General features: G+C 39.1%; 2 protein-coding genes across 3 annotated transcripts in view; both read right to left on the reverse strand.

Annotated features, from left to right (window-relative positions):
• Window positions 1-19,251: 19,251 nt before the first annotated feature.
• On the reverse strand, window positions 19,252-110,402 carry KIF27 (kinesin family member 27). Its single transcript, XM_047102838.1, has 17 exons — window positions 110,050-110,402; window positions 100,866-101,066; window positions 96,748-97,706; window positions 89,638-89,781; window positions 74,232-74,438; window positions 68,062-68,231; window positions 67,486-67,589; window positions 65,615-65,770; window positions 61,414-61,619; window positions 56,575-56,772; window positions 46,004-46,117; window positions 42,441-42,617; window positions 35,153-35,368; window positions 30,347-30,553; window positions 28,791-28,989; window positions 25,228-25,392; window positions 19,252-20,085 (listed from the first exon to the last, which is right to left on the reverse strand). Exons 1-17 carry the CDS (start codon window positions 110,345-110,347, stop codon window positions 19,601-19,603), a joined length of 4,206 nt encoding a protein of 1,401 aa, XP_046958794.1. The 5' UTR covers window positions 110,348-110,402; the 3' UTR covers window positions 19,252-19,600.
• A 22,041-nt stretch (window positions 110,403-132,443) lies between these two features.
• QNG1 (Q-nucleotide N-glycosylase 1) overlaps window positions 132,444-144,179 on the reverse strand; it is a 14,944-nt gene continuing 3,208 nt past the window's right edge. The window contains exons 3-4 of one of the 2 annotated variants that reach the window (XM_047102847.1): window positions 137,181-137,376; window positions 132,444-133,272 (exon numbers count right to left, since the gene is read on the reverse strand). In XM_047102847.1, coding sequence (XP_046958803.1) covers window positions 133,040-133,272; window positions 137,181-137,376 — 429 coding nt within the window. In that variant the 3' untranslated portion in view covers window positions 132,444-133,039. Of the gene's footprint in view, window positions 133,273-134,900; window positions 135,167-137,180; window positions 137,377-144,179 lie in introns of those variants that run through there. The other variant, XM_047102855.1, reaches the window with a different exon arrangement.

Here is a 144,179-nt window from a genome sequence, read left to right on the forward strand (position 1 = left end):
GAAAAGGGCTTTCCCTGGGCGTTTGGAAGGAGGGAGGCCTCCCGAGGGAATAGGGCTCCAGGCCACTCCCCGCCGTTGGGCAGTTTCACCTGCGTCGCGGAGAGCAATCTGGGGGCCTTGGAGTGGAAGAGGGTCGTGGGACCTGGTGGACCGGGTTTCACGTCCCGTTAGTGAAGTGGGGATGGTTCTGCAAATCAAGATTTCAGTAACAAGACTGCATCTGCTCTCCCGTGAGGAAAATAACCAACGTTGCTCAGTTTTCTGTAGAGCACTTTAGCGTTCTCTGTCTCTTGGTGCTCCATCAGGTAGGATTCTCATTTTACAAGCCAAGTAACTCACCCAAAGCCTCACTGTTAATAAAAGTCAGAGCCGGAACCCTGCTGTACTGACTTCAAATTCTGTACTGCTTACCATCGATCACAAAATCTCCCTAAATCACTTTGATTTAACTAACAGTAGACACATACACTCCCATAGGTAACATCTGCAGTTAGGGAGGCTAAAGATGTTATTCTTGCCTTCAGAGACTAAGAAATAAAGATAAAGGTTACAATAAAAGACAAACCGTGATAAGTGCCTTATGAAAAACACGAAGAGTACTGAAGATTAAAAAAAAAAAAAACAAACCTAATTGTGTGGGATATCAGGAAAGAAAAGGCAGCATGGAGGAGGCATTTGGGATTGACCATGGAGGAGATGGGAATGGTTTCACAGCAAGAAGGATAGCATGAGAACATATATGAAGACTGATAATGAAAGTCATGGTCAGGAAAAAGCAAATGGTTAAACTCCAGGACATGTTGAGAAGTGGCACAGACAAACAGGAATGGGGCCCTATGCCAAGTGGGAGAATTTTGTATTTAATACAGTACTTTGAGTTTTCGTGGTTTAAAAGCCTTCCTTTTCTTTGACATCTCTGTGAATGGATACAGAAATCAGAGGTGGGAAAACTGCCAAATAGACCTGCAATAGGCCAGGTGAAAGGTAATGATGAGTCTGAACTAAAGGTAAGGCAGGAAGGACTTAAAAGAGCTTGGTTAGAAGATGATGTGGAAGTAGCATCCACAGAATTTGGCGATTGATTAATTGGTTTTACAGCAAGAGGGGATAACATGAGAACATATATGAAGGTGGAAGAGAAAAATCGAAGATAGTGGAGGCTTTGAGTTTAGGTAATTGTAGAAGAAACAGAGATAGAAGTAGGAACTGCTTTTTGAAAGATCAGTTGAGATTTGGACACTTTAAGAGTTTGAAAGATTGTTGAGACAGCCAGATAGAGGTGGATAGTAAGAAGTTAGAAATAAAAGCTTTGAAATATAGGAAAGAGGGTTGAACTAGAAAACAGGTTGGTAAGTTAGCAGCCTATCAATGATATCACTGTGAGAGAAAAGAAGAAAACAAAGGGTAGAATCTTGGAGAACATCTTCACTAGAACTTTGCTACTTGAAGTGTGGTCAGTGGCCTAGCAGTACTGGCATGACCAGGGGGTTTGTTGGAAAGGTACAGTCTCAGTCCCCCTCATCCCCAACTCGTGCTAAATCAGCATCCTTAACAAGAACCCCAAGTGATTTGTATCACATTACAGTTTGAGAAACTGTGACCTAGGTAAGAGAAGCCAACAAATCAAGAAGGGATCTAATCTAGATGAGGGAAACCAGCAAAGAGAGAGGGAGGAGGAAGCAGGAGGGGAATCAGGATAATGCAGAATCACCAAAGCAAGGTAAATTGAAGTTCCATAAAGGCAGGGGCAGGAAGAAGTGTTTATTGACAATATCTAATACCACAGAGGTTAAAGTGCACGAGGAAAGAAGGTATACTTGAATTTTGTAATTGGGTGGTTATGATCCTCTGACCGACCATGTTCCCATTGAAAGCTTAGAAATTGCTCCTTTGTGATAGGGGACGACAGCCTAGAAATATAATCCCACCTCCCATCCCCCAGTCCCCACATATATGGGACATATGGAAGTAGGTAGGCTTATGGATTTGATAGAAATTCTTTTCTAACTGCTTCTATTTTCTCTGTGAACTAAGAAGCAAGATCATTCTGGCAGACTGCTAATTGTCCGTCACAGGCTCTTCTCCCCTTGTTCCTGGGCACACAGACTATATTTTTCTCAGCTTTTCTTCCAGTTAGTATGGTCAAGTATTAAGTTATTGCTAGTGAAATGTGAGCAGAAATGATGTCTGCCACTACCAGGCCAGCGTGTCTCCATACATTTTTCCTTTCCACCAGCTGGATTATGCAGATGACTACCAGCCCCTGGGGGTGACAGAGCCACAAGAAAGAAGGTGCCTGGAAGAAGGAGAGCTGCCCACTGACCAGGAACACCCACTGCCAATTATCATGTGAGCAAGATATACATTTCTCTCTTAAGTTGGAGCTGTAACATTTTGGGGTCTACATAGCCTCCTCTAGCTAATGTAGTCAATAACTGAAGGGGGGGGTTGGGGGGGGGGAAGGTGAAATAGACTGACTGTGGGAGAGACAATTGACTAGGGAAGCATAGTAGGGTTTTCAGGCACTATTAAGGGTCTGCCTGTGTGAGTGGTCATGAACTTACAGTCAGACCAGTCAATATGGTTGTGCATTTTCCTCCAGCCATATTCTGTTGCTTATGTGCAAACACTGAGTAGGTGGTTTGGGATTAACCAGGACAGAGATTCAACCAGGTAAGTATAAATGGGGAGTGATAGACAAAGAGGCTGAGGGTAGAAGGAAAGGAGGCATCATAATTTCAGGCCAGATAAGAGGTAAGACTATGAGAGGGGTAGGGAAAAGTGCAAAGATGGTAGGGTGTATAGACTGGTGTTTCTGATCAGGTTGAAGAATGGAGTTTTGGTACTCTAGAGAGTGACCTGAAAAGATAAGAGATGGATTGGAGAGGAGGAGCCTTGAAATTAAAATTAGACGAAAATTAGACATGGGGCTGTAGTTGTCAGCAATGTCAAGGTGCAGGGAATGATCATGAGAGTGGGCTGCTGAGATAGCAGATGGCATAAGATCATTTGAAGGGAGCTGGTCAAGGAATTGAAAGACAGGAAGGGTTTGATTGTATTTATCTCACAAAGAATTATCAAAGGACTGTTAGTCATGTTGGAGTAGTGAATAGCCTTGGAGAGAGTGGTAATGAACCTGGTACCAAAATCTTCAAAGAATAAGGGGTTGAGTTCTCTGAATTAGGGTGTTCAAAGCCATCAGTGCTTTAGTGTGTTAAACTCTTGCAGAGGTCATGTTTCATTTAAACAGGCGCTTTTAAGTTTTGTGTTACTAATGTGGGATTTGTGATTGCTTCTCTTTGACCTCTCAGATTACAGATGGTAACTGCTTTCTTTAAGAGGAAATGCCCATCTGTCTGTATTATAAAACAAACACATGCCAGGCTTCCCAGTTTAAATGAATGCTTTAAAATTTGTCATAAACTACTCTGTTCTACCTCCAACATATATCCTCAAATAGATACATCAAATGTGATACTAGCTAACTATGCAGCATCAAATAATGGGCTGTAAATGTTCAAAATCTACATGAAAAACCTTAGGTATAACTTAACAATAAATAGCAATTCACTAGAAACCTGACCAATTGAAAATAACAAGATTACCTCTAGTTTAGAGAATGATGCACCACATTATTTACCTACGGGTTCTGGAGTCAGACTGATGGGGGTTGAATCACAACACCCATCTCATGGGTTATTGTGAGGATAAGATATATAATATATAATATACAGTACATAGAGGCATCTAGAAGACTGCTTAGCACATAAAAGCACTCAGTAAAAGTTATAGTTATTGTATCTAATTCTTATGGAATTGCCTATAACTATACTTTGACTTTTCCAACTTAGAAAATATGTGCATTACATCTATACATGTTAAGACCTAACAGTAAGGAGACTTCCAGTTAAACATGGTACATTGAACACAATTTTTTCTCCACTTACTCCAGACACCTCATTAAAATGACAGTGAAGCAGGGGCTCCTGGCTGGCTCAGTTGGTAGAACCTGCAACTCTTGATCTCAGGGTTGTAAGTTTAAGCTCCATGTTGAACGTAGAGATTACTTAAAATAAAATCTTAAAAAAACAGTTAGGCAATAAAAGTATAAACCCATAACATGAACCAAAGAGGAAAAGATCCCTGCTGAAAAAGGATGTCAACAAACCTTAGGAACATGGAAAGCAGATGGATGAATAATAACTTACCGAAACTGAGAAAATTAATACCTAAGCTTTTGGGAGGGGGGGTAGAGCCAGCCAGGGTGGACCCATTCACATCATAGACTCTGATGAGGAAAGGCTCTGAAACTAGAGCTGCCATAACTCTGAAAGCAGAGGTGAAATGGGGCTGAAAACCGAAATTTATTGTGAAAGTTGTATAAAGAACAGTCAGATCCTTCCTTCCCCCGAATCCCTTCTCCCATTCCACACTGCCTTAACTCAGTAGAAGATAGGATGTTTACTTTCTGAAGAGGTTGACTCAGAGCTCCGCTGGATACCAGGCAGAGAGCTGAGGACAGGGGTGACTCACTCCACAGAAAAGCAGAATTAAATGAAGTCATACATATTAAATCATGAGACATATTTCCTCTGTGTTATTCCCCAATTCAGGTTCTAGGTATTTGAAGAAACCTTCTCACATGAAAGGTCCTAAAATGAACAGAAGAGAGAGAAGTAGAGAGAGTAAGGGGGAAGGAAGAAGGAAGGGAGGGAGGAAGGAAGGAAAAAAAGAAGAAATAGAGCAAATAGAGCTAATGCAGGGAACAGAAAAAGATGTCAAAATGAAACAAAAATCTCAAAAATTTTAACTCACATATGCTCAGGTAGCTACTGGAGGGAGATACCCCACCAAGATCAGGGTGTAAAATAAGACACGGAAACACATAGGACCTGATAAACAGGAGCTACAACAAAATGAGAAAACAGAGAATTCCCGAGATGAAGGTGAAGAGAGAGGTTCCAGGATAACACCTATGTAGCAGCCTGGAGAGTAGCCAGTCCATTCCAACACAGGACGATGGAAGGCTCCAGAAGGGATGTCACCAAGAAAAAACAAAAACACGGAACTGATCGATTACCTAACATGTCTGAACCTTAGGAACAAAACTTCAAAGCTCTGATAGAACATATAGAGATGAAATGGTGACAAGTATAGAGGAAAGTAAGCAACCCCAGAAAGAGGGGATTATAAACTCCAGGGGAAACAAAAGATTGGTGGTGGGCTGTATGACACAGTATTTGATGTTACCTCCCTGGAGGAGAATTGTACTTCCCTGCTCCATTGTGAATTGCAGTGGCCAGTGACATAGGGGCACAGTGAATATGTCACTCCAGCCAGAAGTTTCAAGAGCCTTGTCTCTGTCCTTGAACAGATGGGCATTGTTCAGATAGAGGCTGCCTCTGGCCATGTAAGTCCTGAGTAAAGACACCATGGAACAGAACTGCAGCTGACCTGCCATCAGATAGGCAGTAGAAATAAGAAGTCAACCTTTATTGTTTTAGGCCACTGAGGTTTTGGTGGTAGTTTGTTAAAGCGGCATAATTAAAAAAAAAATCTTTTTTAATGTTTATTTATTTTGGAAGGAAAGAGAGACAGAGTGAGCAGGGGAGGAGCAGAGAGAGAGGGAGACACCGAATCCAAAGCAGGCCCCAGGCTCTGAGCTGTCAGCACACAGCCTGATGCAGGACTCGAACCCATGAACTGTGAGATCATGACCTGAGCCAAAGTCGTACGCATAATTGACTCAGCCACCCAGGTGCCCCTAAGGCAGCATAATTAATCTCTCCTGACTGACACAACATGGGGCACTGTGTACAACATATAATAGACATTAAAATATATATGATAAATACTGAACAGTGTGATAGAAGCATACTGGGCAATTAGTAAATGGCACAAAGTGACTAAAACTGAAAAACTAAGATGTGGCAATAGAAATATGATCTTTCGAAATGTGGAATTAAGTAGCAGAACAACTTTTCTTTGGAAACAGCCATGAGAGTAATGATAGATGGAGCAGGGACTTCTGTTTATTGTCATGAGCCTAGTAATTATTTGACTCTTAAACCATATACATTGTCACTTTGAAAAAAATAAAAATTACATCTTTTTAAAAAATTAATGGTAAGTGGAAGGAGGGGAAGGTTGTATTGTTGTTTTTAATTCAACCAGTTTAACAGACTGACAGTTTATCATCCCACAGAAATACTAAGATTGTAAGTAGAACCTAATTTTTGATTAGGACTTTAAAAATACCCCTTTCCCCCCGAGAATATTGAATAAATTGAGGCACTGAAAGCTAACCTTTTTCATTCTACCTTCACACTGTCCACTGCAAAATAGAAATGTTAATGCTATATTTTGATTCAGCTACCTCCTTCCCTTGCCCTTACTGTGATGTTATTTATAGTGTACTATTTATATGAAGTCAAATGTCACTAATTTGAATTTGAAAAATGACCTACATGTATATGGAATTATGTTGTGAAAGATTATTTTAAACTTCCAAAAATAATTATTTTTAAAAATCTCCTCTTACACTAGACCAAAAACTTTTTTCCTCAGACACCTTACAGTGATTAAAATTGATGTTATGTATAGTTACAGATATATATATATATACATATATATATGAATAGAGATATATATCCTGTATATATATATATGGACAATGAGTATATATCTGAACTATAGGTGAACAATGGATATGTATCTGAACTACAGTTAAAAATAATATAAATTACTTGTAAATAAATTATTTGTAAATAATTAGTTCTACTTAATGGGTTTGTAGCTCTCTTCTGGTATTTTGTACATCATTTGTCTATGTCTAAAGGATCTGGAGCAGCAAAAGTAGACCAGTCCAAATTGCTGTATAAATTGGACAGAATAAATGTAGTAGGCTTTCCATACTTTGGATTCTTTGGTGTGGGCCCGTTGTGGTCTGAGCTGTCTTCCTATCCTCATTCCCAGCCATCCCCCATACCCAGCACTAATTCAGCCATTCAACAGATACTTATTTGGGGTACCCAATGTACTAGCATGCGGTTCCTTGAGTATGTGATGTTGTCTCCCACTTAGCCTTTGCAAAGTGGTTTCCTGATCTAAAATGATATTCCTCTCCTTCCTATACCTTCTAAAAGCCAACTTTTCCATTAAGATACAAGGAGCACCTTCTTGCAGCCACTCTGGAAAACAGTATGGAGGTTCCTCAAAAAACTAAAAATAGAACTACCCTACGACCCAGCAATTGCACTATGAGGCATTTATCCACGGGATACAGGTGTGCTGGTTTGAAGGGACACACACACCCCCCATGTTTATAGCAGCACTATCAACAATAGCCAAAGTATGGAAAGAGCCCAAATGTCCATCAATGGATGAATGGATAAAGAAGATGTGGTATATATATACAATGGAGTATTACTCAGCAATCAAAAAGAATGAAATCTTGCCATTTGCAACTACGTGGATGGAACTGGAGGGTAGTATGCTAAGTGAAATTAGAGAAAGACAAAAATCATATGACTTCACTCATATGAGGACTTTAAGAGACAAAACAGACGAACATAAGGGAAGGGAAACAAAAATAATATAAAAACAGAGAGAAGGACAAAATAAGAGACTGTTAAATCTGGAGAACAAACTGAGGGTTACTGGAGGGATTGTGGGAGGGGGGATGGGCTAAATGGGTAAGGGGCATTAAGGAATCTACTCCTGAAATCATTGTTGTACTATATGCTAACTAATTTGGATGTAAATTTAAAAAAATAAAAAATAAAGTTTAAAAAAAAGATACAAGAGGCACCTTCTTGGGGTAGCCTTCCCTTACCCCTAAAAGTTAAAAGCCATTCCTCTATACTCTCATAGTACCCTCTATATTTTTATCAGAGCCATTATATTCTCCTTTATTTTGTGAGCCCCATTAAAGCAGGAACTTGGCCTGTTTTACTCACTCGTATGTCACTACAATGCCAGGCTCATTGTGTACATTCAAATGGTCAAAATGTTATTGTCTGTCCTTCCTCAACATACCATATGCTCTTTGGTGGATGGGTCTGTGATTTATTCACCTTTTTTTTTCCTTTAGCATTTAGCATTTAGCAGAAGACCTAGCCCATAGAAATTTGTTGAATAAGTTAGCTTTTTCTGCATTATCATTAATCTTTAAAATATACACACTGAGGACTATATAGAAATATCCTCATGATACAGAGAGATGGGGTGCTGAGGATTATTCCTTTTGTGTTTTACTTAAATAGGAAAAGTACATGTGAAAGACCTAAAACTGGAGATTACAAATGCCAAATTACCTAGCTGTGCTCTATGATCTTACCACCCTTAACCCAGATGAACAAAATAGAAATAATTCTTGGAGGAATAATTTTAAAATAACCAGCTAAAAATTTATCAACAGAAGCAACAACAGGTTGGGATTTCTGCTCATTTAGTCAGTTTGTATGGGTAAACATTACCTAAATCCCTTGATTTGTGGTATGGTGTATTTCTAACAATCAATGGAAACCAAATTATCAATATACAAAAATCAGTTGTATTCCTATACGTTAGCAATGAACAATCTGAAAAGGAAAGAAAGGAAATAACCCCAGGGCACCTAGGTGGCTCAGTCGGTTGGGCATCCGACTTCAGCTCAGGTCATTATCTCATGGTCCATGAGTTAGAGCCCTGTGTCGGGCTGTGCGTGACAGCTCAGAGCCTGGAGTCTGCTTCTGATTCTGTGTCTCCCTCTCTCTCTGCCCCTCCCTCAGTTGTACTCTGTTTCTCTCTCTCTGTCTCTGAAGAATCAATACATGTTAAAAAAAATTTTTTTTTAATTAAAAAAAGGAAAATAAGTCCAGGGGTGCCTGGGTGCATCAGTTGGTTAAGCTCAGGTCATGATCTCGTGGTTTGTGGGTTCAAGTCCCGCATCAGGCTCTGTGCTGACGGCTCAGAGCCTGGAGCCTGCTTCTGATTCTGTGTCTCCCTCTCTCTCTGCCCCTCCCCCCTCCCCCCATCTCTCTCTCAAAAATAAACATTTAAAAATTATTTTAAAAAAAGAAAACAAGTCCATGTATGGTAGCATCAAAAACAATAAAACATTAAGGATCAGATTACCCAAAGAAGCATAAGACTTTACACTAAAAACTACAAAACATAGTTGAAAGAAAACAAGATCTAAATAAATGGAAAGATAGCCCATGTCCATGGATTGGAATACATAATACTGTTAAGATGATAGTACTCACCAAATGGAGCTAAAGATTCAATGCAATTCCTATCAAAATTCCAACAGGCTTTTTTTTTTTTTTTTTTTTTGCAGCAATGCATAAGCTGTTCCAAAATTCATATGGAAACTCAAGGGACCCGCAGATAGCCAAAACAACATTGAAAAATAACAAAGCTGGTGGACTGACACTTCCCAACTTCAGAATTTACTACAAAGCTACAGTAATCGATATAGTGTGGTACTAGCAGAAGGAAAGACATAAGCCAATGGAAAAGAATCAAGGGTCCAAAAACAAATCCAAACATCTGTGATCAATTTTCAACAAAAGTGCCAAGATAATTCAGTAAGGGAGAAACAGTTTTTTTCAACAAATGGTGCTGGGACAACTGTATATCCACATGCAAAAGAATGAAGTTGGATCCCTATCTCACATCATATGACAAAAATTAATTCAAAATGTACCCAAGATATAAATGTAAGAGCTAAAACTATAAAACTCTTAGAAGAAAACATACATGTAAATCTGTATGATCTTGAAGTAGGCAATGGTTTCTTAGCTATGACAACTAAAGCACAAACAACCAAAGGAAAAAATATAAATTGGATTTCATCAAAAGTAAAAACTTTGTAATACAAAGGCAACTATCAAGAAAGTGAAGACAACCCACAGAATGGAAGAAAATATTTGCAAATCATAAATCTGTTAAGAGACTTATATCTAGAATATATTAAAAACTCTTACAACTCAACATTGGGGAGACAAATTTAAATGGGCAAAGGTTTGAATAGACATTTCTCCAAAGAAGATATGCAAATGGCCAATAAACACTTGAAAAAATACTCAGTGTCATTAGTCATTAGGGAAATGTGACTTAAAGCCACAGTGAGATACTACTTCACATCTGTTATGATGGCCATAATAATAATAATAAAAAGAGACAAACAATAATAAATGTTGATGAGCTGGTCCTCATACACTGCTGGTGGGAATGTAAAATGATACAGCTGCTGTCAAAAACTGTTTGACAGTGTCTCCAAAAGTTAAACAGAATTACCACGTGACCTGGCAATTTCACTCTTAGGCAATACCCAAGAGAATTGAAAACATATTCACACAAAAACTTGTACACAGATGTTCATAGCATGGTTATTCATAATAGCCCCAAAGTGGAAATAACCCAAATGTTCATCAGCTCATGAATGGATAAACTGTGGTATATCCATACAATGGATTGCTATTCAACTGTAAAAAGGAGTGAAATACTGTTACATGCTGCCTGAGTGAATCTTGAAAACATTATCCTAAGAAGGCAAATGCTAAAGGATACGTACTATATGATATTGATATGAAATGTCAAGAATAGGCAATTCCAAAGAGACAGACAGTAGACTGGATAGTTGCCAGGGGATGAGGGAAAGGGGAAATTAGGAATGATTGCTAATAGGGAAAGATTTTCTTTTGTGGGGGTGGGGGGGGATGAAAATGTTCTGGAATTAGTATGATTGCACAACATACTAGGTATACTAAAAACTACTGAATTGTGCACATTAAGATGATAAATTTTATGTGAATTATACCTCAATTTGAATTTTTTTAAGTGAAATGTGATCCTAAACTTGGAAAAACATCATAAGCAATTGTGAGCAAAGCAGTAAATCTAGAGCAGTTTTCTATTTATGGAAGGGCAAAATGGCCCTGAAAAATTAGTGCTCTTGTCCTCTCATAAAAACTGGTTGGATGTGGGAGCTCCTGGATGGCTCAGTTGGTTAAGCATCTGGCTCTTCATACCCACCCAGGTCATGATCTCATGGTTGGTAAGATAGAGCCCTTCGTGGGGCTCTGTACTGACAGCGTGGAGCCTGCTTGCGATTCTCTCTCTCCCACTTTCTCTGCCCCTCCCTCATTTGAGCTATCTCAGAACAATAAGTAAACTTAAAAAAAAAACCGGTTGGATATGATTTCTGTGTTCAGATACAGTTTTTGATGCTTGCTGCTTTTGAGCATGTGTACCTTTGGTCAATTGAAAAGCACTTTTTATGTCTGTGAGTTTACAGCTTTATGTGTGTACCTGGCTCAGAAGCATATTTCCTTCTAAAAAAAACCTCCTTGGAGCACCTGGATGGCTCAGTAAGTTGGGCATCGTTAGTTGGGCGTTTGCTCTTGATTTTGGCTCAGGTCATGATGTCATGGTTCATGTGCTCAAACCCCCCATCAGACTCCATGCTGCTGCTTGGGATTCTCCCTCTTCCTCTTTGTCCCTCCCCCATGTTCTCTTTCTCTCAAAATAAATAGACATTTAAAAAAATAAAAATAAAAAAACCCTCCTTGATTCTCTATTCCTTACACTGCTTTATCTTCTCCATAGTACTTATCACTGGAATGTAAGTTCCCTGACAGGGCTAGAGTTTCAGCTCTGTCCTCAACAATAATAGGTTAGTTAGTAGAAAGCACTAAGCAGGAAAAATGCTTTATTTATAAAATAAATACTATGGAAAATTTCAATCTGTTGTATATAGATGCCCTTTTTGTGATGTTTTCAGAATACGAGTAACTTCCGTTACTGGTTCACCCTTTGGAAGAGGCACAGATCCTTCCCCACATAAGAGCTAAATCCCAGGACGCTGGCCCTGGTTCTAAGGGGTGTTTTGGTTTGCTGTGGCCTGGTCAATTAAACTCACACAATCAATTCCTTATACCTACTTCCCCTTCTCCAGGGAGATAGTAAAATTTGTAATAAACCTTACTGAGAAGACCTCAGTACCATTGAAGGTAACTCTTCCAGGGAAAGTGTACATTAGTATTCTTCCCTTCTGATTTATTTGTTCACAATCCACTAGAATACTTCTGACTGTAGGTTCCATTACTCTTCAAGTCTTGGCCTGTTCTTTGATTACTTGGCTGTGCAGGTCTTGGGTGCTCTGATCTAAAAAGAAACAAAATATTCTGTAACACTGGCAGATACTTGCAAACTGAGGGGAAGGAGCTTCCCTCAAAATGCATATGAAGGAGAGACCACCATGGTAATGTCAGATTTAATTCTAATCTGCTTCTTGTATATAGTAGCCAAGAGCATCAAATGCCAAACAAAGACTAACTTTGCTGTTAATTTGATCACATACTTATACATGTACCCAAAATTAACTTACTGTTTTAGTTTCCTTGAGGGGAAAATCTGAGTTTAAAACATCTTTGTGACTACCAAATGGAAAACATTCTTCTCAGTTTTAAGAAGTTACTTTCTGCCAGATTTCATTAATAACTCACAAATGTAATTGTTACTTAATAAATAAGGAACAAATAGGCAAAAAAAAAAAAACTGGTGGTTAAAAACCCAGTGAAAACATACTCTTTCATTCATAACTCAAATTGTCATGAAGCACTTCTTACGCCTATAAAACAGACTCAGCCAAGTCTTTAAAATATTTTCTTGGGAGAATAGATTTCACATGAAACTTTTCCAGAGAACACCATTGTTTCGACTGTTGCTAACAAATGTAACTAAAACTCTGATAATTTGTTTAAAAATATTTTAGGATATATGTATAAGATAAGCAACCACATTTGTGCTAAAATGTCCCACTTTGACAGCCAATTCTATGGAAAACCTACTTACAATTCCATCATAAACATATATGATGCTTTAGTTTTCAAAGTGCTTTCATGTATTTGATAAAGTTAACAGACTATGTGCCTTATAAAATTAGCAATTTCCCTCCCAATTAATTTAATTACTTTGAGTTGCATTTGATAAGATTTTGATTTAAAACACAAGGGAGTGATTCATAAATTGCTTTTTTTTTTTTTTAAGAGAAGGCTGGTGTTTCAGAAAAATATTATTTAATGCACTCCATTAAGATGTTAACCTGAGTCATTCTGGTCATGTTGTGGTTGTATTTTACAATCGGTGACACCTGGTACTAGCTGGGAAAATGTCCAGTGAAACAGATAGGCTTAGCTCCAGGCTTCAGATGGAACAATTCAGACGCTGCCCAACCCCCAGTTTGATGGGGATTTCAAAAGGAGATCAGCCTCTCAGTATATAAACATGTTACCCTGTTCGCATTCTTCCCATCTAGAAAAATCATGCTAGAGAGTAAAACAAACAAACAAAAAACTTTGACCATTTTAATACATATCATTTATTACATAAGTCAGCCAAATTCATGGTGGACAGTGAAATGCCACTGCAGACCACAAACAAAAATGAATAACATCAATTCAGCCTCTCAGGCAGGCCAATAGCTGCCGGTTTGTAATCATGAATGGGAGTCTTTTATCCAGAGGTTTTTCAGTAGAAATATTCGAGGATATTTTAGCAGACAGAAAAACTAAGCAAAATGGTTACGTGTTATATAAAGATAAATCCTGGCAATTTTGCCTACGGTGTTTGTTTTGGCATACTATTCATGGCTCTTCAATGGTAAAATCGCTTAACTTTATTTTCTTTGGTTTATGTCTTGGCTGTTGGAATCTATCCAAAACTGTTTTTTGTAATTCTCTATTGAATAGCTCCACAATTTCCATCCTATCAAGGATGGCTTCTTTTATATAATCCTGAATTTTAGCAATCATAGGAAAAGGAACTGGTATAAAAACTGGGATGTATATTTTCAACTGGCAAATTCAATACTAACTGAGAGTATTCTTCAGGGTTTAGAGATAGCCGAAGATTGAAGTTAAGCTTTAGTGTTGTTGCCAGAGAAATAAAATATATTCTCTCAAAATATTTTTTTAAAACTCTTTTCTGGTCTACAGAATGCTTTAAAATAAACCTTTTTACCTAGTGTTCTTATCAGAGCTATTTGAATCCTAGAACATTATGGGAAATGAGGGTTAAGTAAGCCGTAATTGTCCTATAATTTGTTGTTGATAATTGGGAAAGAGGGGGGAGGGTCTAAAAAGTGGTTCTTTTAAAAGACTTTCGGATCAAATAAATTCTAACAATATTTACTACTTTGCATTTAAAAAATGATACTTCCCTTTGTATATACTGTAATAAGCTTGAAAACACATTAATACAGTATACAAATATTGTTTTAAAATACATTTTTCTTCTACTTGAATTACACAAGTATTAACTAATAAATGGAGTTTTAAATTTCCAACAATCATAAGTATGAAACATTTTTTTTAAGTTTTTTTAAACATTTACTTATTTTTGAGAGACAGATACAGACAGAGCATGAGCAGGGGAGGAACAGAGAGAGAGGGAGACACAGAATCCAAAGCAGGCTCCAGGCTCTGAGCTGTCAGCACAGAGCCTGGCGGGGCTCAGACTCATGAACTGCGAGATCATGAGCTGAGCCGAAATTGAGTCGGACCCTTAACCGACTGAGCCACCCAGGCACCCCTGAAACATTTTAAAAAATGTTTATTTTTTTACTCTTCTGTTGTGAATGAACTTGTTCCTTGGGCATATAAGGATCTTGCTCAGTATTAACAGCCTGTGGGATTGCTGTATTTTTCTTTTAAAGTACTATAGAAGGGACACCTGGGTGGCTCAGTTAAGTGTCTGACTCTTGATTTTGGCTCAGGTCATGATTTCATGGTTCATGGGATTGAGCCCTGTGACAGGCTCTGCGCTCACAGTGTGGAGCCTGCTTGGGATTCTCTCTCTCCTTCTGCCCCTCTCCTGCTTGCTCTTGCTCTCTCTCAAAATAAATAAACATAAAAAAAAAATAAAGTACTGTAGATAAAACTCAGTAGAAGTGTGTATCACAATTTACCAGTAGAACATAATAGCTAAGTCTAAGTCAATACATTTAGACTCAATCATATTACACTGCTAGCATTTCACATAGGGGCTTTTCTCTTGACTCATTATGGAAATTCCTAGGGAAAAAAATATTAAAAGGGACAAAGAACTATGGAAAATATCAAAAGTCAATATTATAACATCAATTTTTTTTTAAAGTTTATTTTGAAAGAGAAAGCATGTGTGAACAGGGGAGGGGCAGAGAGAGAAGGAGAGAATCCCAAGCAGGTTTCTCACCACCAGCACAGAGCACAGCCTGAGTGGGGCTTGAATTCATGAACCATGAGATCATGACCTGACCTGAAATCAAGAGTCAGATGCTTAACTGACTGAGCCACCCAGACGCCCCAACATCAAGTTTTTCTGAGCTTCCTTTTGATAATTTCTCATGTTCTATTTACCTCCATGTTGGGGTATTGTTGGGGTCAACACAAAGGTCATGATAAAAATCAAACACCATGTATGCACTGCATTCCAAGAGCAAGGAATACAGGCAGTCCCTCCTGGTGCCAATGACAAAGGGGTGCATTGTTTGTAGAGTATTTAAAACATTGAAACTTATGAAAAGTCAGCTTGCTTTTAATTGTCAGCATCGAGATAAACAATGACAGTGATAAAATATTCCTCCCTGCTGGGCAGATGCCCCTACTGCCCTTTGAAAACACTACTGCCCATACGAGCTCAAAAGTATTACATATCTAATGCACTTGAGATGTTTATTGTGGAAGGATCCATTCCCACATTTCTTTTAAAAAAAAATTGTTTTTATTTATTCATTTTTGAGAGAGACAGACAGAGCACGAACAGGGGAGGGGCAAAGAGAAAGGGAGACAGAATCCCAAACAGGCTCAAGGCTCTGAACTGTCAGCACAGAGCCAGACACAGGGCTCAAACCCATGAACGGTGAGATCATGACCTGAGCTGAAGTCAGATGCTTAACAGACTGAGCCACCCAGGTGCCCACCTTTGTCTTCAATTTTTGAAAATATAAGTGTTGAAGAATGTGTTAGTACTAATGAAGGGAGCCTTTGGCCTGTTATAAATTTAAATGTAAAATATACATAGTTAATATTTTTTAATATTCCAGTGAAGTTGAGAGAAGAATGGTACACAAGCAGACACTGAACTTTCAGATATTGATGCACCAGTGTTTTAAGAGTCACATGTACCTAAGGGAATAAATGAAAGAGCAAAACGGGTCATTCTTGCATTTGATGCATGAGAATTTAGGTTGACTATAGAATCAAAACTCCCACTAAGGATGTGACTCCCTAGCAATTCATTCTAAGACTTACTATAAGACCTCTATTAACTTCTTTCATATAAGACACCTATTCTTTTTTTTTTTAAGTTCTTATTTATTTATTGTGAGAGAGAGAGAGTGCAAGCAGGAGAGGGGCAGAGAGAGAGGGGAGTGGAGACAGAGAACCCCAAGCAGGCTCCACACTGCCAGCACAGAGCCCGAAGTGGGACTCAAACTCACAGGCTGGTAAAATAGCTACTCTTAAATAAGCATTTACCACATTATTGACCTGAACTAATACAAATAAGCCAACGACTAATGGCAATAAAGTCCACACTACTGAAGATCATTTGTATTTTTGCTGACTCTTCAGGAAAAGTCCATAAAGATATGAAGAACAGAGGGACCAAAAATCAAAACAAAAACATCACAACCAAAAAACCCATTAGCAAAAGAAAACAAATATTAAAGCACAAAATCACCTTCATTGATATTCTCGCCACCCAGAATTCCCATACTTATACGATTCTCCAACTCTGTTACCTGTAACATCTGATGTTACAGAAGGAACTAGTACTTTACAGAGGTAAATATGTTTCCTTCCAAATGCTCTAAGTGGAGGAAAACCTGTAATGAACAAAAAAAGAAAACCACACACATATTTTATATACACTCTAGAAGGCAAATACAGTGACAAAATTGTTAGACTAAGGAAAGCATATGACTGAGTAAAATTTATTAGTAGCATTTGTTAAAAAATAAGTTTACTTGCCTTGGGGGAAGTCTCATAATTCTTCTTTCCTTTGTGAGGGCACTAAGCTAGAATGACATGGAAGTTGACTTCCAGAACATATTTATTGTTCAGGACATTACTTATAGATATGTGTTTGTGTAGGTACATGAAATCTATTATAGCATATAAAGGATATATGTTTAACCAAAAGGAAGAAAAATTGTACCTTTCTTATTTAGAAGTCAGTTCACATTTGCATTATCAAATCTAATCACCGTTGGTTTGATATAAATTTTTTTGCTTTGTTAGTGCTTTTAGAAAATACTTATTTGCTTTTAGAAAATACTTTTATGTTTCCACAGGCAAAACAAGTATATGTCAATTTCTTAGGAAAGCAAGATTCCAGAGTTAGAATATATTCTTATATGAATAATTTCTAAATCATTACTTAATTTATAAGGAATTTACAATTAGGACCTTAATTAATAACTATGCATTCATTAATAAATATATCATTGTTGTGCTTTGTTAAGGCACTGGCCTTTGCCATTATGTGTGTGTGTGTGTGTGTGTGTGTGTGTGTGTGTGTGTATATATATATATATTACACATACTATATATTGAGTATATATCCTACAAACTAAAGGCAAAAAGAAGAAACTAGCTTAAAACCAGAATCTGACTTGAAATAGTCTCTGCTTAAAATATATTTTCCAAGTTAGTTTGTAAATTCCTTGTCTAAAGTTGTTTCTCATTGGGCCAATATTGGACATTGTGGTAAGTCCATTCCCAGGTAAGTCCACAGCAGTCTATTTAACCTACATTTTTTTTAATGTTTGTTTTTGAGAGAGAGAGCAAATGAGGGAGGGCAGACAGAGGGGACGCCAGAGGATCTGAAGCAGGCTCTGCACATTCAGAACAGAGCCTGATACGAGGCTTGAACTCACAAGCCATGAGACATGATCTGAGCCAAAATCAGATGCTTAACCAACTGAGCCACCCAAACACTCCTATTTAATCTACAATTTAATTGAATTTCAGTACCATGCTTAAGAGATACACAAACTATTCACTGATTTAGAAGTTTGTGTTGTTTTGGTTTTCTTCTCCTCTAGGAACTGGTTTTTAGCAATGAGAACAAGGAACCCTACTCCCCAGGGCCTAGAAACCAGAAAAACAAAACCATAAGTGTTTGAGCACAAAGGGACAGTTTGGGTCTTAGGTAAGAATGGGTAGGATCAATAACAACAGAGGAAAGGACAAAAGAAAAATATTAGTAGCAGCATCACATAAGAAAAACTGGAGTCAGCAAGGATGTGGGTGACTCTAATTGAGTAGACATCCATAAGTCAGGGTGGTTTTACTACTGCCCCACCCAAACAGTAATTAGTTTAAGAAAAAATTTTATTTTACAAGTGAAAATGTGGAAAAGTAACACAAATGACAACAGCAGCAACAAAAAGTAACAAAATACCTCTGGTCATTATAATGGGATGTTTTCGTGATTAAAAAGTATGATGAAAAAGTACAAACCGTTTGTTGGGCCAATCAGTGTTCAGTTCTTAATTCCAAACTGAAGTTTAGATTATATAGTAAGATTTAGACTAAAAAAAATCATGAAGAAAAGTTTTCATTTACATATTTACAGTCCCAATGCAGTCTGGCCTGCCTGTGTGCATGACCTGACCTAGCAGGCCGTAGAAAAAAATCTCCCAGTAAGCCCAACGGATCATTAGCTATAGAGCCTCTGGTTAGATGTCAAGTTTATAGTCATACTCCCTGTGACCAGGTATCTTTTCCTTGAAATGCTGTAATGCTTTATTGTTATTCTATTATTGCTTCCCTGTGGCAAGGAACTGCATCCTTTCCCCCAAATCTAGTAGCCTAATGAGATATATGTTGAATAGACAGGGTGGGAGAGAGACGAAGACTTACATTCCATAATATTAGCAAACCAACAATATGACATTCTGAAAACAATCTCAGAAAAAGCAGAGAACCATGTTTAAAAAGTCAAGACTGATCACCTAACCTCTGTGGACACTGAGGACCATAAATTAACTTTAACCATAAACCTAATCAATTACCTTCGTCCACAGACTGCATTTGGACACAGATTTTCAGCTATGCCAAAACATATGCAGCAGGAGACTCCCCTGCTCATACAAGCAATATTTAACTGCATCTCTCCAAAATAACAAACACATATTTATATTTGAGAATGATAATAATATGAACTTGTAAGATATAATTAATGTATTAAAACATACTTTTATATTATATGGCAATATACATTTGATGGATATTTTAGTTTATAATCCTACTTTTATGTTTTGTTCTTTATATATGCCTGGAAAGAAATTTTAAGCAAAGTTATAAGGGGAAATATTTAAATATTCCATTATTTGATACTATGGGAAAACGTGTTCATTTCGTTATTATGGAAATATCTGCAAGTCATTAAAACTCCCCAAATATACCACAGAAGATACACACGTCTATAGTATATAAAATGATTCCTTCCTTCCCTTCTTCCTTTATCCTGAGGGAAGAACTAGTGAGCATAAGCTTTAATTTCTAACAGGTTAGAAAAAGGAATCTTATACCTCTACTAAATTGAAAATTGTATTATCAAATGCCTATGTTTTAAAGTCACTCGGCTTCCTAGCTACTTCAATGGAATCAGGAGTCATAGATCCAACCCCAACTCCAAGACTGGAACGCCGTAGTGATAGTTCCAAGGCAGAAATCTGACGTAACTCTTTACGACATAACTTTACAGATGTGACACCATGAAGCTGTCCTGCGTTTCCCACTGGCTGGATTTGCGGTGATGGTCGACTGTGAGATTTTATGAAATGATACTCGTCTATTTCTTTTTTATCCTCATTGTTTAGCAAATGCCCACTAGTGGGTGCTAAAGAGCTACAGATTGGAGGTAATTCCGGGGCCTCTTCCAAGAGCTTCTGAGGATTCAGTTGTGTTCTTAAGCTGCTTGTTGAACTGTCTAATTCTCTTTCTCTTCCACTTAACTTTATACTTTCAGTTCTGGATGCCCATTTTAATTCTTCTGGAACCATGACTGCTTCTTCAGGGTTCAGGACTCCATCTCCAGCATCACGATCTTAAAAATAACCCAAAAAGCAAAAAAAAAAAAAAAAAAAAAATTAGAGATTTCCTCAAAAACAGGAATTTTAATGATATCCTATTATTATCACTCAATATAAATGATGTCTTTCAGATTAAAAAACAATTTTTTTAAACCTTTATTTATTTTTGAGAGAGAGACAGAGTGTGAGCAGGGGAGGAGCAGAAAGAGAGGGAGACACAGAATCCAAAGCAGGCTCCAGGCTCTGAGCTGTCAGCACAGAGCCTGACGCGGGGCTCTAACTCATCAAACTGAGAGATCATGACCTGAGCCGAAGTCAGATGCTCAGCCGACTGGGCCACCCAGGCGCCCTTTAAGTGACTTCTTTAGACAAACAGAAGTGTGAATACGAATTATTATTTCACTTATAGATATTTTGAATGTGAATAGCTGAGAACTTTTAATTCATGGAACAAAATTGAGAAACAGTCACCTACTGATTTTGTTTCTCCTTGGAAACACAGGAGTACTTTGGGCCTCTCTGGTGCCCTTCCATGCCTGCCCTCCACTGGGCTTGCCACTGTGAACCACAGTCCAAACCTTGGCTAAGTGAAGCCAGCATTGGAGAATACTGGCTCTATGTCTGGGGAATCTTTGGGGACATGGCATCATGTGTGTGAAAATCTAATCTTGGTTAGAAGTCCCAGCATGATGGCAGGGTTATGCTCTCTCAGGGTATTCTGGGGATCCACCATCAAAATGGAGGTGACAGTGTATCTCCTCAGTGGGGATACCCTGATGGAATGACTGACAGGAGTGAGTGAAGAGATCAAAGCTAGAGGTCTTCAAATCAAAGAACTATCAAATATCAAAGATAAAAATTTACTTAAAAGAAGTCCATATAGGCCCTAGACCTAATATGATGAAAAATGCCAACTCTAACATACACTGGCATGTGATTAGTACTTTTTGTCCTATGAATACCAAGTTTAAAAACAGAAGTTGCACACTGGCAGCTTCCAAGCCAAATCTGGCCCACAGATGTGCTTTATTTAGCCTATGAAACAACATGTGACCCCAACATTTTATTTTTATTTTATTTTTCCTTACTGTGTGTATTTTATTTATTTTTGTTTTGTTTCTTTGGGAGGGGGTTGGTTTTTGTTTTGATAATTATTTTTTCTTTTTAACCCCAACATTTTCAATTGGAAAGTTACATATAAAAATATAGATTTCTGGGGCACCTAGGTAGCTTAGTCGGTTGAGCATCTGACTCTTGATTTTGGCTCAGGTCACGATCTCATGGGCATGATCCTGCGTCAGGTTCTGCACTGTGTGTGGAGCCTGCTTAGGAGTCTCTCTCCCCCTCTCTCCCTGCCCTTTCCCCGCGTGCTTTCTCTCTCTCAAAATAAATAAATAAACTTAAAGAGACTACTATCAAAAACCAATGAACTGAATACCAAACCAGCTATGTATTAAGGAAACTGAGTACTAAATGTATAATACTTTTTAGGGAATTCAGAATTTGACATATTTAAATTGCTGTATTTATAATTCAAACAAACCTTGTTTAGTGTCATTATATTAGAGTAGCATTTTGAGATAGGATATATACAGTACAAGCTATATCTCAAATAGGATTCCAACTGTAACTTTTTTGACATTTGTATGGGGACAATATTGAAAAGAATTATGCTGTTAATGGTTGTGGGTAGAATTATGGGTGATTTTTTTTGGCTTTGTCTCTATATTTTCAAATTTTTCTACAATAACTATATTACTTTTTAGAGCCAAAAAAATAAAAGTATTTAAGATGTTTCTAGGGGCGCCTGGGTGGGTCAGTCGGCTGAATGTCTGACTTCAGCTCAGGTCATGATCTCATGGTTTGTGGGTTCGAGCCCCACATCGGGCTCTGTGCTGATAGCTCAGAGCCTAGAGCCTGTTTCGGATTCTGTGTCTCCCTCTCTCTCTGCCCCTCCCCCACTCACGCTCTGTCTCCCTCTGTCTCAAAAATAAATAAACATTAAAAAAAAATTTTTTTTTTATTTTTTTTAAAAATTTTTTTTCAACGTTTTTTATTTATTTTTGGGACAGAGAGAGACAGAGCATGAACGGGGGAGGGGCAGAGAGAGAGGGAGACACAGAATCGGAAACAGGCTCCAGGCTCTGAGCCACCAGCCCAGAGCCTGACGCGGGGCTCGAACTCACGGACCGCGAGATCGTGACCTGGCTGAAGTCGGACGCTTAACCGACTGCGCCACCCAGGCGCCCCAAAAAAAAAAAAAAATTTTTTTTAAAGGTGTTTCTAGGTGGGACAGCAGGTTAGCTGAACTAATATCTTCAACATTACTATCAAGACTAGCCGTTTCAGGGCATCTGGGTGGCTCAGTCTATGGAGCATGTGACTCTTGATCTCAGGGTCGTGAGTTTCAGGCCCACATTGGGAGTAGAATTTACTTAAAAACGGATAAACAAATAAAAAAGACTAGACTTCCCAAGTAAGTTGGTCAGACAGGTGTCATCACTTTATATATTTTCAAGATTATTTAACTTTTTCAAAGTTTTTTGCATTTGTCTCATTGAAGAGCAGGACGAGGATCCAGGACAAGGATTAAAGCTCTATACCACCATACCACACTGGCATTTTAAGAGATGTCTAGTTGACTCAGTAATACAAACATGGGACATTGAAACACTAAATATCTAATTTCAGATATCTCGAGTTCGAAAGTGGATTTTTTTAAAGCTAAAATGGCCTTATGCTGATTGTTCTGTTTGCTACTTAATACCTGTTTCCATTTCAAATTTTTATAAGTCATGTTTCAAGTACAAGGTTCAGCTATATAGTGCAGGCAGTATTTCAAGTAAATGTTTTAATTATATCAGTACCTCTCCATTACTACCTTGAAAATAAAAAAAATGTAGTCTCTCTGGCAGGATCTGCATGTTTGTATCACATTTCTATCTACAACAACTTTTATCCTAGAATATTGAACCAGGAGTCGTAAGACAAAAGACCTTAGACCATGTTCTAATTACTGTTGTGTTTGTAAGTTACTTGACCTAAGTTTCAATTCTCTTCTCTAAAAATGGGATTAGCAGACACTGGCCTACCTTGAGTTTGAGGGTTGAATGAACTACTCATGAAAATGTCCATAAATTATAAATATCATAAATATAAGGTAGCATTAGAACTACTTGTCTAAGATATTACTGTTTTAAACTTTAAAGCTATGTTAATTCTGCTTACATTATATATTCAGCATGTATCTTTTCATTATGCATATATATAATTTTTCACTGGTCTCTTTACAATCTTGTTGTACCCATCTTTAAGTGGTCTTCTTTATAGGTACAAAATAGGTGTGTGTTCCTAAAAGGTTGTAAAGTCAACTTTGCATGAGCCATACTTGACTTATTAGAATACTTTCTCTAAAGGAAGGCTAATTCTTTTACGAAATGTAAAATATATTATTTTAGAAATAGTGATTCTTCTCTCATTGGCAGACTTGAGGAGGGTATATTTTAATCATGGCACTTTCTACTTTTACAAGGTTTTGTATCATTTCATTTAGGAAGGTGCTACTTCTACATAACTACATACAATTAGGCAAGAAAGCATCTTTGTCTCAACAGTGAGTTTTATTATATTTTTGAATTTCAAGAGGTCATGGTGAAAAAGACCTGACTGATCTTAGAAATATACACAATATACCTTTACTTATAGTATTCACTATTTATTTTACATTTTTGTGATAATCACAACACTTAATTTACGATAATATAGGAAACAACAGCTACCTTAGATTATAGGGTTATTTTAAGTAAGGGGATACAAAAGCCCATGGCACATGACAGCCAATAAATATGTGACATTTCCTTCATACATCTACATTTGTTTCTTCGTTCACTTCCCCTGTGATTCTGTGGCATCCACAGATTAGACAATTTAAAAATTTTAATTCAGTATATTAATATACAGTGTTGTATTAGTTCTAAGTGTACAATACAGTGATTCAACAATTCTATATACTGCTATGTTAAGTGTACTCTTAATCCCCTTTACCTATGTTACCCATCCTTCCACCCATCTCCCCTGTGGTAACGACCAGTTTGTTCTCTATAGCTAAGAGTCTGTTTTCCTGGTTTGTCTCTTTTTCAAACATTTGTTTTGTTTCTTAAATTCCACATATGAGGGGCGCCTGGGTGGCGCAGTCGGTTAAGCGTCCGACTTCAGCCAGGTCACGATCTTGCGGTCTGTGAGTTCGAGCCCCGCGTCAGGCTCTGGGCTGATGGCTCGGAGCATGGAGCCTGTTTCCGATTCTGTGTCTCCCTCTCTCTCTGCCCCTCCCCCGTTCATGCTCTGCCTCTCTCTGTCCCAAAAATAAATAAACGTTGAAAAAAAAAAAAAAATTTAAATTCCACATATGAGTGAGATCATATGGTATTTGTCTTTCTCTGACTTTTTTCACTTAGCATTATACCCTCTAGATCTATCCATGTCCTTGCAAATGGCAAGATTCCATTCCGTTCTTTTTTATGGAATATTTTATGAATATTCCATGGTATATATGTATGTATATATGTATATATACATGTATATATGTATGTATGTACACATACATACATATGTATACATACATATATACCATGATATATATGTACTGGACACTTGGGTTGATTCCATAATTTGGCTAGTGTAAATAATGCTGCAAAAAACATGAGGGTGCACATATCTTTTTGAATTAGTATTTTCAAACTTTTGGGTAAATACCCAGTAGTGGAATTACTCGATCATATAGTAATTCTGTTTTTAATGTGAGGAAACTCCCTACTATTGAGGAAGTCCACAGTGGCTGCACCAGTTTGCATTCCCACCAGCAGTGCACGAGGGTTCCTTCCCCGCATCCTCGCCAATACTTGCTGTTCCTTGTGTTGTTGATTTGAACATTACATATAGTTCCTGACAGGTGTGAGGTGGTATCACCTTGTGGTTTTGATTTGCATTTTCCTGATGATCAGGACTAGACGACTATTTTTGTTTACCGAGACCAATACAAGTTAAATATCGAATTCTAAATAACCACATCAATTGGAAAAGGCTAAACTCCAAGTCAGTCACCAAATACTAGATACACCAAATACTGTCAGCGTGACAAGTAACACTAAAGGTCTTACGTTCAGATGGTACTTGTTGCCGCCGAACTGTTTCCCCTACCAATTCCTTAAGTTTCTTCTTAAGATCTCTGCTTGTTTTCTTATAGAAATAAAGGTCTTTTTCCAGCTGCTGGATTTTATCTTCATATGTTTTGAAAGTTTCCATAATGCCTTCCCCCTCTTGCTCTATGAAATAGAAATTTACACTTCAAATCAGTTTAAAATAAATGGCTGAAAATTATGTTCTAACATAGTTTCCAGACTATACTTAATGAGTCAGAAGTATGTTACCCGTATCTGGTACCTGAAAGGATTTGTTTTCAGCTACAACTTGGATTCTTCTAGCCTTAGTCACCTTCTCCACCCTACCCCCTATCAATTACCACATTTTCACAATTCATAACTGCTTTTTGAGTAGCACTCACTAGATTTCTCCTTAGAACAGCATAAATAAGGTGTTTTCCATTAAAAGTTCATGTTTGGAACCTGTCCATCAGTTGCATCACTTAAAGTTCCTATCAGGAACTGTGGATGTATGGAAAGTCATAGGCTCAAGAAATCTACAGCCAAGCCTCTACCTCTAAAAAAAAAAACTCCAAAAACCTGTCAAAAGAGGCTACAGAAATATTAAATAACAAAAGCAAATACCCATACAAAAAGACAGGAAAATAGCATAAGTTGTAGTTTATGCTACAATATAATTTAAAGCTTCTAATTAATATTTATGAATGTCTAATAAACTGTCCCTATTGGGTATGTTTTAGAATCAGTAAAACCTAGTTACTCACCCTCTGAAAATACTTTCCGACCTACTTTTTCCTATTGGTAAATTTACAAAATGGTCCTACTGTTTGTAATGATCCTTTGTTGTAACTGGCTGTTTTGAAAAATGTGATCTAAGTATATTGGATATTTAAAATTAACTCATTATCTTGTATTTAAAAGTACTTTAGGGGCACCTGGGTGGCTCAATTGGTTAAGCATCTGACTCTTCAGCTCAGGTCATGATTTCACAGTTCATGGTATCGAGCCCCGTGTCAGGCTCTGATTCTCTTTCCCTCTCTCTGCTCCTACCCTGCTCACTCGTGCGCTCTCTCTCTCTCTCTCTCTCAAAAATAAATAAATAAACTTTTAAAAATACTTTAAATTAGGGGTTCCTGGCTAGCTCAGTGTAGTGTGCAACTCTTGATTTCGGGGTTGTGAGTTTAAGCCCCATATTCAATATAGAGATTAGTTAAAAAAAAATCTTTAAAAAAAATCTTTAGGTGCGCCTGGGTGGCTCAGTCGGTTAAGCGTCCGACTTCGGCTCAGGTCACGATCTCGCGGTCCGTGAGTTTGAGCCCCGCGTCGGGCTCTGGGCTGATGGCTCAGAGCCTGGAGCCTGCTTCCGATTCTGTGTCTCCCTCTCTCTCTGCCCCTCCCCCGTTCATGCTCTGTCTCTCTCTGTCTCAAAAATAAATAAACGTTAAAAAAAAAAATTAAAAAAAAATCTTTAAAAAATACTTGAAATTAGGGGCGCCTGGGTGGCTCAGTCGGTTAAGTGGCCGACTTCGGCTCAGGTCATGATCTCGCAGTCTGTAAGTTCGAGCCCTGTGTCGGGCTCTGTGCTGACAGCTCAGAGCCTAGAGCCTGTTTCAGGTCTGTGTCTCCCTCTCTCTGACCCTCCCCTGTTCATGCTCTGTCTCTCCCTGTCTCAAAAAAAAAAAAAAAAAGTTAAAAAAAATACTTGAAATTAATAACACCATAAATCAGGATCCTCATAAAAAGAATACATCTGGGCATCTGGGTGGCTCAGCCAGTTAAGCGTCAAACTCCTGATTTTGGCTCAGGTCATGATCTCACAGTTCATAAGACTGAGCCCCACATTGGGCTCTGTGCTGACAGTGAGGAGCCTACTTGGGATTCTGTCGCTCCCTCTCTCTCTGGCCCCTCCCCTGTCTGTGTGTGCATGTGTTCTCTCTCTCTCTCTCTCTCAGAATAATTATTTAAAAATATTATATATGTCAACTTAATTTTATATACCATATTTAGTTGAAATTAGAAAATTCATAAATTATTAACATTTTGTTATGAAAAACTTATCCCAGCTATAGAAATGAATGATTTTTAAATGTTCTTATTTGGCTATAGCGTGAGCTTTTGTGGTACAATGCATGTCACTTGAAAAATACATTAAAAATTCTAATAAGGGGTGCTTGGATGGCTCAGTCAGTTGAGCATCCAACACTTGATTTTGGCCCAGGTCATGATCCCAGGGTCATGGGATCAAGCCCTGTGTCAGGCTCCATGCTGGGGGTGGAGCCTGCTTAGGATTCTTTCTCCCTCTGCCCCTCTCCTCCACTCTCATGTTCTCTTTCTCTCTCTCTCTAAAACAAAAACAAAAACAAAAACAAAACAAAAACCCCACAAATCTATTAAAATATCACTTTATAGAGACTTAAGACAGAACTAAAATAAGGTAAGGAGAGCTGTTTTAATGAAGTGATGTATAGGATCCTGTCAAGGAAATCCTGTCATCAGACAACCGCTTGCTAATTAACTGGCTACAGAATTAACCTAGCCGCACACTGCTTCAACACTCAAATTTATGTATTTCCCAATTTTCTGCTTGCTCAGGTTGTTTCTCCATTGTTTAACCCATTTCCAGCTATAGATTCACAAGAATCAAGACCAAGCAGCTAAGCAGCCTGGATTGAAGCATTACTAGCATCGCCAGGCAGCGCTTCCGTTGCCATGGCAACTACGTACTGGCCAAATGCCAGGTAACATGAGGACCAACTGCTATGACTGCTCTTTCCACACCAGAGTTGACGGCTGAACTACTGTGCACTGATTAACAGTATGTGTCCACTGATGGTAGACTAATTTTGACCTAAGAAATAATCTTAATGCATAAAACTTACAACTAACTGGGAATTGTAACAAATATAACTAGAAATCTGACAAAGCCTATCGCTTTAATTTTCTGGAGGGAAAGTAATTTAAGTATCAAGGTACTATATCCTTGGGCGACAGAAACTTTTCAACTGTGTACCACAAAGCTAGAAGTCATCCCACATTTGTACATAGAAAACAGACCAACAACAGGGCACCCGGGTGGCTCAGTAGGTTAAGCGTCTGACTCTTGATTCGGCTTAGGTCATGATCTCAGGGTTCATTAGATCGAGCCCTGCGTCAGGCTCTGTGCTGGTAGCGTGGAGCCTGCTTGGGATTCTCTCTCTGTCTCTCTCTGCCCCTCCCCCATTCATGCTTGCTGTCTCTCAAGATAAATAAACTTAAAAAAAAAAAACAGACCAACAACAAACTGAGGGGGGTTCTTGTGTGTAGCACTAGGGACAGGCAGAGGGATGGCATTTCAAGCATGAATAGCCCTACATCACAGTCAACTCTCCCCACGTGTGGTAACCCAACTATCCCCTACGTGTGGTAAACATGCAAAGCACAAAAATAAGTACAAGTCATAACTATTTATTCATGTTTGACTTTTCATGTTGGAGTTTTCATTAATCAAATTCTGTCCTATCTTCCTTTCCTAGCCCCTCTGACACATCATTTTTCCACAACTGACCAGAAGGGGCAGGTACCTTTAAAATGATGTAACAGCAGCTGCAGTTTTTGCTCATGTTCCTTTTGCTGGAGAGTCAGTCTCCGGTCGCACTGCAATTTCAGATGTTCCAGTGCAGATTCCAACTCACGAACCATATTATCCCGTTCCAGAATCTTCATTTTAACTTCTTCATTCTCTAAGTGTAGTTTCCGTTCAGTTTCTCGCAAAATGACCACCTAGCAAAGAAATTTTTTGACCTTTTAACTTTGTCTTAAATAGCCTAATAAGCTACTTCTCTCAGGCTACCTAAAGAACTCCCTTAGTCCCCATGGAATAACTAAGCGAATGCTTTGTAACATACCCACAAAATAACCCAATAGTCTATTGAGTTTGTTGGGATTCTGAACTGGTTACAAGCTTCATTTTAAATATAATGTGGCTCTATCACCCCCTCCATCATCTCTTAGACATGGTCTCTGCAGTTTATATTTACAATCCTATAACTATTTCTCTAGTCTAAGAAGATAACAGGAACCTAAAGACTCTTGTAACATCCAGGTAATTCCCAGTTTTAACTCCAAAATGGATGTTATAAATAAGTAACAGACTTTTCTGAAACTGTAAATACAGAGTTCAGTCTCAGACTGTGCATTTAGTCCAATGGGTTCTTCTCTGCACTGCTGTGAAGTGAAGATACTTCACAGAACTCACTAATGTAATGACCTTCTGTCTAGAAATAAATACTCAGGTTCCCAGGGTCAGAAAACCCACTGACCTTAACCTGGTTGCTTTGGGTTAAGAACCTGTGCTCTAACCCGTGAGTTCTCTGTATCAGAGCCTCAGACAGCACCACACCATTTTTCTGCCCTTCGTACATGTGGTAATAAGGATGCACTCTGATCAATGATAGTAGCTTACTACTGACAGTCATTATTCAAGAAGAGGGCTGTGTAGAACATTTCCATTAATTTTTTCATCTTTATTTCACTTGTCTAACAGAACTAGAATTTTATCTTAAAACTCCAGTGTTTTATTTTTCATTAATTGTCTGATATTCCTTTACACTGAATATACCTTTCAGAGAAAAGAGTTATCTGTTTAACACTTCATAATATATACCTTAAGAGAAGACATCGTTCAGGTTAATGCTAAAATCTACTATTATCTTCATTTCAGTTCACAGGTCTGATGATAATGTACAGGTACAACCCCCCCCCCCCCGCCGCCCCCAGCAACGAAGGAAAGGGAACCCAAAGTTGGAGGGCCCTTGATTTTTCATGAATGCTGAGCAGCAACAAGCAAATCTAGAAAATATCCAAGAAATAGTAACTGAGGAATAGAACTTGAATTCTTCGGTTTTTAAAACTATTACAAAAAGCCCTTCTTTCAAAAGGCCCTTCCAACTTTAAGAACCTCCTGAAGTTGGACATGCACAAAACTTTCAGATGATTACACTCAGTACTGGGAATGGGAAATCATACTTCAACGGTATTTATGCCATCAAATTTTTAGGCCTTTCAATTTCTTAAATGTGAGACATATAAGCATCCTGACCCACCCTTCTATAAGAAAATCCTGTCCCTAAGAACAAACCTTATTGAAATATCTGAAAAGAATAGCTCTAATCTCAATGGGACTCAGGCAAATTAGTTTTTCCAAGACATTTGCTTCACTACAAGAGAGGTTTTGGAATGAAGCTCTGAGCGAGTTCTGGCGACTCCGGATACTTTCATTCTTGTATTCAATTGCAGCTTCCAAAGCTTCAATCCCTTCTTCAAGTTGGAAAAGAACATGTTCTTCCTAGATATAATAGAAATCACCCATTTTAAATGTAATACTACAACTTGGACTTGGTCATACACTAAGATCTCAACTATGCTATCGGAGTCTAACGAACATTACCATTTGTCTACTAAATTTTAATAACGTTTATCGAGTGCCTGCAATGCTACACAATGTATGTGTATACACACATATATAAAACATAGAATCATTGAATCCTTGCAATAAACTTTGTGTAGTAAAATGGAAGAGGCAAAAGCTAGGTGAGTTATGAAACGTCCCAAGGTCATAACGGCAAATGCCAATAACCAGGAAATACACTTAAACAAAGCCTCAGCCTCCAGGACCAGCACTATTGCCAGGTGTCTCCTTCCACAGCTCCTAAAGTGTATATTATGCGTCCGAGAGATCTGGATACTCCCTACCATCCCTTCAAAGATCTATCAAAATAACAGACTGCCAGGAGGGAAAGAAGAAATAGATTTAGAATAAATTATTAAGGACTAGTCATCAGAAGAAAATCTCTAAGGGAGAAAAGATTATGGCATAAAAAAAAAGTAGTGAGAATTTAAGGACATGAAACATTTCATAAAATTCCTATGAGATGTCATTACGGAGCAAACAAAGGCATTAAAAATGGTGGTGGTACAACTTTTTTCATATCCTAGAGATTTCCTTCGTAGGAAAAAAAAAAAAAAAAAACCACAACAAACCTGATGAATCCCTGTCAGTTCTTTGGACTATCCAAACACATAATATTTGGGGGTGTCCAAATTTCTGGCAAGAAATTATTTTAAACTTGGTGAGACTTGGATAAATATTTCTGTATACCTGTATGTGTGGTGGAGGGTTACCACAACTTTGAGTTCCTTGAAGGCAGACCATCTTGTCCATACTCAAGTCCTTACTGCCTGGCACAGTACCTATCATACAGTTTAAACTCAGTAAGTATCTGCTGAATGAGTTAATGAGGAAAAAGGAGAAAAAAATATTTTCATATGTCTGATTATGTGATCGAAATATTTCTTTCCACTCCTTCCCCCAGCATTTCAAGAGAAAATAAGGTTAATATTTCTGATCTACCTAAAGAATAGACTGACTTTCAGAACTCCTTTTCTGGAATCCAGGGAAAAGGTATGTAATAACTCATTCCAGTGGGAGGTTGAGTAATACTTATTAAAAAAAATTTTTATAAAATATCTCCTGAAAGAGCCATTTTGTTTCTCTGTGCAACCACTAACCATCAAGGGATTTGATGATTTGATAATCACTCCATCAGGAAGAAAATAATATTCACCTTTTTAAGAAAAACAAACTTAAGTCCTGAAAGGTACATTGGTGAACGGATAAGAGGAACCAGAAAATAAAAGTGGACTATCCAAAGAACATATTTAACTTTTGAATGCGTACTATGATATTTTCCAAAAACAAATGTGGCAAGAGTTTACCTTTATATATGTCTGAGAACAATTTGGCCCAAATTTAGTTTCTATAGTTTGCATCTAAGTTAGGGAAGTACTGAGATAATATAAGGCAGTATGACTACAGAACCCTGAGGATGGCCCAATCCAGTGAGGCTGCAGTGTATAAATATTCGTGATTCCCTTGAACCCAGCAATAGGTGTGGGTTGGCAAGATGAATGGCAATGGGAAACTGTTCCAGGATGAAAAATGGCCTGGAGGCAAATGACAGATTATCAAGAGTTGACTAATGTTTTATCACAGAGCACTGCTTTTTCACACATGCACCAGGGATCTTGTTAAAATGTAGATTTCTGATTCAGCAGGTCTGGGTGTGGCCGAAGGCTCTGCATCTCTAACAGGCTCCCAGGTGAGGCTGCTGCAGATGCAGAGAGCACACTGAGAGCAACAAGCACCTAAAGCAGGGGGTCTCCAAACAGTTTAGATCACACATCCCTATCAGTGAAAAACCAAAACCAAAAACAAACACACATAAACACTTTTAAGCACTGTATATACGTATATTTCTCCGTAAGTTATATGCACGTTAGTGATAAAACATGAAATTGAAGGTACAAGTGAAATAAACATAATAGTTCTTATATTTTCTCCTATGCCCCTCTCACTGAGCAACTGCTGTGTATTATTAGAAAAATGGAGTTGAAGTATTTTTTTAAATTTGTTTACGGAATTTACCCACAGAACGAAGTATTTATATTAAATTGTTGCAGAATCCTGTACTAGTTTAATCTAAAATATTTCTATCACTTCCCATTATGAAAACGGTTTTAATCTATTGTGGCAAGAGAAAATAATTCTAAGCTAGTTTAAAGACATCGAAACAGCCAACTATTGCACCTAGATTTTACTGATGTCTTGTGTCACATCACAATCTCATGTTCCTGATCACCTGCTATTGGCAGATCTGTTTGGTAATGTTAATCTTGGCGTTAAGACAGTAGTGAGAGCAGAGCCCACTTGAGACTGACATTAAGAAGAACCAACCTTGTGGAAGAAGGCTGCACGGAAGCTCCCATGGCTGACGGAACCCCACGAATTGTAGGAGGCTCAGCATTCCCTCAAACCAATCCAGACTGGCTGCTACACAGGTATTATGCATGGTGCTGTGTTTTCCCCCCAAAACCCTAAATAATGTTTTTTAGTTACAGAATTCTACATGAAATAGAAATGTAAATGTTTCTTGATAGTGACAATGGAACTTCTACCCTTTCTGCAAAAATAATTTGCTCGTTCCCTTCCCCATGCCTTATTTATGGTGTTCTATCTACAACAGCCTTCTTTCTTGTATCTGCCAGTATCGTGGTTTTCACAATTCAGCTCAAGTTTCTTTAAATTTTTTTTTTTAACATTTATTTATTTTTGAGAGAGCGAGACAGAGCCTGAGCTGGGGAGGGGCAGAGAGAGAGGGAGACACAGAATCCAAAGCAGGCTCCAGACTCTGAGCTGTCAGCACAGAGCCCGATGCGGGGCTCAAACTCATGGACCGTGAGATCATGACCTGAGCTGAAGTTGGACACCCAACCGACTGAGCCACCCAGGCGCCCCTCAGCTCAAGTTTCTAATGCACCAAAGTTGCCTTGATGAATCTTCCCCCCACATGATCACTGCATTGCTTTGTATAAATAATATAATAAGTATAGTTTTATTACATTATTATAACTTGCTTTTTTTATGTTCTTCAGGGTTTAGAGTTTTCTTATGTTTGTCTCTTTTCCCCAGACAGAGTATGAATTTCTCAAAAGAAGCATAATGCTTTTTACTGTTTTGGTTTCTTCTATAGGGTCCGGTAACAGTCTTGGGCAGGCAAGAATTCCTTAAATACTAATATTATATTTTGCAGTATCTTAGGCTCTCATACCTCTCGATCTACAAGGCCAGGCTCCAATTTAACAGCCCCAGGAGGACAGTCTGATTCTGTGATCCTCTCAGCTACTCATGTTATTAAACTGGGCAGTGAAGCTTATAATGCCACATAGCCCCCAATCAAGTTAGTCTTCAATTTCTTTCATCCACACAGTGAACAACAATCTCATTTATGAAATCTTTGCTCTTGTTCCTTCTTACCCAGCCCCCTTAACTTCCATCTCCCATTTGCTCCAATCTAAAACCATACGAGATTCGGGTGCGTGATCCCCAGCTACTCACTTTCCCTTAACAATCTTCTCTTGCTTTGGTCATGACAGGACAGCAACAATAAATATTTGCATAGAGGGGCATGTGGGGGGCTCAGTTGGTTAAGCGTATTACTCTTGATCTTGGCTCAGGTCATGATATCACAGTTTGTGAGTTTGAGCCCCATGTCCGGCTCTGTGCTGACAATGCAGAGCCTGCTTGGCATTCTCTCTCTCTGTACCCCTCCCCTGCTTGTACTCTCTCTCTCCTCTCAAAATAAATCAATAAACTTACAAAATATCTGTAGAGAACATGTAGGCTCAAAAATTCATACTTGTCTGATAAAGTAAGGGATAAGTACCATTGCCAACTGATGTAAAATTTTGAAAAAAGACACAGTCTGGGACAATTGTGACAGCCAATAAATATACTATCTTTTATAGAGTTTAAAAAAATAAAGGTGAGAGGAGCCATAAGCTCTCCCAAATGAAAACTGCAACTCAAAGGTATTTTTATTGGGATTTGAGTTCTATGCATCTACTTGGGCTGGAATATGCTCCTGCAGGCTGGGCCTTTCTGAAGGAATTAACCCTTAATGTCCTAGTCATTCATGTATGTAACGAATTACCTGGTATCGTTCAAGAAAGTTGCAGAGAGGAGGTAGGTGCTCTCTTTGGAAGAACTGAGAAAAAGAGTTCTTCAGCTCATCTGTGTTCTGTGATGTCAGATGAGAAACCCCAGCTGAGAAAGTCCCTACTCAAGGTAAGTGTTAGTTTCCCAACCGTGGAGATGCCAGTAGGAGGCCATGTTCACGGACCCCTGTGTGAGGATATCACAGTCTCTGGTCAAGCATGGCTTATGGCACCTAATGGGTGCCAGCTCAACTCATTACATCTGACAAAGTCTCAAGAAAACAGAGTTTACTAGATTTATCCATTTTTATGTTTAAGTTAACAAAGACGGAGGACATCATCCAAGTGACCCATCATAGAGCACTTCCAGTTCTAAAGAATACTGACTTACTTCAGGTGACAACACACTACCATTTTTAAGTTTCTCGTCCACACTGTTTCTTCGTCTCTGTAGCTGATCCTTCTCTTTCTGGAGGGCCTGAACTTGTTCAGAAATCTTTATTTTCTCCTCAGCCGTGCTGCGTTGCAGCTCTACATTCTTTTCAGACAACTCTTGGTCCAACAAGTTCAGGCGAGTTGATATTTTCAAACTATCTATGTTTAAGACCTAAAAAGACACAATCAACCAAACACCCCAAAAACAGTTATTAGAAACCCAAACTGCATATAAATTAGGAAAAACAGAAAAAAGTTACTAACTGAATATATTTTGAGCTTCCACATTATTGTTTTCTCTTATGGAGTTTTTTGGGCTGGGGGGTTCATTTTTTAAAATCTTAAGTCGAATGCCTTTTTTTTTTTTTTTTTTAATGGAGATTCCAATGATGAATTTACTGCCAAGTATTGCTTGGCTATACCAGACTACAGAGTATTGGTTTTAAGAGGTAACATTTTTTGGGGGGCGCCTGGGTGGCTCAGTCGGTTAAGCGTCTGACTTCGGCTCAGGTCATGATATCACGGTCCGTGAGTTCGAGCCCCGCGTCGGGCTTTGTGCTGACAGCTCAGAGCCTGGAGCCTGTTTCAGATTCTGTGTCTCCCTCTCTCTATGACCCTCCCCCGTTCATGCTCTGTCTCTCTGTCTCAAAAATAAATAAACGTTAAAAAAAATTATTTTTAAAAAGAGGTAATATTTTTTTTTATTATTTTTTAAATTAAACTTTTCTTCCTTGGCCTGTTACACAGTTATATGATCTGTAACTATAAGTTCTCTATAGGTTGAGATTTGGTTTGTTGTTTAAACATATAATTTGTTTCTGCTCTTATTTCATTCTGGTCAGAAAATATGGCCAATTAGAGTAATGGAGATCTTCATTATGGCCTAACTTAAAAGAATTTTTTTTTAAGAAAATTTTTAAGGTGCACCTGAGTGGCTCATTCGGTTAAGTATCCAGCTCTTGATTTTGGCTCAGGTCAAGATCTCACAGTGAGTGTGAGCCTTGCGTCAGGCTCTATGCTGGTAGTGTGGAGCCTGCTTGGGATTCTCTCTCTCTTCCTCTCTCTCACAACTTCCTGGCCCATGTTCTCTCTCAAAATAAACAAACATTAAAAAAAGAAAATTCTTAAAATGGATTTTCATCTAAGTAATTACATGTATATATACCACAGGTTTAAAAGTTTTTAAAAAAGCAGTCTCCCTACCCCACCCTCTTACCTGAGTCCCACTCTCCAGAAACAACTATCTTCAACCTTTCTAGCTATTTCTGCTTGTGTTAATGTCCATGTTTCTAAATAACATAACCAATTTCAAATAGTGCCCATAGATGGACTATTATGGAAGACGAGCACTTGGCACTATTATGCCTCCTCTATTTCTCCTCCCTCTAGTCTCCCAGTATAAGGTGTATTACAGTTTTATGTTAAATCAATATTCAGTTCACATAGCTTTGTGAATATTATTCACAGCTCAAATGTCTCGTATAAAATTATCATTTCCCATAGGGTATGACTGCTGGTATGTTCTACTAATTCTTCTCCAATACAATTATACAGTTCCTCTCAATACTGGTTTTTTTCACTTGACCAAAACATAAATCAGGTCATCTTTTTGTTCTATTCTTTTTCTGGAAACATTTTGCCTGAAATCTCCATCCTCCTGCTCCAAACTGGACTAGTTATTCTGGAACTTCCTTTTAGTATTATCCCTGGAATTTCCATGTTGGATCACACTTTCAGTACCCCAAGTCTTCCTTTTTCATAGCTGATGCCCTCATTTTTGTGGAGCATATCCTCTAGTAGTTTCCTGAGAGATGATGTCAGAGATCATTCTTTTCACTTGAAAATGCCCTTATTCTGCCTTCATATTTGATTCAGAGTTAGGCTCAAAAGAAGTCTTGATTGGAAATAATTTTCCTTGTGAGTTGGAAGACTGCTGCAGGTCTTTTAGTGTCTACTGAAGAAGGTTGAGAAGTCCAATATCATTCTGATTGTTGAGATTTACAAGTGACTCATGTCTTCTATCTGGTAGTTTTCAGGATCTTTTTTTTTTTTTTCCTCAGTATACTTAAAACTTCACAGTGATAAGCTTTTGGCACTCATTTTGCAGGCCCTTGATGACCAATTTCTATCTAGAGTCTCACATCTTCAGTGCTGGGAAAATTTTTGTATTGTCTTTGATAGTCCCCTCTTCTGTTTTCCCTGTTATAGCTTTCTGAAATTCCATTTCTTGGACGTTGGACTTCTGGATTTATCTGCCAATTAAATTTTTTTCTCTTATTTTCTATTAATTTATTCTTTTATTTACTTTCTGGGATATTTTCTCAATGTTATCCTCCAACGCTTTAAATTTCCAACAGTTCTCGGGGTGCCTGGGTGGCTCAGTCAGTTGAGCATCTGACTCTTGATTTCGGCTCAGGTCATGATTCCAAGGTCATGGGATTGAGCCCTGTGTTGGGCTCCGTGATGAGTGTGGAGCGTGCTTAAGATTCTCTCTATCTCCCTCTCTGTCCCTCTCTCCCTCTCGCATGCTCTCTCTCTAGAATATAAAACATATGTTGAAAAAATTAAAAATAAAATGTTTAAATTTCTAGCAGTTCTCATTTTATGGATAGACTATATAATCTTTCAACACCTTGAGAATATTAAAGGTTTTTTGAAAGTTTTTTTCAGCTCCTTCCTCTATTTCTGATGTCTCTGAGCTTCTTTTTTTCTTTTGGACTCTGACTTTCATGTTAGTAGCATTCCTGACATGGATGTCACATTTAAGAGTTAGGTATGAAAATGCTGATAAGTTCTGTAGTAGGTATACTTTGTCACCATGGGATGTATCTGGGGTCTGGCCACTTAGTTGGGGGCCCCCAAAGGTGTTTTTAGGTCTTTCTTCATGGACTGTTTCAGAAAATCCAACAATGTCTTGTTTGGAAGTATAAATCTGGCTGTCAGCATTTTGGGATCCAAGTAGGTGTTGAAATGGCTATCTCAGGATTCCTACGTAGACTGACTTTTATTCATTACCTCTTTTGAGTATTCTGACTTACCGTGACCATCTGCTGTACCTGGTTCAAGCTTCAGAAAATAAACCATCTGGTCTTCAAAGTGAGAAAAGGGTGGTTTCCTGATGATGTCGTTTCCATCCTATGCCTCACTTCTGCCTTCTGAAAATCTTAGTCCCTTCATTTCAGAGTCTTTTTGTATTCTATGTGAATTCTATCTCATAAAGGTATCATTACTAAAAAAAAAAAAGTTTTTTTACATTTATTTATTTTTGAGAGACAGAGCACAAGTGGGGGAGGGGCAGAGAGAGAAGGAGACACAGAATCTGAAGCAGGCTCCAGGCTCTGAGCTATCACACAGAGCCTGACGCAGGGTTTGAACCCACAAACCATGAGATCATGACCTGAGCCGAAGTCAGATGCTCAACCAACTGAGCCACCCAGGCACTCCTCTCATAGAGGTATTATTAAAAAAAACAAAAACAAACAAACAAAATACTAGGGGTGCCTGGGTGACTTAGTTGGTTAAGGGTCTGACTTTGGCTCGCAGTCTGTGAGTTTGAGCCCCCACTGGGCTCTGTGCTGACAGCTCAGAGCCTGGTACCTGCTTTGGATTCTGTGTCTCCCTCTCTCTCTGCCCCTATCCCGCTCATGCTCTATCTCTCAAAAAAAAAAACAAAACAAACAAAAAAAAAAACAAACAAAAAACTCATGCTACAGCTCTCATTCATGTCCCTCTTAAGCTCTCAAGGCATTTGGATTCCAGCCTCTTCTGCTAAGTAAGTAACTACTTACCTATACCTTCCCATCTTACATTTTTTGGTAATCTTTAGTCTTCTGTATCTTTTTTTTTTTCCTTTATGGGCTTATAGCTTTTTTTTTGAGTAATAGCTTTATTGAGATCTAATTCACATACCGAACAATTCACCTAATTATTTATTTTTAAAGATTTTATTTTAAGTAATCTCTATACCCAATATGGGTCTTGAACTCCCAATCCTGAGACCAAGAGTTGCACACTCCACAGACTGAGCCAGCCAGGTGCCCCTAAGTCCCCGATTTAAGTGTATAATTCAATGGCTTTTAGTACTCTCACAGAGTTGTGCACCCATCACCACAATCAATTTTAGAACGTTTTCATTGTCCTCAAAAATAAAACCCCATGCCCCCTAGCAGTCATTCCACTCCCCATTCCCCACTCAGCCCTAAGCAACCATTAGTCTACTTTTTGTCTCTACAGACTTGCCTCATCTGCACATTGATATAAATTACATGTACATACAACATGGGTCTTTCATGACTGGTTTCTTTCCCTTAACACAATGTTTTTGGGGTTCATCCATGTGGTAGCATGTATCAGAACTTCATTCTTTTCTATAGCTGAGTAACATACCCTAGTACGGATATACCACTTTCTGTTTATCCCATTCATCGGCTAATGGGACATTTGAATTTTTTTCATTTTGAGGCTATTGTGATTAATGCTGTTATGCACATTCATGTACAAGCTTTTGTGTAGACATGTGCTTTCACTTCTCTTGGATATATACCTAGGAGTGGAGTGGCTGGGTGACATAGTAATGCTATGATTAACCTTTTGAAGAACTGTAAGATAGTTATCCAAGGCAACTGTACCATTTTACAATGCCACAAGCAGTGCATTAAAATTCCAATTTCTTCATATTGTCGCCAACACTTAGTATCTATTTTCCTGACTACAGCAATCCCAGTAAGTGTGAAGGAGTATCTCATCTATGTTTTGATTTGCATACCCCTGATGGCTACTGATGTTTCATATGTTTATTGGCCATTTGTATATCTTCTTTGAGAAATGTCTACTAGATCCTTCACCCATTTTTAATTGAATTGTCTTTTTATTACTGAGTTAAGACTTCTTTATATATTCTAGAGACAAGTCCTTTATCAAGTATATGATTTGCAAACATTTCTCCCCATTCTGTGGGTTGTCTTTTCAACACCAACTTTCTTGGTGTCCTTTGCATAACAAATGTTTTTAATTTTGATGAAGTCCAATTTATCTAATATTTCTTTTATTGCTTTTGCTTCAGGTATAGCAAAGAAACTATTGCTTAACCCAAGATCACAAGGATTTATACCTTTGTTTTTTTCTAAGGGTTTTATAGTTTTACCTCTTACACTTAGGTCTGCGACTTACTTTGAGTTGAAATCGTATATGGTATGAAAATAGGTTTTTTTATATCACATTCCATGTCCAAAATACATAGGATTGAACCTTATAAATATTTCTTAAAACACTGGAAAAAAAGGTAATCTATTCACACCTTTTGTTCAGAAAAGAACCCAGCAGTATAACATCACCAAGTTTCTCTTCTGTTTCATTAAAACAATCTTCAAAGAATCAATTTTGCTTTGCTCTGCTGTGGGTTTCATTTATTTGTACTCTCTACTTACCTCAGTATGTTCTTGCTTCCTAAATTTTACATCTTGTTCAAAGTAGAAAACTTCAATTTTTTCCCCCCTGTATCATGAAGTAAACTTATTTTAGGAGAAAGTTTTTTTTTGTTTGTTTTTTCCTCTTTTTTCTTTTGTGATATGGAACATATAGTAAAGGTCCCAGTTTATTTTCTTCTATTTACACATTGATATTTAAATGTGTTCATCTCTCTTGCTGTCATTTACATGTTTTGAGGGGTAGCTTTTCAAACTCGGCCCTGACAGGGGCATCTGGCTGACTCCACTGGAGGAGGGTGCAACCTGTGATCTCAGGGTAGTGAGTTTGAGCTCCATGCGATGTGTAGAGACTACTTAAAAATAATAATAAACTTAAAAAATAAAAAAATAAAAAATAAAAGTAAAAATAAAACTTGGCCCTTACAGCAAGCGTGAGCAAGCTACCTGATACAGCACCAACAACAAGCCTGGTTAGAGGGGCTGCCCCTATCCCTGGGTGCCAATAGCTATTCAACATGAATGGGGAAAGGAGGACAGAGCAGAGGTAAGTTCAGGTTTCCACACTTGTCTGCCTGTTGTATTGAGGTGGAAAGGCTAAGAACACACGACCATTATCTCAGATCTTACTGGTCTAGATGCAGCCTGAAAGGAAGGTCTACTAAAGAGGCAGGTCATTGATCCTTGCTGTTCAATTACTCAATGTATAGACTGTCCTCGGCCTGATGGGCAGAAAGTCCTCCTCAAGTGTGGGGCAAGCCAGCTTCATTTTCAGATGCTGTTATTGCTATAGTTGAAAATATACATAGCTACATCCAAAAAACGTATCCCCTGGTTCTTCTATTCCTTCCATAATCATTCCTTTTTCAAAACCTGAAATTGAGGCAAACCCCTTCATATAAATCACTTCTTTGGCTCATAAAACCCACGTTCTCCAGCAAAAGTTCTTGTAAAGGTCCCCAAGTCATTATAATTTGAAAACTGAACAAATCTTCATCACGTAAAATCTCTCTTTTACAGCAACCCTGCAAACCCCTAACTTTGGGTAGTAGTGATAGCTAGATCATTTTTTTTTAATATTTATTTATTTTTGAGAGAAAGGAAGAGACAGAGTGCGAGGAGGGGAGGGACAGAGACAGAGGGAGACACAGAATCTGAAGCAGGCTCCAGGTTCCGAGCTGTCAGCACAGAGCCTGATGTGGAGCTTAAACTCACAAATGGTGAGATCATGACCTGAGCTGAAGTAGGACGCTCAACCAACTGAGCCACCCAGGCACCCCAATAGCTAGATCATTTTTAAGTCTATTTTCCCAAATTACCAGTGTTCTCTATACAGCATCAAATGGTACAATGTATTTCTTAAATATCCACTAAAATTAATAACCGAGGTTGCAGGGAGAAAAGGAGAGTTACTGCTTAATGGTTATAGACTTTCTGTTTGGGGTAATAAAACATTTTGGAAATAGGGTTAACATTGTGAACGTAATTAATGCCACTGAATCACACACTTAAAAATGGTCAGAATGGCCAATTTTATGTTATGTCTATTTTACCATAATTTTTCAAATACCCAAAAATGTTAATAATAATATACTTGGCAGAACATTGAACCAATGAACATTGAACATCCGACTTCAAAATTGCAATAGATTTTAGTGGTGGTCATTAAATAAGCACTAATATGCAAAAATACATTGAAAACCAGAAGAATTTTCTTTTGGTTTCTAATTTCATAGTAGTATGCTTTACTTCTTAGAGAGAAAGGTAATCCTAGTTTATATGGCTTACACCCAGAATCCAAGAGCATAACAAATAGCATACCTGGCTAGATCTCAACTTCTTATTTTCCAGGTGGCTCTTCTCCTGTAACAGGGCCTCCTTCTTACAAACTATGGCCTCTCGTTTTTTTAAATCTTCTTCCAGCTCCTCCAATTCTTGGCGTTGGTTCAGGACTTTTTCTACTTCTTCATCTAACCATTTCTTTTGCTCATCCAATTTCTACATTAAAATTTCAAAGAAACGTTATTACATCATTTGTTTTTCTTCTGCCATAGGATGTATATTGTAATAATGTAATTTCAGATTGGCTAAAATACCTTAAATGAACATTTAAAAACTATTGGTGAGAATAACAAAACAGTGTTCCTGTCTAAAATCATTAGGAAGTGGTTCCAGTTAACATCTTGCTGTGTTTTATAGGGAATTAAGATGTATTCTCTGAACATGTTTGAGTCTGGGATTTTCTAAGTTGACAAAAGGACTGACAATTTTTCCATACATATATTAAGAGGTAATTTTGAGACCAGGCTGGGGGATCTTTTTCTCTTTCGTAGAGGAACATACCTCCATCACAGCACTTACACTGTTTGTTGCTCTACAGTCTGTCTCCTTGACTGACCGGACAGACTGTCTTTTCTAACTCTCTATCCCCAATGCCTGCTATACTTCCTGGCCCATGACCGGCCTTCAATAAAATGTTATATGAATGACTGAATGAATGCCTGATCCAACTAACTAATCAACGAAGTAAGTAAATGAATACACGGTGGAAGACACATATAATAGGGCATGGAAATCCACTCTGCACTGTAGCCCGTTAACATCAATTATAAGATAAAATGAGCTGGAAGGAGTTCCAAAACAAGTATCTTAGTATTCTCTCAAATCGAGGATACCCAGAAAGAAAAAAATATGAATGGAATATGACTGTCTAAGATCAGTTCTACCAAGCGCCCATCCACACTGCAGACATGGTAATGAAGCAATGCCATATAAACAACAAATAATAGGGAAACAAATCATTCAGTACTATTTTCCAGTTCTTCTCCAATTGATGAAAATGGTGCTTAGAAATCTATATTTAAAAAATGAGATGGGGTGTCCGGGTGGCTCAGTCTGTTAAGTGTCTAACTCTTGATCTTTGACCCAGGTCATGATCTCATGGTTTGTGAGACTGAGCCCTGTCGGGCTGTGTGCTGACAACACAGAGCCTGCTTGGGGTTCTCTCTCTCCCTCTCTGCCCCTCCCCCGCTTGTGCTCTCTCTCAAAATAAATAAACATTAAAAAAAACACAAAACAATGAGATAGTGAATATGCATGAGGAAAAGAGAGTGAAGTGGCCAAAGCAAAGTAGATCCAGTGCTATGCAGTCCTCCATCCAGACCTAGATAGCATGGCCCTACAAGCACTATCGCATCCAAATAATATTGAAGTAATATTGAAGCCTATAACAGTAGCTCTACAGTTTATAAGAAACAGGAAGGATATCCCAGAACAACTACAGAGACACTTTTGTTTCGTTATATCCAGCTCTACCTTAGAAACTCCATACAGGAGAACCTATGAAGTCTAGCAATTAGCTAAAACATATTCTATGAACATTCCTTGACTTGGAGTGGGGTTTGAAAAATTAATAACAGATCTTTTGTAAGGTCCATTCCAATAGGAGGGAAACCTGAAAAATTATGATTGTTGCTAATAAATGCTGTGTACAGCTAACTCCCAGGTACCATGTCAGCAAAAATGGAGTGAGGGACTGAAATGGCTCTAAGAAATGTCAGTACTGGCCTCACAGAGTAAGAAATATTTTGGCAGTGCTTTGAAGAATGGGTAGGGGTGCACATAATACAGGTTTTTTAGGGTAATAATAAATGAGTGGATTTTTCTGCATTTGATATAATAAAGGTTATGATTTATACAATTCACTGTACCTTAGTAAGTTTTCTGAAAATTTCTTGATTTGTCTTTTCTCCTTTAATAGCAAAGGTTCCTATCACACAGTTCCTATCACACAATTCAAAAAATACTTCCTTATAAAGGAGCTTCATAACAAATCAATATCCTATTCTAAGCTCTTTGGATACCCATATTGATTACTTTATAATCTTGTTCTTATTTAGGGTCAAATTCTGGAAAGTGGGTTTTTCTTTTGCAGTGTTTAAAAACATGAAGTTTTGTTTTTGTTTTATTAATATTTTTAACCCAATATAGTGCAAGCTGTGGAAATCTTTTTATTGTTGTATTCATTTAAAATTTAGATCCTTAGTATTTTGAAAAACAGGTCTCACTGCTCTGTGCGTTCCTACCTCTCCTACTCTCTGCCCTTTCTGCCCAGAAATGTTATTACCAAGCAGCACAGAATGTCAGAGTGATAGCGCTTAACCAATGTCTAAAACATACTAGGTAAAATAAATAACTCGGAATACATTCATGTCCTCAATTTTACATTAAAATACATAAAATTTAAGAAAGAGCAAATAAATTTTTCAGAAGGTGATGTATTTAGCATTTGAGTGTAATTAGGTTTAATTGCAGTATTTTTAAGATTTTTAGAATTGCCATTTTGAATTTACATAAAAATACAATTTTGTTTCCTTGAACTTTGAGTTAGTTTACAGATATCACTTTTTAAATGCGGCACTAAAACAGGGTACTTGGGTGGCTTAGTTGGTTAAGCATCCGACCCTGCGGTTTTGGCTCAGGTTGTGATCTCCCAGTTCATGAATTCGAGCCCCACATGGAACTCTGTGCTGATAGTGTGGAGTATGCTTGTGATTCCCTATCTCCCTCTCTCTCTCCCTTCCCCACTCACTCTTTCTCAAAAATATATAAACATTTAAAAAAATTAATGTGGCACTAAAACAATAACTTTTAATACATCATATATGGTGCATATATAATTTGGTTATGTTTGAATGGAGGGCTCTGATTTTTAGAAATGTATTGTTTCCATGGGAATAAATACAATCCAGTGAACATGGATTTCATGTTTACATTCTACAACATTCAAATAAATGCATTTTTTTTATGTTTATTTTTGAGGGGGGGGGAGGGAGAGAGAGGGGGAAACACAGAATCCAAAGCAGGCTCCAGGCTCTGAGCTGTCAACACGGAGCCTGATGTGGGGCTCGAACTCACTGACCACGAGATCATGACCTGAGCCAAAGCCCGATGCCCAACCAACTGAGCCACCCAGATGCCCCCAAATAAATGCATTCTACTGAAAAAAGAATACAAGCACATTTCTGGATGAGAGAGTAATTTTTTTAATGTTTACTTTGTTTTTGAGAGAAAGATGCAAGTGGCAGAGGGGCAGAGAGAGAGGGAGAGAGAGAGAATCCCAAGCTGTACTGACAGCAGTGAGTCTGACGCGGGCTCAAATCACAAACTGTGAGATCATGGCCTGAGCCAAAGTTGGATGCTCAGGTGCCCGAGAGTAATTTTTTAATAACAGAAAAGCTTTGGGAGAAATATTAGAAAATTTGTAGTCAAGTGGTAAAGTCTAGCGTTTGAAGATTTTATTCAGACTACACCACTTTTTACCTCCATTTAAACAACCATGAAAGCAAAGAGAAAGCAGGAAACACTAAACAGAATCGACAAACCTGGAATTGGTCTATACTTCCAAACGAACCTTTTCTCTTTTTCATCTTAAATGCATCAAGGTCCTCGGTTTCCAGTGTCAGAGAGTCTTCCTGTTCTGTTTTTGACTTTAGTTCCTGTAGAGAACAGAAATTAAAAACACCTTATTGCTTTTACTTCCTGGCTATCATTAAATATTTATGCAGATAATCATTTTCTTCACATTTACTTTCTTCCTTGTAAAAAGAAAGAAAACGCGTAGATGAAGGTTGGGGCTACTGGAGAGGAAAATAATGTTAGCCTCTCATTGAAGCAATAAAATCTCACAGCAAATCAAGGTTTACTAACATCACTTGGTTTTTTTTCATTGTTTGCCAGTGTTAAAAATCAGCACAGCAGGTTAAGAGTCTGAAAATTACAAATGTGCTTTTCTCTTCTGCCTTTCTGAGCTCATGACCTTTTAGTTAGTCTCTCCAAGGCACCCATCTGCCATGGGGATACTAGAAGTTATAACAGTAGAAATATGAAAAGTAATATTCAGTTTCTGTCATTCAGAAATAGGATTTTGTGCATGAGAACAGCCTTTCAAGATAGATGATGGGGGGTGCTTGGCAGGCTGAGTCAGTATAGCATGCAGCTCTTGATCTCGGGGTCATGAGTTCAAGCCCCACGATGGGTGTAGAGATTGCTTAAATAAATAAACTTTAAAAAAAAAAGATATGGCTCCTGGGCGACTCAGTCAGTTAAGTGTCCGACTCTTGATTTCCGCTTGGGTCGTGATCTCATGGTTCATGAGACTGAGCCCCGCATCTGGCTGTGCTGACATCACAGAGCCTGCTTGGGACTCTCTCTCTGACTCTCTCTCAGCCCTTCCCCTACTCGTGCTCTCTCTCAAAATAAATAAATAAAATTTTTAAAAAAGATAGATCATGGTCCTTTATTTTCCATCCACATTTTAAGAAGCCTCAGGAGTTCTCCTGGGTTTAGAGATGATGCCTCTGTCCACCACTACCTTAGCAGGAATAAGGAAGGAGGCCACGAACCAAAGTGGGCTGGTCTGCATTACTATTGCTTATTGGTCCATGATGGATAAAACTACAGAAATTGAAAGTGTTTAGAAACCTTTATAAAATTGGACAGAATAATTTTATGTCTGTTGAATATTAATAGTTACAATAAATAATTAAAAGATTGACTTTTATTGTATATTTTAATTTTTTATTTCATTTTCATTTTAATACTAAAATGGGCTTGACAAGCTAATAATAAAATGAAAACTGCACCTTCTCCACAGGTAATTTCAGAAGTACTGATATAAAGGAAGTAAAAGGAAACTCTATCATGTTCTAGCCCTGGGAATGGCAGAAAGAAAGAAAGAGATGGCAAGAAAGATGTGTGTTCCAGTTTTCCTCCCTCCGAATTTTGGCCCAGAAAGGGGGTGATAAGTAAGGTATATCACTGGGGGCAGAGGGGCAACACGCAGACGGTAGTGCAGAGGACCCACCCACAGGGGGCTGCCCAGCCTCGCTGAAAGAGCAGAAAAGTTCGATCAGGGAAAGAGGGATGAAAGGTGTCTGGGTGGCTCAGCGGTTAAGCATCAGACTCTCGATTTTGGCTCAGGTTATGATTTCACAGTTCATGAGTTCGAGCCCCACGTCGGGCTCTATACTGACAGTGTGGGACCTGCTTGGGATTCTCTGTCTCCCTCTCTCTCTGCCCCTCCCCTGCTCATGCTCTCTCTCAAAAATAAACATTTATTTAAAAGAAGAAGAAGAAAGAAAAAGAAGAAAAAACGGAAAGAGACTTATCATATAGACTCCTTGGCATCAAGTGATGTGGATCCTGACAACCAATGACTGTTTCCCCACGATAACTGACCCCAAAAGTGAAGAAGAGGACAGGCCACTGGGCTAGCAAGATAGATGGGTACCTAGTAGCTTCAATGGGGATTCATAATGCCAGAGGAGGTGAGATGAAGCCAAAGCACCTCCATGCTCTAAACTGAAAGTGAGACCAGACTACAAGTTTATGCCAACTTGGGGCTTCATCACTGGGACCCAGCAAAGAAAAGCAGACAAGAGAGAGCACATTCCAGCCAGTCACACCCAAGGACCAACTGAAATTCAGGTGATCCTTTTCTCTTCAACTCCATATGATGCAATAAAAGCTGTATACCTGACCATCGCATACACTGGACTGAATATTCTTATTCAAGAAAGCTGAGAGTTACTTACAGGAAATGGTTAAATTACCAGAGTAAGGTTTGAACAGATTGGACATTTAGTTTGTTCCTAGGCTTCCAGCAATTATCGTGATGTGGATTGGGCAGGGTGAGAGGGGTGGTGGTGTCATAAAGAACACAGGTCTGCTGTAGACTAAATAAAAGAAATTTTCTCTGCTCACCTGCATTGTATTACAAGTGAATATGACCCTGTTATATTTACCCATTAATTTTTTCATGCTTCCTAGCCTCTTGTCCGTAGTTATAACTTTGTCCCCGTCATAGTCGCAGCAACGCCAAGATGCTGAAATAAAGGCACCTTATAGTTGCTTGGAGCAGACTCTCTGCCCTTCGTCTTCTTGTGAGTGTACTATAGTAGGTGTCATCCTCTCTACATGTTACTCTAGACGTTATTGCCATTCTCTTACGACATAATCCCTGTTATAATATTAAAGTAACTGTTCACCAGGTATGATGCCAGGCTTTTCATATCTATTTAATTGTCCCATTTAATCCTCACGATAATCTTCTGAGACAGGGACTATTAAAAACTCCATTTGATAGCTGGAGAAAATTGGTGTTTAGAGAGGTAAAAAGCTCAAGATCACACTATGACCCACAGTTTCAAGGGTTCCCACACTTTTTCTTACAGCCTATGCACGGACTTCAGTTAAGAACTGGTACTCCAAGGAGAACCTACACAGACGTCGTGGTATTCTCCGGAAATGGTTTAGTCAAAGGGAGAATGAAGAAATAGGCATGTTGGAAAGTTAGCCCCAAACAGAAGACTGTGAGCAGCTTTTCTGTTTTTGCATGAAATAGTGGAAACTTTAATATATCTCTGGAATAGACTTTTTCCTTTTTCTGAAATACTCGTTCTCCCTTTACATAGGGTCGTTTCCCTAGAATGAGAGATATGGCTAGAAGAAACAAAACTGCCCTAGATGAAAATGTAAAAAGTTTAAGTTACAGGCAGATTTGCATTCCAGAAAACTATGTATGCACTCTGACCAAAAGAGTTTTCTCTTTTCCCAAAATAGAGACTTAGTGCTATGTCTTGTTGGTTTAAACCATGATCTAAGAGAGCTGAGAAGCTGAGACCCAAAGATCATGTGACTGACAGGCAGACCTAATCCTCACATTGGAGGAAGGACCATAAGAAAGAGACTAGGTTGTTGGTAGTAGAAATGAGAATTGAATAGGTTAAAGATATTCAGAAGATATAATCTATATAGGACTTAGTGGTTCCTTCTTAGGAAGAAGACAGAGTCAAGGATGATTGCTAGCTTACCTATTTGAATGGATTGAAATGTTAGGTAAAGCACATGGAAAACTATGTATTTTCCCCTATGAAGGGAGCAGGGAGGGGAATTGTGGTGAGGTAAGTAAGGAAGATCATGAATTTAATCTATAAGACAACCTAATGAGGATGTCAATGGTTGGATATAGGAATCCAGAGCTCCAAGTACAAATCTGGGGTTAAGGATTAAATTTGAAAGCTATCAGAGTTAAATTGTAGCCATGGAAAAAGATGAGGTCATCAAAGATAGAAGACAGAAGAGGCATAAGCCTAGAGGTTTGGTCTAGGTTTGGTCATCCTGATCATGCAGGATGAACTAGCAAAGACAGAGATTAAGCAGTCAGAGGAAAAAAACAAGAATATAATTTCACAAAGGCAAAGGGGAAAATATTTCAGGAAGGAAGGAGTGGTGAACTATGCTGGATGCAGCTGAGGTTTTAAGGACTTTAGTGACCGAGAAAGCACTAGTGAATTTCTCAAAAGCTTGAAGTAGATGGTAGAGACAGGAACCAGACACCAAACTGGAGAGGATGAGAGAATGAATGGAAGCAGAGGAAACAGAAACAGATGCAGTAAACTTTTCCAACCAGTTCGGTTATAAAGGTGAGAAGACAGAAAGAGAAAAGCATAAGGTTAAAGAAGGATAATTTTAAGATGAGAAAAATCTAGGGGCACCTGGGTTAAGCATCTGACTCTTGATTTTGGCTCAAGTCATGATCTCACAGTTTGTGAGTTCAAGCTGCACTCTGCACTGACAGCGCAGAGCCTGCTTGGGATTCTCTCTCTGCCCCTCCCCTGCTTGCTCTCTCAAAAATAAAAAACTAAATTAAAAAACAAAACAAAACAAAGGGGGCATCTTGGTGGCTTAGTTGGTTAAGTGTCCAACTTCAGCTCAGGTCATGATCTCAATAGTTGGTGAGTTCGAGCCCTGCCTTGGGCTCTTTGCTGTCAGCATGGAGCCTGCTTTGGATCCTCTGTGACCCCCTCTCTCTGCCCCTTCCCCCTCTCTCAAAAATAAACATTAAAACAAACAAACAGACAAACAAACAAAAAAAGATGAAGGGTGCCTGGACGGCTCAGTCAGTTAAGTGACTAACTCTTGATTTCTGCTCAGGTCATGATCTCATGGTTCATGAGTACAAACCCTGCATCGGGCTCCATGCTGACATTGTGGAGCTTTGCTTGGGATTCTCTCTCTGTCTCTCTCTCCCTCTTTGCCCATTTCCCGCTCGTGCACACACTTGCACACTCTCCCTCACTCTCTCAAAAATAAATAAATAAACCTAAAAAAAAAAAAAGAGAGAAAAAAACAGACGACTCAGATCAATGGAACAGAATAGAGAACCCAGAAATGGACCCAAAAACGTATGGCCAACTAATCTTTGACAAAGCAGGAAAGAATATCCAATGGAATAAAGACAGTCTCTTCAGCAAGTGGTGCTGGGAAAACTGGACAGGGACATGCAACATAATGAACTTGGACCACTTTCTTACACCATACACAAAAATAAACTCAAATAGATGAAAGACCTAAATGTAAGACAAGAAGCCATCAAAATCCTCAAGGAGAAAGCAGGCAAAAACCTCTTTGATCTTGGCTGCAGCAACTTCTTACTCAACACATCTCTGGAGGCAAGGGAAACAAAAGCAAAAATGAACTACTGGGACCTCATCAAAATAAAAAGCTCTGCACAGCAAAGGAAACAATCAAAACTAAAGGGCAACTGACAGAATGGGAGAAGATATTTGCAAACGACCTATCAGATAAAAGGTTGTACCTAAAATCTATAAAGAACTTAGCAAACTCAACACCCAAAAAAAAAAAAAAATAATCCAGTGAAGAAATGGGCAAAAGACACGAATAGATACTTCTCCAAAGAAGACGTCCAGATGGCCAACCGACACATGAAAAAATGCTCCACATCACTCATCATCAGGGAAATACAAATCAAAACTACAATGAGATACCACCTCACACCTGTCAGAATGGCTGACATTAACAACTCAGGCAACAACAGATGTTGGCAAGGATGCGGAGAAAGAGGATCTCTTTTGCATTGCTGGTGGGAATGCAAGCTGGTGCAGCCACTCTGGAAAACAGTATGGAGATTCCTCAAAAAAAATTAAAAATAGAACTACCCTATGACCCAGCAATTGCACTACTAGGTATTTATCCAAGGGATACAGATATGCTGTTTCAAAGGGACACATGCACCCCCATGTTTATAGCAGCACTATCAACAATAGCCAAAGTATGGAAAGAGCCCAAATGTCCATCAATGGATGAATGGATAAAGAAGATGTGGTATATATATACAATGGAGTATTACTCTGCAATAAAAAAGAATGAAATCTTGCCATTTGCAACTACGTGGATGGAGCTAGAGGGTATTATGCTAAGCGAAATTAGTCAGTCCGAGAAAGACAAATATCATATGACTTCACTCATATGAGGACTTTAAGACACAGAACAGATGAACACAAGGGAAGGGAAGCAAAAATAATGTAAAAACAGGGAGGGGGACAAAACATAAGAGACTCTTAAATATGGAGAACAAACAGAGGGTTACTGGAGGGGTTGTGGAAGGGGGAACGTGCTAAATGGGTAAGGGGCATTAAGGAATCTACTCCTGAAATCATTGTTGCACTATATGCTCACTAATTTGGATGTACATTAAAATAATAAAATTAAAAATAAAAAAAGAAAAATCTAAGATGTTTAGTTTTTTTTTTTTAATGTTTATTTTTATTTTTGAGACAGAGAGAGACAGAGAATGAATGGGGGAGGGTCAGAGAGAGGGAGACACAGAATCTGAAGCAGGCTCCAGGCTCTGAGCTGTCAGCACAGAGCCCGACATGGGGCTCAAACTCACGGACCGTGAGATCATGACCTGAGACGAAGTCGGACACTTAACCGACTGAGCCACCCAGGCGCCCCAAAGATGTTTAAAGAAAGAATCCAGGAGGGGCGACTGGGTGGCTCAGTCAGTTAAGCATCTGACTTCAGCTCAGGTCATGATCTCGCCATCTGTGAGTTCGAGCCCCGCGTCAGGCTCTGTGCTGATGGTTCAGTGCCTGGAGCCTATTTCAGATTCTGTGTCTCCTTCTCTCTCTGACCCTCCCCCCGTTTATGCTCTGTCTCTCTCTGTCTCAAAAATAAATAAACGTTAAAAAAAATTAAAAAAAAAAGAAAGAATCCAGGAGAAAAGAAAAAGTTGAAAAGATTGAAGAAAAAAAGAAACGAGATAAAGCACATACTGCTTAGAATAGTATTAGAATAGTATTAACTGAAGATAAATGTTAACTACTGCTTCCATTTACAATAATATCTAAAAGAATAAAATATCTGGAAATAAATTTAAGCAAGGAGGTAAAAGACTTGTATAACGAAAATCAGAAAGGACTGCTGATAGGAATTAAAGAAGCGGGGCTCCGTTGGTTAAGAATCCAACTTCAGCTCAGGTCATGATCTCACAGTTCCTGAGTTCAAGCCCCGTGTCAGGCTCTGTGCTCACAGCTCAGAGCTGGATCCTGCTTCAGATTCTGTGTCTCCCTCTCTCTCTGCCCCATCCCCACTCATGCTCTGTCTCTCTCTGTCTTAAAAGTAAATAAAACATTTAAAAAAATTAGAAATTAAAGAAGACCTAAATAAAAGACACCCCATGCTCATGAATAGGAAGCCTTAATGTTGTCATGTGGTGTCAGTATTCCCTAAGGACTCTACAGATTCAGCCTGATCCATATTAAAATTCCAATGGCCTTTTTTGCAGAAATGGAAAGGGTGATCCTTTAATTCATACAGAATTGCAAGGGGCCTCAAATAACCAAAACAATCTTCAAAAAGGACAACAAAGCTGAAGGATTTCTTTCCAATTTCAAAACTTACTACAAAGCTACAGTAGTAAAAATAGTATGGTACTAGCATAAGAACAGACATATACACAAATGGAATAGAACTGGGCTAAGAAATATATCCATAATACAGTCGATTGATCTTTGACAAGGGTACCAAGTCCATTCAATGGGGAAAAAATAGTCTCTTCAACAGATGATGGTGGCACAACTCAATTTCCACATGCAAAAGAATGAAGTTGGACCTCTACCTCGCACTATATACAAAAATTAACTCAAAATCAATCAATGACTTAAGTATAAAAACTAAAACCATAAAACTCTTAGAAGAAAACAAAGGGGGTAAATCTTTGTGACTTTAGATTTGGCAATAGAATCTTTAAAGGATACCAAAAGCACAAGCAACAAAAGAAAACATAAAATGGACTTCATAAAAAATTTAAAATTCTGCTGCATCAAAAACTATTTTCTTTTTTTTTAACATTTATTCATTTTTGAGAGTGAGAGAGACAGAGCATGAGCAGGGGAGGGGCAGAGAGAGAGGGAGACACAGAATCCGAAGCAGGCTCCAGGCTCCGAGCTGTCAGCACAGGGCCTGACGCGGGGCTCACGTCCCTTCAAGTCACGGACCGCGAGGTCATGACCTGAGCCGAAGTCGGACGCTCAACCGACTGAGCCACCCAGGCACTCCTCAAAAACTATTTTCAAGAAAGTCTAGGGGAACCTGGGTGGCTCAGTCAGTCTGACTTCAGCTCAGGTCATGATCTCACAGTTCATGAGTTTGAGCCCCACATCGGGCTCTGTGCTTAGAGCTCAGAGCCTGGAGCCTGCTTCAGATTCTGTGTCTCCCTCTCTCTCTCTGCTCCTCCCCAACTCAGGCTCTGTCTCCCTCTCAAAAATAAATAAACAAAAAAATTTTTTTTTATCTTGCAAATCTTGCAGACAGGAATTCACCTGCTGTTTAAAAAAAAAAAAGTTTAAAGACAACCTACAGAATGGGAAAAATTTATAAAAGTCATGTATGTGAGAGAGTTTAATGTCCAGAGTACATAAACAAATTCCTACAAGTTAAAAATAAAAAGATAATCCATTTAAAAAGTAGACAAAGGGGCGCCTGGGTGGCTCAGTCAGTTAAGCGTCTGACTTCAGCTCAGGTCACGATCTCGCGGTCCGCGAGTTCGAGCCCCGCGTCGGGCTCTGGGCTGATGGCTCAGAGCCTGGAGCCTGCTTCCGATTCTGTGTCTCCCTCTCTCTCTGCCCCTCCCCCATTCATGCTGTGTCTCTCTCTGTCTCAAAAATAAATAAACGTTAAAAAAAATTAAAAAAAAATAAAATAAAAAGTAGACAAAGAATGGGGCGTCTGAATGGCTCAGTCGGCTGCGCGGCCGACTTCAGCTCAGGTCATGATCTCACGGTCTGTGAGTTCAAGCCCTGTGTCGGGCCTGCATTGGGCTCTGTGCTGACAGCTCAGAGCCTGAAGCCTGCTTTGGATTCTGTGTTTCCCCCTCTCTCTGCCCCTCCCCTGCTCACACTCTGTCATTCTCAAAAAATAAGTAAACATTAAAAAAAATTTTTTTTAAAGTAGACAAAGAACTTGAATAGACATTTCTCCACACAAGTTATACAAATGGCCAATAAGAACATGAAAAGATGCTCAACATCATTAGTCATTAGGGAAATGCAAATCAAAACTACAATGAGATACCACTTCACTCACACTTGGATAACTATAATAAAAAAGAAACAGAAAATAACACATGATGGCAAAGATACAGAGAAATTAAAACCCTCACACATTGCTGGTGGAAATGGAAAATGGTGTTGTCACTATTGAAAATAGTGGTTCCTGAAAAAATGAAACATGGAATTATCATATGACCCAGCAATTCCACTCCTCGAACTTAAACAGTTAACTTACAGGTCGATTTTTACCACAGTATGATTCACAGTAGCCAACAGGTGGAAGCAACTCAAGTGTCTACCAACAGATGAACGGATGGACAAAATGTGGTATGTCCACAAAACAGAATATTACTCGGCCACAAAAAATAATGAAGTTCTGATACATGCTACAACACGGATGAACCTTGAAAACATTATGAAAAGTGAAATAAGCTAGACACAGGCTAAATCCTGTATGATTCCATTTTTATGAAATAGCTAGAACAGGCAAATTTAGAGAGACAGAAGCAGATGAGAGGTTACCAGGGCACTGGGGGAAAGAGGAGGAAAGTTTTGAAAACAGCTAGTGGTCTCAGTTATACAACATTATGAATGTAATCAGTGTCATGGAACTAACTGTACACTTAACTTGATTAAAATAATAAATTTCATGTCTATTTTGCCAAACCTTATAAAAATTAATAATGTAATATACCCAAACCCACTGAATTGTTTATTTTACATGGGTGAATTGTATGGTATGTGAAGTATATCTCAGTACAGCTGTTAAAAAAAACGAATCAGTAACTTGGCTTAAAATATGTTTCAAGTCTTGGGTTCAGCTTAACATTTCAATAGAAAAGAGCCTGGTACCTAATGCTAGATGAGTATTTGTTATTGCTGTTGCTATGATCATGATCCTCCTCCTCTTTTTCAAAAAAGTCCTGTGAGGTAAGTATGATTGAGGCCATTTTTGATAAGTATAAACAGACTCAGAGAGGGTAAGTGATTTTCTCAATAAATAATCCAGCCAGGAACCGAGAAGGCTGGGATTTGAACCCATGCTGGCCTGGCCCCAGAGCCCAGGCTGACACCATTAGTTCCTCCACAGCCCAATCCATTCTATAGAACTGCTGGGCATACAGGTCTGATCACTCTTCTGTTCATTATGAATGAAATGGTACTATTTTACCTTGTGCTTTTTCCCATGATGTCACATGGAGGTCAAAGCACTTTGGAAATGGGAAATCCTATCAAATGTCAGGTATTTTTTTAGAAAGTCAGCTTTATGTTTTTGACAGCCTCAAGAAAAGTAAAGGTCCTAGTCAGAGAAACTGTTATCACTGTACCTACCTTCTTCTATGAAGTGAAAGCCTTCAAGACAGTACTCAGAATTCAACAAATAGGTTTTACTATGTAAATGAACCAAGCATTAAGTGAATGAGGACAGCAGCCAAGGAAAGGGCAAGGTCAGATACCTCAGAAGCCAAGTGGCTTCATCAGCCCTGAGCCATTTAACATTTCATACTTATGCTTGCAGGAAAGTATGACAATATTACTTTGATTTTTTGTTGATCCCGCTGAATTTCTGCATCCAGTTGCTTCCTTTTTTCACTTTCTTCTCGAAGTCTCTTTTGCAGCTGTACCTTTTGATATTTCATGTGATCTACATTCTGCTCTAGTTCATTAGCACGTTTCTCATTTTGGATTGACAATGATGCCAATTTCTTACTATTTTGTTGCTTCTTCTGTAAGACCTGTGAGCATATGGAATATTTCAAAATGAAAAGCTGAATCTCCCACAGACCTCAAGTAAACTTTTCATTCTATGGCAAAGGTAGGCATTTGCCTAGATTTTTGTTACTTTTGATAGGTTCATAATTGTTTTCTACATGTCTACTTTTACAATTGGGCCACCATCGTAATTTTCACCAGATACAGAGAATGATGAGACTCCCTGATACAGACAGCCAAACAGAACAAATTTGATGTCTCTGCTTTTTTACTGCGTGTTTTAGTTTAAAAATGATAAAAATTAAAAGAATATAAAACTGAACTATATATTTAAAGACTTATCTCTGACCCAAAATCTACTGTCCTGCTCCCGACACAAAATTACCAATTTCTTAAATATTCTTTCAGCAAATGAATTCAGATATATTCTAAACAGACTGATTTTCACCTTCCTTTTTTTCCACTTATCTTAGAGATCATCTCACAGAGATCTGTTCTTTTTATGTGATTGCAAAGTAGTCCACTGTGCTCTTCTTTTATAACCAGCTATAGCCTAAATAATTAATCCTGGAGTTAAGATGATCAGTACAGACACCGTTTTCCCTGACAGTGACCAACTGTTATAATTACCAGTTTAATTATTTGAAATAAAGCTTCTCCTCATCTAGCTCAAATATAATTGAATAGCATAAAACATGTTGAACATTTACTAAGAGTTTATACTAATATAAAATATCAGTGTTCCAATTTACTCCTGAGCAAACATATTAAACGTGTATTATGTGTCTTAGCATTGCACTAAGTACGTGTTACGTTACATAAAAAAGTTAAAGTGAGGTCATTTGTAAATTATGCAAACTACAATTAATTGTTCCCTTTATTTTGGCAGTAAGTTGTCGGCAAAAACATTTTGTTTAAACTCAACTAGGTATTCACAGAGGCACTGTAACTTACAGCGCTATGAAAACTGTAGTCTGTGAACCAGTACTAGTCCCAGACTCGTTGTTAGCCTGCACCGCTAAGCATGCTATAGGATTCAGCTGACGCTGTTTACGTCAAGCCTTTTTTTTTCCAAATACATAACATTTATTATTAAAAAAATTTTTTTAATGTTTATTTATTTTTGAGAGAGAGAGAGAGAGTCAGAAAAGAGCAGAGAGAGAGGGAGACACAGAATTCAAAGCAGGCTCCAGGCTCTGAGCTGTCAGCACGGAGCCTGACGTGGGCCCAAACTCATGGGCTGTGAGATCACGACCTGAGCCGAAGTCGGATGCTTAACCGATGGAGCCACCCAGGCGCCCCATACATTAAGACTTCTTTGATGAAGGGAGCTATGCTCCCATTTGCCTTTATCTCGTCAGAGACCAAAAACAATCTGCAGACAAACTACTGTGAGTACCACCAGCTTGGAGACCACAGGACTCTGTAGTTTCCTATCCCTAAATCTGGACAGTGGCTTTGCCACACTTACTTTTGATAGTAATTGCAATACTGCAGCAAAAATGATAATATTAGCAGTTTGGTGTCTTTCCACATAATACTGAAGGTATAGGTACTGATAATCTTATTTAAAAGTAAGATAGGTTGCTGTCATCTTTTGTATTTATTCCACACATGCTCAAAAGTGCACCTTTAATGCTATTAGTATTAAAGAATTAATGCATCATATAGGTCTCTGTATATATCTTGACATAAGAATACAGATTTTAGGGGCACCTGGGTGGCTCAGTCAGTGAAGCATACGACTCTTGATTTCAGCTCAGGTCATGATCTCACAGTTTATGACACCAAGCCCTGTGTCGGGCTCTGTGCTGACAGCATAGGGATTCTCTCTCTCACTCTCTCTGCCCCTCTCTTTCTCTCAAAATAAATAAAAAAAATTTTAAAAAACCAGATTTTAGATTTTTTAAATTAAAACAATTTAAGTTTTAAAAACTGAAATAACTTTATAATACTAATAAAAACACTAGTATTTCAACATTTAAAAATGGTATGAGGGGTGCTTGGGTGGCCGTTGGTTAAGCATCTGACTTTTGATTTTGGTTCAGGTCATGGTCTCACAGTTTGTGAGATCGAGCCCCACATTGGGCTCTACTCTGACAGCATGGGGCCTGCTTGGGATTCTCTCTTTCCCTCTTGCTCTGCTCCTCCCCTGCCTGTGCTCTTTCTCTCTCTCAAAATAAATAAACATTAAAAATAATAATAATTAATTAAATAAAAATGGCATGAGATGTTAGCATACTGAAAACTGTTACTGTCACCTGCACTATGAGATTCTTGAGCTATTCTACCTTTTTACAACTTAGTTTGCTCATTTGTAAAACAGGGTAAAAATATTCATTCTAAAGGGTTAAATAATGATTAAATAATACTTGTGAAACATCTGGTATGTAGACACTTAGAAGCTGGTAACTATCATCCTCCTCCCATCCCCACCACCATCCTCATCATCTTTATCGTCCCCATCCCCACTGGGTGTACATGACACCCAGTCATGACACTGGGTGTACATGACACCCAGACATTTCTAAAACTACATGGGAATCCCGTTTCAGTCCTCGGCTATATGGGATATTTCTTTTGAGCTTAACTGTGTTCTGTGTCTTCTTTCCTTTCCTTATCAGTTCTCTTAGCAGAAAAGAATATGCAACAAGAAACATGGAAAACAAAAAACATGATAATTCTCAAACCCTATTAATAGCCTTTCACTTAGAGGCATCTGAGTGGCTCAGTCAGTTAAGTGCTCTTGATTTCAGCTCAGGTCATGATCTCATGGTTTGTGGAATTGAGCCCTGAATCAGGCTCTGTGCTGACAACGCAGAGCCTGCTTGGGATTCTGTCTCTCTCTCTCTCTCTCTCTCTCTCTCTCTCCCCCGCCCCTTCCCTTCTCTTTTCCCCTACTTGCACTCTCTAACCTTTCACTTAATCTTTTAATTCAATCAATTTAGCTGTGTGAAACTGAACATATAATCTTTGCTAAATCCACAAACAAGGCTTAAACCATACATGTATATGATAAACTACTCCTTTTGAAACCAATCATTCTGGCTATTATTGAGTATAAAAATTACAGTCAGAACTGAAGCTTGGATATAAAACTATGAAATTATAAGTAAAATTTCATAATAAACACAAAGGAAAAATCTTAACTGTTTTGTTCTACTAATATTTTGTTTTAAAAGGAGTATTTTGTTAGACATTGCAGCCTTAATTTTAAGGGTCAAGAAGTGAAAAAGAACAGATCCCAAGACTCTCTGAGGTGAACTGCTAAATGGAAATAATGTATTCTGAAAACAAGTACGGTGAAGGAAAGTAGCCCTCCTCTAAGTAGTTCACACGTTGTCATACTATTTTAACTTTGTGTTGAGAAGCTACTTAGCTAAACATTTTAGTGGGGATGGCCAGATGTTGGAGGTGGCATTAAAAACCCTAGGGGCGCCTGGGTGGCGCAGTTGGTTAAGCGTCCAACTTCAGCCAGGTCACGATCTTGCGGTCCGTGAGTTCGAGCCCTGCGTCGGGCTCTGGACTGATGGCTCAGAGCCTGGAGCCTGTTTCCGATTCTGTGTCTCCCTCTCTCTCTGCCCCTCCCCCATTCATGCTCTGTCTCTCTCTGTCCCAAAAATAAATAAACGTTGAAAAAAAAAATTAAAAAAAAAAACCCTAGAAGGGGGGTTCCTAGGGGGCTCAGTCAGTTGAGTGGCAGACTCTTGATTTCAGCTCAGGTCATCATCCCAGAGTCATAGGACCAAGCCCCTGTGTCAGGTTCTGCACTAAGTGTGGAGCCTGCCTAAAATTCTCTCTTTCTCTCTCCCTCTGCCCCTCTCCCCCGCTCATGCTCTCTCTCTCAAAACAAAACCAAAAATTTTTTTAAAAACCATAAAACCCTAGGAGGAGGGATTTGGTTTTTGGTCTGTTCATATGCAATGAACACGGCCCTTGTTGAGAGAACAATTGTGGCACAGTTTTAAAAATAAATAAATAATGCTCTGAATAGGTGAATGACAATTCCATTCTACCTACAGTAGAAACAACATTAAAGTAAATAGATTATGAATGAAAAAAAATGGAGACAACATTCTAGCAGATTCATTATAATCAGACTAACAAAGCACTCTGGTCATCCCAAAAGCATCTGAAGACGGTTTCATTATACACAAAATCTTTCTGTAATGGAATATTTCTCATAGAATACAACTTTTAACGGTAGCCACTTCTGAGGCAATAGCTAAATCCGGCATTAGGAAATCAAGGATGAGATGTAGAAGTCAATTACTAACCTTTCGTAAAGCAATCAGTTATGGTTTCAGAAAACTATCTGAAATAATTAGCATTTGTGGCATGTCTACAAAATGCCATATACATCCCAGATGTTTTTATATATATTCCTTAATCATCAATCTTTTGTCCTTCAGAAAAGAACACAACTTCTGTGGTTATCTTTATTTCTTACCATGGTTTTTGACAAAATGTTTAAAATAATACACTTTTCAAACAAAGGATGTAGTACCCAGATAGAAAGCAGGCAAATCTTCCAGCACACCGGAAAAGAAAAGCTGCCATCCAGTTCCTCCTGCTGGGAAAAATTGAATCCTACTTCTTTCCCAACCAGGTACACAAGCAGTAAACCCCTAAGGAAGTTTGCTCAGTCACGTTTTTTAAATTACCTGGACTCTTAGCTTTGCGGCATCCATCTTTTTGCGGAACTCCTTCTGTAATTTTACCTTCAGGGCGATATCAGAAAGATCTTTGTTTTCTAGTTCCTGCAGCTGCTTCTCTGTTTCAGTTAATTCCACTTTCGCCTGTTCTGCTTCGTGCTCAAGTTTTGTTACTTTCAGAGAATACTGTTTGCTTACAGACTTGGCATGGTTACCTTCACCACAGTGATAACAATTAGAAAGCATGTTAAAAAAAAAAAAAACAGCCAAGTAAAATAGCAAAATCTTTAAAATGCTCTATTCTTCAAAATCCTGCTGGGCGGTATATCTATTTAAGGCAGAGCATTACGTATCCAGCTGTCCCCACCCATCTCCATCAAACACAACTTGCCACCTGGCCTCTTAATAATTAGTTGCTCAATGGCTGTTCCTGTCTGGTGCCATTCCGTCACAGGTTCATCTTTGCGTGTGTGTGACATTTCTGATTTTCTGAATTTGCAGTGTAGCTTTGCGGGCATCAAACTCCAGGTAAGAAAATATTTGGGGTGACTCTGGCTTTTTGCTAACTACACTTTGTTTTCTTGCTACCTTTAAATCTTTTTTTCCTAGTATGAGAAATTCCCAACATATCAAAAGTAGAAAACTAATATGATGAATGATGAACGCCCCCATCACTGAGATTCAAGAGTTATTAAGATTTTGCCATAGTTGCTTTATCTATGTCTTTCTTCTGTTTTTATTTGCTTAAGAATTATAAAGCAGGGGCGCCTAGGTGGCTCAGTCAGTTAAACGTCCAACCTCGGCTCAAGTCATGATCTCATGGTTCATGAGTTCAAGCTCCACATCGGGCTCGCTGCTATCAGCACTGTGCCCACTTTGGATCCTCTGTCCTCTCTCACTGCCCCTCTTCCACTCATACACATGCTCTCTCTCTAAAAAAAAGCCAGGGGCGCCTCGGTGGCTCAGGTCATGATCTCATGGTTCGTGGGTTTGAGCCCCACACATTGGGTTCTGTGCTGACAGCTCAGGGCCTGGAGTCTGCTTCAGATTCTGTGTCTCCCTCTCTCTCTGCCCCTCCCCCACACATGCTCTGCCTCTCTCAAAAGTAAACATTAAAAAAAAAAATGTCATCTTACCTATACATACTTCAATGCATCTATATCAAACACAGACATAGCCAAAACTTCTTTCACACCTAACAATATTAATCCCTACCTGAATCTATTCAGACTTCCACAATTGTCTCAAAATGTCTTTTACAAGTGGTTTATTTTAATCGCCATCCAAAAAGGCCCACAATACATTTGATTGTTATGTCTGTTATGAAACTTTCATTCTAGAGCTGGCCCCCTCCTTTTCCACTCAACTAAACTTGTTAAAGATGAATTCTTTTTCAATGCTTTTCTTATACTTGGAACAGAGAGGAAAAAGAATATAGATATTTCTGTATCTCTCTTCATTCTAAGCTAGTAGGCCCTAAAAATTTGGTTTTAATCTGTTCTGAGTAGTCAACTTATCCTTGAACTAGACTAGCAAACCCATGGCAATGGAAAACTGAGTCCAAAGCTCATGGGATGAATAATTATCAGGGCCAGTTTGTTCTGCTACACTGAAAATCTCTAATTTTTATTAGTAAAAAGGAGTTACTGAACTAAATGCACTATGAGTTTTCTTCTATCTCTATAACTCTCTGATTATTTGACTAACATTAAAATGCACATGACTACTATATTTTAATTAAAGACCCCATATATTGCTCAACACACCAATATTTTATGAGTCACCGAGAAAAAAGGTACAGTGCCCATTATACCAGTTACATGGTAAAATGCCAGGATGCCACTGATGGTAACGGTGCATCCTGATTTCAGAGACATTCAAATGTGAAAGAATGTGATTAGAATTGATGAAATACAGTATAGTTGTCACTTATTGTTGGCTGAAATAGTTGCTACTGGGGGGAAGTCTTCGGTGAGGAGGATTTGAAAAGCAAGCACACGTTGACCCTTTTTCTCGTCACCATCCCTAAGGACACCTCCAAACTGCCCTTGGTTCTCATAAGTAACAAGAGGATCTTCTCTGTGTACATTCATGTAGCCTCTATTTTGAGGCAACCAGGATGAACATACTGGGCTACAAGAGCGTGCTCGTTTAGTGAGAGATCTCATGATGGTGTGACCTATCTAAAAATCATTTATTCCAGAAGGTACATATCCTTAACTTTCACAGGCAGTACCCTGATGGAGAAGCTATTTAAACCCCTAAATCAGGGGCGCCTGGGAGGCTCAGTGGGTTGAGTGTCTGACTTCGGCTCAGTTCAGGATCTCATGGTTTGTGAGTTTGAGCCCCGCGTGGGGCTCTGTGCTGACAGCTCAGAGTCTGCAGCCTGCTTCAGATTCTGTGTCTCCCTCTCTCTCCTGCTCATGCTCTCTCTTTCTCTCTCTCTCAAAAATAAACAAACATGAAAAAAAAATTTTTTAAATCCTAAACCAGTTCCTAGACATTCCTACGAGAGATGTACTGGCATTGATCCTGCCTATGAGGAAGGAACATAGTCAAGATCAATTAAACATCTGGGACCCGGTCTGGGTGGCTCAGTCGATTAAGCGTCAGATTTCGGCTCAGGTCATGATCTTGCTGTTCCTGAGTTCAAGCCCCGCGTCGGGCTCTGTGCTGACAGCTCAGAGACTGGATCCTGTTTTGGATTCTGTGTCTCCCTCTCTCTCTGCCCCTCCCCTGCTCACTCGCTCTCTCTCTCTCTCTCGAAAATAAATAAACATTAAACAAAATAAAAAATAAAAAAACAAAAAACCCATCTGGGACACCTAGGCCTGGAATGGTATATAGCACATTCGTCACTAGGACTGAGGAAGGAAAACACTTTGGCACAGCAGTTATGGAGTGGAGGATGAGAGACGCCAGACAGACAGAAAACAAGCTCATCAGAAAGAGGACGGAAGTGGGAAGGCAAGTTGCCCTAGGAGCCACCATAATTCATGTAATCTGAGGGTAATTACAGCCTTGGCTTAAGGAAAAGGAAGATGATATTTCCTTCAGTTCCTTTAAATGGGACCAATGTTCATTGGAACTGAAAAAAACCCTTATCCCTTCAATTCCTTACTGAATTTCAAAGCAGTCAAAGCTCACACTTTGAGTCTATTGGGGGGGGGGGGGGAAGCCTGAGATGTGCTTTCCGAAGCAAGCCTGATAACGTAGCTAAGGGTGAGGGGAGGATGTGGGACATATGCCCAACCAGGCAGAATCTGAGACTAAGGGGAAGAGCTAAAAGCTTGGCTCACTGAGAGAATAGCTCTCAAGAATACATCCTTACATCTTGAGAGAAATAAAAATGATCTACATTTAAAATATAAAGTTTAGGGGCGCCTGGGTGGCTCAGTTGGTTAAGCGTCCGACTTTGGCTCAGGTCATGATCTATCTCATGGTTTGTGGGCCCCATGTCGGGCTCTGTGCTGAAAGCTCAGAGCTTGGAGCCTGCTTCAGATTCTGTATCTCCCTCTCTTTGCCCCTCCCCTGCTCGTGTTTTGCCTCTGTCTCTCAGAAATAAAAGTTAAAAAAATTGTTTTTAATATAAAGTTTATAAATAACGTTAAAAATGAACTACCAAGAGAATGAGGACTAATAATTTAAAATAAGTATTAAAGTGGGTTAGAAAACATCTTAGACATATTCCCAGGTACCTAGTATAATGTTTCTTAAAAAGTGGCAAAAAACATTAAATGCCCATAGACTTGCAACACGATACAAAGTCCACAGAATTCTCTCAATTCGCAGATGAAATCCCAATGTAACCACGTTCGTCTGGTAACTAACCTCCACCTACTGGCTATGACACACACCTTGTTATACCAAATTCTAAGCTACAGTGGATAGTCCTTAGTGTCAAAAACTAAAGTAAATGTTGCAACATCAGAAGCAATTTTAGGGGCGCCTGGGTGGCTCAGTCGGCTAAGCATCCGACTTCGGCTCAGGTCATGATCTCGCGGTCCGTGAGTTCGAGCCCCGCGTCGGGCTCTGTGCTGACAGCTCAGAGCCTGGAGCCTGCTTCAGATTCTGTGTCTTCCTCTCTCTCTGACCCTCCCCCATTCATGCTCTGTCTCTGTCTCAAAAATAAATAAACGTTAAAAATTTTTTTAAAAAAAGCAATTTTAGACACCTTTCTTATATAAGCTGGTTCACAGGACATTATTACCTGTTTTTATTAATTCTTTAATTAGATCTTCCTTCATCTTGATGTTAATTGTAAGTTCTCTCATTTTCTGTTTGGCTTCGGTAAGTATGAGTTCTGAATTCCTTAATTTTTGCAAATTCAACTCTTGACTCTCCTGGAGACATTCAATCTTTAAATCTTTAAAGAAAAAGAAGCAAAACTCAGAAATAAAACTTCCTGCCCATAGAATTTTCCCCAGAAGTGGAGTTAAATAAAAGCAGAAAGAAGCAGTCTAGAGGTAGCAGAGGAAGAGACAAACATAAAGGGAAAGAAAGAAAGGAAAAAATACATGGCAATTGGTACTTTCATTTTCTAGCTGACAGCAAGTTTTAGTCACATCCTGTAGGTTCTGATACATAGGTCATCATTGTCCTTAGGTATGTGATTTGAGTTTTCCTTTAACCTGAGTTATTTCAGAAAGGTATAAAATATCCAGGTGGGCAGAGAGTTGAAATTTTTTCCCACTAACTTCTACTTTAATGGTCATCAGAGAATGTGGTCTGTCTGCACCACGCTACCCAAGGTGTAGTCCAGCACTGTTGGTTACTGGAACGTAAGTCAACTATGTCACTGTTTTAATTCAGCGGACTTTTTTCCCCCACAGCAAGACTCCCTCAGTGAAGAAGCTAGTGCACTGATTTACATTCTGGTGTGAGTTTCTTACCTGGCTGTAGACCAGTAACAAACAGCTCAAGGATGGCTACTTGAGTAGCACTTCTCTATACTATTTATACATTTTTTTTAAATGTTTATTTATTTTTGAGACAGAGAGAGACAGAGCATGAACGGGGGAGGGTCAGAGAGAGAGGGAGACACAGAATCCAAAACAGGCTCCAGGCTCTGAGCGGTCAGCACAGAGCCCGATGTGGGGCTCGAACTCACGGACCGTGAGATCATGACCTGAGCCAAAGTCGGATGCTCAACCGACTGAGCCACCCAGTGCCCCTATTTATACATTTTTAAATTTTAAATTTATTTCAGTTTTATTTGTGACATAAAGTCAATGCTTTGTTAATAGAACAGGCATAGGCTCTTTAAAGGATAAAATGCTCTCTATTTTCATAGTGGACATATCTATTGTGTTATTTATATTTGTTATGCTCTTTTCTGTGTGTGTGTCTGACCACTCATAGGCCAAGAGAAATGAGTTAAAAATCTCCTACTACAACATAGTTTTGGCAACACAAACATTTTTTATGCTTATTTGATGCATACAAATTCTCATCAGCTGTGTAGTACAACATTATGAGCACTCAGCAGACTAAGTTGGCTCTAAGGTCACATACATCACTACTGGAAGGCAGGTGTGCCAGAGAAGCAGCAGATACCTGGTACATTATTTAAAATGTATTTTAGGGGCACCTGGGTGGCTCAGTCAGATAAGTGTCCGACTTCGGCTCAGGTCATGATCTTGTGGTCCTTGAGTTCAAGCCCTGAATCGGGCACTGTGCTGACAATGCAGAACCTCCTTGAGATTCTCTCTCTCCCTCTCTCTGCCCCTCCCCTGCTCACATACACTCTTTCTCAAAATAAATAAATAACCCTAAATAAATTATTTAAAAAAAATTTTAATGTATTTTACTGTCATCAATGAACAATGTGAATATCAACTCAAGTTTGGGTACAAAAATCCCCATTCTGAGACATTTATTCTATAACTCTAGCCAGAATTAACTGGGGACATTTTTTTTTTTTTTTAATTAAGGAGTAGCAGTGAAAACTTGGAGGGAGAACAGAGAACAAAAAGGAAGTTTTCCTATCAAGTTCCCATCTTTGAGAATTAAATTATTGACTAAAGAAAAAGAGAAGTGTCATAAACATTAGATCTAAATTACTTGAGAAAGTCTGTGTACCTTCATTCCCCAAACTTGACTTTTGTGTTTGATCCTGAATATCATTCAATTCAACAAGAGAACAAACAGAACTTCGCTTCTGAATCCACGAGCGACTTCTACGTCTAAAAACAAAAAAATCAGGATCAAAGGTAACTTGTCTGTTAGTGTTTTCTAATATGCCCTCAAATTAGTTTCCCCAAAACTGACCACAATGTTAAAAAAGTATTAATTACATAAACAGATTTTTCTAATATTCCTCAAAATAAAAGGATATCTCCCTCAGGCTGAACTCAGGGGAAAATTCATGTTTGTTGCCACTGTGGCAGCAAAACCAGGAAATCCAAACACATTCTCTCTGAAAATTAAAATCCAAATCCAGCTATAAAAGCCCTAAATGCAAAAATATTTTCAGTTTTAAGATTGATGACTTGTGTTCAAATGCTGGTTTCATAACACATTAGTCACAGTAGACAGTGCTTAGGCAAAACTTATATTAAACGGTAAAGATACATGTTAATGAATAAAACCCCTATATCTATCTATATTTATTGCACCATATATTATGCTTATGAAATCAGTCTATATTTAACATACCTAATTTCAGATTTCTCTTGGCCTTCTGATTCTTCATCATCACTGTCATCAGAAAATTGGCAGTGGAGGACTTCATCTTGTTCTTCTATATGACCCAGCAGCATCTGACTTCGTGTTCGAAATCCGGCAACTACTCGATCCAGAGAGTACACAGAAGGACTTGTGTAGACCTTACAAGTGATTACCCCACCCAACAACAGAAAAAAGTGATTTTTTTATGTTTATTTTTATCCTATTACTCAAAATATTTTTAAAGAGGTTATTAGATAGTTACATGGAAATAGCCAATCACCGAAAATATCCATTCTCCCAAAAAAAGTCAAAGTAAATTTCACCATGCTGTTTTACCCCATAGACACATACTTCCTTCAGAACCTACACAGCTCTTCCTCCTTCTAGAAAGCTATCTTCAATTATACCTTCATGGAAAACAGTATTCAAAAATGAAACCAAAGAGAGGCACGAGTGAAAACATCACTGCTCTTAAACATTGCACGGGTACTTCCCAACAAAAGTGAAACCCAGACACAGTGTGATAGGAGGCAATGACCTATTTGTACTACACTGGAGGAAATCCAAATGCATGTATTCACACTTTACAGGTGGTGGTTAGGGATAGCTGACTTAATGCTCTAAAGTGACATAGTTAATATGTATCATGGATAAATAGATTTTCCTGGGCTAGCCTGGGAGCTTTCCATATGATAACATGCTTCTACTGGCAATGCACCTTCAGCTCTCAAAAAATGACCTTGGAAAACAACAACAGAAAATAGAAATTGCCTTTATACTCTTCTTCTAGTTTTTGTTACAAGTATTTCCTTTTTCACCACCTCTCTGTAACCAAACCTCAGAGTAATTTCTCAAAAAAGGCAGATAATAAAATATTAGAGGAAACACTCCATTTATGAACAGATTTCATTAGAAGCTATTAAAATTATGACATATAGGGGCGCCTGGGTGGCGCAGTCGGTTAAGCGTCCGGCTTCAGCCAGGTCACGATCTCGCGGTCCGTGAGTTCGAGCCCCGCGTTGGGCTCTGGGCTGATGGCTCAGAACCTGGAGCCTGTTTCCGATTCTGTGTCTCCCTCTCTCTCTGCCCCTCCCCCGTTCATGCTCTGTCTCTCTCTGTCCCAAAAATAAATAAACGTTGAAAAAAAAATTAAAAAAAAAAATTATGACATATAGTGGAATGTGTATATCACAGAGTATCAAGATTCAAGTGATGGAGATCCCTCACATAATCCCTCCCAGAAAAGCCCGCCTGATATGGAAGATTCCTTGATACCTGATTTCTGTGCCTCTGTTGTTGGCCACCTAATGAGGTCACATTGATACCATGATGGACACAGAGTAAAGTTTTCTAGGTGGACCCCCAATCCTGGGGTTTGAGGGAGGGGGGAGGGGAATTATTTACAGAAGAACCAACTCAATAAGTTTTTCTCTAACAAGCACAATTACCCCACATGTCCATTTTGCCCTAAAACAAACAAGCATCAAGGTTTCTCTTCATCAGAGGAATGCGAATTATTTCAGGAGCAAATAATACTTTCTGTTCAAAGTCAAACATTGTTCTCTAGAATTGTAATCTGCTTTTAAATTTTTTTTCTACAAAAAACCCCAAAGGAGCCAGCCTAATAATGAATACCAAATACATTCTACAACAATCAGTAATATTTAGTAAATTAATTCCTTAACAGTCATTCCACCCAATGCAATAAAATCTGGCACCTTCTCACCTAAGTACTGAGTCCTGCTTCCCTTTAGTTGCTTATGCATTCCATACCCGCTTTAGCATTTTCAACCACACCCCAAACAGTACTAATCACTAATGTAAGTACTCAAATAAGCTGATTAATAATTCAGATTAACTGAGGTGTATACACTAGAAGCCAACATTTTATTCTAACCATTTTCTTCCCTAGAATTATATAGCCATAAAGCTAGAGAGAATTTTAAAGCTTACTGAGTTCAACTATTCTACCCATATTTGGCTCTTATTTATAACATGACCTCTGCTGAAGCATTGGCTGCCGGGCCCTGGGGCCTCTGGAATCATCTTTGGCAGTTTGTTTTTTTTTTTTTTAACATTTATTTATTTTTGAGAGACAGAGAGACAGAGCATGAGTGAGGGAGGGGCACAAAATCCAAAGCAGGCTCCAGGCTCTGAGCTGTCAGCACAGAGCTCGACGTGGGGCTTGAACCCACGAACTGAGGTCATGACCTGAGCTGAAGTAGGACCCTTAACCAACTGAGCCACCCTGGTACCCCACATCTTTGGCAGTTTTAAGTGAAGTATTCCCTTAGCACTTCTTCTCCCTGGTCCTGGAGAGTCCAGATTTTTTAAATATATCCCTTAAGAATACTTGGTCGGTTTTCTTAGCATACAATTGTATGAAGTACTAAAAGTGGTATTCGTTACCTATTGCTTTTATTTCCACTCCATATCAGATTTCATCGAATCTAAAATGCCATCAACTGTAAGAGACACCATTATTTTTATCCCATCAAGAAAGAAAAAAAGCTGTCAAACTATGACATGCCATCAATTATAAAACATACCCTGGCATCAAAGATGATAAAATGTGAAAACAACGTGAGTCTTACTATCAATGAAACATGGCAGATTTTCATCAGTATTTGTGATATTGTATTATACCTAAGCATTGACTGACCCCTCTAATTTTTTTCTTTCCAAAGTGCCCTCTGAGTGGGTATAATACTGGCTCTTGGCCTCAAGTATATCGTATTTACCATGTTAAGAAAGTAGACACCTCTGTTATATTTTTTCTTTAGATTTAAATCAAGATTCAACTTTACATTTCATTTGATGAGCTTTGGTATCTATTGAGACAAAGGAGTTTTTTCTCTTTTTTCCTATCAGTTTGATAAATAATACTAAAACTTTTTCTTTCATTTACCTATATACTACTTAGTTGTGAGGGGCAATTTCTTTAGGAATTCTGCATAAGTAGATATGTTCTATAATTCCATTTTGGTGTTTAACTTTTCAGATTAAGAACTAGTTGAAAACAAATGTGCAATAATAGGAAAAAGTACACAAGATAAATATTATTTAAAATATTATATTAAATATTTAATATAATAAAATATATTAAATAAACATTTAAGATAATATATCTCAATATATTAATATATAGTTAAGGTAAATATTATTCAGCCATTAAAAATCATGATATGTTATAAAAGAATATTTAATAACTCTCAAATGTTCATGATATTTTTTTTTTTTAATTTTTTTTTTTTTAACGTTTATTTCATTCTTGAGACAGAGAGAGACAGAGCATGAACGGGCGAGGGGCAGAGAGAGAGGGAGACACAGAATCGGAAACAGGCTCCAGGCTCTGAGCCATCAGCCCAGAGCCCGACGCGGGGCTCGAACTCACAGACCGCGAGATCGTGACCCGGGCTGAAGTCGGACGCTCAACCGACTGAGCCACCCAGGCGCCCCTGTTCATGATATATTAAGTAAGAAAAGCCAGTAATGAAAGTATATGAGTATACACATAATATAACAAATAATGCATTTAAAACAAGTAAGATCTTTTTGCTCTTTTCCCTCCAATATGTATACACAAGCATTTAAGAAATATTTTTAAAAGTGCCTGGGTGTCTTAGTCAGTTGAGCTGGACTCTTGATTTAGGCTTAGGTCAAGATCTCATGGTTCATGGCTTTGAGCCCCACATCAGGCTCTGTGCTGACAGCCTGCTTGGGATTCTCTCCCTACCCCTCTCTCTTTGCCCCCCCCCCCCACACTCATATTCTCTCTCTCTCTCTCTCTCAAAATAAATAAATAAACTCAAAAAAAAAAAAAAAAGAAAAAGAAAATATTAGCTAGATTTCTGCCAAGGAGATAGAAATCCAGGAGAAAATGAAATGGTATTTCAGATGTCCTCTTGGGAGTAATTTAGTTCATTTCAGTATTCAATATGAAAACTTCCCCTCACTTTTAGAACAAGCAGGACACCAACAAGGCTTGGCATGCCATGTGTCTTCCCACGCAAGCCTGCCTTCTCATGTCTGCTGCAGTAACCAGCCCAAACAAGAAAAGGGGCCTAGATTCTTGGACACATGGTAGGAACAAGAGTTCTTAAAACTGCCGATCATATGACTTTTGCATCTTCTTTCTTTTCCCCTCCTTTTAATGGCTAGCAGAGATCTTTTGGGGTAGAAGGAAAATTGTAAAAACAAAACAAAACTCATAACTTGATAATTTGAAACAATAACCACGGAAGTCGTTATTCCACTCATGCCTGTTTCAGGCCTATGCAAACAACTAGAAATAAGAACAAGGGTCTAACTTTTCTCAAGAGCCCACAGAGCTCTATCTCCTCACAGAGTGTATGTGTGTGTGAATGTCGAGTAAAAAGAAGAAAGAGAGACTGAGAGGGAATAAATATGTACAACTTTTGTAATCAGGGGAAAACAAATGTTCTTTAAAAAAAATAAAAGAGGGGCACCTGGGTGACTCAGTTGGTTAAGCGTCTGACTTCAGCTCAGGTCATGACCTCACGGTTTGTGAGTTCAAGTCCCGCATCAGGCTCTGTGCTGACAGACAGCTAAGAGCCTGGATGGAGCCTGCTTCGGATTCTGTGTCTCCCTCTCTCTCTGCCCTTCCCCACTCATGCTCTGTCTCTGTCTCTCAAAAGTAAATAAACATTAAAAAAAAATTTTTAAATAAAAAATAAAAGAATAAACAGAAAATTTATTCACATTACTAGCCAAGAGTTAATAAATAAATCGCTTAAATACAGAAGACAATATATAATTATTAAGTTGAAATCATAGTTATCAAATTTGAATCCTGCAAAAATTTACCTTTCATCCCATATGTTCTATGAAAATTTACTGTGTATTCACCCATAAAGAAAATATCAATAACTCAGGGGCACCGGGTGGCTCAGTCGGTTAAGCGGCTGACTTCAACTCAGGTCATGATCTCACAGTTCGTAACTTCAAGCCCCGCGTCAGGCTCTGTGCTGACAGCTCAGAGCCTGGAGCCTGCTTCAGATTCTGTCTCCCCTCTCTCTCTGCCCCTCCCCCGCTCGTGCTCTCTGTCTCTCAAAACTGAATAAATGTTAACAAAAAATTTTTAAAAAGAAAATGTCAATAACTCTACAAAGGAAAACTGAAATTAATAAGAACAGTCATTTAAATTTTAAAACTCAACCACTCAGAGCTAAAAACCACACAGGTAAGGATAGCACCTGTCTTACTCTGAAGCACGGAGCCTGGGACACAGTAACGCACCCCATAGGCGTGTGTTGAAGACACAGTGTACCAGGCAGTTTTAGCATCACTATCTTATGTAAATCCTCCACACACACCCACGTTTCCCCCAGTCTGACAGATAAGGAACCGGGGGCCCACATGGGTTTAGGCACATGTACAGATCTATACAAAGAGCTTGTGTTCACACCCAAGCCTACCTGGCTACAAAGCCTATGACGCTTCCCATATTTCTTACCCCTTTAATGGTAACCATCACATGGCCTTCGGATCCTTTCCAGTCATAAAATTAATAAATAGACACCAAAATTCATGAATCTGCTACTTAGTCTTCTCCACTAGAGATTTCCATTCCAGTAGAGATTCCTTGATTTTTCATGAGAAATCTGTGTACATAGATTTACCACCCACACACATATTTATAAGTAAAAATTAAAATGAAACTTCATACTGATCTCCACACAGTCTTGATTATGTCAGCTTGGCAAGACCGGATAATAGATAAATATCATTTTGAGAATAATAAAACAGACCAAATAAATCAAACTAAGCACCCTCCAATCTCATCTCAACTTGGTGTGGTTAAAGACAGAAAAAAAATTAATGAAGATATCAGACTAAAACATGAAAATATGAAAATATGATGGCATCTGAAAATATGATGACAAAGGATAGCTTTTTCTCCTTGGTGAATACAGACATCACCTTCAACTATTCCTTCCAAATAAAGCTATATATTCTCCTATTTATTCATTTTTTGTTAAAAATAAGCATGACTGAAAGCAAGAATATACATAAAAGTCCATGAAACCAAACAGAAAAAGAGAAGGTGCTGAGACTGTACAAATATCCTGTGATATTATACATATTTTTTACGTATCAAAACCAAAACCAGAAAGAAATCAATGTTTAGACATTACCTTCCTGGAATCTGATCTGGCTGGGATATAAATATAATGCCCCAAACGAGTATCAAACGGTACGGTACATGGCCTCTTTCCAGGTGTCCTGGTGTCTGGCCCGTCTCCACAAGTTTCCATAGCTGAAGATGTCATTGACGGATTAAGTCTTGCTAGTTCTTCACTCAGTTGATCCACAAGAAGTTGTTGTTCTATTATTTTTTCATTCTTTGTAAAAGAGAGATGAACATTTTTAAAATAGAGAACCCCAGTAAGTGTGTAATGATTAAAAATAAATTGTACATTGCCCGAACTCATGACTACCTTAACAGAACCATAAAACCTCACTGCTCCACAGACTAGCCTTCTGGTGTTCACCAGACGGTTCTGAGTGATAAAAACTTTTGAATAGTAAGCAGTGACAAAGAGAACCTGAAGAATTAAATACTCAAAGTAAATGCCCCATACATTTTGATTGGTTGGTTTGCCAACCTGAAGCATTCTGATTAGCTGATCTCTATAAATGTTTGGCCTTCCTGAGTGAAATCCAAGCAGTAACAGGAAAGAAGAAAGTTGAAAAGGGGAGAAAGAACTACAAATGGCAGAGGTGGCTGCAAAGGAGACTAACTGGTAACAGGTGCAGTGAAGTGAAAGCCTTTACTCAGGGCAAAAGAAAGCCTAAAGCACAAAGAGATAAAAGATAGGTAGCTGGTAGTCCTGGGAGGAAAAAGAACTGGAAAGCAAAGGCTGAACAAATTGTGTCAGGAGTGTGTGTGTGTGTGTGTGTGTTAGCTTTCTATGTATCCTCTAGAGAAACTTTGTCAACTATACCCAATGCAGAAAGCTCTAACATCAATCTCCTGTTTTATCAGCACAAAATTATGTAAACAAGAAACTGTCATTCATCTTAATACTTCACACGTACTACACTGTTAAATAGGGGAAAAAAACCCTAAAGTTTTACAGTGCTCATGCTAAGCTATAAGAAAGAAACCTTATTAAAAATTCATATATTCAGATAATTAAAATATATGCCAATGGCATAGAAGCTGAGGCAGGGGGTGTGATATGGAGTCTTTACACTGTCTGGGAAAGAGTGAAAATACCAATAATATTAGACTTTATTAAATCAAGGGTGCATGGTACACTCTCTAGGGTAACCACCAATAACTAAAAGAGTAAAAGTATAACACCTAAGCTAATGAAGTAAAAATAGAAAAATTTAAAAAACACAATTAATCCAAAAGAAGATAAGGAGAGAAAAAGGAACGCAGAGCAGTTAGGATAAGTAAAAACCACAATGGTGGGATTAGAACCACAATATGAAAGGAATTATGTTAAATTCAGAAATGAACTAAGTAATCCAATTAAAAGATTACAATATGTCAGGGGATTGTAAAATTATCTAACTTGCTGCTTCCAAGAAACACAACTAAAATAGACCCACGAAGATTAAAAATAAGGTGGAAAAGAGACACCAGGTAATGTTAATCAAAAGAAAGCTGGTAGAGCTATGTGAATACCTAAGTAGACTTTAAGGCAAAAGCCACTGGAAAAGGTAAAAAATATTAAAACAGTCAATTCACCAGAATGATGTAACAGTCATCATTTCTATGTACTTAATAACACAGCTTCAATATGTATAATGCAAAAATTGTTAGTACTGGGGAGCCGGGATGGCTCAGTTGGTTAAGCGTCTGATCTCACAGTTTGTGAGTTCAAGCCCTCCGGCCAGCTCTGTGCTGAAAGCTCAGAGCCTGCTTCAGATTCTCTGTCTCCCTCCCTCTCTCTCTCTCCCCTCCCTTGCTTGTGCTAAGATAAATAAATAAACAATAAAAAAAGTTGTTAGTACTTCATGGAAAAGGAAGACAAATCCAAAATTGTAGCAAAAGATTGTAACATCACTCTAAATTACTGATATAACAAAAAGACCCAAAAATGAATAAAAATATAGATATGATTAACAAGATTACCACCACCCAATAATTACAGAATACATATTCCTTTCCAGTACATCTGTAATACCTACAAAAATTGGCCTTATGCTAAGCCATGACACAAGTTTCTTTTTTTTTTTTAACGTTTATTTATTTTTGAGACAGAGAGAGACAGACCATGAACAGGGGCAGGGCAGAGAGAGAGGGAGACACAGAATGGGAAGCAGGCTCCAGGCTCCGAGCCATCAGCCCAGAGCCCGACGCAGGGCTCGAACTCACGCACTGCGAGATCATGACCTGAGCCGAAGTCGGACGTTCAACCAACTGAGCCACCCAGGCGCCCCTGCAAGTTTCAACACATTCAAAGGACTGAAATCATATGGACCACAATGCAATTAAGCCAAAAATTCATAAAAAGAAATCCTCCATGTGTTGGAAATAAAGTAACTTGTTACCCATGAGTCGGATAAAAGTCATAGTAAATATAAGGAAATATTTTGAGCAGGTAAACTTAGGAGGAAATCTATAACTTAAATGCACATATTATAAAAGAAGAAAAGCTAAAAATCAATGAACTAAGAATCCTTCTAAAGAATTTAGGAAGATTACCAGCAATGAAAGTGAATCAGTAATCAAAAAACTCCCAAGAAACAAAAAGTCCAGGACCAGAGAGCTTCACAGGTGAATTCTACCAAACATTTAAAGAATAATTCTTCTCAAACTATTCCAAAAAATACAAGAGGAAGGAAAACTTCCAAATTCACTCTATGAGGTCCAGCATTACCCTGATCCTAAATCAGACAAAGACACCACAAAAAGAGAAAACTACAGTCCAATATCCTTCGTGAATATAGATGCAAAAATCCTCAACAAAATACTAGCAAACCAAATCCAACAATACATTTAAAAAAATCCTTCAGCACAATCAAGTGTGATTTATTCCTGGGATGCAAGGGTGATTCAATATTCACAGTCAATGTGATATATCACATCAATAAGAGAAAGGATAAAAACCAAATGGTCATTTGAACAGATGCAGAAAAAGCATTTGACAAAGTACAATATCCATTCATGAGAGAAACCTTCAACAAAGTAGGTTTAGAGGGAACATACCAAAACATAATCAAGAACTTAGGGGCGCCTGGGTGGCGCAGTCGGTTAAGCGTCCGACTTCAGCCAGGTCACGATCTCGCGGTCCGTGAGTTCGAGCCCCGCGTCGGGCTCTGGGCTGATGGCTCAGAGCCTGGAGCCTGTTTCTGATTCTGTGTCTCCCTCTCTCTCTGCCCCTCCCCCATTCATGCTCTGTCTCTCTCTGTCCCAAAAATAAATAAACATTGAAAAAAAAAAATTAAAAAAAAAAAAGAACTTATATGAAAAATCCACAGAGAACATCAATGGGAAAAACTGAGAGCTTTTCCTCAAAGGTTAGGAACAAAACAAGAATATCCACTCTTACCACTATTTTTTTAAGTTTATTTATTTATTTTGAGAGAGAATGAGAGGAAGACAGCAAGGGAGAGAGGGGCAGACAGAGAGGGAGAAAGAGAATCCCAAGCAGGCTCTGCACTGTCAGCATGGAGCCCGATGTGAGGCTTGAACTCACAAACTGTGAGATCATAACCTGAGCTGAAATCAAGAGTTGGACACTCAATCAACTGAGCCACCCAGGCACCCACCACTTTTTAAAAAATATTTATTTATTTTGATAAAGAGAGAGGTAGAGAGAGGGGGGACAGAGAGAATCTCAAGCAGGCTCCCATCAGCACAGAGCCAGATGCGGGGCTTGATCTCATAAACTGTGAGATCGTGACCTGAGATGAAACCAAGAGTTGGATGCTTAACTGACTGAGCCACCCAGGTGCCCCTCACTCTTACCACTTTTATGTACTGGAAGTCCTAGCCACAGCAATCAGACAACAAAAAGAAATAAAAGGTATCCAAATTGGTAAGGAAGAAGTAAAACTCTATTTGCAGAGGACATGACACTATATATAGAAAATCCTAAAGACTCCACCAAAAAGCTGCTAGAATTGATCAATGAATTCAGTAGTCACAAGATACAAAATCAAAGTTCAGAAATCTGTCTCATTCCTCTACACTAATTATGAAGCAGCAGAAAGAAAATTAAATAACCCCATTTACGACTGCACCAAAAATAATAAAATATTTAGGAAGAAACTTAACCAAAGAGGTGGAAGACTTGTATAGGTGAAAACTATAAAATATTGATGAAAGTAATTGAAGACACACAAAGAAATGGAAAGACACTCCATGCTTATGGATTGGAAGAATACTGTGAAAATGTCTATACTACTCAAAGCAATCTACACATAGAAGGCAATCCCTATCAAGATAGCAACAGGATTTTTCAAAGAACTAGAACAAACAATCTTACAATTTCTATGGGACCACAAAAGACCCTGAATAGCCCGAGCAATCTTCAAAAAGAAAAACAAAACTGGAGGCATCTCAATTCCCAAGTTATATCACAAAAATAAAAGCAAAAATAAACTATTGGGACTACATCAAAATAAAAAGGTTCTGTACAGTGAAGGACATAATCGATGAAACTAAAAGGTAAACCTACCGGATGGGAGAAGATATTTGCAAATGATATACTCGATAAAGGATTAGTATCCAAAATATGTAAAGAACTGATACAACTCAACAACCCAAAAAACAAATAATCCAATTTAAAAATGTGCAGAAGTCACAAACAGACATTTCTTCAAAGAAGACATCCAGATGGCCAACAGACACAGGAAAATTTGCTCAACATCTCTCATCATCAGGGAAATGTAAATCAAAACTACAATGAGATACCACCTCACACCTGTCAGAATGGCTAAAATCAACAACACAAGAAACAGCAGGTGTTAGGGAGATGTGGAGAAGAAGGAACCTTCTTACACTACTGGTGGGAATGCAAACTGGTGCAGCCACTGTGGAAAATAGTATGGAGGTTCCTCAAAACATTAAAAATAAAACTACCCTAGGATCCAGTAATCACACTACTGAGTATTTATCTCCAAAATACAAAAACATTAATTCAAAGGGATACATACACCCTTATGTTTTTAGCAGTATTATTTTTTTAATGTGTTATTTATTTGTTTGTTTTGTTCAAACGCCAAGTTAGTTTCTTCAGGTGTAGAACTTAGTGATTCATCACTTACATATAACACCCAGTGCTTATGCCAACAAGTGCCCTCCTTAATGCCCATCAACCATTTAGCCCATTCCCCCAACCCAACACCCCATCAGCAACCTTCAGTTTGCTCTCTGTATTTAAGAGTCTCTTATGGTTTGACTCCCTTTCTGTTTTTATCTTATTTTTCCTTCCCTTCCCCTGTTTGTTTTGTTTCTTAAATTCCACATATGAGTGAAATCATATGATATTTGCCTTTCTCTGACTATTTTGCGTTGCATAATACATTCTAGTTCCATCCACATTGTTGCAAATGGCAAAATTTCATTCTGACTGCTGAGTAATATTCCATGGTGTCTGTGTGTGTGTGTGTGTGTGTGTGTGTGTGTGTATTTGTATAATTTGGCTATTGTTGATAGTGACAGCAGCATTATTTACAATAGCCAAGAAATGGAAGCAGCCTAAATGTCCACCAATAGATGAATGGATAAAGAAGATGTGGCATTTACACATATAGCATATATATACACATCATATATATATAATGTGTATATATATGAATATTATTCAGCCATAAAAAAGAATGAAATCCTGTCTTTTGCAAGGACAAAAATGGATCCAGAGACTATAAATGCCAAATAACATAAGTCAGAGAAATACAAATATTATATTATTTCACTCATATGTAAAATTTAAGAAATAAACAAGCAAAGGAAATTTTAAAAAGAGAAAGACAGAGGTGATCCGGCCGTTCAGATTTAAAAGAGCCGCTTCTGAGCACTAGGCTCCATTGAGGAGTGAAACTAAACAGGAAGGGAGAAGGTTCACAGAATTCTTTATAACCTCTATGTTAAATAATGTCAACAGGATGCTGAGAACAAGATCTGTCGAGGAAATTCCACAACTAAATGATGAAAACTGATGGTACCTGAAAAGAAAGTCCTGGGAGATTCTGGGAAGATGGCGGCGTAGGAGGACGCTGGGCTCACCTCGCATCCTGCTGATCACTTAGATTCCACCTACACCTGCCTAAATAACCCAGAAAACCGCCAGAGGATTAGCAGAACAGAGTCACCGGACCCAAGTGCAGACGAGAGGCCCACGGAAGAGGGTAGGAAGGGTGGCGAGGCGGTGCGCGCTCCACGGACTGGCGGGAGGGAGCCGGGGCGGAGGGGCGGCTCGCCGGCCAAGCAGAGCCCCCGAGTCCGGCTTGCAAAAGCGGAGGGGCCTGACGGACTGTGTTCCGACAGCAAGCGCGACTTAGCGTCTGGGAGGTCATAAGTTAACAGCTCTGCTCGGAAAGCGGGAAGGCTGGAGGACAAAGGGAGGGTGAGCTGCGGAGCCCCCGGACGACAGAGCTCAGTTTGGCGGGGAACAAAGGCGCTCGCCAGCGCCATCTCCCCCGCCCATCCCCCAGCCAAAATCCCAAAGGGAACCGGTTCCTGCCAGGGAACTTGCTCCCTCCGCGCGAACACCCAACTCTGTGCTTCTGCGGAGCCAAACCTCCGGCAGCGATCTGACTCCCTCCGGCTGCCACAGGGCCCCTCCTGAAGTGGATCACCTAAGGAGAAGCGAGCTAAGCCTGCCCCCCCTGCCGCCGTGCACCTTGCCTTCCCACCCCAGCTAATACGCCAGATCCCCAGCATCACAAGCCTGGCAGTGTGCAAGTAGCCCAGACGGGCCACGCCACCCCACAGTGAATCCCGCCCCTAGGAGAGGGGAAGAGAAGGCACACACCAGTCTGACTGTGGCCCCAGCGGTGGGCTGGGGGCAGACATCAGGTCGGACTGCGGCCCCGCCCACCAACTCCAGTTATACACCACAGCACAGGGGAAGTGCCCTGCAGGCCCTCAACACACCAGGGACTATCCAAAATGACCAAGCGGAAGAATTCCCCTCAGAAGAATCTCCAGGAAATAACAACAGCTAATGAGCTGATCAAAAAGGATTTAAATAATATAACAGAAAGTGAATTTAGAATAATAGTCATAAAATTAATCGCTGGGCTGGAAAACAGCATACAGGACAGCAGAGAATCTCTTGCTACAGACATCAGGGGACTAAGGAACAGTCACGAGGAGCTGAAAAACGCTTTAAAGGAAATGGAAAACAAAATGCAAACCACCACGGCTCGGATGGAAGAGGCAGAGGAGAGAATAGGTGAACTAGAAGATAAAGTTATGGAAAAAGAGGAAGCTGAGAAAAAGAGAGATAAAAAAATCCAGGAGTATGAGGGGAAAATTAGAGAACTAAGTGATACACTAAAAAGAAATAATATACGCATAATTGGTATCCCAGAGGAGGAAGAGAGAGGGAAAGGTGCTGAAGGGGTACTTGAAGAAATAATAGCTGAGAACTTCCCTGAAATGGGGAAGGAAAAAGGCATTGAAATCCAAGAGGCACAGAGAACTCCCTTCAGACGTAACTTGAATCGATCTTCTGCACGACATATCATAGTGAAACTGGCAAAATACAAGGATAAAGAGAAAATTCTGAAAGCAGCAAGGGGTAAACGTGCCCTCACATATAAAGGGAGACCTATAAGACTCGTGACTGATCTCTCTTTTGAAACTTGGCAGGCCAGAAAGAATTGGCACGAGATTTTCAGGGTGCTAGACAGCAAAAATATGCAGCCAAGAATCCTTTATCCAGCAAGTCTGTCATTTAGAATAGAAGGAGAGATAAAGGTCTTCCCAAACAAACAAAAACTGAAGGAATTTGTCACCACTAAACCAGCCCTACAAGAGATCCTAAGGGGGAGCCTGTGAGACAAAGTACCAGAGACATCACTACAAGCATAAAACATACAGACATCACAATGACTCTAAACCCGTATCTTTCTATAATAACACTGAATGTAAATGGATTAAATGCGCCAACCAAAAGACATAGGGTATCAGAATGGATAAAAAAACAAGACCCATCTATTTGCTGTCTACAAGAGACTCATTTTAGACCTGAGGACACCTTTAGATTCAGAGTGAGGGGATGGAGAACTATTTATCATGCTACTGGAAGCCAGAAGAAAGCTGGAGTAGCCATACTTATATCAGACAAACTAGACTTTAAATTAAAGGCTGTAACAAGAGATGAAGAAGGACATTATATAATAGTTACAGGGTCTATCCATCAGGAAGAGCTAACAATTATAAATGTCTATGCGCCGAATACCGGAGCCCCCAAATATATAAAACAATTACTCATAAACAGAAGCAACCTTATTGATAAGAATGTGGTAATTGCTGGGGACTTTAACACCCCACTTACAGAAATGGATAGATCATCTAGACACACGGTCAATAAAGAAACAAGGGCCCTGAATGAGACACTGGATCAGATGGACTTGACAGATATATTTAGAACTCTGCATCCCAAAGCAACAGAATATACTTTCTTCTCGAGTGCACATGGAACATTCTCCAAGATAGATCATATACTGGGTCACAAAACAGCCCTTCATAAGTTTACAAGAATTGAAATTATACCATGCATACTTTCAGACCACAATGCTATGAAGCTTGAAATCAACCACAGGAAAAAGTCTGGAAAACCTCCAAAAGCATGGAGGTTAAAGAACACCCTACTAACGAATGAGTGGGTCAACCAGGCAATTAGAGAAGAAATCAAAAAATATATGGAAACAAACGAAAATGAAAATACAACAATCCAAACGCTTTGGGACGCAGCGAAGGCAGTCCTGAGAGGAAAATACATTGCAATCCAGGCCTATCTCAAGAAACAAGAAAAATCCCAAATACAAAATCTAACAGCACACCTAAAGGAAATAGAAGCAGAACAGCAAAGGCAGCCTAAACCCAGCAGAAGAAGAGAAATAATAAAGATCAGAGGAGAAATAAACAATATACAATCTAAAAAAACTGTAGAGCAGATCAACGAAACCAAGAGTTGGTTTTTTGAAAAAATAAACAAAATTGACAAACCTCTAGCCAGGCTTCTCAAAAAGAAAAGGGAGATGACCCAAATAGATAAAATCATGAATGAAAATGGAATTATTACAACCAATCCCTCAGAGATACAAACAATTATCAGGGAATACTATGAAAAATTATATGCCAACAAATTGGACAACCTGGAAGAAATGGACAAATTCCTGAACAGCCACACTCTTCCAAAACTCAATCAGGAGGAAATAGAAAGCTTGAACAGACCCATAACCAGCGAAGAAATTGAATCGGTTATCAAAAATCTCCCAACAAATAAGAGTCCAGGACCAGATGGCTTCCCAGGGGAGTTCTACCAGACGTTTAAAGCAGAGATAATACCTATCCTTCTCAAGCTATTCCAAGAAATAGAAAGGGAAGGAAAACTTCCAGACTCATTCTATGAAGCCAGTATTACTTTGATTCCTAAACCAGACAGAGACCCAGTAAAAAAAGAGAACTACAGGCCAATATCCCTGATGAATATGGATGCCAAAATTCTCAATAAGATACTAGCAAATCGAATTCAACAGCATATAAAAAGAATTATTCACCATGATCAAGTGGGATTCATTCCTGGGATGCAGGGCTGGTTCAACATTCGCAAATCAATCAACGTGATACATCACATTAACAAAAAAAAAGAGAAGAACCATATGATCCTGTCAATCGATGCAGAAAAGGCCTTTGACAAAATCCAGCACCCTTTCTTAATAAAAACCCTTGAGAAAGTCGGGATAGAAGGAACATACTTAAAGATCATAAAAGCCATTTATGAAAAGCCCACAGCTAACATCATCCTCAATGGGGAAAAACTGAGAGCTTTTTCCCTGAGATCAGGAACACGACAGGGATGCCCACTCTCACCGTTGTTGTTTAACATAGTGCTGGAAGTTCTAGCATCAGCAATCAGACAACAAAAGGAAATCAAAGGCATCAAAATTGGCAAAGATGAAGTCAAGCTTTCGCTTTTTGCAGATGACATGATATTATACATGGAAAATCCGATAGACTCCACCAAAAGTCTGCTAGAACTGATACATGAATTCAGCAAAGTTGCAGGATACAAAATCAATGTACAGAAATCAGTTGCATTCTTATACACTAACAATGAAGCAACAGAAAGACAAATAAAGAAACTGATCCCATTCACAATTGCTCCAAGAAGCATAAAATACCTAGGAATAAATCTAACCAAAGATGTAAAGGATCTGTATGCTGAAAACTATAGAAAGCTTATGAAGGTAATTGAAGAAGATTTAAAGAAATGGAAAGACATTCCCTGCTCATGGATTGGAAAAATAAATATTGTCAAAATGTCAATACTACCCAAAGCTATCTACACATTCAATGCAATCCCAATCAAAATTGCACCAGCATTCTTCTCGAAACTAGAACAAGCAATCCTAAAATTCATATGGAACCACAAAAGGCCCCGAATAGCCAAAGGAATTTTGAAGAAGAAGACCAAAGCAGGAGGCATCACAATCCCAGACTTCAGCCTCTACTACAAAGCTGTCATCATCAAGACAGCATGGTATTGGCACAAAAACAGACACACAGACCAATGGAATAGAATAGAAACCCCAGAACTAGACCCACAAACATATGGCCAACTCATCTTTGACAAAGCAGGAAAGAACATCCAATGGAAAAAAGACAGCCTCTTTAACAAATGGTGCTGGGAGAACTGGACAGCAACATGCAGAAGGTTGAAACTAGACCACTTTCTCACACCATTTACAAAAATAAACTCAAAATGGATAAAGGACCTAAATGTGAGACAGGAAACCATCAGAACCTTAGAGGAGAAAGCAGGAAAAGACCTCTCTGACCTCAGCCGTAGCAATCTCTTACTCGACACATCCCCAAAGGCAAGGGAATTAAAAGCAAAAGTGAATTACTGGGACCTTATGAAGATAAAAAGCTTCTGCACAGCAAAGGAAACAACCAACAAAACTAAAAGGCAACCAACGGAATGGGAAAAGATATTTGCAAATGACATATCGGACAAAGGTCTAGTATCTAAAATCTATAAAGAGCTCACCAAACTCCACACCCGAAAAACAAATAACCCAGTGAAGAAATGGGCAGAAAACATGAATAGACACTTCTCTAAAGAAGACATCCAGATGGCCAACAGGCACATGAAAAGATGTTCAGCGTCGCTCCTTATCAGGGAAATACAAATCAAAACCACACTCAGGTATCACCTCACGCCAGTCAGAGTGGCCAAAATGAACAAATCAGGAGACTATAGATGCTGGAGAGGATGTGGAGAAACGGGAACCCTCTTGCACTGTTGGTGGGAATGTAAATTGGTGCAGCCGCTCTGGAAAGCAGTGTGGAGGTTCCTCAGAAAATTAAAAATAGACCTACCCTATGACCCAGCAATAGCACTGCTAGGAATCTACCCAAGGGATACAGGAGTACTGATGCATAGGGGCACTTGTACCCCAATGTTCATAGCAGCACTCTCAACAATAGCCAAATTATGGAAAGAGCCTAAATGTCCATCAACTGATGAATGGATAAAGAAATTGTGGTTTATATACACAATGGAATACTACGTGGCAATGAGAAAAAATGAAATATGGCCTTTTGTAGCAACGTGGATGGAACTGGAGAGTGTGATGCTAAGTGAAATAAGCCATACAGAGAAAGACAGATACCATATGGTTTCACTCTTATGTGGATCCTGAGAAACTTAACAGGAACCCATGGGGGAGGGGAAGGAAAAAAAAAAAAAAAAAAAAGGACGTTAGAGTGGGAGAGAGCCAAAGCATAAGAGACTGTTAAAAACTGAGAACAAACTGAGGGTTGATGGGGGGTGGGAGGGAGGGGCGGGTGGGTGATGGGTATTGAGGAGGGCACCTTTTGGGATGAGCACTGGGTGTTGTATGGAAACCAAGTTGTCAATAAACTTCATATAAAAAAATAAAATAAAATAAAATAAAATAAAATAAAATAAAATAAAATAAAATAAAATAAAAAGAGAAAGACAAACCAAGAAACACTCTTTGCTATAAAGGACAAACTGATGGTTACCAGAGGGGTGGTGGGTGGGGAGATGGGTGAAATAGGTGAAGGGAATTAAGAGTACACTTACCATAATGAGCACTGAGTAATGTATAGAATTGTTGAATCTTAAAAAAAAAATGAAAGTTTTATCAGCAAAAAAATGAAAGTTTAACTGACAGAATGGGAGAAGACATTTGCAAACGACATGTCAGATAAAGCGTTACTATCCAAAATCTATAAAGAACTTATCAAACTCAACACCCAAAAAACAAATAATCCAGTGAAGAAATGGGCAAAAGACATGAATAGACACTTCTCCAAGGAAGACATCCAGATGGCCAACAGACACATGAAAAAATACTCAACATCACTCATCATCAAGGAAATACAAATCAAAACTACAATGAGATACCACCTCACACCTATCAGAATGGCTAACATTAACAACTCAGGCAAAGACAGATGTTGGCAAGGATGCGGAGAAAGAGGATCTCTTTTGCATTGTTGGTGGGAATGCAAGCTGGTGCAGCCACTCTGGAAAACAGTATGGAGGTTCCTCAAAAAACTAAAAATAGAACTACCCTACACCCCAGCAATTGCACTACTAGGCATTTATCCACAGGGATACAGGTGGGCTGTTTCGAAGGGACACATGCACCCCAACGTTCATAGCAGCACTATCAAAATAACCAAAGTATGGAAAGAGCCCAAATGTCCATCGATGGATGAATGGATAAAGAAGGTGTGGTATATGTATATACAATGGAGTATTACTTGGCAATCAAAAAGAATGAAATCTTGCCATTTGCAACTACATGGATGGAACTGGAGGGTGTTATGGTAAGTGAAAGTAGTCAGTCAGAGAAAGACAAATATATGACTTCATTCATATGAGGACTTTAAGAGACAAAATATGAACATAAGGGAAGGGAAACAAAAATAACATAAAAACAGGGAGGGGAACAAAACAGAAGAGACTCATAAATATGGAGAACAAACAGAGGGTTACTAGAGGGGGTGTGGGAGAGGGGATGGGCTATGTGGAAGGGGCACTAAGGAGTCTATTCCTGAACTCATTATTGCACTGTATGCTAACTAATTTGGATATAAATTTAAAAAATAAAATTAAAAAAAAAACCCGAAACTTTCAGAGAAATAAAAAAATTAACAACAAACATTGATAAGCATGTGGAACAAGAGGCATACTCATACAGTACCGGTGTGAGTGTAAACTGGGAAAAGAGTGTGATATTATTTGTTAAAGTCGAAAATTCGCCTTCCCTATGACCTACCACTCCAACTCCCAGGAACAAATCCAAAACAAATATATGTGCGTGTGCACCAACAAACACCTATGAGAAAATGTCCATCCCAGTAAGGACTGAGTAATGTAAAGAATTGCTGAATCACTATATTAGACACCTCAAACTAATACAACATTGTTAATTATACCAGAATTAAGAAAAAAAAAAGAGAGTACCTAGCTGGTTCAGTCAGTAGAGCACACGGCTCTTGATCAATGAGTTCAAGCCCCACTTTGGGTGCAGAGATTACTTAAAAAATAAAATCTTAAGAAAAAAACAAAGAAAAGAAAATAAATACAATGTCCATCACCAAAAAACATTCATTAAGAGTAGAAGAGAAACATAAATTGCCATATATTCATACAATGAAATCCTGTATGTCTATAAACCTAAACAGGCTACAGTTACACACATGATAGGTGAATCAGAACAAAAAAAAAAAACTTTCAATAAAGGCAACTAGATACTGAAGAATATATGTACTGAATGATTAAATTTCTTAAAATTCCAACAAGTAAACTGTAGTGTTCAAGGATATAGAGTAAAACCACAAAGCAAACCAAGGAAAGCAATACTATCAAGTGAGGAAAGCGGCTCTCTCTGATCAGGACCAACTAAGGACTTCTAAGGGGCAGAGAGCTGACTATTTTTTGACAGTTTACTATTTACCAGCTGGTTACCCAGCTGCTGCTCTCTTTGTGATACAACACTGCATGGTACATTGTGTTTTGTTTATGTTTTATGTTTTTAAACTATTATAGAATGAGAAGAGTTTAAAAAGGAAACAAAAATGAAATGTCAAAATCAAAATCTAACTTGTGCTGGATCAGGTTATTCCTCCCTGATAGGAACCTAAAGGCTTTAAATGAAATTAACTGTTTGGGGCTGTGGGAAGTGCCCCACCATGGATGGGGGTGGGGGTGTTCACAGCCGAGAAGTATAATATTTAGGGACATTAGGGAAGCTAAGATAGAAAAGTAGAAAGTTTAACCAAGGTTAAAGAGCAAATCACTGATAAGAGTATAAAAGGATTATCTAATAAATTTTAAAGTATGTGTTTACTTTCCAACTCTTAACAACATCATGTTGCCTGTTACCTTGGCAAACAGCAAAATGGAAAAACATGGAGAAAAGGTAACTGTAATATGATATGCAAATTAGGTTGTGTATCACCTTCATATTTGTGAAAGTCAGGCTAACAATAAAAATGTTTTCTCCTTGGGGGGCCTGGGTGGCACAGTCAGTTAAGCATCTGACATCGGCTCAGGTCATGATCTTGCAGTCCGTGGGGTCAAGCCCCACATAGGGCTCTGTGCTGACAGCTCAGAGCCTGGAACCTGCTTTGGATTCTGTGTCTCCCTCGCCCTCTGCCCCACCCCCACTCATGATCTCTCTCTCTCTCTCTCTCTCTCTGTCTCTCAAAGATAAATAAACATTAAAAAAAAAAATTTTTTAAATAACTGGGATGAGGGGCGCCTGGGTGGCTCAGTCGGTTGAGCATCCAACTTCAGCTCAGGTCAAGATCTCGTGGTCCGTGAGTTCGAGCCCCACGTCAGGCTCTGTGCTGACCACTCAGAGCCTGGAGCCTGTTTCGGATTCTGTGTCTCCCTCTCTCTCTGACCCTCCCCCGTTCATGCTCCGTCTCTCTCTGTCTCAAAAATAAATAAACGTTAAAAAAAAAATTTTTTTTTTAAATAACTGGGATGAAATATCTCCTTTAAAAAATAAAATTAATAAAATAAAATAATAAAACAAAATACAATACAATACAATACAATACAATACAATACAATACAATACAATAAAATGCTATTCTGGGGCGGCTGGTGGCTCAGTCAATTAAGCATCTGACTCTTGATTTTGGCCCATGGTTCGTGACATCAAGCCCCACATCAGGCTCTGCACTAAAAGTGTGGAGCCTGCCTGGGATTCTCTCTCTCCCTCTCTCTCTGGCCCTCCCCTGCTCTCTTTCACTGTCTCTCTCTCTCTCTCAAATAAATAAACTTAAAATGCTATTCTTTTAGCCAAGTACTATTCAACTAAATCTACAGCACTAGATAGGTCAAGAAACTCTACCTGCAATCTATTGACGTTTTGTGCTTCTTTCAAAGATACCACGTGTCCTTTGTTTTCCTGGACCATCATTTGCACTTGATTCTTCAGTTCCTTCACCTGCAATTCCTTCTGATTAAATACAACTTCATCAGCAGCCAGTGCACACTGGGAGGAGGGAAAGAAAGCACAAGAGATTCACCACAGAAAGTACTCCAGACAGCCCAGAAAATACCACAAAAACTGGGATTTCATGATGGTTTGACAATGTCTCTCGAAATTTTTCTCATCCTATTCATTTTCAATTTTTTTGGCTTTCTGTAGAAGAAAGGCAGAAACAGTTTGAGGACCTGTCATTGCTATAACCTAAGAATTAATTACCATAAAGATACAAAGACTTTCCTGGTTTTTATTTCCTGAATTTTAAAACAAAAACAGTCACTTGATTTCTAGACTACGCTCAGGAGGAGTTATTTTTACAAGTTTGCTAGAATTGCCATGAGATTTTTTTTTTTTTTTTTTGCCATGAGACTTTTAAATGTGGGTTTTTAAAAATCAAAGAGGTCACATTTTCCAAACTGACCTATAGAGTTAAGAACACATTTGGATCTTTTAAATAAAGAATATTTGGTAATTCAAAAAAAAATTTTTTTTAATGTTTATTTTTGAGAGAGAGAGAGCACAAGCAGGGAAGGGGCAGAGAGAGACACACACAAGATCCAAAGCAGGCTCCAGGCTCTGAGCTGTCAGCACGGTGCCTGATGTGGGGCTCGAACCCACAAGCCATGACATCATGACCTGAGCCAAAGTCAGACACTTAACTGACTGAGTCACTCAGTCGCCCCAAATATTTGGTAATTTTATGCACTTTCACTATGAAGAGATATTTTGAAGACATCTAAAAATATGGTTAAACAAATAGTTTTCTTAATTTCCAATGAATTATGCCTGTTTTCAAATAAACTTGAGATATGCAAGTAATACTTTTAAAACAATTTTTAAATTAAATAAACTGAAAGAAATTTAATATTTGTTGAGTGAATTTTATGCTAGGGGCTCCTGGGTGGCTCAGTTGGTTAAGCGTCTGACTTGATTTCAGTTCAGGTCACGGTCTCACAGTTCATGGGATTGAGCCCCGCGTTGGCCTCTAAACTGAGAGTGCAGTTTTGCCCGGGTTTCTCTCCCTCTCTCTCCCCCCCCGCCTCAAAATAAATAAATAATTTTTTTAAAGTGTATTTTATGCTAGATAGTGACCTGACATTTTAAAAATATCTCACTGTGGGGCGCCTAGGTGACTCAGTCGGTTCAGTGTCCGACTTTGGGTCAGGTCATGATCTCACAGTTCATGAGTTCAAGCCCCACGTCGGGCTCTGTGCTGACAGCCCAGAGCCTGGAGCCTGCTTCGGATTCTGTGTCTCCCTCTCTCTCTCTCTGCTCCTCCCCCATTCATGCTCTGTCTCTCTCTGTCTCAAAAATAAATAAACATTTATAAATAAATAAATAAATAAGTAAACAAACAAACATTAAAAATACATTTAAAAAAATCTCACTGAATAGACATGATTCTTTTTTCATGAAGAAACCAAGAGATTAAAACCTTTTCCCAAGATGACCCAGTAGATAAACCAAACTCCTGACCTTCAATCCCAGGGTCTTTCTGGATCAAACCCCATGCTCTTTCTCCTAAGCTATAGGAAAACACAAGAACAAGAGCTGATTTACAAAAATAGTGTTCCCTTTACAAGCAAGATTTAATTCACAAAAACAGAGTATGTACGTGACTACTCAGGCAATGGCATAGAGGGGTAGATGGGTTCCTGTACAGAGAACCCATAGACCAAGGCCAGCCTTGATTTGCCACAGCCTCGTAGCACCACTTAGGGCAAGTCCCTTCTTTTCTCTGCTTGGGATCCTCAAGTGACCAAATGAGGAGAGGACACATGACCCTGATGGTCCTTATTTTCATATGTTTACATATGACCTATGTGACTTCTTTCATAAAATGAGATTAAACTATAATTCTCGTTGGTTAATATCCTCTCCCATGGTAAACTGTACATTTGAGCTTAAAATGTAATTTATCACGTAGTACTGCATATTCAACTATTTTTACATATGCTTTACAGACTACAGCTATATTATTTATTATTTATTTCAAGTGTTTAACTGTTGAGTAAATTCATGTTCACATACTGCTCTCGTATTCAAAATTTGGAATAAAAAGGCAACAAAGTCCTTCAAGAGGTGTTTATTAGGATATGGAGTATTCCAATAACTGACCAATGGCAAAAACCAAGGATTACAACACTACCTGACACAGGAGCACCTGGCTGGCTCAGTGGGTTAAGTGTCCAACTTCGGCTCAGGTCATGATCTCATGGTTCATGAGTTCAAGTCCCACATCAGGCTGTCTGCTGCTGGCACAAAGCCTGCTTCAGATCCTGTCTCCCTCTCTCTCTGCCCCTCCCCCACTTGCACGCACTCTCTCTCTCTCTCTCTCTCCCAAAAGTAAACATTAAAAAAAAACTAAAAACAAAAAAACAGAAACACTACCTGACAGCATCTAACAAGGAGAAGATGGTGAAGTTCAAAGTGACACTTCCTTAGCAAAAATCTGGTGGTAATTCTACCTGCGATATGGCCCACGATCTCCTGTTGGCTAGGAATTTTATTTTTAAGTACTTACCTGCTTGTGTAACAGGTTCAAGGAAGCAGGGCTGAGCAAAGAGAATGTCTCTCCCTGCACAGACCTGCTGTCTTGCTAAGTAGTTTATCAAGCTGACTTCACAGTAACCCCTGGCATGTGGCCCCACGTACAGCTACTAAGTCCAATCACTTAGCTGCCACTGATACATAACCTCAGCAGGTGAAAAATAGGTGAGAGATAATAATGAGCTAGGTAGGTGAAAAATAAATGAGAGATAATAATGAGCTGCCTTTATTGAGCCTTACTCCAGGCCAGGCAGCCTTCTCATCGTTTTATGGGAACTAGTGTTTTAATAATCTTCACAGGAACCCTACAACGTGCTTGTTATTATTGTTTAATTAGCACAGAGAGGTTAAGTATTTTCCCAAAGTCACAGAGCAAGTAAGCAAAGGAGTTGGAATTCAAATCTTAGGAGTTTGGTACCAATGTTCTTAACCACTATGTTATTCTGTCTCAAACAGAAAGTCTAGAAAACTTTTTAATTTTTTTTGTTTATTTATTTTTGAGAGAGAGAGAGAGAGAGCAAGCAGGAGAGGGGCAGAGAGATAGGAGACACAGAATCTGAAGCAGGCTCCAGGCTCTGAGCTGTCTGCACAGAGCCTGACGTGGGGCTCGAACTCACAAACTGCCAGATCATGACCTGAGCCAAAGCCAGATGCTTAACCAACGGAGCCACCCAGGCACCCCTAGAAAACAACTTTTTAAGGAGACATATGGGGTGAGGAATGACAGCAATCATTTCTCTATTTGCTATTTAGTGGTATCCAAGATTACTACTCCTGCAAGACTTCAGACCAAAAAAAAAAAAAAAAAAAATCTATTTTTTTAATTGGGAAATACTGAATATTGTGTCTTTCACACTGAGATTAATTACACTAGCACTTTGAAAGTTCTGAGAAGTCTTGGGATTTTTGTAATCTAGCATTCCCTAAAGCCATCTGATCATGGTGCCCTTTTTCATCAAGACTGTTAATATCCTGGGGCTCCTGGGTGGCTCAGTAGGTTAAGCATCTGACTTCAGCTCAGGTCATGATCTCACAGTTTGTGAGTTCAAGCCCCACGTCGGGCTCTGTGCTGACAGCTCAGAGCCTGGAACCTGCTTCCGATTCTGTGTCTCCCTCTCTCTCTGCCCCCTGCCCTGCTCACACTCTGTCTCTGTCTCTCAAAAAGTGAATAAACGTTAACAACAACAACAAAAAAAAGACTGTAAATATCCTTGGGAAATCTTAATCTAGAGTACATAATCTAGAGGAAGTTAATTCAGAATTTCCAACAGATGGAGAGAAAAACTTACTACCCCGCCATCCTCAATCAGGGGGTTTTATGGGCTTCCATTTCAGCCACCTTAGAAGGATGAAGTACTCCTTATTGTCAACTCCTATAGTGCTCCAAAGTTCAAGCTTCCCATCAACCGTATTTCCTGTTCTGCCACTTTCTTATGCCAAACAGGAAGGGTCAGGCCTGCTCTATTATGAAGAAGGTAGAGCAGAGTTACTGCTTTAAAAAAAAAAAAAAATCCATGATTTTTGGGGAACCTGGATGGCTCAGTCAATACAGCATGCAACTTTTGCTCTCAAGGTCATGAGTTCAAGCCTCATATTGGGGGCAGATTACTTCAAAACAAAAATTAAAAACTCCATTATTTTAAAGTTATGACTTTAAATGCTTATATTTAAGTATCAGACGTTGTGAGATAGGGTGCCTGGGTGGCTCAGTCAGTTGAGCGTCCAAGTCTTGATTCTCTCTCTCCCTCTCTTTCTGCCCCTTGATTGGAAGATGCACGTAACTTAGTAAACAAATACTTTCCAAATGATCGATGGGTGATGATTGAAAATCACGTGGATGAAAGATCCATTCAAAGTACAAGATAAAGGGGAGCCTGGGTGGCTCAGTCGGTCAAACAACTGACTCTTGATTTCCACTCAGATCACGATCTCACAGTTGTGAGATGGAGCCCTGTGACAGGCTCTGTGCTGGGCGTGGAGCCTGCTGGAGAGTCTCTCTCCCTCTCCTGCCGCCCATCTCCTGCTTGCGCGCACAAGCACGTGCTCTTTCTCTCTCTCTTAAAAAAAAAAAAAAAAAGCAAGATAAAAATAAAAATTTTAATGTACAGATCTTAATGTAACAAAAGTAGTTTCAACTCCCACATTGCAAGTAAACTTTAGGATGCCGCTACTTGTTGAGTTTTGGTGCAATAACAAAGAAAAATATCCATAATTATCTGAAAATAAATTAAAATGTTCCTCTTTCCAATTACAAATCTAAATGAGGCTGGATGTTCTTCATGTACTTCAACTAAAACAACATATTGCAACAAACTGTATGCCGAAGCAGATAGGAAAATCCACACATCCTCTATTAAGCCAGACATTAAAAGAGATTTGCAAAAATGTACAACAATTCCACTTTTATTAAGTTTTTTTATTTGGAAAATAGTTATTTTTCATGAAAAAATGTTTTTACTTGTCACTGGGTTATTATTTTGAGTGAATTAATAGCTTAAATTTTTGTGTTTTAATTCTAATATGGTAAATATCAATAGATACAACCCACATAAACAAAAGCTCTTTAGGGGACCTCAATTTTAAAAACATAAAAAAAAAAAAAAAAAAAAAAACCTTGTATGGGCACCTGGGTGGCTCAGTCAGTTAAGTGTCTGACTTCAACTCATCTCACGGTTTGTGGGTTTGAGCTCCCTATTGTGCTCTCTGCTATCAGTGTAGTGCTATCAGGCCCACTCCAGATCCTCTGCCTCTCTCTCTGCCCCTCCCGTTTGTGCTCTCTCTCTCTCAAAAATAAATAATATTAAAAAACAACAACAACAAAAAAAAAACCTTGTGAATAAAAAGTCCAAGAACTGCTGCAATAGAGGTTTCTTTCTAATACATATAAAGAGGTACAGAGGAAAGATTTCTAACTAGAAAGCTGTTTTCAGGGCACCTGGGTGGCTCAGTCGGTTAAGCATCTGACTTTGGCTCAGGTCACGATCTCGCGGTTTGTGAGTTCAAGCCCTGCGTCGGGCTCTATGCTGACAGCTCAGAGCCTGGAGCCTGCTTTGGATTCTGTGTCTCCCTCTCTCTCTGCCCCTAACCCACTTGCATTCTGTCTCTGTCTCTCTCAAAAATAAACAAACATTAAAAAAAAAAAAGAAAGAAAGCTGTTTTCCTATTTTCAAAAACTGGCAGAATACCTATTTGCCCAACAGAATGCAAACTCCATGTAAGCAGAATAGGTACATCTTGTTTTCCGTGATTTCCCTAGGGACACGAAATCTTCAGGTTTTTGAATGGAAAGTAACAAATGTATTTCGGAACTCAATGTACATATATGTAATATGTACACATGTACATACCTACATCCCTTAAATATTGTCACATACAATGATTTTGTTTGTTTAAAAAAAATCAACATTCCGGGGTGCCTGGGTGCCTCAGTAGTCACTTAAGCCTCTTGACTCTTGATTTCAGCTCAGGTTACGATCTCGCAGTTCATGGGTTCGAACCCACATCAGGCTCTGCACTGACAACACAGAGCCTGCTTGCGATTCTCTCTCTCCCTCTCTCTCTGTCCCTCCCCCGCTGTACTCTCTCAAAATAAATAAATAAATAAACTTTTTTAAAAAACTCAACATTCCACACTCAAGGGGTGAAGTTTTTTTTTTTTTCATCAAGAACCACTGACCCAAAGAGGGATAAAAACTCAATAAAGTACTTAATTTTCTTTCTGAAATTATGTTTCTCTTCACCTTCTAAATTAATGACCAGGTCCCCAAGATTCTACTTCATAAATGTAACAAGTTAAAATACTGAAAGAGAGGGGCAACTGGGTGGCTCAGTCAGTTAAGCATCTGACTCTTGGTTTCGGCTCAGGTCATGGTCTCGAGTTTCCGGACTTTGAATCCTGTGTCAGGCTCTGTGCTGACATTGTGGAGCCTCCTTGGGATTCTCTCTCTCCCTCTCTCTCTACCCCTCCCCCACTTGCTCTCTCTGTCTCTCGAAATGAATAAACTTAAAAAAAATTAAAAAAATATTAAGGGGTGCCTGGGTGGCGCGGTCGGTTAAGCGTCCGACTTCAGCCAGGTCACGATCTCGCGGTCCGTGAGTTCGAGCCCCGCGTCAGGCTCTGGGCTGATGGCTCAGAGCCTGGAGCCTGTTTCCGATTCTGTGTCTCCCTCTCTCTCTGCCCCTCCCCCGTTCATGCTCTGTCTCTCTCTGTCCCAAAAATAAATAAACGTTGGAAAAAAAAAATATTAAAAGAGAAAGGAAAATGAGGACAAAGCAGTAGGAAAAGGGAAAAAGAGACTGAGCAAAAGGCAAATGAGAATTTACATATAATCCTTTTTAAAGACTTCTGGAATCCCAAAATGACCCTTGCCCAAATAAACGGAGTCCTTAAACAAGTCACTAACGGAAGTGGTGTCTACATACCTGGCATTTCCTAAGCTCTCGCTTCAGCTGGAGAACTGTCACATGCTGTGGTCCTTCTTCCAGGTTGCCGACGCCGTGGCTCCCTCTGAACGAGGTGAACACCGCCTTCCTGACATCCTGGGTCATGTTAAACCACTCCTGCAGTTTGTGTTGCTGCTTTTGGTTCAGTCTGACAGCACCCTTTAAGTCCACCAGGAAGGTAAAGGCTTCCTCTACACAGGTTTGGTAACTCTGACACTCTCCTTGTAGCTGAGCTACTTGTTCCTCAAGAGACCGGATCCTGTTTTTATCAGGAGTCCCCTCTTGATGGATCTGGCTGGTTTGGCTGATGCTATCCTGCTGGCTTTGCAGAGCTTCTCGAAGCAACTTGATTTCAAATTCCATTTCGTCCATACGGTCAGACTCGGGGCTGAAGTTTAAGGTGGGTTTGTTTCTAATATTGCGTGCTCTGTTGGCATATTTGAGGGAATTTAAGGACTCGTCAAAATCTGAGGAGGATGGGCTGACGCAAGTGATCATGACAGTCTTGGCACTGCCTCCCAAGGAATCTTTCAGAAGCCGGGTGATTTTAGCGTCCCTATATGGAATATGGGAGCTCTTCCTGCGTGGGTCCCCAAGAGCACTGATTACATTTCCTAAAGCCAACAGCCCACTGTTGATCTGAATGGATTCTTTGAACCGTTCACCAGTATTCCCGGTTTTAGTTACTCTTTCCGAGCCCGCCAAATCCACAAAGTGGAACTTTGAGACAATATGCCGATGGGAATACCACGATCCATCTTCAGCTGCCTCTGTATTTTTCTCTACTTGACAAATGCTGATTGTAAAAATTGCATGTGATCTACTGGAGTGCTCGTTCATTTGGGTGGTACCTGTATGCCTGGCTGCATTCCCCATCTCCAGGAGACTCATCACCTCATCTGCATTCTCCACGTGACATTCCTTGGCCCCAACAATCACTTAAAATAGCAACAGCAAGTTTTTAAACCAAATTTTAATCAAAACCCAGTAGAGTTAAACTTAACCACAACAGTTATTATTTGCTAAACTTCCCAGGCTAAGAAAGTGTCTTAAAAAATCAAGAGCATTTCAAACAATAGTGACAGCAACATCATTAAGTAATTTTGGATAATCTCCCAAAGGAACTATTTTAATAGACAGCACTCATTTTGATGTTTAAATTCTAAAAGATATTATATATATATCTTTTATTGTGTGTGTATTAAACAATCTGGTTTCTTTGGAGTCACATATCACACTCAATTCTTTAAGATGACTGAGAAAAGAAAAACCCTTTAATCCAGTATTTTGATTTATAGAGTCTAACAGACTTATTTAAATAGATTAATTAAATATTAACTCAAAAGAATTAACTAGTAGTAGATTAATTAAAAGAAATCAGTTTCTTTTGAGTCTTCAAACCATCCTTAGGTTTAAGGGTTTTGGTACTGTGTGGTCATAACCAACGATACATGAAGATTTCAGTATAAATAAATTGGTTATTCATTTTAAAAACAGGCTTAACCTACGTAATATCAGAGTATAAGGTAAACAAACATGTTGGCAATTCACAAAAAGCAAAAAAGTTTCTATTTCAACAACAGCAGAATAAGAGCCAAAAATAAACCAAAGCTTACCACCCACATTATTTGTTTATATCCAAACATATTTCAAAAAGAAGAAGGTGGATTTGGGCTTTGAATCAGAGTCATAAAGCTCCTGATTCTGTGCTTGAATTACAGAGCCATGGTTCCTCTTTATTCAGATCCGGTTATGTCACTGTTTTCTTGAAAAATAATCATTTTGCTTTCATTATTTCCATCATGACACTTTCTTAACAACCTAGTTCATTGAAAGTTCTAAAGTACTTATACTACAAACAGGGAATGCTAACATATCACCAATTATAAAGTATGACAATGTAACTGTAAATCAAAGGATAACTTTCATAAAGTTTTTTAATGTTAGGCTACAGCTTATCACTATCCATGGTCCTCAAACCTAGCTGCAAATCATCTGGAAGCTTTATAAAAGAGAAAGTACTGATGCCCAGGCCCGATCAGGGCAAATTCATCAGGATTTCTGAAAAGCAGGGCCCAGAAATCAGTTTTTTTTTTAACTTTTTAAATGTTTATTTATTATTGAGAGAGAGAGAGAGACAGAGAGCGTGAGCAGGGGAGGGGTAGAGAGAGGGGGAAACACAGAATCTGAAGTAGGCTCCAGGCTCTGAGCTGTCAGCACAGAGCCTGACGTGGGGCTCAAACTCACAAACTGCGAGATCATGACCCGAGCTGAAGCTGGTCACTTAACCAACTGAGCCACCCAGGCGCCCCTGGAAATCAGTATTTTTTAAAAAGCCTCCACGGTGATGCTAATTGTGCAGCATCCAGGTTGGATGCCAACCAGTGCTTTACACGAAGGAACTAAATAAGGATGTCAAAGAAATACATTTTGGTTGTGAGTGGAATACCGTATAAAACATATGGCAATTTGTCTTAAGAGCATTTGTCACATCTTTCCAAAACTTTTGCAGGACTGATAACAGCTATTAAGTTTATCAGGGGTGACAGCAAATGGGCTATTTTACAATAAATATGTATTATTTTTGTATCTTTAACAAAAAATAAAAACATTCAAGAATTACCTTTTATATGATACAGAAGCTCAAAACACTGGCCTGGATTCTGTCCAGAAAAGATAAACTATACTGAATTATCTAATAAGACCACAGACTACCATGTATGCTTTCTTTCTAAAAAACAAAACAGGGGTGCCTGGGTGGCTCAGTCGGTTAGGCGACCGGCTTCAGCTCAGGTCATGATCTTGCAGTTCGTGGGTTCGAGCCCTGCGTCGGGCTCTGTGCGGACAGCTCAGAGCCTGGAGCCTGCTTCGGATTCTGTGTCTCCCCCCTCTCTGCCCCTCCCCCGCTTGTACTCTGTCTCTCTCTCTCAAAAAATAAATAAATGTAAAAAAAATTAAAAACAAAACAAAAACCAATTTTTTCAAACATTGAGGAATTCCAGGGCTGCCAAGCCAGGGCTAAAAAGGCAACAAACTTCACTGTCCCCTGCACGCAGTTTGAACGACCTTACATTCCTACTGCGAGGAGATTCCCTCAAGGGGACACTCCTCAAGCAGGATCCTTTTTCTCCAAGAAGGTTCTACCTAAGTATCCTTTCTTAGAAACACATCTAAGTCATTGTTGTTAATAATAATGAAACTCTGGAAACTGCTTAAATGTCCAACAATGGAATATTAAAGTATAATACATTCAGAAGACAAATTACCACATGACCATGAAGACTCATAACTTTGAGAAATATTTAATGTTGTGTGAAAATGCTCACCATATAAATATCACATGAAAAAATAAGATGCGATGCTATATGTAGGGTTGCAAGTATATTAAAAAAAATTATACATGCATGGGAAAAGAAATCTGGAAGGAAACACACCAAAAACAGAAGTTACTTTTTCTGGGTTCTGGGATTAAAGCTGATCTTTAATAACTTTCTTCCTTAAACTTTTCTATGTTTTCAAAATGTTCTATGTTGAACATATAACCCTTTAAATCAGAAAAGCAGGAGGTGCTATTCTTTAAAATACTTGCATTTTGACCCATTCGAACCTTCTCCCATTTCCAAACAAATTGATATTTAATGAGATTAACAAGTTGCTAGCATAGAAAGTCAGATCTTGAAAAATACAACAAAGTACAGGACAAAATCAAAGAGGACAAAAGGAGAATTCTAGATCGACTTGGACAAACACCAAAGGGAGAAGCCATCTCCAATCTGGGAGAAACTCTGGGAGAAAAAAAAAGTACAAATACTAATTTAGCCTATTTCCAAGTCTCACTGATCTTCAGCCCAGAGCGGGAACAATTATAGAATATAAGTATCTTGAATTACAACTTACTAACTTCATCTAACCAACCAGTCTGAACTACTTTTCACCTGGGTGATTTAATGGATATTGTGAATCAAAAAGGTATTCAATTTTAAAGAAAAAACAAATTCCTTTTGCTTCTATGTCTGTTTTAAAGATTCTTTGCAATATATCCAGAAACTGAATTAAATCACATCTTTTTGGTAATGAAGGCAGTCAATGCTATTTACCTGTGTTTCCTTTTTCATCTTCTCGGATGTGAAGATCCTTCATAGATGTTTCCAATTCTAGAAGATCTCTTAGGTCTTCCTTATATACTTCTATATAAGACACTTTGATATTAAAGTCAGTGCTAGAATTTTCAGAGATGTTTTGAAATATTTCTTGGATAGCTCGAGGAATGATACCCTTTTGACCCTCCACAACTGAAGCTAAAAATTTACAGAAAGAAAGGACATCTGAAAATTAAAATATAAGAAAAGCCAAAACCCCAAATTTATAATGTATACATCTATTTTCTTACATTTCTCTATATTACAAATTTTTTAAAACTGTAAAATATAATATTGATGTGTAAAAGTTTCCACAATTTAAAAAAAAATTTTTTTAACGTTTTATTTATTTTTGAGAGAGGGAAAGACAGAGCATGAACAGGGGAGGGTCAGAGAGAGGGAGACACAGAATCTGAAACAGGCTCCAGGCTCTGAGCTGTCAGCACAGAGCCTGACGCGGGGCTCAAACTCATGGACCGCGAGATCATGACCTGAGCCAAAGTCGGCCGCTTAACCGACTGAGCCACCCAGGCGCCCCAACAATTTTTTAAATAGTTTTAAAAATTACAAGGTAAAGTGTGAAACAAGTCAAAGAACAAATTGGGACTTAAGGTTAAATAAGTTAGGTTAATTTAGAAACCTACCCAGCATTTGTAGCATTGTTCCATAGAAAATACGTTTCAAGCGCAAAGGGTTGGCTTGCAAATGAACCTTAAAAATAACTAGCTTCCAGGTTGAAAATTACCAATGTTTAGGTTTTTGGCAACAAACATCCTGAAAATGTGAACCTCTATTAACTTGGACTACCTTTCACCTAATTTAAGATGCAAGACTGCCATCGTGTGGCAAATAAAGGAAGCTGTAGCTTTTTCTAATACAAGAGAGAGTGAAGATTCTTTTTTGAGAGTTTCCAGGAACTAGCCAATAGCATTACCTATGAACTACAGTGCAATATACACATTGTAGATTACCCAGAAAATAAAGTCGATTAGAAACAGCTCATTCATTTCCCACTTCAAAAGATAACAAAACACAATAATTCAAAACTTACCAAAACACTGAATTTCAAATATTTATCATAAAGCTTCAATAGGTATTTTGGTAACCTAAATGCCATATTTTCAACATTACACTTATATTCCGGACACAGCTTCGGAGAGAGAACTTGTAAAGTTTTATACATCAACAGCTATCATTTAGCTATTGTATGTTATTTAAAGAACACACAAAAGTTTCTAGAGAATGTTCTAGTTTCTGGTACAAGTCAGTAAATCCAAGGTTCTGAGAAGCAGGAAAATGACTATTAGTTTAAATAGGCATCCTATTGAAAAAAAAAGATTATTCTGCCTCAGGGCCTAGCATGGTGCCCTAGGCACTACAAATGCTCAATAAATTATTTATAGGAGGAAAAAACAGCATTAGTTAAAAATCAGACAGCAGGGGTGCCTGGGTGGCTCAGTCGGTTAAGCATCCAATTTTGGCTCAGGTCATGATTTCACAGTTTGTAGGTTTGAATCCCACATTGGGCTCTGCACTGAAAGCTCAGAGCCCGGAGCCGGCTTCAGATTCTCTCTCTCTCTCTCTCTCTCTCTGCCCCTCCCCTGCTCTCTCTCTCTCTCTCAAAAGTAAACATTAAAAAAATAAAGTAAAATAAAAATAACAAAATAGTTGTGTTGACAGCTCAAAGCCTGGAGCCTGCTCCAGATTCTGTGTCTCCCTCTCTCTCCGCCCCTCCTCTGCTCACACTCTATCTCTCTCTCAGAAATAAATAAAAACTGGAATGGAGGAACTATGGTCCATTCCAATTGTAGAATATTATATAGTCTGAAAAAATGAGTAAACTTCTATGACACAAAAGTGAAGAAATGAAATACTTTATATTGTTAAATGCAAAAAGAAAGTTATAGAAATAATGGTATAATAATTCATTAAACAAAACAACAAGAATAAAACTACATGTGGGGCGCCTGGGTGGCGCAGTCGGTTAAGCGTCCGACTTCAGCCAGGTCACGATCTCGCGGTCCGTGAGTTCGAGCCCCGCGTCGGGCTCTGGGCTGATGGCTCAGAGCCTGGAGCCTGTTTCCGATTCTGTGTCTCCCTCTCTCTCTGCCCCTCCCCCGTTCATGCTCTGTCTCTCTCTGTCCGAAAAATAAATAAACGTTCAAAAAAAAAAAAAAGAAAATTAAAAAAAAAAAGAATAAAACTACATGCATATTTGTAAAATGCCTAGAAAAATGTCTAAAGCACTCTAGAATACTATACATCAGATGGTTATTTCCTTGGGATGAGACTAGTTTTCATTTATTTTAGTTTCTTTTTTTTTAATGTTTATTCATTTTTTTATGGGGGAGGCAGGAGAGGAAGACAGAAGATCCTAAGTGGGCCCTGCACTGACAGCAGAGAGCCCGATGCCAGACTCAAACTCACAAACTGCAAGATCATGACCTGAGCCAAAGTCTGACACTTAACCAACTGAGCCACCCAGGCACCCCTAATTTAATTTCTTAAGCATCACTTGCAATTCTTTTTACAATGCACATTATTATAATTTTTAAAGAGCCAGGGAATAAGTTTCTAGAAAGATTCCTTTAAAAAATGAGAGAGGACCCAAATAAACAAAATTACTAACAGAATGGAAGAAATAAAAACCAACACCATAGAAATAAAAGCAAATGTAATAGAATATTATGAAAACCTATATGCCAACAAACTGGACAACTTAGAAGAAATGGATGAATTCCTAGAAACATATAATCTATCAAAACTGAAGCAGGAAGAAATACAAATTTGAACAAACCAATCACTAACAATGAAATTGAATCAGGAATCAAAATACTCCCGACAAACAAAAGTCCACAACCAGACAGCTTCACTGTGAATTGTACCAAACATTTAAAAAAGAGCTAATATCCATTCTTCTCAAACTATTCCAAAAAATACAAGAGGAAGGAAAACTTCCAAATTCATTCTATAAAGCCAGTATCACCCTGATACCAAAACCAGATAAAGACACCACAAAAAAGACGACTACAGGCCAAGATCTCTCATGAATATGGATGCAATCCTCAACAAAATATTAATAAACCGAATTCAAAAATATATTTTAAAAAATCATACACCACAATCAAGTGGGATTTACTCCTGGGATGCAAGAGTAGTTTATAAGCTGCAACATAATCAATGTGGTATGTCACATCAGTAAGAGAAAAGATAAAAACCATATGATCATTTCAACAGATGCAGAAAAGCATTTGACAAAGAACATCATCCATTCATGATAAAAACCCTCTGCAAAGTAGGTCCAGAGGGAATATATCTCAACAAAATAAAGGCCATATATGAAAAGCCCATAGCCAACAAGATATTCAATGGTAAAAAACAGAGAGCTTTTCCCCTGAAAGTCAGGAATAAGACAAGGATGACCACACTCACCACTTGTATTCAACATAGTACTAGAAGTCCCAGCCATAGCAATTTGACAACAAAAAGAAATAAAAGAAATCCAAATTGGTAAGGAATAAGTAAAACTCTACTGGCAGATGACACAATACTATATATAGAAAACGCTAAAGACTCCACAAAAAAACTCCTAGAACTGATAAATGAATTGAGTAAAGTCACAGGATACAAAATCAATGTTCAGGCATCTTTTGCATTCCCATACACTAATTATGAAGCAGCAGAAAAATTAAATAATCTCATTTACAATTGCACCAAAAATAAAATATCTAGGAACAAACTAAACCAAAGAGGTGAAAGATTTGTACTCTGAACACTATAAAATATTGATGAAAGAAACTGAAGACACACAAAGAAATGGAAAGACGCTCCATGCTTATGGATTAGAAGAACAAATACTGTGAAAATGTCTATACTACCCAAAGAAATCTATACATTAAATGCAATCCTTATCAAAATACCAACAGCATTTTTCACAGAACTACAATAATCTTAAAATTTGTATGGAACCACAAAAGACTCTAAATAGCCAAAGATATCTTGAAAAATAAAAACAAAACTGGGGGCACCTGGGTAGCTCAGTCGGTTGAGCATCCAACTTCAGTTCAGGTCATGGTATCACGGTTCATGAGTTCAAGCCCCACGTCAGGCTCTGTGCTGACAACTCAGAGCCTGGAGCCTGCTTCAGATTCTGTGTCTCCCTTCCTCTCTTCCCCTCCCCTGCTTGCATTCTGCCTCTCTCTCTCTTTCTCTCTCAAAAATAAATAAACATTTTAAAAATTTTTTAAAAAGGGGGGTGCCTGGGTTGGCTCGTTGGTTAAGCATCAGACGTCGGCTCAGGTCACGATCTCACAGTTCGTGGGTTCAAGCCCCGCATCGGGCTCTGTACCGACAGCTCGGAGCCTGGAGCCTGCTTCGAATTCTGTGTCTCCCTCTCTCTCTGCCCCTCCCCCACTCACACTCTGTCTCTCACTCTCAAAAAATAAATAAAAAACATTTTAAAAATTTAATAAAAAAATGTTAAAAAAAAGAAAGAAAAACAAAACTGGAGGAATCACAATTCCAGACTTCGTTACATTATAAAGCTATAGCAATCAAGACAGTATGGTATTGGTACAAAAACAGACACATAGATCAATAGAACAGAATAGAAAACCCAGAAATAAACCCACAATTATATGGTCAATTTATCTTCAACAAAGGAGGAAAAGAATATGCAATGGGAAAAGACAGTCTCTTCAACAAATGATGTTGGGAAAACTGGACAGCTACATGCAAGAGAATGAACCTGGACCACTTTCTTTCACTATATACAAAAGCAAACTGAAAGTGGATTAAAAACCTAAATGTGAGGCCTGAAATCACAAAAATCCTTGAAGAGAGTACTGCCATTAATCTCTCTGACATTGGCCATAGCAACTTCTTACTAGATACATCTCCTGAGGCAAGGGAAACAAAAGCAGAAGCAAACTATTGGGACTACATCAAAATAAAAAGCTTCTGCACAGCAAAGGAAATAATCAACAAAATTAAAAGGCAACCCTACTGAACGAGAGAAGATATTCGCAAATGATATCCAATAAAGGGTTAGTATTCAAAATATGGAAAGAACTGATACAACTCAACACCCAAAAAACAAATAATCCAATTTAAAAATGGGCAGAAGACATGAACAGACATTTCTCCAAAGAAGACATCCAGATGGTCAACAGATACCTGAAAAGATCCTCGAGGGGAACCTGGGTGGTTCAGTCAGTTGAGCAACTGACTCTTTAAAAAAAATTTTTTTTTAATGTTTATTTATTTTTGAGAGAGAGAGAGACAGAGCGTGAGTGGGGGAGGAGCAGAGCGAGAGGGAGACACAGAATCCAAAGCAGGGTCCAGGCTCTGAGCTATCAGCACAGAGCCTGCCATGGGACTCAAACCCACAAGCCGTGAGATCATGACCTAAGCCGAAGACTGATGCTCAACCAACTGAGCCACCCAGGCACCCCAGCAACTGACTCTTGATTTCAGCTCAGGTCATGATCTCACAGTTCATGAGTCCGAGCCCCATGTTGGGCTCTGTGCTGACATCGTGAAGCCTGCTTGGGATTCTCTGCTTCCCTCTCTCTTCCCCTCCCCTGTTCGTACTCTATCTCTCTCAAAAATAAATAAATAAACACTAAAAAGAAAAAAAAAAAGATGTTCAACATCTCTCATCATCAGGGAAGTGCAAATCAAAACTACAATGAGATATTGCCTCATACCTGTCAGAATGGCTAAAATCGACAACACAAGAAACAAGTGTTGGTAAGGATGTAGAGAAAAAGGAACCTTCTTGCACCGTTGATGGGAATACAAACTGGTGCAGCCACAGTGGAAAAAGAGTATGGAGTTTCCTCAAAACCTTAAAAATAGAACTGCCTAATGATCCAGTAATTGCACTACTGGGTATTTACCCCCAAAATACAAAAACAGTAATTCAAAGGGATACCCCTTTGTTTAAACCCCTATGTTTATAGCAGTGTTATTTATAATAGCCAAACTATGGAAGCAGCCCAAGTATCCATCAATAGATGAATGGATGAAGACGATACCACAGATATATATAATGGAATATTATTCAGCCATAAAAAAATAATAAAATCTTGCCATTTGCAAGGACATGGATAGAGCTAGAGTGTGTACTGCTGAGCGAAATAAGTCAGTCGGAGAAAGACAAATACCATACAATTTCACTCATTTGTGGAATTTAAGTAACAAAACAAATGAGCAAAGGAAAAAAGAAAGAGACAAACCAAGAAAGAGACTGTTAACTATAGAGAAGAAACTGACGGTTACCAGACAGGAGGTGTGTAGGGTGATGGGGGAAAGAGGGGATGGGGATTAAAGAGTACACTTAACATGGTGGGAAAAAAAATGATTTTTTTAAAAAATAAAAAGATGGGCGCCTGGGTGGCTCAGTCGGTTGAGCGTCCAACTTCGTCTCAGGTCATGATCTCACAGTTCATGAGTTCAAGCCCACGTCAGGCTCTGTGCTGACAGCTTGGAGCCTGGAGCCTGCTTCCAATTCTGTGTCTCCTCCTCTCTCTGCCCCTCCCCTGCTCATGCTCTGTCTCTCTGTCTCTCAATAATAAATAAACGTTAAACATTTTTAAAAATATATATTAAAAAAAATAAAAAGAATAAGAAAACCGAGGGGATAAAATAAAAAACTGTTTCTAAGGGTGTTATCAAGTATAAAGTACTTTAGAGCAGCTATAATATTTTTTTAAGTTTATTTATTTATTTTGAGAGAGAGAGAGAGAGAGAGAGAGAGAGAGAGAGAAAGAGAGAGGGGGAGGGGCAGAGAGGGAGAGAGGGAGAATCCCGAGCAGGCTCCGCACTGTCAGTGCAGAACCTGATGCAGGGTTCGAACTCATAAACAGTGAGATCATGACCTGAACCGAAATTAAGAGTCTGTCACTTAACTGAATGAACCACCCAGATGCCCCAAGAATAGATAAACTTAATAACTTTTTCCCTTAAAGAATTAAAATTGTATGTATGGCTTCTTAATAAAAAACAATATAGCTATACTTAAGTCACCAAGCTCGAAACATAACTCCTATTAGTAAAACATACTGAGTCTTAAAGATCACAAAACATTTGCCAATTAAAAAAGGGGCTACAGCCCTAAAAAAAAAAAACAAAAAAAAAAACCCACAACTTATAACAGAAAATTTGAATTTTTTGAGACCCTAAAATAACCTAGTATCTTTAACCTCTTAATCCTATGTCATACTGATTCTAAAAATGGTGGTGTGGGGGGGTACTGGGCACTAACGGCCTCTCCATTTAATCTTTGCAATCAGGGCTTCCTCAACTCAGCCAGACTCCAACTCTACCCCTCACCAGTCCCTACACGTAATAAGAGATGTTTCTGAAAGTCACATATTCTATATTTGAGAAGCAGGAAAGTAGAAAATACATTAAGAGTCATTACACGTATACAGAACGTAGCAATAATTTTAGACAATAATACATATATATGTACAACATTCAAAAGTTTGCATTTAGTAAAAAAAAAAAATCAATACAGTAAACAAGTCCTCAAAAGAGGACTTGGCGGGGCGCCCAGGTGGCTCAGTCGGTTGAGCATCCGACTTCGGCTCAGGTCATGATCTCACGGTTCGTGAGTTCAAGCCCCGCGTCGGGCTCTGTGCTGACAGCTCAGAGCCTGGAGCCTGCTTCAGATTCTGTGTCTCCCTCTCTCTCTGCCTCATCCCCCTAGTGTACTCTGTCTCTCTCTCAAAAATAAATAAATGTTAAAAAAATTAAAAAAAAAAAAAAAAAAAAAAGAGGACTTGGCATTCAATCCCAGCTGTCACTAGCCCTCTAGCTGAGCAAGCCCTTCAGTGATTGCTCCATGGCTGGAGCTCCTCACTTATAAATAAAGAGAGATGATTTTCAAGGTTCCTTCCAGCTCTACCAAAAATCCTAACAATTTCACCTTTTCCAAACTATAATTACAAGCAGCAGAAACTATATTCTAAAATATTCAGTACTTAAAACAGAAATCTGTATTTATATGTGAGGTGATGGATGTGTTAACTACATTGGAGGAATCCTTTGACAACGTTTACATTCATCAAATCATCATGATGCACACTTTAAAATTTTTTTTTTTTCAACGTTTATTTATTTTTGGGACAGAGAGAGACAGAGCATGAACGGGGGAGGGGCAGAGAGAGAGGGAGACACAGAATCCGAAACAGGCTCCAGGCTCTGAGCTGTCAGCCCAGAGCCTGACGCGGGGCTCGAACTCACGGACCGCGAGATCGTGACCTGGCTGAAGTCGGACGCTTAACCGACTGCGCCACCCAGGCGCCCCATGCACACTTTAAATATCGTACAATTTTATTTGTCAATTGTACCTCTATAAAGCTGAAAAAATAAAAATTGGCTAAAAAATAGGGGGAAAAAAGACACTTTAAACCACATAACAAATTCTACCTACTGCCTCTAAGTCTTGGTTGTAAGACTCTGATATTTACAAGTGGACTATGTTAAAAGACCAAAATCTGGTCATGTTAACTCATTTCTTTCTACTTGAAGTTCTGTTCAAAATGACAAAGGTTTGTCAGAGGCAAGGAGTGGGGGAAATGGGTGAAGGTGGTCAAGATGTAAAAACTCTGAGTTATAACTAAGTTCTGAGGATGTAATAATATACAATATTGGTGACTGCAGTTAACAACACTGTATTGTGTATTTGAAAGCTGCTAAAATATTAGCTCTTAAAAGTTCTTATCCAAGAAAAAGAAATTTAGAACTATATGATGTGATCGATGTGAACTAAACTTACTGTGGTAATCATTTTGCAATATATACATGTATAGAAATCATTATATTGTACACCTTGGACTAATATAATGGTATATGTCAATTATATCTCAATAAGACCGGAAAAAAATGGAGAGGGCTGAACACTGAACATTGTCTTAAACTTGTTTCCTCAAGCAAATACAATAAAAAAACTGTTGACTAAAACACCAATATTTAAAAATAAATCTTTCAAAGATGATGGTCTTATGAACTCATCTGACTATCCTTTATTTCATTCAAGTAATATGCTGAGCACCTACTATGTGTCAGGCACTGTCATATTTTAGCTTGATTCTAGTGTCTCAAATAAAAGTCAAAGGTAGGACGAGAATCTTACCAACATGGCCTCCTCCAATGGTGTAGGTCTTCCCGGATCCAGTTTGTCCATAGGCAAAAACGGTTGCATTATAGCCCTCAATAAGCGACAACACTAGTGGCTTTATACATGCATTATAAACTTCATCTTGAGTGGAATTCTTGCCAAAAACAAAATCAAAAGTAAAGACTCTATCTCTCCCAATGATAATTTGCTGGGTGTTTGGAATAACTCTCACACAAGCTTGATGATTATGAAGAAGTTCTTTGCATAGCAGAGGTCGGATTCTTACAGCAACTTTTACTGGTATTTCTTCCATAGCAACTTAGATTTTACTTAATATTCAGTATCTAGTGTGAGAAATATCCATTTTATGTAATTTCTGGACTCCTGTGTAACAAAATAAAAACAAAATTCAGTTATTGACTTCTCTATCCTAATAAATTAACCATCTTCTCAAGCAAAGTCCATTAAAGCAGGTTTTCCTCCAATATAAGTCGGTTACAAAGAGTAAATCTGTCTTATAAAAATACACCTATAATTTACAGATGAAATGTCTGGATTTATTGCAAAACAATCTAAGGAGTAGAGGCCATGAGTTGGTAAATGATGCAGCAAAGTGATAAGTGCATGGGATTCTATTGTGCCATTCTTTCTGTAGTAAAAATAGGTTTCCCAGTCCATTAATCTAAATACTGAATAACTGGAGACTTGGAAAATTAAGACAAGGAAATAACCGAATAATTGTACACCCGTGTTGAAAGAAAACCCTTTACTAGATTTTATAACTATGTGCTGGAAAGTAACATCTTTTTGCCACAAATATCAGAAATAAATCCATGAAAATAGTTTCAAGGATTTCTATGATATAACTTGAAACCAAGTTATTGATTATTCAAAAATAATCAAAACTAACTGAAACACTGCTTTTCTACTTCTAAAATATGGTATAAATATTTCTGAAGACTTCTGGTAGAATTAATACATTAAAAAATAAATTGCCCACTATACTTATAAGGGACCTGAAAAATTTTTAAAAATTCCACTTACAGTAGCATCAAAAAGAATATAGTACTGGCGTGCCTGGGTGGCTCAGTCAGTTAAGCAACAGACTCTTGATTTCAGCTCAGGTCACGATCTCATGATTCATGAGACTGAGTCCCACATCAGGCTCTGTGCTGACAACACAGAGCCTGCTTGGGATTCTCTCTCTCCCTCTCTCTGCCCCTCCTCCACTCACACTCTCTCTCAAAATAAACTTAAGGGGCGCTTGGGTGGCTCAGTCGGTTGAGCATCCGACTTCGGCTCAGGTCGTGATCTCATGATCTGTGAGTTCAAGCCCTGCATCGAGCTCTGCACTGACAGCTCAGAGCCTCGAGCCTGCTTTGGATTCTGTGTCTCCCTCTCTCTCTGCCCCTCCCACATCATGCTCTGTCTCTCTCTCTTGTCAAAAATAAATAAGCATTAAAAAAATAAATAAATAAACTTAAAAAAATACATAGGAATAAGTTTAATAAAAGACATGTAAAACTTATACTCTGAAGATTATAAAAGATTGTTGAAAGTAAAGAAGATCTAAATAAATGGAAAAACATCTCATGTTCATGGACTGAAACACAGTATTGTTAAGATGGCAATATTCTCCAAACTGATCTACAGATTCTATGCAACACCTATCAAAATCTTAGCTGAACTGCAGAAATTGACACGCTTATCCTAGAATCCATATGGAAATTCAAGGGACAAAGAATAGCTAAAACAATATTGAAAAAGGACAAATTTGGAGGACACATTTTCCCAATTCTAAAACCAAGCAACAGTAATTAAGACAGTGTGGTACTGGTAAAAAACAAACTAAAAGATCAATGGAGAAGAATTGAGAATCCAGAAATAAACCCTCATATTTTGGGCAAATGATTTTTGACAAGAGTGCCGAGACAATTCAATGGGGGGAAAGAATAGACTTTTCAATAAATGGTCACAGGACAACTGGATGTCCACATGCATAAGAACGCAGTTGGATTCCTACTCACATCATATACAAAATTCAATTAAAAATCATTCATAGACCTAAATGTAAGAGCTGAAACTTATAAAACTCTTAGAAGAAAACACAAGAGTGACTCTTAGTAACGTTGGATTTGGCAATGGTTTCTCAGGTGTAACACCAAAGCAAAAGCAATAAGCTTTATAAGGAAAAACAGATAAAATGGATTTAATCAAATTTAAAAGCTTTGTTCCTCAAATATATAAAAGTGGTTAATAAGCACAGGCAAAGATGCTCAGCATCATTAGCCAGTAGGGAAACGCAATCAAAACTACAATAAGATTACTACTCTAACCCCACTAACACAGCTATAATCAAAAAGACATCATATAGCAAACAGACACATGAAAAGATGCCCAACATCACTCATCATCACACAAGTGCAAATCAAAACCACAATGAGGTATCACTTCACACCTGTCAGATGGCTAGAATCAAAAAGACAAGAAATAACAAGTGTTAGTAAGGATGTGGAGGAAAAGGAACCCTCAAGCACTGCTGGTGGGAATGCAAACTTGTGCGGCCACTCTGGAAAACAGTATGGAGGTTCCTCAAAAAATTAAAAATGGAATTACTATATGGTCCAGTAACTCCACTACTGGGTATTTACCCAAAGAATATGGAAGTACTAATTCAAAAAGACATATGTACCTGTTTCTTGCAGCATTTTTTACAATAACCAAGATATGGAACTATGGAAGCCACCCAAGTGTTAATCAATAAATGAATGGATAAAAAAGACATGGTATATATGGGGTACCTGCGTGGCTTAGTCGGTTAAGCATCTGACTCTTTTTTTTTTTTTTTATATGAAGTTTATTGACAAATTGGTTTCCATACAACACCCAGTGCTCATCCCAAAAGGTGCCCTCCTCAATACCCATCACCCACCCGCCCCTCCCTCCCACCCCCCATCAACCCTCAGTTTGTTCTCAGTTTTTAACAGTCTCTTATGCTTTGGCTCTCTCCCACTCTAACGTCCTTTTTTTTTTTTTTTTTTTTTTTCCTTCCCCTCCCCCATGGGTTCCTGTTAAGTTTCTCAGGATCCACATAAGAGTGAAACCATATGGTATCTGTCTTTCTCTGTATGGCTTATTTCACTTAGCATCACACTCTCCAAGCATCTGACTCTTGATTTCAGCTCAGGTCATGATCTCATGATTCGTCAGATCAAGTCCCAAGTTGGGCTCTGAACTAACAGTGCAGAACCTACTTAGGATTTTCTCTCTCCTTCTCCCCAGGTCACACACACACCCTTTCTCTAAAAATCAATAACTTAAAAAAAAAAAGATGTGGGGGATATAAATATACATAGTAAAACCTTGGTTTGTAAGCACAATTTGTTCCAGAAACAGGCTTGTAATCCAAAGTACCTGTATATCAGAACCACTGGCTCAGCTGTGATCATGTGATGTTCGGCATCATGTACTACTTGTATTGCAAGACATCACTCATTTATCAAGTTAAAGTTTACGAGAAATGTTTGCTCCTCCTGCGCAACACTCACAGACCAAGTTACTCACAATCCAAGATTTTAGTGTGTGTGTGTGTGTGTGTGTAGGTAATGGAATATTACTCAGCTGTAAAAATGAATGAAATCTTGACATCTGCAACAACATGGATGGGCCGAGAGGGTATTATGCTAAATGAAATAAGTCAGATAGAGAAAGACAAATACCATATGATTTCTTTTTATTTCTTTTTTTTTTTTAAGTTTATTTATTTCTTTTAAGTAATCTCTACATCCAATGTCAGGCTTGAACTCACAACCCTGAGACCAAGAGTCCCATGCTCCACTGACTGAGCCAGCCAGGTGGCCCCCATATGATTTCACTTATATGTGGAATCTAAAAAACAAAACAAACAAACAAAAAGCAAAATCAGATCCATAAATATAGAGGACAAACTGACAGTAGTAGAGGGTAGCAGGATGGGGGATGGACAAAATGGGTGAAGAGGAGTAGGAGATAACAGGCTTCCAATTATGAAATGAATGAGTCTTGGGGATAAAAAGTACAGCATAGGGTCAATGGTCTTGTAATAGCACTCCATGGTGACAGATGATAGTTATATTTGTGGCAAGCATAGCATAACATTTAGACTTTCTGTTCACCTGAAACTGAAGTCACATTGTGTGTCAACTACACTTCAATTTAAAAAAAGGCTTCAATTAAAAAAAAAAAAAAAGCAACTCCTGATTTCAGCTCAGGTCATGATCTCATGGTCGTGAGATCAAGTGCCGTGTTGGGCTCCATACTAGGTGTGGAGCCTGCTTGAGGTTCTCTCACTCTGCCTCTCCCCCACTTGCTCGCATTCTCTCTCTCTCTCTCTCAAAAAAAAAGGATATTAATATATTTAAATTTTTAAGACAGTTCAAAATAAGTATTAGGATGTATAGAATATGGAACCTTCACACACTCCCAATGGAAATGTAAAATGATGCAGCCACTTTGGAAGAGTCTGGCAGTTCCTCAAAAACACAGAGTTATTATTTGACCCAGCAACTCCACTCTTTGGTATATACCCAAGAGAAATAAAAATATATGTTTTTATGAAAACTTGTACATGAATGTTCAGTCTTGGTAGGATAAAGCTTACACCATATAAAAGCTAAAAAGAAAATGTAACAGTCTATGATAATTTGCAAGTGCAGGTAATGAAAAATAATCAGTTTGGGGTATGGCTGGGCTCTTTCGAGAAGGAGAGTCTTGAACACTATCATTAAGTAACCTAGTAGACTATTAACAGACTAAAATAACATTTTTGGCACTACTTGCTATGGAGATGATAATGAAGACATATTTAATATTCACTAGCCTTTAAAAAACTCTGCAACAGTACTGCAGATTATAATTTCGTGAGTGGGAAAGTCTGAAAAGGATCACAGTAACAAATACATTAGTCTACTAAAAGCTCAGAGAGTAAAAAAAATACCAGCTCCCTTGGGCTGTAAAATCCCAAAACAGAGTCAACATGCTATGTGTAATGGCCAAAACAAAGAGATGCACCCAACCTTGTCACTTTTAATCATTCTAGTTAAAACCGGCTGTGAAAAAATACTCATATGTATGATAAATCCTTTCTTGTATCCTATAGGACTCCACAGTCACTTGGTACTGGAAACTTTTCCAAAGAAACTACAAAGATGCTGAATGAGTTGGTTCTCTCAAATGTCTCTGAACATCTATATTTGAAGTTTTTTATCATACAGATTAGCTTTTTCAAGTTTATTAATGGTATCACATTAAAACAAAAGTCATAGTCTATGTTAAGTCAAACCTAACTACTTCCAACAAAACTGCTAAAAAAAGGTGCAGAGTGTAACTGGGATATTTTCACTTTCTTGGTTTTTGCAATAGGAAACAATTTTGCTACACGGGGAAATGAAATTCTATTCTATTCCAAGAAATAAAGGCCCTTAAACATATGGCTTGCAAAAGAGTAATATTCAAGAATTTAAGCATTTAAAAAATCCATAGCATTTATACTTTAGATTCTGGTCAACTGCAGTAACCAGAAGCATGTGTATTGTCCCACCAAGAAATGTAAAGAAAGGGGAAATCTGATTGGTAATATTTAGGCATACTCAATGGAGTTTTGAAATTGACTAAAGGCAAGAGAATCTTTGATCAATGATGCCATGTCACTGATCAAAAAGAAGTGTCTTCTAATACTGTTTCTATCCTGTGCCCACGGCTTTTCAGAAGTAGTGGGTTGTCTAAAAATTGTGGTTTGTTAATTACATTTTTGTAAGAAATTTCCCAGCAAATTAACAATGAATCACAAAAGGATCTCAGAAAAGGTCCCAAATGCATAAATGACTAGATAAAGAATATAGAAAGTGAAGTGGAAAAACAAAAATTTGACAACTTGGAGGGGGCGAAGTGTTATTTAAAAAGTGTTTTGGTGTGCCTGCCTGGCTTAGCCTCGGAATCTGCTACTCTTGATCTCCGGATAGTGAGTTCGAGCCTTTTCTTGGGTGTAGAGACTAAAACAAAAAAAAGTGTTTCAAACAAAGAATTTGGGTACCCTCTCTTTCTCAATCTAACCTGCCTCTGAGGGAGAGGGCTTTCAGACTTCTACAGCGTTGCACCAAAGTTTCAACATCCGCAACGGAAAAAGGAGACCAGCGACAAAACGAAACCCCCAGAGGGGATGGGCCTTCCCATCCCGTTTAGCTCCCGAAGTTGGAAGCACCGGCACAAAAAACACACAGGATTCAGCCTCGGTGGGGCTCCCGTCCGGCGTTCGCTCACGTCCCTAATCCCCGGGCCTGTCTACCTAGGGGGACCCAACTTCCCCATGCCGTTCTCCAGGGGTCCCAGCAACGACCTCAGCCCACTCCGACGCCCTCCTTCGGCTTTGCCGGCCCCCCAACCGCCCCCGTCCCCGAGCCGTCCCGCGGCGGCCCCTGACGTCCGACCCCTAGGCGGCGCCCTCCCCGAAACGGCTAGGGCGCGGGCGCTGCGGCACTAGGGCGGGAGGGCGCCGCACCGCACCCGGCCGCATCAGCCCCGCCAGGCCGGCACGCCACTTACAGACCGGCTCGAGAAAGCCCTGATCTCCGGCGGCGAGCACAGTACAGGCCTCCCCAGCTTCGTTCCGCCGGGCCGCCGCCGCCGCCGCCCGCGCCTTTTGTTGTCGCGGGTTCTCCCGGCAACGGCGAAACCAGCAGCCAACGCGCCCCCTCCCGGCCGGCCGTTGCGCCGCGCCCCCGACGAGCCCCGCCCCCGACGAGCCCCGCCCCACCGAGAGGAGCGCTGCGCTGGCCGCCTAGAGACCACCTCCAGGTGTGGCTACAAAGCCAACTCGCAGGGGACTGCTTTCAGCGTGCCGGTCCGAAGTCACTCCCCACCAGTTTGTAAACTGAACGTAAGAAAGATTAACGTTGCGTTTCCATATTTTAGCTAATTCAGTTTATTTTTATTGAAGTAAAGTTCGTATAACATACATCGAGCCGCTTTAAGGTGTACATGAAGGCATTCTCAATGCTGTGCAACCATCACCTCTGGTTCCAAAACATTTTCATCACCACAAAAGGAGATCCCCGTGTTAGTTTGCAGCCTCTCCAGTTCCCCTCTGATGCAGTCCCTGGCAACCACTAATCTACTTTCTCTGTCTGTATGAATCTACAGATTGGGGGCACTTTGTATTCCGGGTATCACACAATTTGTGGCCTTTTGTGTCTGGCTTCTTTTGCTAAACAATGTCTTCCGGGTCCACCCATGTTGTAGCATGTATCAGTAATTTTATTCCTTTTGATGCTGAATAATATTCAATTGTGTGGACTTACCACCTTTTATTTATCCACTCACCTCTTGATGGATACGCTGGTTGTTTCCACTTTTGGCTAATATGAATAATGCTGTTAGAAACATTCATGTACAAGTATTTGTGCATGTATTTGTTTAACATCTGTTTTCAGTTCTTTTGGTATAGACCTGGGATCTGGGTCATATGGTTATTCTATGTTTAACTTTTCTAATTTACTTAAAAAAAATTTTTTTTAATGTTTATTTATTTTTGAGAGAAAGAGCATGAACAGGGGAGGGGCAGAGAGATTGGGAGACACAGAACCAGAAGGAGGCTTCAGGCTCTGATCTATCAGCACAGAGCCCCATGCTGGGCTTGAACTCAAGAACTATGAGATCATGACCTGAGATGAAGTCACTCACTTAACTGACTGAGCCACCCAGGAACCCCTCCTATTTACTTTTAAATGCCTCAATGCCTCCCATTTTTAATAGCACAATCTAAGTGTTTTCTCCCAAGAGATTTTTCTTTTCTTTTTTAAAGTAATCTCTACACCCAACATGAGGCTTGAACTCACGACCTTGACATCAAGAGTCGCATGATCTACTGACTAAACCAGGCAGGCACCCCTCACAATCTAAGCATTTTTTTTTTAATTAAAAAAAAAATTCTTGTTTTACATTTATTTATTTTTGAGAGACAGAGACAGAGCACAAGTAGGGGAGGGGGCAGAGAGAGAAGGAGACACAGAATCCGAAGCAGGCTCCAGACTGAGCTGTCAGCACAGAGCCCAATGCAGGGCTCAAACCCACAAACCATGAGATCATGACCTGAGCTGAAGTCAGACGCTCAACTGACTGAGCCACCCAGGCGCCCCACAATCTAAGCATTTTCAAAAAGCATCCCTTCTCTCATGGAACTTAGAAGTGAAGGTGGAAAAAAAAAATGCTTAGTTATTAAATTGAATTACAAGTATCCCCTGCTTTTCAAAAGTTCACATTATACCTCTTGGCTGAAAGATCTACATTAGTTACCTCTTTTCATTAACCGAAGAAATCTGAAGAGGATTTTTGCTTTTATGATAAAAGGCAAAAGCCACAATAGGTTTGTTTTGCAGCCAATCTTTATAGTATAGAGGCAGCAGGCACCCGGGAAACAAGAGTGGCCCCACCAACTGCCTTCAAGGGAACTATACTGAGCACCTCAGCATCAAGCCCCCATAGCTTTGAACTTGTCTGTGAGCATCTATGCTTTATCTCGATTTATTTTGTGCATCTGTTAGCAAGATGTGCCCTAAGGTATCAGAAAAGAATTAAGAGAAGGTATTTTGGGGTGCCTGGGTGGCTCAGTCAGTTAAGCGTCCAACTTTGGCTCAGGTCATGATCTCACAGTCTGTGAGTTCGAGCCCCGTGTCGGGCTCTGTGCTGACAGCTCAGAGCCTGGACCCTGTTTCTTATTCTGTGTTTCCCTCTCTCTCTGACCCTCCCTCATTCATGCTCTGTCTCTCTCTGTCTCAAAAATAAATAAACGTTAAAAAAAATAAAATAAAAAATAAAAATAAGAATAAATAAAAATAAAAGAGAAGGTATTTGGGGGTCTTGGAATGCTCAAAATTTTTTCCATAAAAATTAAGGGTAATTGCTTGTTTGCTTTACACCATTTTGGCTTACAAAAGTTTTTGCAGGACCATGCTACTTCCGGGTAGCAGGGAAACCTGTATTTTGAATTTTTAAAACCCAAAAATGTGAATTCACTAATTATTTTGAATCTTTAGAACTCCTTTTTTTAAGGAGTTCCCCAAACTGTAAAGTGGATACCAGTCATTGTCATCTCCTCCCACACCATCCAGGATGACAGCAGAACAAAGCTAACTCCATTCCAACTCCAACCCTATCTCCTTTCAAAGTCTTTATAAGTGGGACTTGGGAGTGCCAAGGAGAGAGTCATGGAGTCTCGGCCTTGTGGCGTGGGGAATAGAGGGTTCACACATGAAAGGCTTTCCTACGAAGTCAAAGGAGGCTCTAAGAGTGACCCAGAGAGCTGCACCAAGAGGAAACTGGCCTTCTGGTGTCCTTTCCGCGACTAGGGGTAGAGGCTGGTTAATGGGCCTCTGTGCCTCTCTAGACTGAAGCAGAGCAGCTGAATGCGGCAGGTGGTTGGCACTGGAACGGAGCAGCCTGTGCTTTCACACTTGGCAGGGTGAGAACCTATGATTTCTCCATGTCTCCAGTCTTGCCCTCACAAATCCATCCTCCACACCTTCTCTAGTGATCTATGTAGGACACAGATGTCCTTTTCCTGCAGCCTTTCTGTGATGCAGCCGAGCACAGAAGCGCAAGAGCACCTGGCTCGGGGAGGCCCAAACCGACCAGGTTCGGCCACTGGGCGCTGACAAAACCCAAAGGCAGAGAGACTACTGGTGGTGAAACAGGAAAGGAATTTATTTCAGTGAGGCCAACACTGGGAAGACAACGGACTAGCATCTCAAAGACTGTCTCCAAAGTGCTGAAGATGCTTCCACGTTTAAATAAGGGAAATGTGGGTCAAAAGTTTGGTGGGTATGTGCAAGTAGGCAGTGAAGGTCAAGTTAATCATTGTCTTGGGGTCAATCACGTGGGGTTTTGCTTGCTCAGGGCAGTCCTTATTGCTTGGGGGGAGGGGGGTAGTTTCGATTCCCATCAGGGGATGCTTTGCCTGAGTTAAGAGATAAGCTGGAAAGGGGCACGTGGGTGGCTCAGTTGGTTAAGCGTCCAACTCTTGGTTTCAGCTCAGGTCATGATCTCACAGTTCTTGGGTTCTCGCCCCACATCGGGCTCTGCGATGACAGCATGGAGCCTACTTGGGATTCTCTCTCTCCCCCTCTCTCTCTGCCCCTCCCCTGCTCACACTCTTTCTGTCTCTCTCAAAATAAATAAATAAACTTTAAAACGCAGGGCAGGGGGGAGATAAGCTGGAAAGAAGAACTTAATTTGAAAGTTTGAGGTCAAAATGGAGGTAGTTGAAGTCCTCTTTCAATGCCATGGAGAATATTACCTTTTAACAGCTGGAAAGGAGAGACACAATTTTGCTGAGAAGATGCTTTGCTAGTCCACAGCTGGGTTTGAGTTGGCTGGTACCCAGGCTTCAGGAAAGAGGATAATGTTGCTCATATGAGACCAAAAGAAGAATTATTTGAGTGCTCTTGAGAAAGAATGAGGAAGATGGAGGAAGGGGAAGGTGTTGAGAAGAGGCTCAGAGAAGAAGGAGAGGATAGCTGCTGAGGGAATTCCAGAGAGAACAGAAATGGCCAACAGGGATCTTTAGGTTGTATGCTGAGAGGTGTGCAGCATGGACCCTTCCCCTCTCTCTCCTGCAAAATCTTTAATAAAGTCTGTGTTGCTAACTGAGGCATTGTGACAGAGGGTTGTTTTGTAGGGACTTAAAAGATATCCTAGTCCCAGGGCACCTGTAATAAAAATAAGCATATAAACAAACAAACAAACAAACAAACAAATAAATAAATAAAAGATACGCCAGTCCTCAAGTCCAGTCTAGTGCTAGACAAAACCAGAGATTGACCATGTGGACCTAGAAGGCAGATTACAAGAAAGCTGAAGTCTGGCTTGCATTTCAGTGACATTTTACTTCACTAATAAATCAAGCAATGCAAATTAAAACAACAAACCATTCTCACCTGTAAAGTTGGCAGCAAGTTTTCATAATGTAAATGCAAGTATTTAGGGAGACAGTCACTTTTATACATAATCGCATCTCTTGTCATCTTCCTAAGAAAATAAAGAATCATGTGCAAGAATGTTTATTATACTATTTGTAGTATCAAAAACTTGGAAATTACATATATGTTCAATGAAAGGGATTGATGAATTAATAGTGCATTTAAAAAAGAATATTATGTACTCATTGAAACTCATATTTACAAAAAATTGGTATAGGAGAAAGGTTACAGATTAAGGATACAAAATAATATCAACTTTTCTCACCTGAAGAATTGGGATAAAACTTGCCCCTACTTCATAAAGTTGTTGTGCAGTTTGAAAGTAGGAATAAAGCACATAGAACTCAAAAATTGTTAGGTAGCTAGAGGGGTACCTGGCTGGCTCCGTCAGTGGAACATGTGACTCTTGATCTCAGGGTTGTGAATTTGAGCCCCAGGTTAGGGGTAGAGATTCTTTAAAAATAAAATCACTTAAAAAATTGTTAGGTAGCTAGAATGATAATTTTCTCAATTTTGTTCAGGGGAGAAATACACATATAAAAACACAAGATAGTAAAAATATTCAACAAAATTCACTGAAGTAACTGTCAGCAACACTGGGTTAATGGTCATTTTTTAAATGATATTCGAAATACATCACTGATCTGGGTATTTTTAATTTTTTTAATGTTTATTCATTTTTTGAGAGAGAGAGAGTGTGAGTGAGGGAGGGCTCCAGGCTCTGAAACAGAGCTCCAAAACAGGCTCCAGGCTCTGAGCTGTCAGCACAGAGCCTGACATGGGGGCTCAAACCCACAAACCATGAAATCATGACTTGAGCTGAAGTCAGATGCTTAACTGTCTGAGCTACCCAGGTGCCCCTAAAGGTTATTTTTATAGTTGAATCAATTAGAGTCTTCGTTCCAAGGAACAGAAACCAACTTGGGTTTACTTAAGAAAAAAAAAAAACAACTTTGTTGAAGAGTTTATCATTAGCGTGCTTTATGTTATGCGTAACAGAAATTCCAAGTCAGATTATTTTGAATTAGAAAATATATTTCAGGGGCGCCTGGGTGGCGCAGTCGGTTAAGCGTCCGACTTCAGCCAGGTCACGATCTTGCGGTCTGTGAGTTCGAGCCCCGCGTCGGGCTCTGGGCTGATGGCTCAGAGCCTGGAGCCTGTTTCCGATTCTGTGTCTCCCTCTCTCTCTGCCCCTCCCCCGTTCATGCTCTGTCTCTCTCTGTCCCAAAAATAAATAAACGTTGAAAAAAAAAAAAAATTAAAAAAAAAAAAAAGAAAATATATTTCATATAACTTCATATAGTTCATGTATATAGAAGTGAAATGTCAAAAACAATTGTCTTAGAACCAATGAAATAGGACAAACTCCCACATATTCATGGGCTTACTTGAGGGGTTCTCTATTCTGTTGCATTGATCAATTTTGCAGAATCAGCAGAGACCATGTATTATTTTTTGTCCACACTATTGAGCACAGTCAGTGTTTAACAGAGAGTAAATATTCGGATGCCTGGGTGGCTCAGTTGGTTGAGCTTCTGACTCTTGATTTCGACTCAGGTCATGATCTTATGATTTGTGAGATAAAGCCTCACACTGGGCTCTGTGCTGACAGCAAGGAGCCTGCTTGGAATTCACTGTCTTCCCCTCTGTCTGCCCCTCCCCAGCTCTCTTTCTCTCAAAACAAATAAATAAATTTTTAAAAATTATAAATAGGCTCAGATCTCTGGAGAAGGATCTCCTCTGAGTCTGCTGGTGTAAAATAAAACTCAGATCCACCAAGAAAAAAAAATTATAAATAAATAAATAAACATTTTAAAAAGATAGTAAATATAAAGCTCATTGCAGAGATTCAGTAAGTGTTTACAGAAGTTAAAAATTAAAAACAGGGGTGCCTGGGTGTCTCAGTTGGTTAAGCATCTGACTTCAGCTCAGGTCATGATGTCACGGTTCATGGGTTCGAGCCCCACATGGGCTCTGTGCTGACAGCTCAGAGCCCGGAGCCTGCTTCAGATTCTGTGTCTCCCTCTCTCTCTGCCCCTCCCCTGTTCATGCTCTGTCTCTGTCTCTCAAAAATAAATACATGTAAGAAAATTTAAAAAAAATTAAAAACAGAAAACAAGTAATTTGCTCAAGGTTACATGGTTGGTAAGTGACAGAGGCATGACCGAAGCCTGGGTGTGTCAGATGACAAAATCAACACTGCCTCCCCAAAGATTGAACTCCAGTGTCGCTCTCTACATAATGTATCCCTCTCCCTTGCTTACTCTCTAACAGTGTATTTGATCAAATCAGGTCCACATGTAGCCTTCAGTTGATATGTCCCTTAATTATCTTGTATTCAATAACAGTTATCTTCTACCTTCTTCAAAATTGTGGTAAAATACACATTACATGAAATTTTCCATCTTAAGCATTTTTAAATGTACGATTCAGTAGTATTAAGTGCATTCACCATTGTTATGCAGCCAGTCCCCAGAACTCTCTTTATCTTGCAAAACTGAACCTCTATACCCATTAAAGGTACTCAAAATTCATTCATGTTGTAGCATGTGTCAGAACTTCCTTCCTTTTAAAGGCTGAGTAATATTCCATTATACAGATATACCACATTTTGTCTCTTTACCTGTCTCTCATTGGATACGTAGGTTGTTTTCCAACTTTTGACTATTGCAAGTAATGCTGCTATGCACAAGCATGTAGTACACATTATCTCCTCAAGATCCTGCTTTCAGGAACACCTGGGTGGCTCAGTTGGTTAAGTGTCTAAGTCTTGATTTCGGCTCTGGTTACGATCTCACCGTTTATGGGTTCGAGTCCTGCTTCAGGCCCTGTGCTGACAGCATGGTGCCTGCTTGGGACACTCTCTCTCCCTCTCTCTCCCTCTCTCTTTCCACCCCTTCCCCAGTCACACGCATATGTGTGTGACTTTTTTGGGTATATACCTAAAAGTGGAATTGCTGGATTATATAGTAATCCTATTTTTATTTTTTTGTGGGACTGCCATACTGTTTCCACAGTGACTGTACTGATTTACATTCCCACCAACAGCACACAAGGCTTTCCTTTTCTCCACGTTTTTGCCAACCCCCATAGTTTTGAAAAAAATATATATTTAAAAAAATTAAATAGCTTTTTAAAAAAAAACCTTTCATCTATTGAAGAAACAGCACCATTTGTCCTTCAGAACACTCACATTCTTAGATCTGGCAATCGCATCTTTGTGTTGTCATTTAATTTTAACTTGTTCCTGTATTTCCTACATTTCCTGAAAACTAGCAGTTAGATCTAGATTCCTGATTAGATTCATAGTTCAGTGTTTCTGGCAAGAGTAATTCATACACACAGGTCTGTATACCTACTGTTGTAACACACCAGGAAGCACATAATGTCTGCATATTCCACTTTGAGCAATGTTAACATTACTAGTGAGTTCACATGCCTCCAGCCTAATCCATCCATTTAAAAAGTTCCTCATCAACATTTTACCTCGTGGCTTGAACAGACATTGATGATCATTTTCCAGATCTATTATTTCACTGGGGATTCCAAAATGATAATATTATAATTCTAATTTTCCTTTTCACATTTAGTAGCTGGAATTATTTTATAAAGAAGAGTTTCCCAGTGTGGAGATTCCTCAAAAAATTAAAATAGAATTACCCTACAACCCAGCAATTGCACTACGAGGAATTTAATTTATCCAAAGGATGCAGGAGTGCTGATTCGAAGGGGCACATGTACCCCAATGTTTATAGTAGCACTATCAACAAATTATGGAAAATTATGGAAAAATCCCAAATGTCCATCAACTGATGAATGGATTGAGAAGATGTGGCATATATATATATATATATATATATACACACATACATATATATATATGTATATATACCATGTGGCATATATATATATATATATGGCATATATATATGTATATATACCACATATATAAGAAGATGTAGTATACACACACACACACACACACACACACACACAATGGAATATTACTCAGTGATGAAAAATGAAATCTTGCCATTTGCAACAACGTGGATGGAACTGGAGGGTATTATGGTAAGTGAAATAAGTCAGTCAGAGAAAGACAGATATCACATGATTTCACTCATATGTGGAATTTGAGAAACTTAACAGATGATCATAGGGAAAGGGAAGGAAAAAGATAGAAACAGAGAGGGAGGCAAACCATAAGACACTCTTAAAGACAGAGAACAAACTGAGGGTTGATGGGGTGGGGAAAATGGGTGATGGGCATTAAGGAAGGCACTTGTTTTACGTAAGCCATGAATCATTGAATTCTGCTCCTGAAGTCAAGACTACACTGTATGTTATCTAACTTGAGAATAAAAAAAAGAAAGAAAGGGCTCCTGGGTAGCTCAGTTGGTTGGGCGTCCAATTTTGGCCTAGATCATGATCTCACATTCCTGAGTTTGAGCCCTGCATCTGGCTCTGTGCTGATAGCTCAGAGCGTGGAGCCTGTTTCAGATTCTATGTCTCCCTCTCTCTCTCTCTCTCCCTCTCCCCCACTCACACTCTGTCTCTCTCGAAAATAAATAAACATTAAGAAAAATTAAAAAAAAAAAAAAAGAAGAGCTTTCCCTCTATGGGGTTAATCTGAAAACAGTACAGCAGTCAGTACAGGAATGACAGGATTCGTGCTTGATTTTTTCCCCTTCCATTTATTGATTTTGAGAATAACGAATTGGTCCCTAGCAAGCTCTAAAGTCAACCAATAGGGCTTCTTCTTTTGGAATATGGGGGAAGGGTGATTATGAACTCATAGACTTTTATATTTTTTACTTACTGTCCAAAGACCATTTTCACTCTTCAGAGTATTTCTAGACTTCTTATTAAACACCATTAGGAAACCATTATTGTTTCTTTTCATTTTAACTCAGCCTTCATCAAAGTTATTGTGCCTTAATAATTGAATTCCATTCCTGCAACCAAAGAACACTAATTAATTCACCTACCAAATAATCCTCAGTCTATCCTGAGAATGTTAAAATAGGAATAGTGAAAGAAGGGAGTTAGTAGGTTTTTCCCACCTTCAGACAGGAAATTGAATTAGTTGTTTTCTTAGACCAATTTAGAATGTAGCCCTACCCCTTTCCCAGCTTTTCTTCGGCAGAGTTCCCTACTTGAAATGATCCTCATCTGCTGAAGAGTTCTGAACTTCCAAAGGTGCAGAACACAAAGTTTGGGGGCTGCCTACCATTCCTCTTCTTCCTACCTTCTCTATTTCCTCAAGAATTGCTCCTGTAATACCTGCTAGGCCAGCCAATCACTTGGCCTTTGCCCCAGGCCACAGCGGGGACATAGTAGTAGGGGACTTGGGACTCAAGCCAGGCTCAGCAGCCAAGCCCCAGGCTTTGGCTTGTGCTACTGGCAAAGATTTGCACTCTGTGACCTGGAATCACTAGCTGTTAGAGTGAGCTCTTCCAACAGTGCAAGAAGAAAAACAAGGTGTGGTCTTTGTGCACTTTAATCTCTGGACCATAACTAGGTATGGGGAAAGCCAGCCCTTTCCCTGGACTTATCTTTTTTTTTTTTTTAAGTATTTATTTATTTTTGAGAGAGACAGAGCGCAAACAGGACAGGGGCAGAGAGAGAGGGAGACACAGAATCTGAAGCAGGCTCCAGGCTCTGAGCTGTCAGCACAGGGTCTGACGGGGGGCTCGAACCCACAAACCATGAGATCATGACATGAGCTGAAATTGGATGCTTAACCGACTGAGCCACCTAGGTGCCCCTCTTTTTTTTTTTTTTTTTATATCATTATACATTTCGTTTTTCACTAAGCTAGTTTCAGCCTGGTTTCTTTCAGTTGAAACTAAACCCAGTGGGATAAGTCAAAACAGAAAGGGGCGGGGGGTGCCTGAGTGGCTCAGTTGGTTAAGCAACCAACTTTAGCTCAAGTCATGACCTCACGGTTTGTGAATTCGAGTCCCACATCGGGTTCTCTGCTGTCGGCCTGGAGCCCACTTCAGATCCTTTGTCCCTCCCTCTCTCCATCCCTTCCCTCCTCTCTCTCTCTTACTCTCAAAATAAAGACATTTTTAAAAAGCAGAAATGAAAAGGAAAAGAAGGAATGTAGTTTATGGGAAAAAGAGAAACTTGAATGAATGCCGTAATAATATATTTCTCCAAACTTCTAATGACTTTAGTCAGTGAATTTTATACCAGAAAGAAATCCTGCAAATGATTTAGTCCCACCATAAATTTATTAATTGTTAATCTTATATTCAATATTCTTGGGGCGCGTGTGTGGCTCAGGCTATTAAGCCTCCAACTTGGGCTCAGGTCATGATCTCATGGCTTGTGAGTTTGAGCCCCGTGTTGGGCTCTGTGCTAACACCTCAGAGCCTGGACCTTGCTTCGGATTCTGTTTCTCCCTCCCTCTCTGCCCCTCCCCTGCTCATGCTCTCTCTCTTTCTCTCTCAAAAATAAATAAAACATTAAAAAAATTATATTCAATATTCTTGAGTTAGATAGGAGCTATTTTGCCATATTACTTATTCATACCTGTATTAGGGTTCTCCAGAGAAACAGAAACAATAGAATATATAGAGAGATGGAGATATATATATAATCTATATCTGTCTATCTACCTGTCCATCCCTCTAGAGAGAGAAAAAGTGAGGCTTATTCTAAGGAATTGGCTCGTGTGATTGTGGGAGCTGGCAAGCCCCAAACCTGATGGGCAAGCTAGCAAACTGGATATTCAGATAAGAATTGATGTTATGGTCTTCAGTCTAAAATCTGCATGAGCAAGTGGGGAAGTGAGGCAGGGTTTCTACCTTTCAGTCTTGAGGCAGAGTTGTTTCTGCTTCTGAAAACCTCCGTTTTTGCTCTTAAGGCCTTCAAATGATTGGATGAGGCCCACCCATTTAATAGAGTGTAGCTGCTTTACTCCTCTATTGATTATAAATGTTAGTCATATCTGAAAAAATATCTAGACTGGTGTTTGACCAAACCACTGGCCACTGTAACCTAGCCAACCTGACACATAAAATGAACTACCACAGTCTCATCCTTCCTCATCCTATAAATGATTTGAGGCATGCATATATTTTATAAAATGATTTAAAAAGGAAATTGGGGGATGCCTGGGTGGCTCAGTTGGTTAAGTGTCCAGCTCTTGTTGCTGGGTTAGGTCATGGTCTTGTGGTTCGTGGGATCAAGCACTGCATTGGGCTCTGTGCTGGCAGCGTGGAGCCTGCTTGAGATTTTCTCTCTCCCTCTCTCTCTGCCCCTCCCCTGCTCATGCTCTCTCTCTCAAAAATAAATAAATAAACATTAAAAAAATAAAAGAAAATGAATAAAAAGGAAATTGGAACCAGAACTAAAAAATGAGAGTCAGATTATCCCATTTCATATGTAAATTAAATAGACATAGAGATTTTAACTGATTTGTTCAAAAGCTGATGACAGAACCAAGGCAGTGAGCATATAATGAGTCCCCTGAGGGCAACCCGGGCCCTTAGATCTTAACTCCAGACATTTTATACTGTGGAGAATTCACAGTTCTGGACTTCCTTACTTTGAGGGTCATTACCTCCCATGGTTTGAGAGCAAATAAAATAAATGAGCAAATAAAAATGTTGTCTAGGCCGTGACAGCCTAATTTATTTCCAACCAATTACCCAGGCACAAGAAAGAATTGATGGTGACAACATTCAACCTGAGGTCTGTACTTTAAGAAAACACTGACATTAAGTTTCTCCAAACTTTTCTTTTTAACTTTTTTTTTTTAACATTTATTTATTTTTGAGAGACAGAGATAGAGCATGAGCGGAGAAGGGGCAGAGAGTGAGATACAGAATCTGAACGAAGCAGGCTCCAGGCTCTGAGCTGTCAGCACAGAGCCCGACACAGGGCACGAACAAACCCACAAGCCGTGAGGTCATGACCTGAGCCCAAGTTGGACACCCTACCAACTGAGCCACCCAGGCACCCTGAAACAGGGTGCTGTCGAAAAAGACCACCAGACGCCGAATAGAAGCGAGGCAAGATTTTATTCACGGCCGGGCCAAATCTGATCTCCTGATCTTAAGGAGGAAAGTGCAGAGAATGGCCCGGAACAAAGGTAGTAGTGAGCTTATATGGATTTTAGCAAGTCAATACGTAAACAATTACAATTTACAACATTTCATGGTAGCCAATTATATTGTGACACACAGACGTTAGTTTTGGCGGGAACCTATCAATTTAAAGGTCTTTGTCCTAAGAGGGTTTAAAATGATCAATCATAGTTTAGACACCTAAGATGCCGCAGGGCAGCGAGTACGTGACTTTTTACATGTTGGTCTTGCCTAGGCCAGATCTTGGTAGAAGGGGTGGGGGAGCGTTTTGCATCCTAAGTTATCTATTTAGCAAGCAGGCGAGGTTACAGAAGTGAGATAGGGCGGTTAGTAATTTCCGATAACCCTAGTAGGGGACTATATAAGCCTTTTATCTCAATTATTTATGAAAGGTGAGTTTAAGCCAAACTTATATACAATAAACTTTCCGATATAAGTTGACCTATTACACGCCCCTCTCCAGCCTTTTGTTTTTTGAAATCCCCCACCCTTTTATGTTCTGGGAAACAGTTTATCCAAAAGGACCACCCTTCTCTAAGTGACTTAAATAAGATTAACTATTGAGTCTCATGTCTCCCTTGTTCACCTGTGACAGGGTCCAACACGTATCTTTTCCCTTTTGCCTAAACCTGCTAACAAGGCCAGACACAGCCTCTCCAATTCCTCATTCTTTGTATTGTTAATGATTACCTAAGATTAGAACTGTCTGTCCCCCTGAAACTAGCTAGACACGGAGATAATCACTGGGAAATCCTGTCCAGTGAACTGAGACTTCTGGTTGCAAAACAACCCCACCTGTAAATCCCCCCACCTGTAACTTGTCTACTCCTCCCTATAAAAGGCTAGGCCACCATCACCCTGCCAAGGGACTCTAGTCTTTGGATCTGGGGTGCCCTTCATATTGCAAATACTGAACAAGATCCATTCCCTTACTTGTTCAGGTTTTATCTTTGATAGTGGCATCGAAAACCAAAGTTTAAAAAAATTTCTTTAATGTTTATTTTTGAAAGAGAGAGAGAGAGAGAAAGAGAGTGCGAACAGGGGAGGGGCAGAGAGAGGGAGGGAGACACAGAATCCAAAGGGGGCTCTGTGCTTACAGCAGACAGATAGCCCTATGCAGGGCTCGAACTCACGAACGGTGAGATCATGACCTGAGCCCATCGGACGCTTAACCGACTAAGCCATCCAGGTGCTCCTAAAACCAAAATTAAAAAAAAAAAAAAAAAAAAGGGATCTAAGAGATCTGGGAGAGATGGATCACAGACACACAAGGAAAAAGAAGGTGCAGTTGCCTCAGGGCTGATTCCTAAATAGCATACTGTGGCTCATAAAACCTGTACCTCCTCAACCAGGTTATTAAACTATTACCCATTCAGCTTCAGGGGAGGGAGGACAGTGAAGGAGCCCAATAAACGATTTCTGAATTCAATCGAATGAAATCTATTAATTTCTTTAGCACTAATCAGGGGGAAGCTAAAGGCTGCAGAAGGGACAAAAACAGCCCCTGACGAAGGCTGGCCTGGTACAGCTCCACGTGGTGTGCTCCTGCAGAACACCCACATCGGACAAGGTTACTACCCAAGACTATGATAAAGTGAGGTGAAATAAGGCCCCTTGATAAATGTGTCCAAGCACAGACAAAAACAAGGCCATGGTGCCATGCACATAGTACCAAACGTGCTTCTATCTTGGCTAAAGTGAATGACATCTGTCTTACCAATTTCAACTTTTTCCTCGCTCTAGCCTGCCCTCCTTATAGACAAGATTTATTGAGATAGCCAGGGGTTGAATTGCCCGTTTTCTGACAGCGCCCAATCTAGAGAGAACGTGGCTTCTTAAATCCTCCCCCTTGCTTTGGCTGGAGGACACTGACTTGGTCCCATGGCTAACGTACTTGAGTTTATACAGGCAAATCATCTGGCGGCCACTGAAGAATTAGTGAAATATGAAAGAAAAAAAAAAGGCCAAAATGTTTTTGAACTTGTTACAAAGCAAAAGCTATTAAAGGAAACCGAGTCATCAAAGAATAAGAACTAATGCTCCAGCTATGCTAGTGACAGTAAACCAAGTGGTCTCTAGATGGAGGGCTCTGATGAGGGGACTCCCGGGGCTGTGCACATGCACATTAACTATCTTTCAGAGGGTGTGTAGAATGAATCAACACAACCAAAACAAGAGACAAAAAAAAAAAAAATTCCAGATCCTATTTCGATATTCTTATCTTCCAGAATGCCAGTGGCCAGCTCCACATTCATTATGTTCCCCAGACTACCCTCAAATCCATCAAGAGTGGTTATCCTTGCACCAGACCCACAAAACCAAGAATGTTAGAACATTACTATTTTGCAATCCCCAGTGAAATAATAGGTCTGCAAACTGATCAGCAGCTGTTAAACACATCAGGTGAAATGTTATTTAAATTCTTAGCCTGTATCAGGTATGAAAGTTCCAAAATCCAGGCATGGTGGTGAAAACTTGCTATTTGCCGATATCCATCCATACTTCTTCCAGAGCTTAGCTGGTACACAACGCCTAGAATACGGACTACTTTCCTGCCCTCTCTGGCAGTGAGTTGTGGTCATATGACTAAGTTCTAGTCGGTGACATGAAAGCAAAAACGCATGTGGTAGCTGCTAGAACCTTCCTGGCAACACTTGCACTCTTCAGCTTCATTGCTTCTTAAGTCCTGCTGCCTAGATTAGAATGCAGTCATTTTGGGTCATGAGTCCAAGCTATGCTCAGTGGCACAAGAGCTGCCCTGCAGCTGCCCTGCAGACTTCCCCTTTGATGTCTCTGGCCAGAATGAGATTAGATACCCACTACTAAAGCAATCACAGGCAGAGGATAGGATTATCACGAGTAAACCATTCATATTCAGTAGGGTCCACCTTTGGAAATGGGGATGGGATCACCTTCCCCGAGTCACGGTAGGGGAGGGGTGGAAACAGAAGGACGGTGGTACAAGTTGTGCAGTGCACAACAAAGGGGGCTGGGAGGGGCGTTCACCTTCACTCATTGCCACTTGTAGGATTATTATGATCAATTTTCAGCAGATGGCAGTAAAGTGCTTGGGGAAAGGATGTCTTTTTTCTCATTCACACAAAGTCAGGGTGAGCTGACAAGGTTGGTAACTAACAAAAACCAAGATTACGTTGGAAGGAAGGTGGGGGGGGGTAAAGGTGGGAAATGAGTGCTTGGTAGATACTGAGATTTCTGTAACATAAAGTAAATAATCAAATCTGTAAACCTTTTAAAATTATATGTAGTAAATTCTATTTTAATGAAATAATCCATTCCAGGCTTACGAAAAAATTTTAAAATCTTTATTCAATTTCAGTATAATGGCTCTGGAAAAAAAAAAAAAAAGAATTCTAGACAGATATCCTAAGCTGCAAAACCCACTGTCAATACCAATAAAACGTTTAAAATTAGCTGTCAAGATTGATTTGTACGAGAGCAGCAGCATTCAGACAGCAAAGACCCTACCCCCCCCACCCCCCATCATATCACATGATTAAGGTATGTAGGAAATTACTACATCTTGAGGAAAAATACCAGTTGAGTGGATGAAATATTATCACTGAAGAGTAATCAATCACATTATAAAGCATGATTCATTTTAAGAAATCTGAGATTTAAAGAAAGCATTACAGTTCCTTCACACTCCTGTCATATGTCCACAGAAAGAGAAAATATGACCAAAACTCAACAAGAAGGCAAAGTTGGGAATACAGAGTGATACGTCAGGAAACATTTTTTTTAAAGTGAGACTTGGTAATCAATTTTCTTGTTGCTATAACCTCTGCCACCTTCTCTTAGTACCAAGGCACAACTGTACAAGTGATTATGGGATATAAAAATGCAAGGAGTTTTCTTTGGGTCAGTTTACACTTTGGATCAGTAATAAATACAACGCGTGTGATGAAACGGAATTCCCTTCATATCTTCCCTGTGGTCACGGGCATAGTCCCACAAGTAATAATCCAGAAGAATGGAATTGATCTCGCCACTGGTTTTTTCACCCTTGTTTTCAATAAGCTCCAGAAGACAATCCCGGATCAGTTCAACACACCACAGTGAGCACCCTCTGATTTCCACCTCTTGCCTATTCCCATACGAGAGCATTTCTCCTGCAAGGGGGGAAAAACAGAGCAGGAAGTACTAAGTCAGTGATATAAAATCTACTTAGACTTTAAACCACTTCTAAAATAGGCATTAATTCTAAATTACAAGTTCCACAAGAGCAGGGACCATGTCTGGCTTGTCCTAATATTCCTGGGACCTAGCATAGCACCTTGTACATACTAGCTCCCCAATAAATATTTGCTACATGAATTTGGGGTAACCATAAATTTAAAAATATGATGACAAGATTATTAAATTCTTGAAAACAAAGGATTTAAAATTGGATTTGATAGCCAGGAAAAATTACAAAATTTGGAGGACTCCAAGGGGACCAAAAAAACAATACCTCCCTTCCCCACTTGAAAATTGAACATTGTTGGCACACCTGGGTGGCTCAGAAGGCTGTGTCCGACTTCAGTTCAGGTCATGATCTCACAGCTTCTGAGTTTGAGCCCTGAATCGGTCTCTGTGCTGACAGCTCAGAGCCTGGAACCTGATTTGGATTCTGTGTCTCCCTCTCTCTCTGAACACCTCCCCCCCCCCCCACCACTCATGCTCTGTCTCTCTCTCTCTCTCAAAAGTAAATAAACATTTAAAAACAAATTGAACATTGTCTTAGGTACATCCTAAATGCATCAAGGAGAACCCAGGAAATCAAAGTTGTTAACCTGAGCAAGGAAAACCACCACTGTTCTTTGGATTCAGGATCATTCCACCAGCCCTGCCTTAATATGTAGTCAAGAGCTCCCATAGGACTTGCAGTCTCTCCAGTGCCCCACTCCAGGGTGTATCTGATCCTGCAGGATGGGCATTGACTATGTTTTGCCACTGAGACTAGAACTGGGCTCAACAACTGAACTGCCTGTAAGGATCAGAGAGACAGAGTAAGTGAAGGCAGCAGCTAGATGCAAAGTGGTGAGGTAGAGAATGTGTGCTGCCCTATCTAAAGGTAAGTCCACATTTCTCTACTTTTACAAAAGTCAGAAAGCTTCATTTTCATGTGAAACCTGTCAAGTGTTAGTAACTAATTACAAGTGCTCAAAACACTGTCGAGTCTAGGGCACCTGGGTGGCTCAGTCCGTTAAGCAGCCAACTCTTGATTTCGTCTCAGGTCATGATGTCACAGTTTGTGAATTCAAGCCCTGCTTAGGGCTCTGAGCTGATGGCAGAGAGCCTGCTTGGACTCTCTCTCCCTCTCTCTCTCTGCCCCACCCTGCTCATGCTTGCTGGCTCGCTCTCTCTCTCTCTCTCTCTCTCTCTCTCTCTCTCTCTGTCAAAAATAAATAAATAAACATTTAGAAACAAAACAAAACATGGTTGAGGACAAACAAAACACACCTGCAGGTTACATTTGGCCTCTGGCCACCAATCTGCACCCTAGCACAGAGCTTCAGAGTACCTAAGAGGCCCTGTGATCCACTGAAAAGTAGGGCAATGCCCCAGCCCCACTAGGTTCCACTCTGTCACCTCCAGTCTTAAATGGTATTGCTTAGGGGCGCCTGGGTGGCTCAGTCAGTTAAGCATCTGACTTTGGCTCTGGTCATGATCTCACGGTTCGTGAGTTTGAGCCCCATGTCGGGCTCTGTGCTGACAGCTCAGAGCCTGGAGCCTACTTCGGATTCTGTGTCTCCCTCTCTCTCTACCCCACCTCTGCTTGCATTCTGTCTCTCTCTCATAAATGAGTAAACATTAAAAAACAAAATGGTGTTACTTATATCCACTCCATCCAGTAAATAACTATGTTGAACTGTGTCCCCCAAAAAGTCACATTCAAGTCTTAACTCCTGGTACATGTGAATGTGTCCTTACTTGTAAACAAGATCTTTGCAGATGTGATCAAGTTAAAATAAGGTCATACGGGATTAGGGTGGGCCTTAAATGCCATGACTGGTGTCAGCCCTAGAATCACAGTGAAGAGTATAAATTTAGCCAAATTGCACAGTATTTATAAATGGTTAAAAAAATATGCCTTTGATGAAGAGGGGTTAAAGATAAAATGGACAGAAAAAACATCTAAATTCATACTACAGTGAAGAGACCACATTTATTTAAAAAAAAAAAAAAGATAAAATGGACAGAAATCTGGGTAGGTCTTCCAAGGGCTGCCCTGGAGATATTCAGAAGAAAAGAGAGGAAAAACAATATAAGTGTGTAGCACAACTCAAATCTGGAAGAAGTATCATTGAAGGCCAGTTAAGGAAGGTTCTACCTCATCTAGTCAAGCTACCTGGTTCTAGATTTCATTTTAGTTTTTAAAACTTAGTGTACTATACTAGTGTGTACTCCTTTATGTTTATAGTTTGTTTCTCTAGTTTGCTAGGAAAGTACTTTTGGAAAAAAATCCAACTTTGCTTAAATAAACTAAGAGGCAGAGAAATTAGTTCGCGCTACGTCAGACTGGCTAAGGATGAAAGAACAAGCCTTTCAGAAGCTGGACAGTTGCAGCTGGATGCCTGGGAAATGGCCTTGGGAATTGAAGTGGACGGCACAAGAATGGTCAGACAACTTTGTTCAGCCATGCCGGTGATCCCTCCTCAGCAGGGTTTTCCTCACGGTAGCAGAGACAACTGGGTGCTACATACATTCAGAAGGAGATGGACAAATTATGAAGAGCTGGAAAAAGCTAGGCGGAGGAGGCAGCATTTGAGCTAAGCCCCTGCGGGTGTGTAGGATTTGAATTGGAAAAAAGAGAATTTGGGTGAGGGAAACCAGGCAAGAGCATGTTTACAGATAGGGGCGAGCAGTGTATACACCAAAAAAAGATCAGCTGCATATGGCTACATGGAAAAGAAGCCCTGAATGCTTAAATGTTTAAGGTATCCAGCAATTAATGATCCAGGATGTGAGCATTATGACATAAAATAGCTTGTGATGTTTCAAATGAAGAAACAGAAGGATAAAATGGATGGCCCAAGGCAGCATAAAAAACTGGTAGAAACAACCACAGCAACAATGGTACCTTTATATTCTGTGTTATTCCTGTTTTGGGTGATTGAAATATATTTCACAAGAGAAAGTTAGGCATAAAAACTACTTGCTTTTAAAAATAAAGAGTAGCTGAAAAGATTGCATCCCAAAGAGATAAATTAATGTGAAAATCATGTAATTATTTTTCTTATACACAGAAATGTTTAAAACACAAAAAGCTGGGGCACGTGGGTGGCTCAGTCAGTTAAGCATTCAGCTTCAGCTCAAGTAATGATCTCACGGTTCATGAGTTCGAGCCCCGCATTGGGCTCTCCGCTGTCAGTGTAGAGCCTGCTCCAGATCCTCTGTCTCCTTCTCTTTCTGCCCTTCCTCCATTTGCGCGCTCTCTCTCTCAAAAAATAAATATTTTAAAAATTAAAAAAAAAAACCACCCAAAAGCTAATTTTCACACAATTATCTATACTCATCTATTATAATAAGGCTCCCACTCTTGAGAATGATTCCTCAAATCCAATAATGGTAAATAAATAAGCCTAGAAAAGTGAGTCACTTAAGCAAGGTAACCCAGCGGCAGACCCTGGGGACTCCTGACTTGAAACCCACTGCATATTCCCTATCTCTCAGCCCACCTCATATTTCACAATATAGTGTGCTCTTCAGTGCTTAACTAACACTCTTCAGATACTGCACCTTCAGGACTTCAGTGTTGCACACCTTCATGTCAAAGAAATTTGGGTTTCATTTTATTGTGAGGCCTTGAAATTATAATATCCAAACGGCACAATTTCCTACAATATCCATATTCCATTGCAGTGTAAACAACAACCAAAAGCAATTTTCTCTGTATTTCAATTACCCTGGCATTTTTCTTTACATGTGCTTTTAACACTAAAGAGTGCTTTTTTATTTTTATTTTTTTAAAGGAAAGGAGAACTTCTATGAAAGAAACTAGATAAGAAAGACCGTCTTAATTAAGTTGGCAAACCTTTGAGAAGCTTCTCCAGTAGTTCCTTTGAGTATTTCAGGGCTCCCAGGTGCACAAGAACCTGAGGTAATCTATAGTCAGCAAACATGGTGATACTGGAGATGTCCTTAAAGCAGCCGTCTCCTTCTCCCTCTAACACACTCCACGTATCTGCCACGAGGATTTGGGCCCGTTTGTAGAAAGAAATTTTCTTCCCCTGATGAATGAAAAAAATATAAATGCTACCTGGGTATCTGAAAGCTTTATGCATGCTATAAAAAGAAAGGCACACATTGAAAACATTTTTCAAGGGTGCAATAATTTTAATGTTGGTGAGAATTTATAGACCTTGACTAGAAGAAAAAGGGAGTCTAATAAATATTAAATTATCTTTCACTCCAAATTTACTTCCTAGATTTTTCAAGGCACATAAAATATAATTGTGGTAATTGTGGTATTATTTAGTGTTCCTTTTCAATGACATTACTTCACATACATATTTCTGCACCACTATAACCCACCTGCTTATTCTTTTTAATGGCTAGACAGTATTTATTTAGACAGTTTCTTAAATTTTTCTGATTAGAACATAATTCCCATTAATTGTGTAAAATACAGAAGAGTATAAAGAGGAAAACAATCATCCTTAAACTCACCTCTGAAGAGAATCACAACATTCATTTTTTTAACTATTATCTTTCAGATTAACTTACTTCAGAGATAAAGACCTAACTGCTGAACAGCCAGAATTTATCAAGCCTACCTTTCTGGAAACAGTCAATATCAATTTGTAAACCCACAGAACAAAACTACCTTCCAATTATATTTACACAAGGAAGAAACAAATTTAGCCATGCATTATAGGATATCGGGTTATAATTTAACTAAAAAGTTCTCCATAAAAGTACAAATACAGATCAGCATAAACTATGGAAAAACACAGATAATTAGAATCTACTCCTAGTCCTAATACCAAAGGTAATAATCTCAAATCATCTTTTATAACTGCTTGTCTGCTAAAGGAAAATAATCAGTATTACTGGCTCCCAAAATTTGTCCTGACCACCTTGGAGAATGTGTTAAGTAAGAGAATGGAAGTAAGTAAAAAATGAAATTAAATTCTTCAAGGAAAGGCTCCATGTGAAAATTCCTTAGGATGATAATACAGATTCCTTTACTTACAAGCAAAACAAAACAAAACCAAAAAACACTTCCAATGATACTTTGTCCCAGTGAGAAATAACTTAACATTGCCTGACCTTAAGGTATACCCACTGCAATCAATCCAGACCTACTTTTACTAAGTAAATTGTTTAAGGCCACCTTTAAGAAATTCAGTATTTTGTTTTCCAGGGCAAACACATATGCTCATTTTCTGACATGATGTAAAGTCTGTAAATTAAATTGAATGCTGCGGGGGGGGGGGGGGAGTGGAACAAATCACCATTAAGAAGTATCCCTACATCGTTTGGGAATAACATTCCCAAACCTATCAAAATATGACAGGCTGGCAATTGTTGGACTGGACTTACATTTGGGAACTAGGTTTATATTCAAGTCTAGTATATTGACGAGCAAGACATAAAAGTTAATATACAAAACAAAATTGTGGGGGCACCTGGGTGGTTCAGTCGGTTAAGCATCTGACTCTTGATTTTATCTCAGGTCACGATTTCACAGTTTATGAGATCTAACCCTGTGTCGGGGTCTGCGCCGACAGTGCAGAGCCTGCTTGGGATTCTGACTCTCACTCTCTGCCCCTCCCTCACTCGCACACGTGCTCTTTCTCAAATTAAATAAAAAACATTAACATTTTTTTAAAAAACAAAATAGAAGAAAACCCAGAATAAAATTATATATCAGACACAATTAATACATCATGCTTTCTGTAATAGATAAAAGCTATTGTCTCCTGTTTTTAAGAAGATTCACAGATCAAACTAGAAAAATATAAGAACCAGACTTATGTAACAAAATCAGTGCTAGCATGGAACAAAACATAAATTGTCACATCATGACCACTGTTGCCATGGTAGCCAACTAGGATATCACAAAGATTAGATTATAATACCTTAAAATGAAAAAACAAAACAAAAGATTCAAGTGAGGAATCTAAAAACAAATTCAAGTCATCAATAAAACATTTTCTTAACAAGCTGATACGGTTTGAGTAATCAAATGATTTTAGTAATCAGAGTCTTCATCTCTAAAATATTAATTGATCTCACTGAAAATACCAGCAAATCCAAAATAACAATTCTCTATGTGTTCTATAATATTTCTTTGTGAATATTTTCAAAATAGTAACTTCATAAAAAATTATCAATGAAAAAAATCCATGACCATGAGTTGATTTTCTTCAACAAATTTATCATGAACAAATTAGAAAGGTCAAAAATTACAAATGTTTAAGAGAAACATAAAATGTTATTGATTAAAGTATCAAAAGAGTTCTTGTTTTCATTATGTTTATCAGTATGTCAGAGTGAAGACTATCACCTAAGGAAAGCAATTTATTAGGACTTTTAACATGGTTACCAAATAATCTAATTCAGAGCTGCTTTGGAAGTACATATACAGTATCTGAATTCTAAAGCTTCTTGACTGACTCTAGAATACAGCCGGGTTAGGAAATCCCTAATCTAAATCTGTCTGCATTTAAACTTTCTAATTTTATCAGTTTATTTATAATGTTTAAAAACACAAATGATGGCACAAAAACAGACACACAGACCAATGGAATAGAATAGAAACCCCAGAACTAGACCCACAAACATATGGCCAACTCATCTTTGACAAAGCAGGAAAGAACATCCAATGGAAAAAAGACAGCCTCTTTAACAAATGGTGCTGGGAGAACTGGACAGCAACATGCAGAAGGTTGAAACTAGACCACTTTCTCACACCATTTACAAAAATAAACTCAAAATGGATAAAGGACCTAAATGTGAGACAGGAAACCATCAGAACCTTAGAGGAGAAAGCAGGAAAAGACCTCTCTGACCTCAGCCGTAGCAATCTCTTACTCGACACATCCCCAAAGGCAAGGGAATTAAAAGCAAAAGTGAATTACTGGGACCTTATGAAGATAAAAAGCTTCTGCACAGCAAAGGAAACAACCAACAAAACTAAAAGGCAACCAACGGAATGGGAAAAGATATTTGCAAATGACATATCGGACAAAGGGCTAGTATCTAAAATCTATAAAGAGCTCACCAAACTCCACACCCGAAAAACAAATAACCCAGTGAAGAAATGGGCAGAAAACATGAATAGACACTTCTCTAAAGAAGACATCCAGATGGCCAACAGGCACATGAAAAGATGTTCAGCGTCGCTCCTTATCAGGGAAATACAAATCAAAACCACACTCAGGTATCACCTCACGCCAGTCAGAGTGGCCAAAATGAACAAATCAGGAGACTATAGATGCTGGAGAGGATGTGGAGAAACGGGAACCCTCTTGCACTGTTGGTGGGAATGCAAATTGGTGCAGCCGCTCTGGAAAGCAGTGTGGAGGTTCCTCAGAAAATTAAAAATAGACCTACCCTATGACCCAGCAATAGCACTGCTAGGAATCTACCCAAGGGATACAGGAGTACTGATGCATAGGGGCACTTGTACCCCAATGTTCATAGCAGCACTCTCAACAATAGCCAAATTATGGAAAGAGCCTAAATGTCCATCAACTGATGAATGGATAAAGAAATTGTGGTTTATATACACAATGGAATACTACGTGGCAATGAGAAAAAATGAAATATGGCCTTTTGTAGCAACGTGGATGGAACTGGAGAGTGTGATGCTAAGTGAAATAAGCCATACAGAGAAAGACAGATACCATATGGTTTCACTCTTATGTGGATCCTGAGAAACTTAACAGGAACCCATGGGGGAGGGGAAGGAAAAAAAAAAAAAAAAAAAAAAAAGGACGTTAGAGTGGGAGAGAGCCAAAGCATAAGAGACTGTTAAAAACTGAGAACAAACTGAGGGTTGATGGGGGGTGGGAGGGAGGGGCGGGTGGGTGATGGGTATTGAGGAGGGCACCTTTTGGGGTGAGCACTGGGTGTTGTATGGAAACCAATTTGTCAATAAACTTCATATAAAAAAAATAAAATAAAAAAAAAATAAAAACACAAATGATAATCTCAGTAAATAAATATCGACGAAAAACAATTATGACTATTTTATGCAGCTTTTTAAAGATTTAAAAACATAGCAACCAATACCATAACCATGTTATGAAGGGGCCGGGAAAAGGGCATTCTCATATGCTGCTGCTGATCATCTTTGTTATTATCTTTTTGGAGAACCGTTAGCATTTTTATGTATTACAAGTCTGAAAATCCAGGCCATGCTCTGACTCAGCAATTCCACTACTAGGATTCCATTCTAAGAAAATAATTACAAGTGTTAAACTATTGTGCAGTATTGCTTATTATCACATACAACTGAAAACAACAAGACATAAAATTCAATTTAAAATAAAACTGTGGGGGCGCCTGGGTTGGCTCAGTCGGCTAAGCTTCCGACTTCAGCTCAGGTCACGATCTCGCAGTTCGTGGGTTCGAGTCCCGCGTCGGGCTCTGTGCTGACAGCTCAGAGCCTGGAGCCTGCTTCAGATTCTGTGTCTCCCTCTCTCTCTGACCCTCTCCCGTTCATGCTCTATCTCTCTCTGTCTCAAAAATAAATAAACGTTAAAAAAAATTTTTTTTTAAATAAAAAATAAAACTGTGTATCAAATAGAATTACTGTGGTAAAATAGTTGGGCAAATAAATATGGGATTAGATAGCCATACAGTGTAATACTGTGAAGTCATTAAAAATGGTACTATGCGAGGTGTGTGGGTGGCTCAGTTGGTTAAGCATCCAACTTTGGCTCAGGTCATGATCTCATGGTTTGTGGGTTCAAGACCCACATTGGGCTCTGCATTGACAGCATGGAGCCTGCTTGGGATTCTCTCTTTCCCTCTCTCTCTGCCCCTCCCCCACTCACGCTTTCCCTCTCTCTCTCTCTCTCTCTCTCTCTTCTCTCTCGTAAAAATAAGCTTTAAAAATATTTTTTTAATGGAAAAAAATTGTGCTGTGAAAGAACTGACATAGAAAAGATGTTCATATGTTGACTTTTAAAAGTTTATACAGCATGATCCTAACTGTCCCCAGCCCATGGTATAGACATTCACACAAACACACACATGTAGAAAGACCAAATTATGAACAGTGATTACCTCCTGGTAGAATAGAGACTGCTTCTCTGTACTTTTCAAATGCTATAATAAACATGTTATACTCTTGCAATTAGAAAATTCTAAAACATGAATAAAAACATACATTTGATTTTAACACTTTCTGAAATTCAAAAGTAGTCCCAAAAGGTCCAGAATTCCTCCAGATTTGGAGTTAACTTCTCAAAGTACTTCAATTATTTACGTATCTTTTATTTAATTAACTAACTTTTGAAGATTTTACTTTTAAGCAATCTTCATACCCAATGAGGGGCTCAAACTTACAACCCCAAGATCAAGAATTACACACCCCAGGTGTCCCTTATTATTTACATATCTTTTTTTAAATTTTTTATGTTACTTATTTATCCATTTTTACTTTAGAGAGCGAGTACAAGTGGACAAGAGGGGCAGAAAGGAGAGAGAAAGAGAGAATCTTAAGTAGGCTCCATGCCCAGCACCAAGCACAACACGGGGCTCTCCAGCCCACAATCCTGGGATCATGACCTGAGCGGAAATCAAGAGTCCAACGATCAGGATGCCTGGGTGGCTCAGTCGGTTAAGTGTCCAACTTCAGCTCAGGTCATGATTTCATGGGTCATGAGTTTGAGCCCACGTCAGGCTCTGTGCCAACAGCTTGGAGCCTGGAGCCTGCTTCGGATTCTCTGTCTCACTCTTCTCTCTGTCCCTCCCCCACTCACACTCTCTCTCTCTCTCTCTCTCTCTCTCAAAAATAAACATTAAAAGAAAAAATTAAAAAAGGAAAAAGAGTCAGGGCTCAACTGATTGAGACACTCAGGTGACCCTATTTATGTATCTTTTCAATGAATATGTAAAGATAACTATAAAATGGACAAATTGAAGCATTTAGTGAGTACCCAATACGTGCTCAGCATCATGTTAGAAATCATAGGAAATATGCTGCTTTTGGGTAACACTAATGACAATCTTTTGGAAAAAAATGAAAAAGTGTAATACTCCTTTAAGAAAGTATCAGAATCCTTAAGTATGATTTTTGTTACTTTTGGGGGATTTTTTTTATAAGAATGTTTTATTTTTACTTTTTTTATAATTTTTTAAGTGTTTATTTATTTTTTAGATGGAGAGAGAGACAGAGCACGAGCAGGAGAGAAGAGAGAGGGAGACAGAATCCAAAGCAGGCTCCAGGCTCTGACCTGTCAGCACAGAGCCCAATGAGGGGCTCGAACTCATGAACCTCAAGATCATGACCTGAGCCAACCAAAGTTGGACGCTTAACTGACTCAGCCACCCAGGCGCCCCTATAAGAATGTATTCTAGAAATAAGTACTGATGGGAAATAGTTCAGGTACTAATATTCATTTTAAAATATGTCAGCCTTAAAATTAATCTATACTCTGGTACAATTTTTAAAAATTGAGGGGCACCTGGGTGGTTCGGTTGGTTGACCGTCGGACTCTTCATTTCAGCTCAGGTCATGATCTCACAGTTCACGTGCGGCTCTGCGCCGACAGCAGGGAGCCTGCTTCAGATTGTCTCCCTCTCTCTCTCTGCTCCTGCCCCTGCTGACACACGTGCACAAGTGCTTGTTCACTTGTACTCTGTCTCTCTCAAAATAAATAAACCTTTAAAAACATTTTGAGCTTTTCAGCAAAGCAAACCATGTTTCAAATAAAATAGAAACTCAGCACATTTGCTTACTAACTTGGAATTATAAGCTACAAAAAAAGTTTACTCTTTCTTCCACAAAAACAAAAACTCACGACAACTTCAAAGCAAACTATATGCTATCATGAGTTTATTCCATTCTGAAATC

Source organism: Lynx rufus, unplaced genomic scaffold (genome assembly GCF_022079265.1).
Source record: "Lynx rufus isolate CCGP_SWC_20201006 ecotype Redwood Valley unplaced genomic scaffold, mLynRuf1.p SCAF_10, whole genome shotgun sequence".
Classification (NCBI taxonomy): Eukaryota; Metazoa; Chordata; class Mammalia; order Carnivora; family Felidae; genus Lynx; species Lynx rufus.

Bases quoted from the DNA above. Each gene is read 5' to 3' on its own strand.
- KIF27 (XM_047102838.1), bottom strand. From the start codon at position 110,347: ATGGAAGAAATACCAGTAAAAGTTGCTGTAAGAATCCGACCTCTGCTA. The intron at 97,707-100,865 runs GTAAATAGCATT...TGCTATTTTAAG, and splicing joins AGATGAAAAAGGAAACACAG to TGATTGTTGGGGCCAAGGAA. The intron at 68,232-74,231 runs GTAATGTCTAAA...ATCACTTGTAAG, and splicing joins CCAGATCAGATTCCAGGAAG to GTCTACACAAGTCCTTCTGT.